The 138,477-nt window shown below is 57.9% G+C and overlaps 5 protein-coding genes across 10 annotated transcripts in view; 1 reads left to right on the top strand and 4 right to left on the bottom strand.

Moving 5' to 3' along the window:
- LDLRAP1 (low density lipoprotein receptor adaptor protein 1) overlaps window positions 1-3,735 on the bottom strand; it is a 10,995-nt gene extending 7,260 nt beyond the window's left edge. Inside the window, exon 1 of the mRNA XM_029081568.2 lies at window positions 3,510-3,735. Coding sequence (XP_028937401.1) covers window positions 3,510-3,582 — 73 coding nt within the window. The 5' untranslated portion in view covers window positions 3,583-3,735. The remainder of the gene's footprint in view (window positions 1-3,509) is intronic.
- A 15,501-nt stretch (window positions 3,736-19,236) lies between these two features.
- MACO1 (macoilin 1) lies at window positions 19,237-58,652 on the bottom strand. The gene is made up of 11 exons (XM_029080842.2): window positions 58,539-58,652; window positions 39,109-39,250; window positions 38,408-38,534; window positions 36,819-36,942; window positions 35,689-35,867; window positions 33,076-33,574; window positions 24,201-24,359; window positions 23,257-23,439; window positions 21,501-21,621; window positions 20,777-20,951; window positions 19,237-19,751 (listed from the first exon to the last, which is right to left on the bottom strand). Exons 1-11 carry the CDS (start codon window positions 58,616-58,618, stop codon window positions 19,549-19,551), a joined length of 1,992 nt encoding a protein of 663 aa, XP_028936675.1. The 5' UTR covers window positions 58,619-58,652; the 3' UTR covers window positions 19,237-19,548.
- A 9,646-nt stretch (window positions 58,653-68,298) lies between these two features.
- On the top strand, window positions 68,299-82,446 carry RHCE (Rh blood group CcEe antigens). Of its 2 annotated transcripts, XM_029080345.1 has the most exons (12): window positions 68,396-68,476; window positions 69,261-69,381; window positions 71,241-71,275; window positions 71,915-72,101; window positions 73,497-73,647; window positions 75,152-75,299; window positions 76,770-76,933; window positions 78,000-78,137; window positions 78,274-78,407; window positions 80,077-80,156; window positions 80,859-80,932; window positions 82,194-82,446. In XM_029080345.1, the coding sequence occupies exons 4-12, from the start codon at window positions 71,935-71,937 to the stop codon at window positions 82,218-82,220; spliced, it is 1,083 nt and encodes a 360-aa protein (XP_028936178.1). In that variant the 5' UTR covers window positions 68,396-68,476; window positions 69,261-69,381; window positions 71,241-71,275; window positions 71,915-71,934; the 3' UTR covers window positions 82,221-82,446. The 2 variants fall into 2 exon arrangements, with proteins under 2 accessions (XP_028936176.1, XP_028936178.1); XM_029080343.2 differs by lacking the exons at window positions 69,261-69,381; window positions 71,241-71,275 and having other exon boundaries at window positions 68,299-68,476.
- Window positions 82,447-83,248: 802 nt separating this feature from the next.
- On the bottom strand, window positions 83,249-99,968 carry TMEM50A (transmembrane protein 50A). Of its 5 annotated transcripts, XM_029081245.1 has the most exons (8): window positions 99,881-99,968; window positions 96,630-96,670; window positions 95,831-95,934; window positions 91,837-91,949; window positions 91,066-91,133; window positions 88,284-88,376; window positions 86,381-86,441; window positions 83,249-83,735 (listed from the first exon to the last, which is right to left on the bottom strand). In XM_029081245.1, exons 3-8 carry the CDS (start codon window positions 95,921-95,923, stop codon window positions 83,690-83,692), a joined length of 474 nt encoding a protein of 157 aa, XP_028937078.1. In that variant the 5' UTR covers window positions 95,924-95,934; window positions 96,630-96,670; window positions 99,881-99,968; the 3' UTR covers window positions 83,249-83,689. The 5 variants fall into 5 exon arrangements, with proteins under 5 accessions (XP_028937078.1, XP_028937077.1, XP_016083948.1 ...); XM_029081244.1 differs by lacking the exon at window positions 96,630-96,670 and having other exon boundaries at window positions 99,881-99,966; XM_016228462.2 differs by lacking the exons at window positions 96,630-96,670; window positions 99,881-99,968 and adding an exon at window positions 96,120-96,142.
- A 4,942-nt stretch (window positions 99,969-104,910) lies between these two features.
- On the bottom strand, window positions 104,911-114,345 carry SYF2 (SYF2 pre-mRNA splicing factor). Its single transcript, XM_029081490.1, has 7 exons — window positions 114,281-114,345; window positions 111,116-111,226; window positions 109,625-109,750; window positions 108,762-108,879; window positions 107,490-107,580; window positions 106,471-106,569; window positions 104,911-105,340 (listed from the first exon to the last, which is right to left on the bottom strand). The coding sequence occupies exons 1-7, from the start codon at window positions 114,305-114,307 to the stop codon at window positions 105,175-105,177; spliced, it is 738 nt and encodes a 245-aa protein (XP_028937323.1). The 5' UTR covers window positions 114,308-114,345; the 3' UTR covers window positions 104,911-105,174.
- Window positions 114,346-138,477: the final 24,132 nt, after the last annotated feature.

Genomic DNA, 138,477 nt, shown 5'->3' with positions numbered 1-138,477 from the left:
GTTACAGTCCCCGCCCCACGGTGAGGGCACGGGAGGGGCGCTGCGGCGCTCTGACGTCCCGGGGGCACCGGGGCACAGCGGGCAGGGAGGAAAAGGCTAATTCTAGGTTGCGGTTCTCGCCCCCTCGGCCCAAATCCCAAACTCTACCACAAGGGCGCCTGGATTGCGGCTCCCCCAGCCGAGGGCATCTAGTTCACGCTCCCTCTGGATGGCGGGGGGGGGGGGCCCTGGAACCCGGGAGATGCTCTGAAGCCCTGACCCCTTTCAGCCTGACTGGGTTTGGGGGTGGGGGGCAGAGAACGGGTCACCGGGCAGCAGCTTCCCCCCCGGAAATTGCACAAAGAATCGCGGATATTCATCAGAGGCTCAACCCGACTCCGGACCTCAACCCGGACCCCCAGGGCGGCCACCCTGCCCCTGCTGTGACCTTTCCCCTCCAGCAGTATGAGCCCCCCCCACCCCCGCCTCCGCCACGTCCCCTTTAGGTTCGGGCCCCGCACGGGCAGCTGCCAAAGCCAGGGGACACCCATGGGGTGGGTGGGGGTCCGGAGGGTGGAGGGCGGGGAGAAGGAGGGAGTGGGCAGGGGCCTGGGAGGGGGTCCAGGGTCTGGAGGTCGGGCAAGGGTCCGGGCAGAGCCTTGGGGATTTCTCTGTCGTGGCGAACCCCTCCCCCCAGCCCAGCCCCTGTCCCGAGCGTGCCCGGCGCTGACCCGGCCTCCCTCCCCCGGCCGGCGTGGCCGCCGGCGACCGGGCCGGCGTGGCCACCGGCCGACCACGATCCCCAGCCCCCCCCAGGGCGGAGGCCGCCACGCTGGCCATCCCATCCCATCCCGGCCGGGACCGGGCCATACGGGAGAGCCACGTCTCCCGGCTCCCACGCCCGGGATGCCCCGGCGAGCCACAGCGTCACCCCCGCCTCACCTCCTCCCGGCCAGGGAACGGGCCCGACAACTCTCTTGGAGGGGTCTCTCCCAAGCGCTTAGTACGGTGGCCCGAACGCGGCAAGCGCTCAATAAATACCACTGATGACCTGCGGATACCACTGATTGACCGATTAACTCCTCATCCTCCCCACCCTCGGGAACCGAGGCCTAGGGAAGACGAAGACTTTCCAAGTTATTTCTTTTAACGGTATCCGCCGAACGCTTACGAGCCGGGCACCGGACTACGCGCCGAGGCGGATACGAGCCGATCGGGTTGGACCCGGTCCCCCGGCCCACACGGGGCTCACAGTCTAAATTTCACCGACGAGGCAACCGAGGCACCGCGACGCGACTCGCCCGAGATCACACGGCAGGTGAACGGCGGAGCCGGGATTAGAACCCAGGTCCTCCGACTCCCAAATCCGCTGGCCCACGCTGCTTCGACCTGATCTGATCAACGCTCTGCACAGTGCTTTAACAGGTCCCACTGTCATCACTGTTAGCGTCTGCTCCGTTCGCTGCTGGACACAGAGGAAATGCTCAATACCACCAATGGATGAGGAAACTTGACAGCGAGTTTGTTGTGGGCAGGGAAAGCGTCTACCAATCCCGCTGAGCTCCCCTCTTCCAAGCGCTCGGTACAGCGCTCTGCACGCAGTAAATGCTCAATAGATACCACTGCCGAGGACTCGTCCGGACACGTAAAAATATCACGGAGCGGCCTCTGGAGCGTAAGCTCATTACGGGCGGGGAACGGGGTCCCTTTAGGGTTATACCGTCCTCTCCCAAGCGCTCAGTACAGCGCTCTGCACACAGGAAGCGCGCTCAATAAATCCACGGGTTGGCTCCCTGGGGTCCCCGCGCCCACCGGACGCCCCTTCACCTGGGGGAGCCCCCGGGCCCCTCCACCCTCCCTCCCTCCCTGTGCCCCAGACTGCCAACCCTCTCTCCATCCCCAAGAGAAACGGGGCCGGACCTCTCTGCCCGGCCTCGGCGCCCCCGAACTAGCGTGGCTCAGTGGAAAGAGCCCGGGCTTGGGAGTCCGAGGTCATGGGTTCGAATCCAGACTCGGCCAGCTGGGTGACCGCGGGCGAGTCACTTCACTTCTCTGTGCCTCCGTGACCTCACCCGGAAAACGGGGATGAAGACCGGGAGCCTCACGTGGGACAAACTGACGACCCCGTATCCCCCCCGGCGCTTAGAACGGTGCTCCGCACATAGGAAGCGCTTGACGAACACCAACATCATTATGATATCCGTTAAGCGTTCACTACGCACTAGGCGCTGGGGTGGAAACGAGACAGGCGGGTCGGACCCGGTCCCCGCCCCACGTGGGGCTCACGGTCTCAACCCCCATTTTCCAGAGGAGGAAACCGAGGCCCGGAGAAGCCCAAGGTCACACGGCAGGCAAGTCGGGGTGGCGGGATCGGAACCCAGGGCCCTCCGACTTCCAGGTCGTGGGGGGGGGGGGGTCTTTGCACGCCACCGGGCTCTTTCCATCCCCTCCCCCGGCCGGTTCGCCCCAACGCTTAGCACAGTAGGACAGGCGAGGCCGGGGCCTCCGCCTCTGGTCTGCGGGGTGACCTTAGGTAAGTCACTTCCCTCCTCGGGGGTCTCGGCTCCCTCAAAGGAGGGTCAAAGGCTGGGGAAGCCCCCCGGGGGCGACACCCGCTCACCTGCTCAGGCCGGCCCAGGCCCGCGCACAACCGACACCCTCATCAGCGTTACCACTGTCACTAGGACGAGGATTAATAATAATAACAACAAATAACAATCCTGTCGGGGTCTGTTAAGCCCCTGCTATGGGCACAGCATCGCTCTGAGCGCTGGAGGGGGGGGGATAGGAGTATCTGTTAAGCGCTTACTCTGTGCCGAGCACCGTTCAAAGCGCTGGGGTAGACACGGGGGAATCTGGTTGTCCCACGTGGGGCTCCCGGTCTTTAATCCCCATCTTACAGATGAGGGAACTGAGGCACCGAGAAGGGAAGCGACTCGCCCGAAGTCACACCGCTGCCAAGGGGCCGAGCCGGGATTCGAACCCATGACCTCGGACTCCAAAGCACACAATAAGCGCTCGTCGAAGGCGATTGACCGAATGACCCCCGGGGGGGGGGGCGGGAGAAGGGAAAGGGGGAGGGGGAATGGGAAAGGAAGGAGGGGGAAAGGGGGGAAAAGGAGGAGAGGAAGAGGGAAAGGAAAAGGGGAGAAGGAGCAGGGGGAGAGGGGAAGGGAAAAGGGGGAGAGGGGAGGGACGGGGCATCGATGGGGCCCCCGGTCGGTCGGTCGGTCGGTCGGTCGGTCAGGTGGGCCAAGGCCACAAGGCGGCCGGGCCTCCCTCCGGGTCTCCCTCCGGGTCTCCCTCCGGGCCCGGGGCCGCCCCAGGCCGGACAAGGCCCCGAGTCCGGGGAGCGGGCCCGGGACACACCCCCCCCCCCGGGGCTCCGGGGCTCCGGGGCTCCGGGGTCCCGCCTCCTCCGGACGCAAAGTTCGCAACAAGTCCGGGGCGCGGAGAGAGGGAGGGAAAGGGAGAGGGAGGGAAAGGGAGAGGAGGGGAGAGGTCCCGGGGCTCCGGGGCCGGAAACTCACTGTGGTGGCGGGCTCCGCCGGCCAGGCTGGGGCTGCGGATCAGCGCCCGGCCCGCCGACTTCAGCGCGTCCATGGCCCCCAACGAGCCCGCCCGGGACACCGGGACTCCGGGACTCCGGGACACCGGGACACCGGGACACCGGGACACCGGGACACCGGGACACCGGGACACCGGGACACCGACCCGCGCTCGCTCTCTCTCTCTCTCTCCGTCCTCCCGCCGATCCTCCCTCCCCCCGCCGCCGCCGCCACAAACTCCGCAGGAAAAACTTTGGGTCGGGCCGGGCCCCGCCCCGCCCCGCCCCGCCCCGCGCGCTACCGGGAGACCGGCCCGAAGGGGGCGGGGACATGCAAATAGGGCCCCGTCCCTCTACCCGCCCCTCCAATAGGACGGCCGGAATCGGACCGGGAGGCGGGGACATGCAAATCGAGCCCCGAAACCCCTACCCGCCCCTCCAATAGGACGGCCGGAATCGGACCGAGGGGGGCGGGGACATGCAAATGAAACTCCCGCGGGCCCCGCCCCTCCCGCCGCCGGCTCCACGGTGGCGTCCGCGAGCCCGCGCGGAGGGGGCGGGGACGATGCAAATGAAGGGCCCGGGCCAGCCAGAGGTGGGCGGGGAGATGCAAATTCGCTCGCGCCCCTCGCGCCCCACGTTTCACGGTGGCGCCCGACGGCCCGGCCGGGGGGCGGGGATATGCAAATTGAACCCCGCCCCTTCCGGCGTCGACCCCGCCCTCTCCCTCTTGCTCCCCCCCCCGGCCGGAGCCGCCGCCTTCCACCAGCAGGGGGCGACACACGGCCCCTCGGCGTCCCGACGAGCCCCGCGCGGGGCTGAGGACCCGCGGGTCGCGGGTTCGAATCCCGCCCCCGACCCGTGTCCGCCGGGCGTCGCTTCTCTGGGCCTCAGTGACCCCGTCTGGAAAATGGGGATGAGGAGGGTGAGCCCCACGGGGGAACCCCCTCATCGCCTTGTATTCCCCCAGCGCTTAGAACAGTGCTTGGCACACAGTGAGGGCTTGTTCTTATTATTACTCGTTAAGCCCTTACTACGCGCCAGACGCTGTAGTGAGGCCTGGGGTGGGCGCAGGGTCACTCGTCCCGTCGCTGGACTAAGCGTTTGGCTCCAGCAGGGCCGGGGGCTCACGCTCTTAATCCCCAATCCGTTGGGATGATGCATTTGGAGCTCAGAAAGGTGAAATATCCGGCCTAAGGTCACACAATAATGTTGAAAATGTTGGTATTTGTTCAGCGCTTACTCTGTGCGGAGCACTGTTCTAAGCGCTGGGGGAGACACAGGGGAATCAGGTTGACCCACGTGGGGCTCCCGGTCTTCATCCCCATTTTCCAGATGAGGGAACTGAGGCCCAGAGAAGTGAAGCGACTCGCCCACAGTCACCCAGCTGACAAGGGGCAGAGCCGGGAGTCGAACTCATGACCTCTGACTCCCAAGCCCGGGCTCTTTTCCACTGAGCCACGCTGCTTCCCAGGGTCATCAGGTTGTCCCCCCCCCCCCCCCCCCCCCCGCCGTGAGGCTCACAGTTCATCCCCATTTTCCAGATGAGGTCACTGAGGCCCAGAGAAGTGACTCGCCCACAGTCACCCCGCTGACAAGGGGCAGAGCCAGGAGTCGAACCCATGACCTCGGACTCCCAAGCCCGGGCTCTTTCCACTGAGCCACGCTACCCAAGAGACAGTTACCTAGTGAGCGCTGACCAAATACCACCCCTTATTATTATTATTATTATTATTGCACCGCCCAGGCCACAGCGAGGTCTTAACAAATACCACTAACAACAAACTAATAATAATAATAATAATGTGGGTGTTTGTGAAGCGCTTACTAGGCGCAGAGCACCGTTCTAAGCGCTGGGGGAGATGCAGGGTCATCAGGTGGGCCCACGGGAGGCTCCCGGGCTTCATCCCCATTTTCCAGATGAGGGCGCCGAGGCCCAGGGAAGTGAAGCGACTCGCCCACAGTCACCCCGCTGACAAGGGGCAGAGCCGGGAGTCGAACCCATGACCTCGGACTCCGAAGCCCGGGCTCTTTTCCACTGAGCCACGCTGCTTCCCAGGGTCATCAGGTTGTCCCCCCCCCCCCGCCGTGAGGCTCACAGTTCATCCCCATTTTCCAGATGAGGTCACTGAGGCCCAGAGACGTGACTCGCCCACAGTCACCCCGCTGACAAGGGGCGGAGCCGGGAGTCGAACCCATGACCTCGGACTCCCAAGCCCGGGCTCTTGCCGCTGAGCCACGCTACACAAGAGAGAGTTACCTCGTGACCTTATTATTATTATTATCATCATTGCACCGCCGGGCCCACAGCGAGGACTTAACCAATACCGTTAACAACAAAAGCAAACGGAGAGAGGTGCGAGCAGCTGGGAGGAAGGAGACGGGGCTCCCTGAGGGTTGTGGGGGCCCTCAGGGTCCCGCTCCTCCCATCCGGTTCCCCGGGCGGAGTGTGGGGCGCAGGACACCCCCCGACACTTTCCCCGGGCCCGGCACCCAGCCCGCAGGAGGTGGGAAGGAGGAGAAAGAAGAGCCCGTTGGGCTGTGGGTCGGTATTTGCTCAGCGCTTACTACGTGCAGAGCGCTGTTCTAAGCGCTGGGGGGGGAGATACAGGGAAGCAGCGTGGCTCGGCGGCAAGAGCCCGGGCTTGGGAGTCACCCGTCATGGGTTCGAATCCCGGCTCCGCCGCTTGCCAGCTGCGGTGACTTTGGGCGAGTCGCTTCACTTCCCCTGGGCCTCAGTCACCTCATCTGGAAAAGGGGGATGAAAACCGTGAGCCCCACGGGGGGACCAACTGCTCACCTCGTATCCCCCAGCGCTTAGAACAGGGCTTTGCACACAGTAAGCGCTTAACCAACGCCACCGTTATTATTCTTATTATTACAGGGTCATCAGGTTTGTCCCACGTGAGGCTCCCAGTCTTCATCCCCATTTTCCAGATGAGGTAATGATAATAATGTCGGTATTTGTTCAGCGCTTCCTGGGTGCAGAGCACACTTGGGGAGATACGGGATCATCAGGTCGTCCCACGTGGGGCTCCCGGTCTTCATCCCCATTTTCCAGATGAGGTCACTGAGGCCAGAGAAGTGAAGCGACTGGGCCACAGTCAGCCAGCTGACAAGGGGCGGAGGCGGGGTTCGAACCCATGACCTCGGACTCCCAAGCCCGGGCTCTTGCCGCTGAGCCACGGTACTTTCTGAGCGCTTAGCCCAGTGGTCCGCACCCAGTAAGCGCTCAATAAATAGGAAGGAACGAGGGGGCCGAGAAGGACCGGAAGGCCCGGGGGTGGGGCCGCTCCGGGGGAGGTTACCGCGGTGGGGACATCTGCCCGGTGGCCACCATGGTTGTGGTAAACGAGGAACGGGAAGCGTCAAGAGAGGGGAGGGTGCGAGCGAGGGGACCGACCCCTCCGAAGGGAGGAGCCTCGCCCCCCGGCTTAGCCCCCCGGGCCCGGGCCCCCCGTCCGCCCCGTCCGTGCCAACGCGGCGGGTTTTCCGTCGAGGTCAGAAAGGGAAAGCTTTCTGTGGGCAGAGAATGTGTCTGTATCGCCTCTCTTGGCCTCGCCCAAGTGCTTCGAGTAATAATGTCGGTATTTGTTAAGCGCTTACTATGCGCAGAGCACTGTTCTAAGCGCCGGGGGAGACAGCGTGGCTCAATGGAAAGAGCCTGGGCTTCGGAGTCAGCGGTCATGGGTTCCACTCCCGGCTTTGCCACTTGGCAGCTGGGTGACTGTGGGCGAGTCACTTCACTGTGCCTCAGTGACCTCCTCTGTAAAATGGGGATTAACCGTGAGCCTCCCGTGGGACGACCCGATGACCCTGTATCTCCCCCAGCGCTTAGAACAGTGCTCTGCACCTAGGAAGCGCTTAACAGATCCCAACATTATTATACAGGGTCATCAGGTTGTCCCACGGGAGGCTCACAGTCAATCCCCATTTTCCAGAGGAGGGAACTGAGGCACCGAGAAGTGAAGTGACTTGCCCACGGTCACCCAGCTGACAGGTGGCAGAGCCGGCATTCGAACCCATGACCTCTGACTCCCGAGCCCGGGCTCTTTCCACTGAGAGTGGCGTTCTGCATACAGTGAGCGCTCAATATTCTTTCATTCGATCATATTTATTGAGCGCTGACTGTGTGCAGAGCTCTGTACTAAGCGCTTGGGAGAGGACAATACGACAACAGACACATTCCCTGCCCACGGTGAGTTCACGGTGCCAAGTCGAGCGTTCAATAAATACCACCCATTGATTTAATTGAATCACACTGCCTTTCCGGGCTTTAGAGTTCTCCACCGTGATCATCACCCCTGCTTGCTTCCCAGGACACTGAGAGCGGGATTAATAATAATAATAATAATAATGTTGGTATTTGTTAAGCGCTTACTATGTGCCAAGCACTGTTCTAAGCGCTGGGGGGGGGATACAAGGTGATCAGGTTGTCCCACGTGGGGCTCACAGTTTTAATCCTCCTCATCTTACGGATGAGGTCCCTGAGGCCCCGAGAAGTAAAGCGACTGGCCCAAAGTCACACAGCTGACAAGCGGCGGAGCCGGGATTAGAACCCAAGACCTCTGCCTCCCAAGCCGCGCTGCTTCTCTAGAACCCAGCACCTTCTGACTTCCAGACCCTTGTTCTATCCACTAGACCAGACGCCCAGGACGAGACCCTAGTCACTCCCCGCAAGTTTGCCCTCTCCCCCTGAAGGCCCAAGAATTGATGGCCGGTCAGCGAGTGGTATTTATTGAGCGCTTAGTCGGGACAGAGCACTGTACTAAGCACTTGGGAGAGGACGATACAACAAACAAGCACACTCCCTGCCCGCAACGAGCTCAGACTCTAGAAGTGGTGACGGATATCGATCAATAAATCAATCAAGGGTACTTATTGGGCGCTTACTGTGTGCAGAGCACTGCACTAAGCGCTTGGGAGAGTACGGTTTAACAGAACTGGTAGACCTGACCCTTCCCATGACGAGTTTACACTCTAGAAGGGGAATGCCTCTCCCTCCTCTGCCTCCAAACGCTCTCACAGAAAGTCAACCTTGGCCAAATCGAACATTCGATCATATTTACTGTGTGCTTAGCACTGTACTAAGCGCTTGGGAGGGTATAACAGAGTTGTAAGGCACATTCCCTGCCCGCAACAAGCTTAGTCTAGTGGGGGAGACACACGTCGATATAAACAGACAACGGATATGGACATAGGTGCTGTGGGGCTGAGGGAGGGGTGAAAATTCACTTCATTCATTCATTCAATCAAATTTATTGAGCGCTGACTGTGTGCAGAACACTGTACTGAGCGCTTGGGAGTGGACAATCTAGGAATAAACTGACACCTTCCCTGCCCACAACGAGCTTAAAGTCTAGAAAAACCCTAGTTCAAGGGCGACACGGACGGGAGCGGGAGTAAAGGAAGTGAGAGCTAAATCAGATTGACCCACAGGGACCCCCCCCAAGACTCAGCCTGACCCCCGAGGGTCAGAGGTCAACCGGGGGCTGAGATTGGGTCGTCCCCTCCGCTCTCTCGGCCGGGGCAACGTTCACCCAAAAGGCCCGGGGCCCCGGGCAGGCCCGCGGACCTCCCTTCCTCCCTCCTTCCTCCCTTCCTTCCTCCCGGGGAGGGCAGGCCCGGGCTCGCGTTGGGCCCGCGCTGAGCGCGGTTTTTAGAACAATTGATTAAAAACCAAATTGGACGGAAAACAAGATCAAGCCGTGCGGATCAGATTACCCAGGGATTTCCGGGAAAGATCCGGGAGCTGATTTTTCCTGAAAATCAGCGGGGGGGGGGACCTCCACGGGCCCCGTGGCCACGATCCTGGGCCTCAACGGCTCCGCGGGGGTTGGCACCGAGGAAAGGCCGCGGGGGCGGCCAGGGAGACCAGACCGCGCCGCCCCGGGCTTGGCCTAAGGGGCCCGATGGGCTCAAGAGGATGGAAATGGCCACCGGAGTTGCCAGGGTGGCCGGCGGGGGAAGGGGCGGAGGTGCCCCGGCCCTGCTCAGCCTCCCCTCCTCCCGCCCCTGGCAAGCGACTCCTCTCTCCCAGCCGCCTCCCTCCCGAGCCCGTCACGTCCGCCGGGCACCCACCCGACCATCTCGTCCCCCTCCCGCCCCCTGCCCGTTCATCATTCGTTCAATCGTATTTATTAAGCCTTGACTGTGTGCAGAGCCCCGGACAATCCCGGCCCACGTGGGGTTCCCAGCCTTGGCGATCAGCCCGGCAGACGGGCTGGCGTCCCCGCGCCCACTCGGGGCCGGCAATTCCCCATCACACGGACCGTCCCCCTCCCCGGCCCCGGCGGGGCTGCGGCCTCTGGGCTGGGAAGCCTGCCCCCGGGGTGGACGGGGCCCCGTGCCCCGAACCCAGACCTCCCCCCGAACCCCCTCCCGCTCCTCCGCTCCGCCCTCCAGGCCGGGCCGGGCGGTCGGTGGGTCACGTTCATTGAGCACTAACTGTGCGCAGAGCACTGCGGGAGGACAATAGAACGATAATGATAATGTTGGTATTTGTTGAGCGCTTACTAGGTGCAGAGCACTGTTCTGAGCGCTGGGGGAGATACGGGGTCATCAGCTGGTCCCACGTGAGACTCACAGTTAATCCCCATTTGACAGATGAGGGAACTGAGGCGCAGAGAAGCGAAGGGGCTCGCCCACGGTCACACAGCTGACAGGTGGCGGAGCCGGGAGTCGAACCCACGACCTCTGACTCCGAAGCCCGGGCTCTTTCCACTGAGCCACGCTGCCTCCCCCGAAGCAGCAATAATAATAACAATACCACTATAACAACTATAACTTGAACAGTACGCCTCTAACAGCGCAACCACAGGCTTGGCCCATCACATGCGCTTTATTCGCTTCGTTTCTCCGTGCCTCAGTTCCCTCATCTGTAAAATGGGGACGAAGTCCGTGAGCCCTACGCGGGACGGGAACCGTGTCCCACCTGATCTGCTCGTATGCACCCCAGCACTTTTTATAGCGTCCGGTACATAGTAGGTGCTTCACGAGTGCCACGATTATTATGATTGTCGTTAATAATAATACTACTAACCAGAGAGTCCAGGCCCCAGCCAGGCCAGACCGACTCGGGCTAACGAAGACCACCGTCCTCACTGCCCGTCGGGGGGAGGCGGGGGAGGGCGGGGGGAGGGGAGGCCGCCTTCCGTTAGCCAGACCGGAGGGTCAGAAGTTCCAGGTGGACTCCGGGCTTGGAATCCCTGAAAGCATTTGTGGAATCCGGTCCCGGCGGGAGTGCCCGAGTTACCACGGTCATCTCCCTTCGACTCGGTTTCCCGAGGAGGGGCCGTCGTCATTCATTAGAGGTTTAGGATCACCCCGGCTGTGGCGTTGCTCCTCAGAAGCCCCCTGCCCTGGAGGGGGGTCTTCCCCCCCCCCCCCAGCAGACCCCTTCACCCCGGGGTGGGGGGCGTTCGGAGGGCGCGGCGCGTCTGGGCCTGGCAGCTGGATGGGATGCCCGGCCCTCGTTAAGGGAAGAGGATTATTATTATTATTATGGTATCTGTTGAGCGCTTACTATGGGCCAAGACCGCTCTAGGTCGATCGGTCGTCCAGCTGGTCTCGTCTGGCTTAGCGGAAAGAGCTCGGGCCCGGGACTCGGAAGGACCTGGGTTCCAATCCCGGCTCGGCCGCTCGTCTCCTAAGTTTTTACCGCCCGGGAGATGGCAGCGGTAAACCACCTCTGTGCTTTTTACCGAGAAAACTCCCCGTCTCGCCGTAGAGCGCTATGAATAGGAAACGACTCCATGGTATTTGATGAAATGAATGTGCCAAACGCTATGCTAAACTCTGGGGTAGATAGAAGGCGATCAGGTTGGACCCAGTTACTGTCCCGCATGGGGCTCGCAACCTTAATCCCCATTTTCCAGATGAGGTGACTGAGAGGTGAAGTAACGTGCCCGAGGTCCCCCGGCAGATGAGTGGCAATGTGGGGATTAGAACCCAGGTCCTTCTGACTCCCAGGGCTGGGCTCTAACCGCTAGGCAATGCTACCCAAATCTAGCCAGCGTGGCTCACTGGAAAGAGCACGGGCTTTGGAGTCAGAGGTCATGGGTTCGAACCCCGGCTCTACCACTTGTCAGCTGCGTGACTTTGGGCAAGTCACTTCGCTTCTCGGTGCCTCAGTGACCTCATCTGTAAAATGGGGATCAAGACTGTGAGCCCCACGTGGGACAACCCGATTCCCCCGTGTCCACCCCAGCGCTTAGAACAGTGCTCGGCACATAGTGAGCGCTTAACAAACACCAACATTAGCCCAGAAACCACTTAGCTGAAGGGGCTGAATGTGTTTCCCGGACCCCGTTCCCACCCTCACCTTCCAGATCCCCCCTGCCCTTTCCCGGGTTCCCTTTCGTATCCCCCCAGCGCTTAGAACAGTGCTTTGCACACGGTAAGCACTTAACAAACAAATGCCATCATTATTTCCCTGTCTCGGGGCCTCTCCCTGCCCACCACCCCCCGGCCCGGCCCCCAACCTCCAGACGACGGGAGCGATGCCCACCGGTGCCCGCCGGAACCAAACATTCTCAGCCTCTCCACTCCTCCGAGAAAACCCACCCACCGCGCACCGATGCGGGGCGCGTAGTCTCCTCTCCCTTAGCCTGATTTCCCTTAGAAGCTGCGTGGCCTAGCGGCTAGAGCCCGGGCCTGGGAGTCAGAAGGACCCGGGTTCTAATCCAGACTCCGCCACTTGTCAGCCGTGTGACCTTGGGCCAGTCACTTCGCTTCTCTGGGCCTCGGTTCCCTCATCTGGAAAATGGGGGTGAAGACTGGGAGCCCCAGGTGGGACGGGGACTGTATCCAACCAGATTTGCTTGGATCCAACCTAGCGTTTGGTACAGTGCCTGGCACACAGTAAACCCTTAACAAATACCATAATAATAATGATCAACGGAAAGAGCCCGGGCTTGGGAGGCAGAGGTCGTGGGTTCTAATCCCGGCTACGCCACTTGTCAGCCGTGTGACCTTGGGCCAGTCACTTTGCTTCTCTGGGCCTCGGTTCCCTCATCTGGAAAATGGGGATGAAGACTGGGAGCCCCAAGGGGACAGCCTGAGCACCTTGTATCCCCCCCCAGCGCTTAGAACAGTGCTTTGCACACATAGTAAGCGCTTAACAAATGCCACCATTCTTCTTCTTCTTCTTCTTCTTCTTCTTCTTCTTCTTCTTCTTCTTCTTCTTCTCCTGCAGGAAGAAAGGCGGCCTGCATTCCCGGGCCGGTGGCGCCCCCTGGTGGTCCCCGCTGGGGTCTGAAGCCGGAGTGGCGGGGCTCAGCCAGGCGGAGGTCCTGGGTTCTAATCCCGCCTCCGCCGCTGCTCTGCTCTCTGACCTTGGGCCGGCCGCTTTTAACTCCTTTGGGCCTCAGTGACCTCATCTGGAAAATGGGGATCAAGATTGAGCCGCTCGGGGGACGGCCTGATGACCTCGTCTCTACGCCAGCGCTTAGAACAGTGCTTGGCACGTAATAATCGCTTAACAAATGCCATTATTATTATTATTATTATTATTATTATTGTTGTTGTCTGTAAAATGGGGATCCAGACTGAGCCTCACGGGGAACGGCCTGATGACCTCGTCTCTACCCCAGCGCTTAGAACAATGCTTGGCACATAATAATCGCTTAACAAATGCCATTATTATTATTATTATTATTGTCTGTAAAATGGGGATCAAGACTGAGCCGCACGGGGGACGGCCTGATGACCTCGTCTCTACCCCAGCGCTTAGAACAATGCTTGGCACATAATAATCGCTTAACAAATGCCATTATTATTATTATCTGTAAAATGGGGATTAAGACTGAGCCGCTCGGGGAACGACCTACCTCGTCTCTACCCCAGCGCTTAGAACAGTGCTTGGCACATAATAATCGCTTAACAAATGCTATTATGATTGCTTTCTGTAAAATGGGGATTAAGTCTAAGCCGACTGGGGGACGACCTGACTACCTTGTCTCTACCCCGGCACTTAGAACAGTGCTTGGCCCCTAATAAGCGCTTAACAGATACCATTCCTATTATCATTATTATTAGTAAAATGGGGATTGAGACTGAGCCGCACGTGGGACGACCTGATTACCTTGTCTCCACCCCAGCACCTGGAACAGTGCTTGGCCCATTGCAAACGCTTAACAAAGACCATAATTCTTATTCATCGAATCGTATTTATCGAGCGCTTACTATGTGCAGAACACTGTACTAAGCGCTTGGAATGGACAATTCGGCAACAGATAGAGACGATCCCTGCCCAGTGAGGGGCTTATTACCTCCACCCCGAGGTGGGCAGCGGGGCCCGGGCCTTGCCCGGTTCCTGCCCCTCGATCGCGGCTCCCCCCGGGCCGGAGCCCGCACGGAGGCTCGGTTAGGAAAGGCGAGCAGCATTCATTCGAAAATATGTATTGAGTGCTTACTGTGTGCAAAGCACTGCGAAGCACAACGCCGTGGCTGAGTGGAAAGAGTCTGCGCTCGAGCGTCTAAAGGGCTTGGGTTCTAATTCCAGCTCCTCCGCTTGCCTGCTGTGGGACCTTGGGCCAGTCACTTCACTTCTCTGAGCCTCAGTTTCCTCACCAGTAAAAGGGGGTTAAGACTGTGAGCTCCATGGGGGACGTCCAAACTGGTTAGCTTGTACCTTCCTCGGCGCTTAGTACGGTGCCTGCCACAAAGTAAATACCATAAAAAACCAAAAAAACACCACCCCGGGGAGAGAAGGAAGGGATGGAGTCAAGATCTGAGCCTCTCATCCCACCTGAGGAGGTGGGTGTGGGCGGCTTCTAGGGCCCAGAAAAGCAGAATGATAATAATTAGTATTTAAGCGCTTACTATGTGCCAGGCAACTCTACGAAGCGCTGGAGTAGATACGAGTTAATCAGGTTGGACACAGTCCCTGTCCCACATGGGGCTCCCAGTCTGAATCCCCATTTTACAGATGAGAGAACTGAGGCCCAGAGAAGTGAAGCGACTTGACCAGGGTCACACAGCAGACAGATGGCAGAGCCGGGATCAGAACCCCGGTCCTTCTGACCCCCAGACCCGTTCTCTCTCCACTGGGCCGTGCCGCTTCCGCAGCAGACTTGACACGGGGAGGACACCGTGAGAAACACGGCGGGGCCCTGCCCGCTCCCCGCTCCCCGCTCCCGGGACCCAACATCTCGTCCTAGCCTTTCGTCTTACTTCCGTCCCTCCACAGGAGCCGCCGTAACCATCTCCAAGAGAGACAGTCGCAGAGGCACGCGGAGACAGAGGAGGATGCAGAGAGATAGAGTCGGCGACTTGGAGGATATTAAACGTTTCCTGCTGAGCACCCCCGCCTCATTCGAGAGAGGAACAAGTGATTCTCCCGGGCCCCGTGGCAGGCTTGAGGCTAGACGGAGCAGAATGGGGCCATCTCCCCGGACGAAACGAGCCGTCGGCGATCGGCGGGACCCAAACCGGCCCGGGGCCGCGGCGGCCCGCTCGCCCCGGTCGGCCCAGAGCCGGTCACCGGCCCGGCGGCCGGAGCCCAGGGGTTCTCCACTCGAACCCTTCCATCCGGGAAGGGCTCCGGGGCAGTCGAGGTCGTCCGAGCTCTGCGATTTCATTCCCGCTCTCGATGGCTTATTCATTAGTTGGAATTCCCGCTTCCTTCCCCCCTTAGTTTTCCGGACGGACCGTTTCAGGTCTTCCCGGCCGAGTCATCCCGACGAGAGGGAGCCATGGGCTTCTCCGGCACAAACACGTCCTCAAGGTCAACTGGTGTCGTGGGGCTGCCTAGAGAGGATGGATGAGAAGTGGCCTGGCCTAGTGGACAGAGCACGGGTGTCGTGGGCGGGGAATGCATCTGGTTATCGTTCTACTGTAGTCTCCCGGGCGCTCAGCACAGTGCTCCGCACGCAGTAAAAGCTCGATAAATATGACTGTGGACGAATGGGAAGCAGCGTGGATGACAGAACACGGGCCCGGGAGCCAGAAGGCCACGGGTTCTAATCCCGGTTCCACCGCTTGTCTGCCGTGTGGCCTTGGACCAGTCACTTCACTTCTCTGGGCTTCAGTTACCTCATCTGGAAAATGGGGATTGAGACCGTGAGCCCCACGTGGGACAGGGACTGTGTCCAACCTGATTTTCTTGTATCCATTCCGTCGCTTAGTACAGTGCCTGGCTCACGATAAGCGCTTAACTAATGCCACAATTATTATCATCATAATTATGAATGGAGTCAGAGGGACCTGCATTCTAACCCCCCGCTCCGCTGCTTGCTGCCGTGTGACCTTGGGTAAGTAACTTGGCGGTGCCTCGGTTCCCTCATCTCTAAAACGGGGGCCACGGGTGGGACATGGACTGTGTCCAACCCGATTAGCCGGGATCCGCCCCAGCGCTTAGAACGGTGCCTGGCACATAATGAGCGTTTAACAGATACCGCTAAGTGAACGGTCCCCTTGCTGCTTCCTGTGATCCCCTCAGTGGGTGTTCTGCGGGTTGCCCGGGTAGAGGACCCCCCCCCCCCTCCGGCCCCCGAAAACCACCCCGTAGCCCCCATCAGCCGGCCGGCAGACGCTCTGGGTGGCCCGTCACCCGCTAGAAAGGCGTCTCTGGAAGGGTTTTACCGTGAAGTATTTGTTAAGCGCTTACTATGTGCAGAGCACTGTTCTAAGCGCTGAGGTAGATACGGGGTAATATCAGGTTGTCCCACGCGAGGCTCACAGTCCTAATCCCCATTTTACAGATGAGGGAACTGAGGCCCAGAGAAGTGAAGTGACTCGCCCACGGTCACGCAGCTGACAAGTGGCGGAGCTGGGATTCGAACCCATGGCCTCGGGCTCTTTCCACATTATCGACTGCATTTATCCAGCGCCTACTACGTGCAGGGCACTGTACTAAACGCTTGGGAGAGTCCAACGCGACAATATCACAGACACATTCCCGGGCCCACAGCGACCTTACGGTCTAGAGGGGGAGGCAGAGGTTAACGGAAATAAACGACGGATAGGGACTTTAGTGGTGCGGCGCTGGGAGGCGGGGATGAGGAAAGGGAGCGAGTCAGGGCCACGCAGAAGAGGAGGTAGGAAGAGAAGAAGCGAGGACCGAGTCGGGGAAGGCCTCTTGGAGGAGGCGGGCCTCCAGGAAGGCTTCGAAGGGGGGGAGAGTCATCGTCTGTCGCCTACGAAGAGGGAGGACTTCATGGAAAGAGCCGTCCACGGCAGCAGATCATCCACACGGTCCAAACGAACCCGGCTCTCTCCCCTGGTGACTATCTTAACCACCTGGACTGGGAAATACCTTCTGACACGGTGCCGAGAAAGGTGATCTCACAGGTGCATCGCTTACTTTACGACTGAGCCAGGGTAAACGAAAGAAGCTTCCAGGATCCCGCGGAGGAGATCCAGCGGGGTTGGCTCGCGGGGACGGTGGGACCGCCGGCCGCGACTCCGGGAGCGGAGTTTTTCCAAGACCGGAAGCCAGACCGGTTCCAGCGAGGAGCCCTAGGGAGGAAATGCCGCCCCGAGAGAGGCATGGGGCTCAACTCTGTTGTGTCGTCTCTTCTGAGTGCTTAGCGCAGCGCTCTGCACACCGTGAGCGCTCACCAGATCATCTTGATTGATTTCTCTGATTTGATTGGTTGATTTCTAGCTGAAAACGAACGGAGATCATTCAAGTCAGGCCAAGGGAGGGGAGGCCCTTCCTCCACGACCTTGAGCGGCCACACTCCCTCACCCCTTGGTCCTGGACTCCCCAGGGGGCTACGCTGGGAGAGAAGGGCGGATCGATCGGTATTTACTGAGCGCTTACGGTGTGCAGCGCTCTGTACTGAGCTCTTGGGAGAGCGCAATACCACAGAGTTGGTAGACGTGTTCCCCGCCCACAGCGAGCTTCCAGTCTGGAGGGGGAGACAGACATTATGCATAGAGATAAATGACAAAAATGTACCTAAGAGTTATCTGGCTGGGGGAGGGGCAGGGCGACGCGGAAGGGAGTGGAAGAAGGGGAAATGAGGGCCAAGTCTTGGATTCCGGCTTCACCGGGACGCCCGGGAACAGAGGATACACTTTGCGAAGCAGGAAAGGCCCTGGGAAGCCTGGAACCGAAGAAGGATTCCTCCCCCAACTCTTCCAGAGAAGTTCGGCTCCCAGGAAAACCCGCCCTTGGAGAGGTGGGGAGAGGGAGAGAAAGTTCACGGCCCAGTGGAGCGTCCACGAGGGCCAGACTCCTGCCTGTACCCACCTCAGATGCGAAGTTAAAAAGGCAGAAAACTATTTTTTTTTTTATCTGCAAGAAAATGTTTATTCTTTTAAACCCCACAGGAAAAAAAAAACGCGGCCGAGACCAAGTAGTCAACGAAAGTTGTGTCCCCAAAAGGCGGCAAAATGGTGACGGGGGGAGGGGCTGTGACACAAAGCCCGTGACAATACTTTCATGTTCTGCACAAAGATGAAAAAAAAGACCTAGGTCAGTTCTGAATAATACTTTTATGATGACAGTTACACAAGGTGATTCAAAAATGCAAAATGACAGCAACATGCACAGCTGGTTAAAGCCAGAAGTTTGCTTCCTTTTCCCCCTCCGAAAAGATCTGCGACTAAAAACGACAGATCTTTTAATACTTGGATGCTACCGACTCGTGTGTCCTATTTCAACTGCGGGACGTGGTTCGCTCCGGTCGACACCCAACTCTGAAAATCCTAGACGACCCCGGAAACCCGCCGACAGGAGTCGAGCCAACAGCTCTGGTTTCCGGATTTCTTCCTAGCTTCCAAAGGCGATCCCGCCCCGCCCTCCCCTCTCTCTTTCCGCCTTCCCCAACCCGCCCCGATTCTTAAATCCCTCCAAGGTTAGCGGTACCGACGCCTTCTATGCCGGGGGACTATCCATTTGAACCCCAAAGCTGGGACACTTGGAAGTTTCTCAACTGTCCCCCAAACAGAGCCTCCTCGGCCAACGAGCTGGGGAATGGTCAAGCCCCGTCGTGAGCCTGCCCGACGCAAGCTGAAAGCGGGGAGGAGAGCAGAAACGAACCCGGAACCGGGACCCGCCCGTTGCCGCGGTCTCTCGCCCCGAACGGCGGACGACGGGTCCCCCCCCCGGGCAGAGGCACCCTGTAAGCGGGAGCACTGGTCCCCGAGGCGGGTCGAGAGAGCAAACGGGGCCCCGTAGATCTCCGGTGCACAGAGACGGAGCAGAACCTCCCGCCTGACGTCTAGCTGGCGGGGGGTCTGAGGGAGGAGCTGCGGAAGGGGTGGGGAAAGTGGTTTTAAAACCATCAGGTTTCCTCTTGAAGCGTCTCTTCCCCAGGCACCGTGAGCGTCTCTCAGGGACCGGAAGCACCGGGGGTGGGGGGATCGAAATCCGACAACTCCCGCGCCATTATCGGTTATTCCCGCTTCCTGCTTTCCCCTCGGATCCAGGCCGCGTCCCTCTCGTCTGCCCCGTCCGACTTCGGAAGGGGGTGGAGGGAGGGTCGGGGGCAATCAGATCTCTCCTTTTAAAAGACCAAAACGTCAGCACCCCCATCTCTAACGGCGACGAAATCAAAGCCTCGTTAGGTCACCGGACCCTCTCGGTTTCCAAGGGACAAGATTTTCCGTCGCTGTCCTTTACGGACCCAATCGGCGGGTTCCACTCCATCGTTTTAAAACAACGGCAACGAGAACCTGATCCCGGCGTGATGTGCGTGTGGGCGTGTCTCCCTTTAAAGAGGAAACCGTGCAAGAGTACATAAAAGGCAAAACTGCTATTTGAAATCCAAGAGTTGTTTTAATGCATTGGCCAAGAAAAATAAATTGCAAAGTTCTGTGAGGTTTTTCTAAAAATTTACAAGAGAAACCGATGGGCAGTTCTAAGTCGAACTTGGGAGTAAATTGGTTTCTTCCCCCCCCCCCCCCCCCCCCCCGCTTCAAATGACAAGATGGTACAAGTCCCACACAAGAGGAAAAAAAAAAATAATAATAATAATAATTTTTCTTTAAATCTTGACCGCGAGAGGACACTCCCTGGTGATGCCTTCGGGGGGTGGACGGGATTCCTGGGCAGAAAGAAGAGTTGGCGTTCATTTCTTCAGGGGCTGGTACACGGAGGCGTTGGGGTCGAGACCGGAAGGGCTGGTCTCCACGAATTTGGAAGAGTAGTGGGGGGACACGGGACTCAGGGTGCTGGTGGCCGCAGTGTACGTTATGCTGGGCATCACTGCCATGACTTCCGCTATCTTCTGTTTTAGGTCCTTGATCTCCTGATCTTTCTGAATGATCTGTCCTGGAACGACAGAGACCCGTTCGTTCGTTCGTTCGGCTCTACCGAGCGCTCGCTGTGTGCAGAGACCACGGTGCTAGGCGCTCGGGAGAGTACGGCGGAACAATCAACGGACTCGTTCCCCGCCCGCAACGAGCTTACAGTCTAGAGGGCGAGACGGACATTAAGCGAGATAAACGGCCGAGGTGGACAAGCGCTGAGGGGCTTCGGGGAGGGGGCGATGAATAAAAGGAGCGAGTCGGGGCGACGCAGAAGGGAGTGGGAGAAGAGGAAAGGAGGGCTCGGGCGGGGGAGGCCTCTTGGAGGAGAGGGGCCTTCAAGAAGGCTCTGAAAGAAGGGAGAGTTAGTCTGTCGGTTACGAGGAGGGAGGGCGTGCCAGGACGTGGGGGAGAGGTCGGCGTTAGATGAGACGGACGAGATGGGGGGTCCAGTGAGAAGTACGGTATTCGAGGAGCGCCCCGAGAGACCCCGGCCGGGGCCCACCCCGGCCCCCACCCAACGGCGAGAGCGGCTGAGCGGTCCTGGGACTCCGGCGGGGACGCAGTCCCGCCGAGCTGGGCGGCGAGCCGGTCCTGAGAGGACCGACTCGCCCAGGGCTGATCCCGAGCCCGTCGTAGCGGCGACGTCCCGCTCCTCGCCTTTCGGGACTCTTTTTGACATCGAGGGTTGTGGCCCTAAGCACCCCCCGCCCCACCGCGGGGCGAGCCCAGCGGTCCGATCAGTCCGGCATCCTCACGGAAAGGGGGTGGGCAGTGTGTGCGTGTGTGTGCGTGTGTGTGAGAGAGATGCAGACAGAGACACCGCTCTTCTTTCCACCTGCCTGATCCGGGGGTCCTAACTCACTTCATTGGGATATAACGAGTCCTCACCTCCCACCCACCGGCTCCCCGATTCCCCGATACGCCGACGAGCTGGGAGTCGCTCCACAATCAGCCCGGCAACCCACCTCGAGTCACGGCCCCCCTTTCCGGGAAAGGGGTCCGGGCCCGTCCTCTGCCCGGCCGGCCCGCCCGCCCCCGGCCCCGTACCTTGGGCGATCTCCAGCTGTCGCTTGGCGTCCCCTAGTGCGGAGAAGAGATCCAACTTGATTCTGGTCTCTGCGCTCAAGCTGTTCTCTAAGTGCTGTGTTTTGTCCTGCATGGCTGACAGGGCCGACATTAACACCTCGGTGTCCTTCTCGTTCTCCTTGTATTTCCGCAGCTCCTGCGGGCGGCACCGAGACGGGAGCGGTCACCCGCCAGGGAGCCGGGGGGGCCCGGCCGGCCTGGCTCCCCCGGGGCCGAGGGGGCCCGATGCCGCTCCCCGAGGGGAGAGTCCTAGGTTGGACTCGCTTAGGTTGGAGGGGGGCGAGCAGCAGAGAGACATGTTAATAATGATCGTGATGGTATTTTTTAAGCGCTTACTATGTGCCGAGCACCGTTACGAGTGCCGGGGAAGATACAAGTCAACCAGGTAGTGGGGAATCTCGAGGTAGGGAGCCAACGACCCCTTACTCCTTCCTGTCTTCCCTGGCTGGAGGACCCGGCCCTCTTCTCGCCCACCGGACCGGAGGCCCGGGTCCTAAAAACCCGCCACCTCGGGCTAACGTATCTGGCATCGAAGTCCTTCGCCGCCTCTAACGTTTCTGAGAAACTCCGACTCTCCCCGGACCATCCCGACCCCGACCACCAACCCGGGGGCAGCGGCCCGACCCCGACAGACTGGGGTTCGCAACCCGGATCCCTCCGGTGACCCTGGGTGGCTCCGTCTCACCTGCACTTTGATCTCTAATTCTCGGATCTGGTCCTCTTTGAGCTTCATGTCGAGGGTTAGCTTCTTGCACTCGGCCTCGAGCTCCCTGATGCGGCTCCGCAGCGTCTCCGTGCACTCTCCCCTGTTGCGAGACCACGGCGGCCGAGGCCGCGTCGGTGACCGCCCGCCTCGACCCCGCGCCGGCCCACCGGGCCCCCCGACCAGCCCCGCCGGGCACTTGCTCTTCTCCCACTCTCTCTGCGCGTCATCTACTCTCTCCCTCTGTTCTAACCCCCCTCCCGGCCCCACGGCACTTCCGTCCCCATCTGTCATTTGTTCATTTCTATTCACGGCCGTCTCCCCCTTTAGACTGTAAGCTTGTTGTGGGCGGGGAGCGTGCCCGCTTACTGTCGTACCGTCCTCTCCCGAGCGCTCAGTGAGCGCTCTGCGCACCGTAAGCGCTCAATCGATATGACTGAATCAAAGCGGCCCCAGGATGCGACCGACAGAGGAGGGTCGACCCCGTGGCCGCCAGCGGCGGGATGGTGGGGACCACGGCCTCGGGGGTTATCTGCCCCGACATCGCCGCTGAACCTTCCTGGGACTAAAGCCGGCCCCGGCCCGCCCCGAGCGACACGGGGCTCAGCGCACAGTACCTGCTTAACGGATAGTTTTGTTACTGTTGTAACAAGGTAGGAATAGTTTCTTACAGGCAGCGCTGCGGGAGGGTATCCGAGCAGCCCGCCTCGCCTCCTCCACCCTCCCACCCCACTCTAGCAGACTCCCGCTCCGTACCCTAATAATTGTGGCATTTGTTAAGCGCTCACTACGTACCGGACACCGTACTAAGCACCGGGGTGGCTACGAGCAAATCGGGTTGGACACAGTCCCCGTCCGACATGGGGCTCACGGTCTCAATCCCCGTTTTACGGATGAGGGAACCGAGGCCCAGAGACGTGCCGTGCCCCAAGGTCATACAGCAGACGAGTGGCGAGCCGGTTTAGACCCCCCGACCTTCTGTCTCCTAGGCCCGTGCTCCCTCCACGACGTCACGCTGCTTCTCATAAGGGCATGAGAGGGCAGTGACCGTCTAGCTCGAACCAACTGGAATCACCGTCCGGCAACTCCGGGACGTACCGGGAGACACGGCAACTTCTGGCCTGGAATTACCCTCCCTCTTCACATTCGACAGACCGTCGCTGTCCCCGGGCTTCGAAGCCTTATTAAAGGCCCATCTCCTCCAAGAGGCCTTCCCTGACTACACCCTCCTCTCCTCTCACTCCCCGCTGCGTCATCACCCTTGATCTTGGACTTGTTCCCTTTATTTACCCCTCTCTGCCCCCCCAGCGGCATTTATGTCCCGCTCCTCTGGACTGTAAACTCACTGTAGTCTACCGCTGTTATATGGAACTCTCCCAAGTGCTTAGTACAGCGCTCTGCACTTAATGAGCGCTCAATACATTGGCTCGATTGATTGAAGCCCAGAGAGGTGAAGAGATCTGTTAATGGAGACGTGTTACAAGGGCTCTTTTTGTTTTTACGGGATCTGTCGAGCGCTTACTTTGTGCCGGGCGCCGTACTACGCGGTGGGGGAGATATGAGCGAATCCAGTTGGACGCAGCCGACGCGTTAGCCGCCCGCTCGGCCCGGCACCGGCCCGGCTGGGCCGTCCGGACCCCCGGGGTCCCGGAGGGTCCATTTCTGGCCCCGCCCGCCCCCCGCCGCCACTCCCCCTTCCCTCCGCCCCCCGGTCCGATCGCGCCCGGGTCCTCGGTACCTGGTGGCCGCCGCGAAGGCCACGGCCCTGGCTGCGGTGGCTTCTTCTAACTTCTTCCGTTTCTTCTCCTCCACCAGTTGCTTTTCTACGAAGGCCCGGGCCTCCTGCTCGGCCTTCAGCTTCTTCTCCAGCTGGCTGACGGTTTGCTTGTCTTTCTGCTTCATCTGGACGGCGTTGTGCAGCCTGGGACACAAGCCGCCGCCGTTGGCCGAAGCGTGCTCGACGGACACCCTGCAGACCTCCGCCTCTCCCCCTCCCCCCCACCCGCAGCGGCTCGGCCGCTTCGGGTGGATCTGCTCCTCGGGACGCTCCAGGTCGGCGGGGGCGGGGAGGGAGATCCAACCCCCACAGGCCTCAGAGGGGAAGCGTGAGGAGGATGGGATTATTTCTCACTCAGGACGCAACGAGAAGTAAGCTCCTGCGAGGCGGGTACAATTACAGAGAGCCTCCCGCCCGAGCCCGAACTCCACAGATCGGGAGAAGAGGTCAGGCAGTCGGGGGGGGGGAGAAGGCGGGGGTGCCCCCGGAAAAAACCCAGCTTTTAACGCGGGCCGGGGCCCGGGGCCGCCCGACCGGATGGCGGCCGGCCCATCTGCCGAGAGGCCCGAGTGGGCTGCGGCCTAGAGGGAGTCCCCTCGGCCCTCCGACTGGGAGAAACGAACCCAAGGGTCCTAGCTGGAGCTGGCTTGGACTTAGGCGGCGCCCGCCCCCCCGCCCCCTCACAACATCCCTGGCCAGAAAGGCCCGGGCGGGGGTCGCTTGGCGCCGGCCCCCGGGAAAGAGCCCGAACCAGCCCGCTCGGCTTGGTGGCCGCCCTGTGCTCGCCGTGGGGCGAGGGCGCGGGTCTGCCCGGCCCCAAAGTGAGACTGGAGGAGACCCGCCCCCGCCTCCCGGGGGTTCCCCCATCCCTCCCGCGGGCGTGCCCCCCCCGGCCGCCGCCGTACTTGTTCTGCAGCAGCTCGTTCTCCTGGCGGAGCTGGCCGATCTCGGTCCGGATGGCCCGCTCGGTGCCCGTCAGGGAGCTGATCTGGCTGCGCAGTTCCTGTTCCACCTGCCGGCTGGCCTGCAGGTCCGCCTTCAGCTTCTTAATGTCCTGTTCCAACCTGCGGGGCGAGAAGCCGCTCAGACGCCGGGCCCGGGTCGGGTTGGGGGTCGTCACAAAGGGGGACCCCCGCAGAGGGGCACCGGCAAGGTCCTGACCTCCTGGGGGGCGGCCGAGGGAAAGAAAGAACCGCGCCTGCTCCGGGTGCCGAACGCCTCGGGCACCCCCCCCGTCCCCCACGGCAAACCGGCCGCCTCCGCTGCCAGGGTACAGCCTGGCTTAGCTGATTGAACCCGGGCCTGGGAGTCAGAAGGACCTGGGTTCTAACCCCGGCTCCGCCACACGTCTGCTATGTGACCTTGGGCAAGTCACTTACTTTCTCTGTGCCTCAGTTACCTCATCTGTAAGATGGAGGTTAAGAGCGTGAGCTCCATGTGGGACAGGGACTGCGCCCAACCTGATTAACTCTTATCCGCCCTAATGCTTGGAACGGTGCTTGGCACACAGTAAGCGCTTAACCAGTACGATGATGATAATAATAATAATAATAATAATAAGGGTGGAACGGGGGCCAAGCAGAGCAAGCTTGTCCAGCCTTGCCTCAGCAGAGAAGCAGCGCGGCTCAGCGGACAGAGCACGGGCCTGGGAGTCGGGAGCGACTGTGTTCTAATCCCGGCTCTGCCACTTGTCCGCTGGGTGACCTCGGCCGAGCGGCTTCACGGCTCTGTGCCTCAGTTTCCTCAACTGTACAATGGGGATGAAAACCGTGAGCCCCATATGGGACACGGTCTGCGTCCTACCTGACAGCCTTGTATCGACCCCAGCGCTTACCACGGCGCCAAGCCCGCACTCCGCTTACTCATCGTACTGTTATAGTGTGCTCTCCCCGCTGCTCAGTACAGTGCTCTGCAGTCAGCGAGCACTCAATAGATACGACTGACTGGCTGACACCTAAATACCACGCAAAGATCCTTCCGACTCTCAGGCCCTCCGCGCAGCCACGAGGTCACGCTGCTTCAATCGCAACTGGCCTCTGTATTCCATCACCACACCGATCTCTTAATCGCCTCTGACGAGCTGGGGGAAGCCTCCCGAGCGGCTGAGCGACGGGGTCTGGGCACTGGGAAGCAGAAAACGTCCTAGGAAATTCGGCTCCTCGCGAGTCAACTCCAAAGCCCGCCCTTCATCCCCTCCGTCAGTCGGTCACATCGACCGAGAGCCTACCGAGTGCAGGGCGCCGTACTAGGTGCTCGGCAGAGGACAATACGACAGTATGACAGACCCGCGACGAGGTGAACTGCCAGCTTGTGAGGGCCAGGGCCGTGGCTCGGAGTCCCGCTTGGACCGATCTGCTCCCTGGACCGGCGGACTGAGGTGCTCTTGGTGCCCTTATGCAGGGAGGCCAAGAGAAGGGACGGGACCTGCCCAGAGACACCTGCGATGGGCAACCGGCAGAGCCCGGGTTAGGGCCCGCTAGGCCACGCTATTCTCAAATTCATCATTCCTTAAAAGCCACTGCAATTTTTTACACTCGTTTATTAGGAAGAGTAGAGAGCACCGCGTGAACCCATGAAAAACCCAACTATCTGAAGCAGAATAAGAGATTTTACCCGGACGAAGCGGCCGACGTTCTCGGGCCCGCTTACTCTCCCCTCCTTCAAAGCCTTACTAAAGGCACATCTCCTCTGAGAGCCCTTCCCTGACTCAACCTTCCTTTTCCTTTCTTCCATTCCCTTCTGAGTCACCCTGACTAGCTCCCTTTACTCACTCCCCCCCCCCCCCCCCCCAGCCCCACAGCACTTATGTCCGTATCTCTCGTTCATTTATTTATTTCTCTCAACGTCTGTCTCCCCCTCTGAACTGTAAGCTCACCGCGGGCGGGGAACGTGTCGATCACACTGGACTCTCCCCGTCGCTCAGTACAGTGCTCTGTACACCGTAGGCGCTCAGAGAAGGTCGACCGACTGAGGCATCAAAGGGCTCAAGGGGGGCAGAGTCTAGAAAGGGAGGCCACCTGTCTTCATAACGGCCGGCTTCACCCTTCCACCGAACGGTCAATTCTTCCACGCGGCGAATGCCGAATTTCTTGGCGTGGGCTCGCCGACCCTTGGGGGCAAGTGGTGACCGGGAGGGTGAGCCGAACGCGGAGGGCGGCTGATAAGCCGGGGAAGGGTCCGAGGAAGGGGGCCGGGGTGTGGAAGGAGAAGCCCGCTGTCGGGAGGAGACTTCAGATCCAATTCCGCGGCTGGACTGGGCTAAGCTCCTTTTCCCCCCGTGAGGCTGGCTCCACTTGGCTGGGCCCGGGGATAAAGTCGGTTTATCTGCCTAGAGCGGCACTCAGGCCCCAAAGCACAGGAATTAAAAGCGCTTGGGTTTTTTTTCCGAAAAGAGGAGCAGAACGAGATCTTCTACTTGCTCCCAATCACCTCTGTGTTGCGGAACGGATTCTGCGGTGGTCCAGACCTTCCCTTTCCTGCCCCTCTGTCCCACTGCGGCGAGCAGCCGATTCCGCTGGTCGGAGGCTCGAAGGTCAGCGGGGCAGCGGGTGAGGGCAGCTGGCTGGGGCGGGCCGGTTGTCTGCGTGGCCTAGTGGCTACAGCCCGGGCCTGGGAGTCAGAGGGACCCGGGTTCTAAACCCGGCTCCACCGCCTGGCGTCTTGGGCAAGGCACTTCATTTCTCTGGGCCTCAGTTCCCTCACGACGGCGATCACGGTATCCGTTACGTCCTTACCATGTGCCGGGCACCGTACTACGCGCTGGGGTGGATACGAGCAAACCGGGTTGGACACAGTCTCAGCCTCCATTTTACAGAGGCGGTCACCGAGGCACAGGGAAGTGAAGCGACTCGCCCGAGGCCGCACGGCAGACAGGTGAAGGAGCCGGGAAAATGTACATCTGTAAAATGGGGAGCTCCAAGTGAGACATGCATTTAACAAATCCCATTTTTTTTTTTTTTTAAAAAAAAAGGGCCTTGTCTGTGGAAGGAAGCTTTCTGGGAAATCTGTCCCCACAAGAAACCGTCATTTCCCCTAGTAATCGGAATAACCGTGGTCTACGTTGCGCGTTCGCTGTGTGCCGAGCCCTGTACCGACCGCCGGGGTCGATCCGGTATGTACGGATCAAATCCGCGGTGAGACACTCTAGTGCCCCGGACACCAGCCGGGCCAGTCCCGAAGGGCATCCGGTCAGTCAAGGTATTTATTGAGCGTTTACTACGCGCAGAGTACTGCACTAAGCGCCCGAGGGGGTACAATCCAGTCGGGCTGGGGAAATGCCCGGGGAAGTTGGTACGCACCCGAAGCCGCCGTTATGAAAATACCGGAAGCCGAGTGCTCCCGGCCTTCCTGGCACAAATGCCCAAGCATAATCATAATAACCATGGTATCTGTTAAGCGCTTACTATGCGCCAGGCACTGTACTAAGCGCTGGGGTGGATACAAGCAAATCGAGTTGGACACAGCCCCCGTCCCACGTGGGGCTCACGGGCCCAATCCCCATTTTACCGATGAGGTGACCGAGGCCCACAGAAGTGAGGCGCCTTGCCCAGGGTCACTCAGCAGACGGGGGGGCGGGGCGGAGCCGGGATTAGAACCCGTGACCTTCCGACTCCCAGGCCTGCGCCTCATCCACTGTGCCGAACTGTCTCTCCACACCTAAGCTCTTGCCGTCCCCGTTCCCGGACAAACCACGGTGGGGCCTAGAGGACGCACCCGCCTGCGGGGTCACCTTCGTTTCTCTGGGCCTCGGTTTCCTCATCTGTACGACGGGGATTCAATATCCCTTCTGCCTCTCCTCCAGACCGGGAGCCCCTTGGGGAACAGAGACTGCGTCCGACCTGTTGATCCTGTATCTGCCCCGGCACTCGGTCCAGTGTTCGCAACAAAGGAAGAGCTTAACCGATACCCATTATTCCTATTATCGATCACCGTCGGGCTGGGGGAGGCCAGCGAGGTGGCATTAAAGGGGGAGGGGAGACGTGGATTCACTCAGAGGGGGCAGCGGCAGGGCGGTCCCGGGAGTCAGAAGGCCACGGGTTCTAATCCCGGCTCCTCCGGCTGTCCCCGGCGTAACCTCGGGCGACTCGCTTCGCTTCTCTGTGCCTCCGTTACCTCAACTCTCAGATGGGAATCGAGACCGTCAGCCCCACAGGGGACGGGGACCGTATCCACCCCAGCGCTCAGAACAGTAAGCGCTTAACAAATACCGCAATCATTATTACGATCGTTATCCTGGTTTTACCCGGCCAGGCTCCGGATGGATGGACTCGGGCTCGGGGAGGGGGCTCGGAGGGCCGTGGGGTGGCCGGGTACCGTCTCTGGACCTCAAGCTCCGCCGTGCCCCTTCCCTTGCCAAAGCACAGCTCTGTCTGCATTTCTGACGAATTGCGCCCCACCTCAGGAAAAATCCCCCCCCGTCGGGCGACACCGGTCACCGAGGAAAGAGGAACCGAACTCCCGGAGAAGCAACGCGGCCTAGCGGCTGGAGCTCGGGCCCGGGAGTCAGAGGACCCGGCCTCTGATCCCGGCTCCGCCACCTGTCTGCTCTTTGGGCAAGTCACGTCTCTTCTCTGCGCCTCAGTTACCTCATCTGCAAAATGGGGATTTAGACCGTGAGCCCCGGTGGGGGGAACGGGGACCGTGTCCACACCGATCTGCTTCTATCCACTCCGGCGCTCGGTACGGGGTCCGGCACACAGTAGGCACTTACCAAACACCCCAGTTATTATTATTGGAGGAGTGGAGTCCCGCCTTGGTTCTAAACTTCACACCAACTTCCCAGCTTCGGTTCGATTTGGGGTCTAAGAGAGGAGCTAAGAACGGACACGATCCACTTGGGTCCCACTCGAGACCGGGAGCTCGTCGTGGGTGGGGAACGCGTCGCGCTGTGCTCGGCACATAGTAAGCGCTCAACAGATATGACGACGAATGAACGAACCAGAGCGAAAAAGCAGGTCTCCCGTTCACGCGCCGGGGCTCCTTTGGCAGAGACTGCCGGAGCCAGTCACGAGCGGAAGAGTGGGTTGACCTGGAATAACGGTAATGATAATAATCGCGCTATTTCTTAAGCGCTCGCTCTGTGCCAGGCACTCCACTACGTGCCGAGGTAGCTAAATCGGGTCGGACACGGTCCCCGTTCCGCACGGGACTCGCGGTCTCGGTCCCCACGCGACAGCCGAGATAACCGAGGCACAGGGAGGAGAAGTGGCTCGCCCCGGGTCGCGCGGCTGACGAGAGGCAGAGATGAGGATTAGAACTCGGGTCCTCTGACTCCCAGGCCCGTGCTCCATCCACGAGGCCCCGCCGCTTCTCCTGGAGGCCGGGGGGGCGGGAGGGGAAAGTATCGGCCGGGTCCACAGGCCCAAAGCTTGAATCCCTTCCTCCCTTTCCTCTCCCTCCTAAGCGCCACCACATCGATGCAGTCACTTATTTCCTCTCCCTCTTCGATTACCGAATCGGCCGCTGACCCCCCCCCCCCCAGCTTCCCGTCCCTCCCCACTCCCGTCGATACTTCCCTTCCGCCGCCCGGATCAGTTCTCTACGAAAACCTTGGGTCCGTATTTCCCCACTCCTGGAGAATCTCCGGCGGTTGCCCGTCCACCCCGGCGTCGGACAGGAAGTCCTCACCGTCGGCTTTAAAACGGTCGATCCCCTCGTCCCCTCCTACGTCACCGCGCTACTCTCCTGCAACCCGGCCCGCACCCTTCGCTCCCCCCGACGCCCGCCTTCTCCCCGGGCCTCCACCTCGTCGCCGGGCTCTCGCCCGCGCCCTGCCTTGGGCCCCCGACGCCGTCCGGGGCCGCCCGTCGCCAAGCCTTCCGCGCCCCCGGGGTCCCCCGGGGGCATCGCTCCGAGGGAGGCCCGGCCCGGTCTAGGAAGTCCGGAATGAAGGAGGGGTGGCCGGACCGGTCTACACGCACGTACCCACGCCCGCTCGCCCGCCACGTGGCTTAGTGGAAATAGCCCGGGCTAGCCGCCGGGCCCCGGGTAACCGCCTCCATTTCCCCCCCACCGCCAGGGCAGCCACGACCTCGGGGCCCCAACGGGACGGGGGCGACTAACCGCGCGGGGGGGGGGGGTCTGCGTGCCCCCAATCCCGAGGGCAGAGATCGCCTGCCCGCTCTGTCACCCCGCCCCCGAGTGCTCGGCGCAGTGCTCCGCAGGCGAACGCCGTCGGTCGCCCCGTGTGCCGGTCTGCGCGGCCCCGGGGTGGGACTCTCCCTTTTAGGAGGAAGAGGAGCCGACCGGCTCTCCCGCCGCCCCGCCGCGCTACGGGGCCGAGGGTCGCAGACGACTCGCCTCCCTCTCTAGACCTCACGGGCGGGGGACGTCTCTTCCACCTTACGTTGTACTCTCCCAAGTGCTCGGCACAGCGGTCCGCACCCGGCAAGCGCTCGGTAAACACGACCGAACGGACGAACCTCGGCTTCGCCGACACTGTCCTTGGCCGGTTCTCCTCCCTCATTGGGGGAGTCCCTCGAGGTTCAGTTCTCGGGCTCCTCCTATTCTCCATCGACGGCCATTCGAGAGAGAGAGAGAGAGAATTCGGTGGCTTCCGCTAACGCCACTCCGCGGAGGATCCCCAAATCTCCCCCTCCAGCCCCGCGCTCTCTCCCTCTCTGCCGGCTCGCATCTCCTCCCGCCTTCGGGACGTCTCCGCTCGGGGACCGAAGCCTCCAACGGAACGGGTCCGAAGCAGAACTCTTCCAGTTGGACAGCGGACGAGCGCTCTCCGCGGCTTCGGCGAAGACACACCTCCGAGGGGCCTTCCCCGACTGAGCCCTCTTTCCCTCTTCTCCCGCTCCCTTCCGTGCGGCCCCCGCGGACGGATCGTTTTCTGCAATGCGATTTTTTAAGGGCTCCCTAGGTGTCGGGCGCCGTCCTGCCCGGGGACGCGGGTTCTGATCCCGGCTCCGCCGCCTGTCTGCTCCGAGACTTCGGGCCAGTGACTTCACTTCTCTGCGCCTCAGTTACCCCACCGGTAAAATGGGGATTAAGACCGTGAGCCCCGCGTCGTTCATCTCCCTACCTTCGTCCGCGCGTTCCCCTCCCCGGACGCCGAGCGAGAGACGACGGGTAGGAGAGGCGGCGGGGACCCGGAGCGCCGCGGCCAACGGAAATCTCCGTCCCGGAGATGGAACCGCCGCGGGTCGAGCCGTAGAAACGGAGGTGTCAGAGGGCGAGGCACGAGATCCGGAAGGCGGCCCAGAATCCCAAGGCCTCCGAGCGACCCCGTCGCCGCTCCGCAACAGCCGACGAATCCGTCTCTCCCGACCTGAGCCACTCGACCGCCCGGGTAAACCGAGGCCGAGGGCAGCAGGCTCCCGTCGCCGGGCACGCCCGCCTCTTATCTCCAAGAAGGCCTAGGGGTGAGCCTCGGATCCCGGACTTCCGAACGGTTTTGAGAATCGGTACGGCCCAGCGGACGGAGCCCGGGGCCGGGGAGTCAGAAGGACCCGGGTTCTGATCCCGGCTCTGCCACTCGTCCGCTGTGTGACCCTGGGCCAGTCACTTCACTTCTCTGGGCCTCAGTTCCCTCAGCTGGAAAACGGGGATTCAGACGGCGAGCCCCATGTGGGACGGGGACCGTGTCCCGTCCCATTACCTAGAATCGACCCCAGCACTCAGTACAGCGCCCGGCTCATAGTGAGCGCTTAAACGTCGTAAAGAAAACAGAGCAGGACGAGGTCGATCTCTTCCAGCCCCACTGCTGGTCTGGAAAACAGACTTTCGCTCCGAGAAGCCGGTCGTCGTTCTTCCTCGGACCCCGGGCCCCGCCCCTTCATCCTTTTATGGTACCTGTTAAGCGCCTACTACGTGCCAAGCACCGTTCTGAGCGCCCAAGTAGATACAGGCAGATCAGGATGGATGCAGTCCCTGTCCCGCATGGGGCTCGCCGTCTTCATCCCCGTTTTCCAGATGCTGCAACCGAGGCCCGGAGAAGTAAAGTGACCCGGCCGGGGTCACGCACCAGACCGGCGGCGACGCCGGGACCGGAACCCAGGTCCTTCTGATTCCCAGGCCCGGGAGCTATCCACTAGGCCGCCCAGGCTCCCCGCCGACTCGGGCGGGCGCAGGCGACAACCCCGCCCGGATGACAAACCAAACCGTTTCACCGGAATCGACGGGAGCCCTCTCCCTTGCTTGCGACCACACCGACAGGTCTTCCCGGGCCCGGGGTGGCGGGGACCAAGCCGGCCGATCGGGCGGATGCGACCGGAGGCCCGTCTTCCACTCCCGCATCTTTATCGGGCGCTTGCCGCGCGCAGAGCACCGTACCGGGCGCTCGTCTTCCCGCGCGGCCCCGGGAGAGGCGGCGGCAGTGACGGACGGATGCCGCGCCTTAGCCCCCGAGGCCGGGGCGGGGGGGGGGGTCCCCCGGCCCCCGGCCCCCGCCCCCGCCGCCAGAAACGAGGAAGAGGAGAGCGTCGCCGGAGGAGCAACACGGGCACAGCGGCTAGAGCCGGGGCCCGGGGGTCAGGAGGTCCCGGGCTCTAATCCCGGCCCCGCCACCTCTCCGCTGCGGGACCCCGGGCGAGTCGCTTCACTTCTCTGCGCCTCCGCGACCGCATCTGTAAGACGGGGCTGGAGACGGCGAGCCCGACGGGGGACGGGGACCGCGTCCGACCCCATCCGCTCGGATCCACCCCAGTGCCCAGGAGAGCGCCCGGCACGTGGCGAGCGCTTGATAATGACGCCGTCATCGTCGCCGTTACCCCCCGCTGCCGACCCGGCGCGCCCGTCTCCCCGGGCCGGAGGGCGTCCCCGGGCCCGACTCACCTCACCAGGGCGTCCGGTTTGCCCAGCTGGTTGTTCGGGATACAGTTCTCCATTAAGTCCTTGTGCGCGGCGGGGGTCTTGCCGGCGCACTTCTGTTTCTTCTCGTTCTTACCGGCCGAGGACGGGATGCTGCCGTTGGCGGCGTTGTGCCCCCGGGGGGACGAATTCACCGCCCCGCTGGCGTTTTTGTAGTTTTTGGACGAGGCGCTGCACGAGTCCTCCTTCAAGAGGTTCTCGGTGCTCCCGACCAGATCGTTGTTTAACCTTTTACTGTTGATGTGGTTTTCCATGTATTCGATTTCTTGGATTTTAGAGTCTACTGGCTGCAAAATATTGTTATTTATCCCAAGGTTGTGCTTTTTGGCCTCCTTGTCCCTCTCTCTCCCCTTGTCTCTGTATTCCAGCTCCGGCAGTGTCGGGGACAATTTTTTACCGGAAGGAATGCCTCCGTTGTGGTGGAGAATCAGCGAGGGATCCACGTCGGATAACCCTTTGGCAGCTGCGGGTCCAAAGACAGAGAGCGAGAGAGAGACGGAGACGGAGAACGAGAGAGAGGATGAGAGAGAGAGAGAGAGAGAGAGAGGGGAAAAGGGGGCGGGGGGAGACAGAGAGAGAGAGCGGAAGAAAAATAAAACGAGAGAGGCAGGTACCGAGGATTATTTTAAGTGGCAAAATCCCCAGGCCGGGGTGATTCGGCAACCTCCGTCATCTATCGTTTACTCAGGGAACTCACTGAACGCCTACGGCAGCGGACGGGACGAGCGCTCTGAGCTGGCGTCGGAAACCGGACCCCTGTCGATCCGAGAGGGTGTCTCCTCGGGGAGCCGCTCCCGTTTAAGGGGCGGGGCAAATTCCGGACCTCCAGATGGAAACGCGCGGACGCGAGGATAGAAGCGGGCGTGTGGGGAGACGGGAAACATCCCCGGGCGGCCCAGGGGAGAGGGAGAGCCCATCGGGCCGACGGGGCCGTGACGCGCGGCTCCACGGAGCGGCGGCGGGGAGTCCGGCCGTTTGAGTTCCGGAGATTAACGGGACGACGCAACGGCCGCGGAAGCGAGGCCGTGCCGGAAAAGATCGTCCCCTTCGCACCGGACCGTCGGCCGGGGAAACTCAAGGGATTAACTGCGGCCCGCCTTCTGGAGGCTTGGCGTTCTTCTGCCCCGGCCCCACCCAACTCGACACCCCGGCCCGTCACCGTCCGCTCCCCCACGAGAGCCGAGGCCGCGCCCCTGGGCGCCGGCCAGAGGGGGGACGCGCCGCCACCGGTTGTTTTTAAAAAGAGGGTATTTGTTCAGCGCTTTCTACGCGCCAAACACCGTACACGAAGCACTGGGGTAGACACGGGGTAGTCAAGGCCCACGCGAGGCTCGCGTTCTAAGTAGGAGGGGGCACGGGGACTGAATCCCCAGTTCACAGTTGAGGGAACCGAGGCGCAGGGAAGTGAAGTGACTCGCCTAAGGTCACACCGCAAGCGTCAGGGCTGGGATTAGGACCCAGGTCCTCTGACTCCCGGGCCCGAGCTCCTTCTCCTAGGCCGGGGTGCGTCTCCGCTAGGGAGGCCCGCTGGGAGTCACCCGGGGTGTCCCCCCGGGGGATCCCCTCTCCTGGAAGGGGCCGGGGGGACGACAGTTTTCCGGGGGAAGGGGACGGACACCTCGGCCACCTCGGCCACCCGCCCCCCATCGGCCAACCCGTCCATCAGAGAAGCGGCGGGACCTCCCGGGAAGACCCCGGGCCCGGGAGTCGGAGGGCCCGGGCACTCACCCCGGCTCGGCCGCTCACCGGCCACGTGACCTGGGCTACGTCACTTCTCTGGGCCTCGGTTCTCTCATCCGCAGGATGGGGATCCGACCCCCGTGCCCCCCCCCCCCCCCACTTCGAAGGTGAGCCTCGTGGGGGCCTTGACGATCCCCTATCCGCCCCGGTACTTAGAGTACAGTGCTTGGCACGCGGTAAGCGCTTAGATATCATTATTATTATTATTACTACCCACGTCCCTTCTCTGGCCTGGGACGCCCCCCCCCGCCCTCAAATCCTACAGACGATGGCTCTCCCCACCTTCAAATCCTCACCGAGGGCCCATCTCCTCCCGGGGGGCTTCCCGGATTAAGCCCCTCCTCTTCTCCCACTCCCTTCGGCGTCGCCCTGACGTCCCCATCTGTCCCCGATTTATTTTTAATAATGTCGGTATCTGTTGAGCGCTTACCATGTGCCCAGCGCCGTCCTAAGCGCTGAGGTAGACGCGGGGGACTCGGGTTGTCCCACGCGGGGCTCACCGGCTTAACCCCCATTTTCCGGATGAGGGAACCGAGAAGTTAAGTGACTCGCCCAGAGCCGCGCGGCTGACGGGTGGCCGAGCCGGGATTCGAACCCGCGACCTCCGACTCCAAAGCCCGTGGTGCTCTTTCCGCTGAGCCACGCTGCTCCCCTGATCGTTTTTACCGACGCCCGTCTCCCCCGCTCTACACTCTGAGCCCGTGGTGGGCAGGGAACGCGTCTGCGGCTGTGCGGAACTCTCCCGGGCGCTTACTCCCGGGCTCCGCGCACGGCAGGCGCTCGAGAAACACGACCGGATGAGCGGGTCACTGTTCCCTTCGGGGCTGGAGGACCTACCTTCTTCCGCCTCCCTCTCTTGCCTCTGTAGCATCTGTTGCTCCGGAGGGAGCGCCTGCTGGAGGAGCTGCATGTAGAATTCGTTCTCCTTCTGCACCTCTTTTTGTTTTCTCAACCGCATCTTGTAGCTGACGTAACTCTTGAAGCCGAAGCCCAAGGTCACCACCGGGTACCCGATGCTAGGGGGAAGGCAGACCCGTCAGCGGGGACCAGGTTGGGATCGTTTTTGTCTTCTCCCCCCTTGAGAGACACACGCACACCCGCAGACCGCTGGCTTTGGGGAGGAGGAGGAAGGTGCCGGGCAGGCCTCGGGTCACGGGTTCTGAACCCGGCTCCGCTACCTGTCTGCTGGGCGACCCGGGGCGAGTCACGGCATTTCTCTGGGCCTCAGTCGCCTCATCTGGAAAACGGAGATTTCATCCGTTCGATCGTATTTATCGAGCGCTTACTGCGCGCAGCGCACTGTCCTAAGGGCTCGGAGGGTACAATTCAGCGATAGAGACGATCCCTGCCCACGACGGGCTCACAGTCTAGAAGGGGGGAGAGAGACATCGAAACAATAATAATGGCGCTTACTCCGCGCAGAGCACTGTTCTAAGCGCCGGGGGAGATACGGGGGCCGTCGGGTCGTCCCACGTGAGGCTCCCGGTCTTCCTCCCCGTTTCGCGGATGAGGGAACCGAGGCCCAGAGAAGCCAAGTGACTTGCCCGCAGGTCACCCAGCTGCCAAACCCAGGGCAGGACCTCTGACCTCCCAAGCCCGGACTCTTTCCGCTGAGCCACGCCGCGTCCCCTAGCGACAAGCAAACGGACGGCGACCGCGCACGACCCGATCTGCTGGCATCCACGCCGGCGCTTAGTACGGCACCTGGGACACAGTAAGCGCTTAACCGGTACCGTAACTCTTATTATTATAAACAAAGTCTGGCTTCCGGGTGCCCAGAGGACGGTGTCTACTGACGCCACCCGGCCCCGTCGCAACAGGACCTTTCGAAGGCGGCGGCGAGGAAGCTCGCCAAATCGGGCTGGATTCCTCCCGGCCCCCAGCCCAGCCCCGCCTCCCGCGGGGCCCCGGTCTAAAAACAGCCCAAGCCGGACCGGGCGGCTTCAAGGACACCGAGCGAGCCTTACCAGTGAGCGGCGAAGGGTCGACAGAGGTCTACGTGAAAGTTTTTGAGGTCTTTAAATCTGATCGCCGCCTCGATGTACACAAAGAGTATCCACAGCGATACCGTGGGAAGGCACACTCCCCTCTCTGTGGAAAAAGAAAGCCGGGAACGGGCATCGCTGACGCCGGAAGGGCCTGTCGGGCGTGACTCCCCCCGCTCCCCTCCCCACAGCACTGATTTTCCTTATCCCTAATTTACTTATCTCCGTTCACCCCCATCTCCCCCTCTAGACGGGAAGCTCGCGAGCAGGGGAATGCGTCTGTCACACTGGACCTTCCCAAGCGCTCGGGACAGTGCTCCGCACACGGTGAGCGCTTGATAGATACTACGGACGGATCGGGTTCCGCCTCGATCGGGGCGATCTCCGTCACGGAGGCCGAAGGCCCCTCCGGCGCCGAGCGGTCGGGCCTCGCGGCCTTCCGAGGGTTGAACCGGGGGCGGGGGAGGAGGCCGAGCCCGTTGTGATGTGATGGCCCGGCTGCCGCTTGACGTGGGGGGGCGGGGAGAGGGCGGGGGCGCCTCAGGAGGGCGAAGGGGAAGACGCCGGAGGTTTGCGGGCGGGGAAGCCGACGCTGCCTGAGCGGCCCTTCCCCGAGAGGGCCCGGCCGGGGAGTCCGAGGGGAAGTCAGAACAGAGGGGAGGAAATCCTCGCTCTGGGAGGGCCGGGGAAGGAAAGGGAGGATGCCGGCAGGGAGCCCACCTACGGGAAGTCGGGGCTGACTCTGGCCGCCCCAGGAGGGCCCCGGGGGCACCCGGGAACGCTGCGGTGACGGGCGGCAGACGCGAGCCGAGATGGGCGGCGCTCCCGAGGGGAGCCGTGGCTAAGATTGAGCGGAGAAGTCCCGTCTTGGGGAGATGGCGCTTTTCTGGCTGCCGGGCTGCCAAGCCATTAAACGTTTCCCGAGAGATACTTTAACCACGGTCGCTTTTACCACGGTTATACCCGGAGGCCCTCAAGTCCCTTCTCCCGGCACACGCCGGCCCTAGTCCTGGGAGAACTCCCCAGAGGAGCCGCCCCCGGCCGGGCCGACTGGCAACCCGCTTCCCGGTTCTGGCCTATCACGGCGGGGGCGGGAAGCTCGCTCCAGACTGGAAGCTCGCTGTGGGCAGGGAATACTTCTACCGACTTCTCAAAGCGCTCAATAAACAGCGCTCAGTAAGCGCTCAATAAACAGCACCGGTCGGCTTCCCCCGGCCTCCGGGACGGCCCGGCTCGGACCGCTCGGGGAGCGACGGGGCGGGGGTCGGCAATCCCTTCCCCACAGGCCGCCGCCGCGGACGTCGGCTGCCGTTTTCGAATCGCCCTCCCGACCCCTAAACGCTCCCGGCGATCGGACCCCAGGGGGTGAGGGGACTCTGAGGAACGGGAAGTCGCAGCCGAAAACCAGGACGAAAGTCTCGGAGACGAGTCAGAGGCTCGGGAGGGACCCGACCGCAGCCGCGGTCGGCCGGGGGAGGGCCGCCCGGGCCCCGGACTCCGCCGGCTCCCCGCCGCCGCCGCTCGGGCGACGACCGCGATGCTATCTCACCCGCGGCTCCGGGAAGACCCACCTGTGTGCCAGACGTACTGAACCCACACGTACGTGCTGGCCGCGAAGAAAAGCCATTGTATCGGGATGAAGAGCAGACATATTATGTTCGACGTGAAGGCGACGCACACGAAGAATACCGAGAAGGCCTGGGAGGGAGAGACGAGACGGAAAAGGAGATCGCAGACCGTCGAGTGACGCCCGCGGGACTCGAGGGGGCCTTTTCCGGGGTTGCGGGAAGGGGGTTGCTGATCCCGCCCTGAGGTCGATGGGAATACCGACAGGAACCTGGGTGGACGGGCGCTGGAAGGGGAAAGGGCGGGGAAGGTTCCGCCAACGCCCGCCCCGGCACTGACCTTCGATCCTGCCCCGACGGGGATGCCCCGGTGGTGCCCGGGGAGGGCAAGCGGGCTAGCAGATCACCCGCTCGCCCACGGCCCCGTTCAGGCCTCGTCTTGCTAGCTCGCTCTAAGTGCTCAGTACAGTGCGTCGCACAGAGTAAGGCGCTAACACAACCGGTCCCCGGAAACCTTCCCGACCGGCCCCCGGAGATCTTCCTAGAACGACCGCCCGTTCCCCAACCATCCCCCGGGGCACCGGGAATTCCCGCTCGGCCCACGTTTCCACCAACCCCGTTATACCGTCCTCTCCCGAGCATCCGGCAGAGCCCTCTGCACACAGCGAGCGCTCGATGAATACCCCCGACGGACCCGTCGCACGTACCAGGCCCTGGTATCTGAAGGAATCATAGACGCTTCTGATGAAAAGCCAGAACGGCCACAGGTATTCAAATCTGAATTCCAGGACAAAATCTGCCAGCAATACGAGGGCCCACACTACCAGGAATTTCAGGTACAGGAACGTACTGTAAAAGAAGAACAAAACGCGCGGGGTTAACGCAACGCCGCTGCCCGGCCGGAAGCCAACGTCGGTCTGCCCCTCCCGTCCGTCAGCTCCTCGAGGGCAAGGATGACGCTGGCCGGGCTCTCCCCAGCGCTCAATATACAGTGCTCGGTCCGGAGTAAAACGCCCAGTCACCACCGCTGATCGACGGGAACCGACAGAGAGGTGCAGGACACACGCGATGAAAACAGTACTGCTGGTGACTACGGAATCCGCTGAGCGCTTACGACGTGCCGGGCACCGGACTAAGCCCTGGGGTGGATGCAGGCAAATCGGGTCGGACGGAGTCCCCGTCCCACGTGGGGCTCACAGTCTAAACCGCCGTTTGCCAGACGAGGCAACTGAGGCCCGGAGAAGCGATGGGACTTGCCCAGGGTCAAACAGCGGACGAGTGGGGAAGTCGGCATCAGAACCCATGACCTTCTGACCCCCGGGCCCGCGCTCTGCCCGCTGTGCCGTGCCGCTTCTCCTAGAAAAAGGGTGAAGGTCGGTGGGAGGCGGGGGGAGAGCTAGAAAGATGAGAACGGTACCGTATTTCCCAACCGAATGCGGCTTTTGATTCTTTTTTTCATTCAAGCTCCGGTGAGACAAGGAGGTCTGCTGCTCTGCCGTGCTAATTATGGCATTTATAATAGAGCAACAGGAATAAATACGAATGCTATTACTTCTTCAGCCTCTATTACGGGCTAAGAGTGGGTTTAGACAGGAGATCAATCGAACACGATCCCCGGCCCACGCAGAGCCCGCGATCCGAGGGGGGAGGGAGAACAGATCGTTTCTTTGGAACCTCGTTTTGCCCACGTCGCCCCACTCCTCGAAGCGGCTGCCCGGGAGAGGGGCGGCCCGGCGGAGAGAACCCAGGCCTGGGAGTCCGAAGGGCCCGGGTTCCGATCCCGCCTCCGCCACCTCCCCGCCGGGTGACCTTGGGTGAGTCACTTGGCTTTTCTGTGCCTCGCTTCCCTCGTCTGTAGAACGGGGATGAGGACCGAGAGCCCCGCGTGGGACGTAGACGCCGCCCAACCCGACGAGCCTGTATCGATTCCAGCGCTCGGCAGAGCGCCTGCTGCACGGTAAGCACTTAAATACCGTCAGAAAAGCGAAACAAAAACACCCTCCGCCGGCCGCCCATCCAAGAGAACCCCCCGGCCCACCGGCTCTCATTTAAGCCGGTCGGCTCGCCCATCCTCGCTCGTCTCCCGCTCCACCCCGCGGACGCACTCCTCTCTTCTCGAATTAATTGAGAATCAAATCAACTGGAGAGGTCGCCGTATCTCGCTCTCACCATCCACCCCCTTCGGGTAGACCGCCGCTCTCCCCCATCTTCCCGGCCCTCCTGAAATCCCATCTCCTCCAGGAGGCCTTCCTCGATGAATCTCTCCGCTCCCCCGCCCCCTCCAAGCTGCCATTTTGCCCCTTCCCCGTCCCCCGGGCGGACGGGTGCCCTCTCTTTCCGGTGGTCTCCCTTGAAATACCCTCCCAGTCCACCGCTTCCTCCGACCGGCGTCCCTCCGCGAGACGGGAAGCTCCTCGAGGGGAGGGATCACGCCTAAAGCCGCTGGACACCCCCCGCCCGGTTCTTGGACTCACCCTTTATTCAGCCCTCCCCCGGCCCCACGGCGCTCACATCCACACGCGTGATCCATTCACCGACACCGACGTCCGTCTCCCCCCGAGGCCGTACGCTCGGGGCGACCGACTGGGTTATAACGTCCCCCCCCCCCCCCCAGGCGCTTAATGCGGTCCCCCGCTCACGGTCAAGCGCTCGGTAGATCCCGCCGATCGATCCGGAGGGTTCAGGCCGGCGTGCCGCGCGAAATACGCACCCGGTAAAGCAATCGGTCGCGTTGACCGAGCGCCCGGGAGAGCACCCCGCAACAGAATCGGCTGCTTAAATACCCGAGCGGCAGGGCCACTGACGGAAGCCCAGCCGGGCGAGCGGATTCTTCGCCCGGCGGCTAAATGGAGCCAGGCTAAAGCTCCCACGGGCCGTGGGAGAAACGTATTGCCCCGCTCAGCCACGTACAATTAAAGGGATGGGGAAAGAAAAAAGGGGAGACGTCCGTCTGCGCCGCCTCGGCCCCGCTGACCGCGCGCCCGTTACGGCAAGCCGCTTCCCCGTGAAAGCGCTTTAATTCTGCCCCGGGCTGAGCCCTCCTGGCTTCCGTGTTCCTCGGAGTCCTTGCCGAGCCACCGCCCGGCCCCCTGCCCGGCGACGGGCTCCCGGAGGGCGGGAGGGAGGGCCGGGCCGGAGGTGCCCGCGGAATCCGGACCCTCCCTTCCGCGGCGTCTCCGTAGCCCCCGAGCGCTCCGAGGTGGTGGAAGAGCCGCGGCGCCCGTGCCGTTCGCGGCACGGGCAGGGTGGCCTGGCCGAGGGTGCGCGGGCCTGGGAGTCGGAGGACCCGGGTTCTAGTCCCGGCTCCGCCGCTTGGCTGCCGTGGGGCCTTGGGCACGTTGGGTCGTTTCGCATCCCGTTTGCTTGCATCCACCCCGACGCTCAGTACGGCACCGGCCCGGCACGCGGTAAGCGCTTAAGAGGCAGCGTGGCGGGGCGGATAGGGCCTGGGCGACAGAGGGTCATGGGTTCTAATCCCAGCTCCGCCACCTGTCCGCCGTGTGACCTTGGGCAAGTCACTTGACTCCTCTGTGTCTCAGTCACTTCATCTGGAAAATGGGGATTGAGACCACGAGCCCCACGAGGGACAAGGACTGGGCCCAACCCGATTTGCTTGTATCCGCCCCAGTGCTTGGTACAGCGCGTAGCCCATACTAAGGGCTTAAATACCAGCGTTATCATTATTATAACGGTTGTCATATCGTCATCGAGTTACTTCCTTTCTCTGAGTCTCAGTTCCCTCGTTTGCCAATTGGGGATTCGATCCCGATCCTCCCTCCTACTCGGACCGTGGATCCCAACTGGGACCCGACGATCTTCCGTTAACCTCGTCTGTAAAATGGGGATCCAGTAATAACGTCGGCACTCGTTAAGCGCTTGCCACGCGCAGGGCACCGTTCTAAGCGCTGGGGCGGATACGGGGTCGTCGGGTTGTCCCCGCGTGAGGCTCCCGGTCTTCATCCCCGTGGTACAGATGAGGTCACCGAGGCCCAGAGAAGCGAAGTGACTCGCCCACAGTCAGCCGACAAGCGACAGAGTCGGCACTCGAACCCACGACCCCTGACTCCCAAGCCCGGGCTCTCTCCGCTGAGCCCGGCCGCTCCTGGGAAGCCCATGCGGGACACGGACCGGACCCGACCTACCCCAGCGATTCCAGTTCCTGCCACGCGGTAAGCACTTTTAAATATCATAAAAAAAAAACCAAACAAATCCGTCTGGGAATCCCAAAGGAGGAAGAAAGAATCTTTCCTTCCCCTAACGACGTGGCCCCCCAACGATACGTTTTCCCACGCGTACACGCCCCCCCCCCCCCCCCCCCCACCTCTCCGACTCACAGCCGACGGAAAACCGCACCGGGCCTCTAGAAATCCCAACCCGCCGTTGGGCGGCCGAGGCGGTTCATCCCGCCGGAGGGCCGACCGGAGCGGGGATTTTTCAAGTGCTTCTCTGGGCCCGTGATAGACACGTTCCGAAGTCTGGAACCCAGGGGCCGGCCGGTGAGGCCTTTTAATAGCAACGCTGCTATTTCGGGCGCCAGCGAAACGCGGGTGACGGCATTTGCCGTCCTCGGGCTCGCCGGCCGGGACGAGGAGGCGTGAGGGGCGGGGGGGGGGGGGGGAGAAGGCGCGCTCGCCCGCCTCTGGGTAACGGGTCCCTCTCCCTGCGGGCCGTCCCTCGGCCTCCCGGAATCTCCCCCGGCGCGTTAACGGGAAGAGAGGCGCCAACTCCCACCTCCAGGAGGGACCGCACCGGTGGCTCGGCGGAAAGAGCCCGGGCTTGGGAGTCGGGGGTCGGGGGTTCTAATCCCGGCTCTGCCGCTTGCCAGCTGACTGTGGGCGAGTCGCTTCACTTCTCTGGGCCTCCGTGACCTCGTCTGGAAAACGGGGATTCAAACTGCGAGCCCCAGGTGGGACAACCTGATCATCTTGTATCCCCCCGGCGCTCAGCACATAGTAGGCGCTTAACGGATACCACCATTATTAACTCTGCTCCCCCCCCGCAAAGCAGCGGAGCTTAGGAAGAAGCAGCGGGGCTTAGTACGAGGGTGGGGGGCTTAGCGGGTAGAGCCCGGGCCTGGGGGTGAGAAGACGTGGGTTCTCGTGTCTGCCGGGGGGGACCGCGGCCGAGTCGCTGCACTCACTCATTCAGTCGTATTCACTGAGCGCTTACTACGTGCAGGGCGCCGGACTAAGCGCTTGGAACGGACAGTTCGGCAACAGAGACCCCCCCCCCGCCCATCGACGGGCTTACGGTCTAATACGACGGACGGCCAAACACGAGACATCGTCACGATAAGCGGAACCGAGGGGCCGGACACCTCGTTTAGGGAAGCGGCGTGGCTCAGAGGAAAGAGTGCGGGCTTGGGAGCCAGAGGTCATGGGTTCGAATCCCGGCTCTGCCACTTGGCGGCCGGGTGACTGTGGGCAAGACACTTCGCTTCTCTGTGCCTCGGTTACCTCACCTGCAAGACGGGGACGAAGACCGCGAGCCTCGCGTGGGACAACCCGATGACCCCGTATCTCCCCCAGCGCTTAGAACGGTGCTCTGCACGTAGCGAGCGCCTAACAGATCCCGACATTATTATTAAATGAACAGGGCACTGCTCCGGGCCTCAGCTCCCTCGTCTGTAAAACGGCGATTACGACTGTGAGTCCCGCGCGGGATAAGGGACCGCGCCCAACCCGATTACCTCGTACCTACCTCAGTTAGACCGTAAGCCCGGCAGACGGCGGGGACCGTCTCCATCTGTCGCCGACTTGTTCGTTCCAAGCGGTTAGGGCAGTGCCCTGCGCACAGTAAGCGCTCAATAAATACTACCGAATGAGTACCTCTGCGCTTCGGAACAGTGCTCGGCGCGCAGGAAGCCCCTGCGAGCTCGTTCGGGGAAGGGAACGTGTTGCGTCGTCCTCTCCCGAGGGCTCGGTGGGTGGAGCGCTCTGCACACGGCAAGGGCTCGCTAGATCCGACCGAACGGACGAACGAGTGCCGGAATCATCGTCGTTACTATTAAGAAGCCAGACCTCAGGGTCCCCCTCTGCCTGCGCGGCTCGGTGCGACGGAGGACCCGCCCCCGGAGCCCATCGCCGCTCCCCGCCGCTTACCCTTTGCCCGCTGCGGGTGGGCAGCCCTCCGTGGGGAGAAAGGAATAGAGCGGCACCTCGCCTGGGCGCCTTTCCCGAGCTCGGCCCTCCCCCCGGCCCCGCGTCGCCCCCCCCCGGACTCTCGGGTCCCCGCCGGCTTCGGGCGGTGCCCGCGCCGGCACGCGCCCTATCGCTCCGCGCCCGTCCCTCGCTTGCTCTCCCCGGCCCGGGTCTGGACACGGTTCCCGCTCAGGCCGAGGTAACTTCATTCGCTCCTTCGATCGGCTTTACCGAGCGCTTCCCGGGGGCGGGGCGCTGGACTGAGCGCTTGGGAATAGACGGCAAAAGAGGGAAACATTCCCGGCCCGTAGAACGACCAGCGAGCCGTACGGGCTCTGAGAAGCCGCGTGGCTGAGCGGTTGGGGCCCGGGCCTGCGAGGCCGAAGGACCTGGGTTCTAATCCCGGCCTCGCCGCCCGTCTGCTGCGGGACCCCGGGCAGGTCACTGCACTTCTCTGGGCCCCGGCAACTTCGTCGGCACAACGGGGATGAAGACGGGGAGCCCCATGTGGGACGGGGACCGGGTCCGATCTGACTGGCTTGTGAAATAATCATCCTGGAACTCGTTCAGCGCTCATTATGAGCCGAACACCGTTCTAAGCACTGGGGTTGCGATAACAACTCCCTCTGGGAGTTCAGGCCGGGGGGAGGGCGTGGGCCGTAAGCCCGCCGTGGGCGGGGGCCGCGTCCGTTTATTTTCCTACTGAACTCCCCCGAGGGCTCAGGGCAGAGCTCTGCACACAGTAAGCGCTCGAGAAATACGACCGAATGAGTGGGAGACACGAGAGGGAGGAACGGCGAGGAGGTGGCGTTCGAAGAGCAAAGTCTGTCAACCCTTTTAGAGTAAGAAACGGATCCCCGTCCTTAAGGAATTTATCATCTCCGGAAGCGGGAGAGAGAGAGAGAGACACATCAAAGAACTCTCCCAGGCACTCAGTACAGCGCTCTGCACGGGGTAGGCGCTCAATATCTATATCACTGATCGACGGGTAGGAGGAAGAAGGAAAAGGGGGTTTTGACCATTTCGAAAAACCACAGTCCCCTCCCCGCTTCCGGAGAGGTCAGGTTTCCCCACCGCCCCTTCGATTCGGGCAGCCAAAGGTCAGGAGACTTACCGGGGACCGGAGAGACAGAAAAGAGGGACGGGAGGGAAATTCACCTTTGCTGTCTGAAGCCCGACAAGGAGGAAGTGGGCAGAAGGCTGCAACTGAGAAAGAGGAGAAGGGGCACCGAGGCTGGGACTCACCGAGGAGGAGGAGGAGGAGGAGGAGGGAGACAAAATCTGTGGAAACTCTGATCCCCTGAACCACAGAGAGCACAGTAAAGGAAATACTGAACACCTCCCAGAGGCGAAGGGGGATCCCGGCGAATGACGATCCAAAGGCCTGTGGGTTTCCCTCGCTCCGGAAGCATCCCCGATTCCTCTTTCGGACCCCATCCTTGAAAAGAAACTAAGCGAAATCCAAGTGAGAAGGCTGGGGCCGGAACGCCTCCGGGAATTTTCCCGGACGTGTCGGCGTGGGGTTCTTCCACCGTACTCTGAAGGGCTCACGAATGGCGTGTGGCTCTGAAGGGCGGCCCGATCTCACCCCCCCGGACTCTGCTGACGCGTTACTCTTGAGAGCGACAACCCCGGTGCCCGTCTAGCACCTCCTCTGTGCCGAGCACCGTCCTGAGCGCCGAGGCGGATACAAGACAGTGGCAGAGGCCGCGGACAAAACCGTGTCCCACACAAACTAAAAGACCGGGCATCTTCTCTCCCCATTGCACAGAGGGGAAACTGAGGCCCGGGGGGGGATTAAGCGACTCGACCGAGGTGACCCGGAAGGCCAGCGACAGACCCAGAAGCTGGCTCTCCTCCAGACTGTCCGCTCGCCGTCGGCAGGGGACGCGACGGTCGCACTGCATTATACTCTCCCGAGTGCCTGGGACAGTGCTCCGCACGCAGTAAGCGCTCAGTAAATAGGGCTGACTCCTTTAATTCATAATAAATTAATAATGATAACGGTACTCGTTAAGCCCTTACTACGTACAAGCCCCGGGGTGGATAGGAGACAATCAGGTCCCCGTCCACAAGAGCCTCACCGCCTAAGCAGGAGGGAGTCCGATTTAACGCCCGTCTTACAGACGACGAAACCGAGGCCCAGGGAGGTCGAGCGACTTGGCCAAGGACGCCCAGCAGGCGAGCTGCGGCAGGGGGATCGGGAGCCAGATCGTCCGCCTCCCGGGCTTCCAGCAGGCCATGCTGCTTCCCTCTTTGAAGAATTGCCCGAGCTGGAAGAATCTGAAGGATTAAAAGCCAGAGGGCGAACCCTGAGAGGCCAGAGCAAACCAGGCCCTCTAAAAGAAGATACCCGAATAAAAATAATAATTAAAAAAAAAAAGAGACCCTAGAGCGGTACGGGTTGAAACGATCCGAAAAACGGCAATATCGATAGTTTGGAAGCAGCGTGGCCCTCGGGGAAAATGCACCAGCTGGGAGGAAGAGGATCCTCTCTAGAAGCGAAGCTTGCTGTGGGCAGGGAAAATAGTAACAGCGGCATTTAAGCGCTCACAATGTGCCAAGCACCGTTCTAAGCGCTGGGGTAGACAGAAGACAATCAGGGTGTCCCGGGTGGGGCTCGCAGTCTTCAACCCCATTTTAGAGATGGGGGAACTGAGGCCCAGGGACGTGAAGCGACTCGCCCCAAGTCACGCAGCTGACGAGCGGCGGAGCCGGGATCAGAACTCACAAGCCGCGACTCCCGAGCCCGGGCTACCAACTCTGACTCAGCGGAAAGAGCCCGGGCTCGGGAGTCAGAGGGCTTGGGTTCCGATCCCGGCTCTGCCATCTACCGGCTGCGCGACCGTGGGCAAGCCGCTTCACTTCCCCGGGCCTCGGCTCCCTCCTCCGCAAAACGGGCATGAGGCCGGCGGGCCCCACGCGGGACAGACCGCCGACCTCGGATCTACCCCGGCGCTCAGAACGGTGCCCGGCACACAGCAGGCGCTCACCGAACGCCATCGTCGTCGTCACTCTCCCAAGGGCCCGGCACAGCGCTCCGCACGCGGTACCCGCTGAAGAAGCACCGCTGACGATGACGCCGGCCTGGGTCCCGATCCCCACTCCGCCGCTTGTCCGCGTGACCTCGGGCAGGTGGCCCAGCTTCTGAGGCGGGTCCCTCAGCCGGGAGAGGGGGATTCGCGACGGGGCCCGGGTCCACCCGGCGCTCCCTACGCCGGTCGGCAGGCGGGAAGCGCTTCGATACCACCGTGATTTTCAGGAAGCGGGAGGAACTGGAAAGTCTGCCGCGCTGACTGTTGAACCCTTCCTCCCGGACGCCGAATCCAGGGCTCCGCCCCCAGCCTCCTCCTCTGATCCGGAAACCCGTCGTGGGCAGGGGACGCGTCTCTTACGCTGTCCTCCCCCAAGGGCGCTCTGCACAGAGCAGACGCTCGTCGAGCCCCACGGCAAGCACTCGCCGAACGCCGCTGATCGATCAGGCGCCGGCGTGAACGCGAGGGAGTAAAATCATTGATAGAGCAGGAGGTTTTGCGGCGAGTGATCCGGAACGGATTGCTATTTCTGTCACGGTTCCCTCCGTCCGACAGCTGAACGGCGAACCCGTGCCAAACTGCGGGGACTATTTATTTCGACAGGAAGATTCATACGTGCGGGTGGGGGGGAAAGAAAAAGCCCCCGCCGAAAATCACGCCAGACACACTCTGGCAAAAAAAGAAACACACGAGCCTCCCAGCGGGACAGACTTCCACCCCTAACGTGTGGAAAACGCAAAATCCGGCGCCGAGGGAAGACGGGCGGCTGGAAGCTTCGGTGGAGGCACGGCGATCGTGGTTATTCGTCGTGGCTCAGTGGAAAGAGCCTGGGCTTGGGAGTCACGGTTAATGGGTTCAAATCCCGGCTCTGCCACTTGCCGGCCGCGGGACCCCGGGCGAGTCACTTCACTTCTCTGGGCCTCAGTTCCCTCATCCGTGAAACGGGGAATAACGGTGAGCCTCACGTGGGCCGACCCGATGACCCCGTATCTCCCCCAGCGCTTAGAACAGTGCTCTGCCCAGGGTGAGCGCTTAACAGATACCAACATTATTATTACCTGTCAGGCGCTTACGACGTGGCGGGCTCTCTACTGAGCGCTGGGGGGGTACGGGCAAATCGGGTCGACGCGGGCCCGGGAACCGAGAGCCAGGGAAGCGAGGTGACGCGCCCGGGGTCCCACGGCAGACGGGCGGCACGGCGGGGATTAGAAACCCCGGTCCTTCTGACTCCCATAATGTTGGTCTTTATGAACCGTCTCCTAGGGGCAGGGCACTGTTCTGAGCGCTGGGGGAGATACAGGGTCATCAGGGCGTCCCTCGTGAGGCTCCCGGTCTTCGTCCCCACTTTCCAGATGAGGTCACTGAAGCCCAGAGAAGAAGTGACTTGCCCACAGAGCCGGCATTCGAACCCATGACCTCGGACTCCCAAGCCCGGGCTCTTTCCACTGAGCCGCCATTTTAGTTCCGCAACGAGCCCGGATACGGGTCTCTGACGCAGCGGAGACGCCGCCCCCTCTTCCCCAAACTGGAACGAAAGGCCCGTTTCCCCGTCCGTAAAATGGGGATCCGCTACCTACCCTCTCTCCCGCTCAGACTGCGTCCCCCGGCCGGGTCCAGGCTCATCACGTCTGTCTATCTGCCCCGGCGCTCAGCACAGCGTTGGGCACAGGGTGTCGCACCCTGCCGCCGCACTCCACACCGCAAACTCGCCGCGGGCAGGGGACGGGTCCGCCAGCTCCGTTGTACTGTACTCGCCCGAGCGCTTGGCGCGGCGTCCGGTAGACTAGGCCGTAAGCTCACCGGGGGCAGGGAAGGCATCTCCCAAATCCGTTGTACCGTCCTCTCCCAAGTGCGTAGCGGAGCGCTCTGCGCCCAGTAGGCGCTCAATAAATAACACTGATGATGATGATGCTGTCATTATTATTACTCTGGGGATGCACCGACCCTCTCTTACCCAAAGCTTACGCCGCAGCCTAACGGCAATACTGATAATCACGGTATCCGTTAAGCGCTTCTACGTGCCAGGCACCGTACGAAGCGCTGGGGTGGCTACGGACGGCTCATGGGTTCGAATCCCGGCTCCGCCCCTCGTCGGCTGGGTGACTGTGGGCAAGTCACTTCTCTGGGCCTCAGTGACCTCATCGGGAGAATGGGGGTGAAGCCTGGGAGCCCCACGTGGCACAGCCCGATTCCCTCGTGTCTACCCCGGCGCTTAGAACAGTGCTCGGCACATAGTAAGCGCTCAACCGATACCAACATTATTAGAAGCGGCTTGCCCGGCCCGGGGTCACGGAGCGGGACACGCGGCAGAGCGGGGATCTCTGACCCCGCCGGGGCTCGTCCCGTTAGGCTGCCGCTTCCCTGAGAAGTGAGGCGAGTTGCCCAAGGTCACACCGGGATGTGTGAGAACCCAGGTCCTTCCGACTCCCGGGCCCTCGCCGCTCGGCCACGCTGCCTCTCCCTTACGCCCCGGTCTGTATTCCTGTCGAGGTCCGTCTTCCCGTCTGGAGTTTGAGCTCCCTGTGGGCGGACGGCAGGCCTACTTATTCTGTTCCTTGCTCCCTCCCGAGCGGGGCTCCGTACGCAGCGACCGCTCCGTAAACCCCTGGCCTCGAACCCGCTTTCCTTCGCCCCTCGCCCTTAAAATCAACCCGAGGCCGCGGACAGAAAAGGACGAGGAGACGGGACCGCAGGGGAGACAGCCCCCCCCCCCCCGGCTTCGCATCTTCCATCCCGGGATCGCAACGGCGCCCGAGACGGCCCCGGGAGTTGCCTTCCACCTTCCCGCCGAACCCGACGCCGAAACCCCCGACGGCGGAGGCCTTCGACGGAGGCGATGAGAAGCAGCCCGTCCGCCGACATCCCCGACCGGCGAGGCGACCGGATCTTCCCGAAAAGCCGCCGCGCGCGGGCCGCGAATCCCTCGGTTACGGCTCGCTCGGTTCTCCTCCCGGCCACCGCGGGGAGCGGGAGTCTGATCAGAAGCGGCGCGGCTCGGTGGAGAGAGCCCGGGCTTTGGAGTCCGAGGTCACGGGTTCGAATCCCCGCTCGGCCACACGACTCTGGGCAAGTCGCTTCGCTTCTCGGTGCCTCAGTGACCTCATCTGTAAGACGGGGATTAAGACGGTGAGCCCCACGTGGGACGACCTGATTGTTTTTACGAGATGTCCTTCCCCTCGACTCTATTTACCGCCATCGTTCTCGTCCGCCCGTCTCCCCCGATTAGACCGTGGGCCCGTCAGAGGGCGGGGGCCGACTCTATCTGTTCCCGATTTGTCCATTCCAAGCGCTTAGTACAGTGCTCTGCACATAGTAAGCGCCGAATAAATAATATCGAACGAATGAATGAATTTCCGTGTCTACCCCAGCGCTTAGAACGGTGCTCGGCACACAGTGAGCGCTTAACGGATACCAACGTCGTTATTATTATTATTATTATTATTGATGCTATCTCCTCCGGCGCTCAGAACAGCGCCCGGCACGCGGTAAGTGCCGTCGTTAATATTACGAGGCGACAGTCGCTCCGCTCAGGCCCAGAGCCCCGGGCGCGACGGGGGCCGCGGCCGAGCCGATGACGATCCCTGACCCTTTCCGGCTACGGCGCGTGGCGGCGAGGGGCCCGCCGCCGGGAGCGGGGCCGTAGGTCGCTTCACGCGACCGAAGCAGCGGCGCACCCGCGGAAGCGTTCGTCCCGGCGGGCGGGATCGGGTCTCCCTCCGGGGTTCGCCCAGGCCCTCGGCGCGGTTCTCTGCTTCCGACAGCTGCTCGATAAATAGCGCGGACGGACCCGACTTGCCGGGATCCGCCCCTGCGCTTAGGACGGTGTCTGGCACACGGTCGGCGCCGAAATACCGCAATTGCTGTCGTTATGATTAACCTCTACCTGCCCCGGAGCTTCGACCGGCACGCGGCACACAGTAAGCGCTTCAAAAAATACCATTGCTATTATTCTTCGAGTCCCGTCAGCTTTGGAAGAACTCTCGAGGCCCACCCCCCCCTCCGTCATTCCGGCTTCCGACCTCGCAGAAGGGAAAGCACCGGGAAGCAAGGGGAAGCGACCTCGGAGAAGGCTCTGGCTCTCCTCTCTGCCAACTGCCGGATCCCCACCGAACACCCGGATCCCACCTGAGCTTCCTGAAGTCAACACTTGGGAACCCACATCCCGTCTGTCGGATTCAGCTCCGGCTGGGAAAATATTTAGCGGTACTTACTGAGCGCTTACCGCCCGCAGAGCCCTGGACTAAGCGCCCGGGGGAGCGCGACCCAACGATGAACAGACACGCTCCCCGCCCACGACGAGCTTCCGGTCTAGAGGGCTGAGGGGAAGAGCCCGGGCCTGGAGATCAGAGGAGCCGGGTTCTAATCCCGACTCGGCCACTTGCCTCCCGAGCGACCCGGGGCAAGTCGCCGAACTTCTCCGGGCCTCGGGTTCCTCACCTGGAAAATGGGCACTCGATACCCGTTCCCCTTCCCCTCTGAGCCCCGGGAGGGACGGGGACCGCGTCCGACCCGACTAACCCGAATCTACCCCGGTGTTCAGGGCAGCGCCTGACACGAGACGAAGCGCTTAAATGTCATTTAAAAGAAAAAAAATATACATCTCGGGGGTGGAGCGTCCGCCCATTCTGCCGCACCGTACTCTCCCCCAAGGGTTTAGCGCAGTGCCCTGCACATACTAGGAACTCAAACACCGGGGACTGATCGATTCGCTTCAATCTGCCATTTATTATTAAGAGATAATAATAATGATCACGTTGGTATTCGCTAAGCGCTTACTCCGTGCAGAGCACCGTTCTAAGCGCTGGGGGAGATACAGGGTCATCGGGTCGGAGGCTCCCAGTCTTCACCCCCGTTCGACGGACGAGGTCACCGAGGCACAGAGAAGTGAAGTGACTTGCCCACGGTCACACAGCTGACAAGAGGTGCCACGCAGGAGGAAGGGGAGGAAGAGGAGGGGCCAAAATAGGATCAGAACCCGAGGAGAACTCCCAGCAGGCACTTTCTAAATATTAGGATTATTACCGCTAAAGCACGTGGGAAAGCGCCAAGGAGGCACGAGACGCATTTCCTGCCCACGAGGAGCTTGCCTTTTTGGAAAAGTTTCCTCCGAACGCCAATCAGTCTGTGACTCCCTCTTGGCATCTGTAAAACGGGGATTAAGAGCGTGAGCCCAACGTGGGTCGGGGACCGGGTCCAACCTCGTTAACTTGTGTCTGCTCCGGCGCGTAGAACAGCGCTGTGCAGGGATTAAGGACCTAAGTACCGCAATTATTATTTTTCACCCCAGTCTCAGAAATCTGCCCCTTTAGGGTTCTCTTCTGTTAACTCCGTCGTACCGCCCGAAGCGTTCCGGAGAGCGCTCCGCGCGTCTTTAACTCTCCTCCTTCGCCCGCGGTCCCGAGCGAACAGCCGGGAAGCTGCGTGGCCGAGGGCCTGGCGGTCAGAGGGACCCGGGTTCTGATTCCGCCCCCGCCATCTGTCCGCCGTGGGACCCTGGGCGAGTCGCTCCACCTCTCCGGGCCTCGGTTCCCTCACCTGTAAAGTGGGGGAATCAAGCCACGGAGCCCCACGTGAGACACGGACCGCGTCCAACCCGATCGGTCTGGATCTATGCCGGCGTTTACTGCGGCGCTCGGCAGATAGCGAGCACTTGTCACCGTGAAAAAACACGTTTGGAAAGTTGACGGAACCGTGGCCACGAAGGTTTACCGATTTTCAGGGGATTATAACAATAATGTACCCGTTAAGCGCTTACTTCGTGCGGAGCACTGTTCTAAGCGCTGGGGTAGATCCCGGGGAATGAGGTTGTCCCACGTGAGGCTCCCGGTCTTCATCCCCATTTTCCAGATGAGGGAACCGAGGCCCAGAGAAGTGAAGTGACTCGCCCACAGTCACACGGCTGACAAGGGGCGGAGTCGGGATTTATTAAGTGCTCAGGGCGCGCACTGAGCACTAGGGTAGACACAAGATAACCCGGCCGGACACACGGAGCTTGTCCCACACGGAGTTCCCGGTCAAAGGGGGAAGCGTCACGGGACGCGCTCACAGAGACGTAAAGTGACCCGCTCAGGGTCACGCAGCAGACAGGCGGCGGAACCGGCATTAGAACCCAGGTCTTCCGCCCGCCCCCCCCCCCCCCTTCCCCGAGGCTCGTCCTCTCCCCTCGAGGTCACGCTGCCTCTTACGACGAATCGAGGGCCTTTAACCTCGCCAGGATCACCCGTCGGAAGCCTCCGAGGGCCGGGGAAAGCGAGCTCAAACAGGTCACCGCGGAGAGATGGACGACTAAAGCGGACAGGAGTTGCCACTGAAAGGGGAATTCGCCCGATGCAACAGGTGGAAAGAAAAACAAAATACAGGACGCTCGCTCTTTAGCCCTAGAACCGAAGCTAAATGATCATCCCGCCTCACTGTAGCAAGACCACCGAATTCCCCCAGCGTCTCCAGCTCCCCCGGCCCTCCTCGGCGTGCTCGTCTCGTGCTCTCGGAGAGTTATCTCCGCGTCCCTTTCGACGGCTGGACGGGGTTCAAGAACCGTGGGGTTAATCCCCGGTCCCATACGCGCGCCGCCTCTCCCCCGGGAATCTGTCCAAAAGGGAAAAAAACCGCCTTCGTTCCCGACGGGCCGAGGCCCGAGCGCACCCGGTCGGCTGCTCGGAATCCCGGCTCGACGCGCGAGGGGGCACCCGAGGAGTCCTCTTGAACTGCGCCCTTCCACGGGCTTTCGGAGGAGAAAAATCCCCTCCGAGTGTTTACGCCAAACAGCTGCTTGGACCTCGGCCATCTCCTGCGTGCGCGTAAACGATAACGTACGCGACGTTGCGCGGCTGGGTTAGAAACACATCGGGTGTCGCCGTCAGCCGCCTCATATCCCCAGCGAGGCCCGGAGCCGGAAATGCGAAACTTTCAAAACGCAACCGGAGCCCTCGGCTAAGACGAGAGGACGGGACCCCTCCGTGGCCGACGGATGATCTCTTTCCCGCTCTCAGGAGATTCCGCACCGAGGGAAGGCGGGTTGGGACAGGCGGGACGCTCCGCTCCGCTCCGCGCGACCCCCCGCAAAAGCCCCGTCGGGGCCGGGCTTCTTTCAAAACGAACCTGGCGAAACTCCTCGGCCCCCGGGGAACCCGTTGACTTTCTCCAGTCTCCCAGGTATCGGGTTACCGGTTCAAAATGCGTGTTTCTATTTAAAGCCCTTTTCCCCCCAGCAAAAAAAAAAAAAAAAAAAAAAAAAACACGCCCCAAACCCAACGAAACAAACCCAGGGTTTCCAGTAAATTCTTCACACGCACTCTGGAGCGGCACAGTCCCTGTAAATGTCCAAAAAACTGATTTTCCCAACCGGGTGTCCGCCCCGGCGCTCGGTACAGCGGCCTGGCACCTAGTCGGCGCCTGCCCCCTACGACAACGATCCTTATCGTCAATAAGGAACATCGGCTTCCCCGGCTTTGGGATCCCGGGCTACGACCGCGGGACTCGGTTCCTCCTTTAAGGAGCCTGGACGTCCCACGGGGGAGTTAAGAAAGAGGAAAGGGAACCCAACCCCCCCCCCCGCCCCCTCCCCAAACTGGGTGTGTGGGGGGGTGGGGACGGGGGGTCCCGAGCCTGGGGACACTCTCTTTCATTAGGTGATAGTCGTTATTCATAATATGGGTATTATCTGGGACACTGTCACTCATCCGGTGGCATCTGTTATTAATAAAATAGGCAGAGAAGCGGCGTGGCTCAGTGGAATGAGCCCTCGTGGGTTCGAATCCCGGCTCTGCCACTTGTCAGCCGGGTGACGGCGGGCAAGTCTCCGGGCCTCAGTTCCCTCATCTGTAAAATGGGGACGAAGACCGTGAGCCTCCCGTGGGCCAACCTGATGACCCTGGATCTCCCCCGGCGCTCGGAACGGTGCTCGGCACAGAGTAAGCGCTTAACGGATGAATACCAACATCATTACTATTTGGGACACTTGCAGTCATTCGGTGGTACTTATTATTAATGGTATAGGTATCATCTGGGACACATTCATTCGGTGGTCTTTGTTACTGATAACCTAGGTCTTATTTGGGACGTTTTCATTCCTTCGGTGGTATTTATCATAAATAACACAGGTATCATCCGGGACCCTTTCGTCCATTCGGCGCTATTTATTACGAATAATACAGGTATCGTTCGGGACGCTTTCATTCGTTGGGCGGTAGGTGTTACCGATAATATAGATATTATCCGGGATGCTTTCAGTCATCCGGCGGTGTAATAACGACGACGGAATTTAAGCGCTTACTAGGCGCAGAACACTGTTCTGAGCGCTGTGGGGGGAGGGGGGGGGACGACAAAGCGATCGGCCTGCCCCATGTGGGGCTCGCAGTCTTCATCCCCATTTTACAGACGAGGGAACTGAGGCCCAGAGCAGTGAAGCGACTTGGCCAAAGTCGCCCAGCTGACAAGCGGCGGGGCGGGGATCAGAACCCATGACCTCTGACTCCCGAGCCACTGAGCCACGCCGCTTCACGGCGGTATTTATTGTTAATATCACAGGTATTTACGTAGCAGTACGTTATACGTATGGGTATAGGTATCGGCGAGCGCTTAACAAATACCAACGTTATTACTCTTTAGGACACTCTCATTCATCCGGCGGTATCTGTCACGGATAATACAGGTACCGTTTGGGACATTCATCCGGTGGAATTTATTATGAATAATACAGGATATCACCTGGGACGCTTTCATTCATCCGGTGGTATTTATTATCGATAACACAGGTATTATTTGGGGCGCTTTCATTCATTCGGCGGTATTCACTAAGAATAACACGGGTGTTATCTGGGACACTTTCCTTCACCCGGGGGTATTCGTTATTGACGATACAGACGTTATTTGGGACACTCTCGTTCATCTGGTGATATCTGTTATAATCTAGGTATAATCTAGTCTGGAATACTTACATTCACCCGGTGGTATCTCTCACGGATAACGTAAGTATCATCTGGGACACTTTCACTCACCCGGCGGCATTTATCATTGACGACGATAATCACGACGGCATTAGTTAATAAGCGCCTACTACGTGTAAAGCACCGTTCTAAGCGCTGGGGGGGGGGGGGGGCGCGGGGAGGGCGATACAAGGCCATCAGGTTGCCCCACGTGGGGCTCACGGGTCTAATCCCCATTTTCCAGATGAGGTCACTGGGGCCCAGAGAAGTGAAGTGACTCGGCCAGAGTCACCCGGCTGACGGGCGGCCTAGCCAGGATTGGAACCCACGACCTCCGGCTCCCAAGCCCGGGCCCTTTCCACCGAGCCACGCTGCTCGGGCCACTTCCGTCCGGTGGCATCTCTCGCACTGTCGGCACCGTCTGGGACACTCCCATCCGGCCGGTGGTATTCACTATGGATAACACAGGTCTGATCCGGGGCCCCTCCCTTCACCCGGCGGTATCGGGCATCGACGATAAAGGCATCGTTTGGGACACTTTCATTCGGTGGTAATCATTATACTGCAGGTCCGATCCGGGCCACCTTCATCCGTCCCGCGGTACTCGTGACGGGTAATACGGGTATCATTTGGGCCACTCTCATCCATTCGGCGGTATTATTGATAATCTAGGTCTGACGGGGGAGCCTCTCCGTTCACCCGGCGGTGTCCGTCATTGCTAACGAAGGTATCACCTGGGACACTTTCACTCGGTGGCGTTTATTATAGCGTGGGCCTCGTCTGGGCCACCCTCACCCGTCCGGCGGTATAGTAGCGGCCACACCCCGGGTCCGACGGGGGACCCTTCCGGTCCCCCGGCGGCGCCCGTCACGGACGACGAGGGTATCGTCGGGGCTCCTTTCATCCGGCGGCATCTGCTACACCGCAGGCACCGCCTGGGACGCCTCCATCCGTCCGGCGGTATCATCGATAATCTAGGCCCGACGGGGGACCCTCTCGGTGCTCATCCAGGTACTGGCGGGGCTCCTCTCATTCAGGCGGCATCTATTACGGTCCAGGCGTCGTATGGGACATCTTCACCCATCCGGCGGTATAACGGTAGAGGGGCTCCAGGCCCGACGGGGGACCCTTTCCCTCACCCGGGGGTGTCCCTTACTGACGAAGGGATTATGGGGGCCCCCTTCGTTCGGCGGCACCTATTACAGCGCGGGCACCGTCTGGGCGCCTCTCCCCCATCCGGGGGTATAATAATAGAGATGCTCCAGGCCCGACGGGGGACCCTTTCCCTCACCCGGGGGTGTCCCTTATTGACGAAGGGATTATGGGGGCCCCTTTCGTTCGGCGGCATCTATTACAGCGCGGGCACCGTCTGGGCGCCTCTCCCCCATCCGGCGGTATAATAATCTAGATGCTCTAGGCCCGACGGGGGGACCCTTCCAGTCACCCCGTGGTGTCTCTTATTAATAAAGGTATCCCTGGGGCCCCTTTCACTCGGTGGCATCTATCACAGCGCGGGCACCGTCTGGGCCCCTCTCCTCCATCCGGGGGTATAATAATCTAGATACTCTAGGCCCGACGGGGGGACCCTTTCGTTCACCCAGTGGTATCTATTACCGATGCCAAAGGTGTCATCGGGGCCCCTTTCGTTCGGTGGCATCTATAACAGCGCGGGCACCGTTTGGGCGCCTCTCCCCCATCCGAGAGTGGAATAATCTAAATTCCCAGGCCGGGTGAGGGTGTCCCTTATTAATAAAGGGGTCATCGGGGGCCCCTTTCGTTGGGTGGCGTCTATTCCGGCGCGGGCACCGTTTGGACGCCTCTCCCCCATCCGAGAGCGGAATAATCTAAATTCTCTAGGCCGGGTGAGGGGGCGTGTTATTAAGGCGGGGGTCGTCGGGGCCCCCTTGGCTCGGCGGCGCCTATTCCGGCGCGGGCAGCGTGTGGACGCCTCCCCGCGTGGCGGGGGGGAGGGACGCGCGTCGGGGCTGCGGGCGTGGCGGGGGAGGGGAGGGGGGAGGGGGCGGCGGGGGGTCCCGACCTTCCGTAGATGCCGTCCGCGATCCTGTTCCGCTTGAGGGGCCGGCGGAGCTTGGTGCAGTCCGCGTTCCGCCGCTTCATCCTCCCGCCGCCGCCGCCGCCGCCGTCGCCGGGGGCCCCGCCGCCCCCGCCTCAGCGCCGGCCCGGCATATGCGGCGGCCCCCAACGCACCGCGCAGGGTGGGAGCCCGGAGCCCAGGGGAGGGAGGGGCGGGCGGGCGGGCGCGCGGCCAGAGGAGAAGACCGACCGGGCCCGACCAGGCCGCCGCCGCCGCCGCCGCCGCCGCCGCAAACAAAGAAATGACAATTCCGGGCCCCGCCCCGCCCCCCCGCCCCGACGGACGGGCCCCGCGCCCAATGGCCGCCCGACCCCGCGGGCTCCCCGCCAATGGCGGCCCGCGACGCCCGCCCCGCCCCCCCCGCCCGACGGACGGCCGGCCCGGCCAATGGCGCGGCGCCCCCCGCCGACGCCCCCGCCAATCGGGGGCCGCTCCCCCGAGCGGGGGGCGGGGCCGGCGCGCTTAGAAATAGGGCCTATAAATAGCGCCGCCGAGGCGCTGCGACGTTTCACCGCGCGCGCGCGGGGCGGGGGGGGAGGCTTATTCGGCTTTGGGCTGTTTAAGGGGTCCCGTCCCCGGCCGGCGGAGCGACGGGGGGAGGCGGCGAAGGGGCCGTCGTCTCGTTCCGTCCCGTCCCGTCCTCCCCGGCCGGCGGATGACAAAGCAATCCCCCCGCGGCGCGCTCCGGCCCCGCCCCCCGCCCGACGGGGTGACGGCCCGACGCCCGATGGGGCGGGGTTCCGCGGGGCGGCGCGCGGCGGAGCGCGTGGCGGGAGGGGGAGGAGGAGGAGGAGGAGGACGGGGAGAGGCGGGCCCCGTCGGCCTTCCACGTCTGCAGAGGCGGCGGGGCGGGGGGGAGGGGGCGGTGGCTCCCCGGCACGGGATGCGCATGCGCGGGAGGGGGGCGCATGCGCGGGAGGGGGGCGCGGGCGCGCGCCCGGGTCCGGCCAGCGGCGCCGCTCCGGGGGAGGGGTGGGGGCGTGTGCGCATGCGTGAGAGGAGAGAGCGGGAGGTGCGCGCATGCACTGGGAGAGGGAGGGGGGAAAGGAAAAGAAAAAAACAAGTCCCTGTCTGTCGGGGGGGGGGGGTGTAGGCATGCGCGTAAGGGGGGGGGGACATGCGCATGCGCTTGGGGAGGGGACAGGAAAAAAGGAAAACGTGGAGAGGGGGTCTGCGCGTGCGCGTGGGGAGGGGACGGAAAAAAGGAAAACGTGGAGGGGGGGGCGTGCGCGTGCGCGTGGGGAGGGGACGGAAAAAAGGAAAACGTGGAGGGGGGGCGTGCGCGTGCGCGTGGGGAGAGAAAAGAAAAAGCCGGGGGGGGAGTGTACGCATGCGCGTGGGGAGAGAAAAGAAAAACCTGTGGGGGTGTGCGCATGCGCGTGGGGAGAGACAAGGAAAAACCGGGGGGAGTGTGCGCATGCGCGTGAGGGAGGGAAGCGAGAGGAGGAGAAGAAAAGAGAAGGGGGAGGAGAGGAGAAGGAGAAGGAGCGGTAGAACGGAGGAGAAGAAGAAAATAATGATGAGGGCATTTGTTAAGCGCTCACTATGTGCCAAGCGCTGTTCTAAGCGCTGGGGGAGGGAGGTGATACAAGATCATCAGGTTGTCCCCACGTGGGGCTCCCGGTCTTCATCCCCATTTTGCAGAAGAGGTGACTGAGGCCCAGAGAACTGAGGTGACTTGCCCAAGGTCACACAGCCGACAAGTGGCGGAGCAGGGATTCGAACCCGCGACCTCTGACTCCCAAGCCCGGGCTCTTGCCACTGAGCCACGCTGCTTCTCTGGAGAAGAAGAAAAGAGAAGGAGAAGGGAAAAAAAAGAGAGGGAGAAGGAGCAGTAGAAAAGAGAAGGAGAAGAGGAAAGGAGAATAATAACGTTGGTATCTGTTAAGCACTTACTATTTTGCGGAGCACTGTTCTAAGCGCTGGGGGAATTACAGAGTAATCTGGCTGTCCCACACGAGGCTCACAGTCTTCATCCCATTTTACAGATGAGCGGATTGAGGCCCAGAGAAGTGAAGTGACTTGCCCACAGTCACACAGCTGACAGGCGGCGGAGCCGGGATTCGAACCCATGAAGAAAAGAGAAGGAGAAGACGGAGAAGAAAGGAGGAGAAGAAAGGAGGAGGAGAAAAAGAAGGGAAAAGGAAAAGCTGAGCTCCTGATCTGTCAACCGGGCAGCTCCTTGGACGGGGGAGGGGGGGGATTTATGTGCGTGTGTATGTGAGAGAGAGAGAGAGGAAAAAGAAAAAATAAAGAAGAGCCCAGGACCTGATGGAGGGGTGGGGTATGCGAGAGTGAGCCCAAGCGAACGATTTTATTGATTTGAATTGATGCCCGTCTCTCCCCTCCCCGCCGCTCCCCAGACTGTAAGCTCCCTGTGGGCGGGGAATGTCACGGCTTATTGTTGTATTGCGGTCTCTCGAGCGCTGTCCACGCGCAGTAAGCGCTCAATAAACTGGATTGAATGAAACAGCCGGACGGCTCCTCGCCCTGGGAGGGAGCACCCGGGGACCCGGGACGGGAAGGAAGGATGCGTGTGACGGAGACGCACAGAGACGGCGTGGGTCCGTGTGGGTCCCCGCGGAGGCGGCCCGGGTCCGGGCGGCGGGTGGCCCTCGGGTCCCGGGGTCCGCCGCCGCCTGGACGGGTTCGTGACGATGATGTCGGTATCTGTTAAGCGTTCACTACGTGCAGAGCGCTGTTCTAAGCGCCGGGGGAGATGCAGGGTCATCAGGTGGGCCCGCGTGGGGCTCACGGTCGTCCTCCCCATTTGACAGATGTCACTGAGGCGCAGAGAAGTGACCTCCCCCCCGCCCCCGTCACCCAGCTGCCAAGTGGCGGAGCTGGGATTCGAACCCATGACCTCTGACTCCCAAACCCGGGCTCTTCCCCCGGAGCCCCGCTGCTTCATGTTTGTGTCCTTGAGGACGGGAGCCTTGGGAATCAGAAAACCTCTAAAACTCTTGACTGATCCGTGGTAGGGGCAGGTCACCACGTAACTGCTTGGATGATACAAATCGTACAAAGTCAGTAAAAGAGAAGATGAGCAGCGTCAGAGTAAATAGGCGAAATTGTGCAAAACTGTGACAAAATGATCAGGTTTCCATTATACGTGTTCCCGTCTGCCCGTCTCCCCCGATCGGACCGTAAGCCGGTCAAACGGCAGGCACCGTCTCTATCCGTTGCCGACCTGTTCATTCCAAGCGCTTAGTCCAGTGCTCTGCACAAAGTAAGCGCTCGATAAATACTATTGAATGAATGGATGAATGTATACGGCAAAAAATGCAATACATTTTTGCGGCTGCTTTTTCAACACAACACGTTTGAAATTGCTCTGGACCTGGCACCTGGCCGTAGGCCTCGCGCGTAGTTCTCGGCCTCGCCCCTCGGCCGGGCACCCTTCCGGCCGTCGGCGTGAGGCCGGCCCGCTTTAGCCGCCCCCGGGTGCCCGGAGGGTTTTGAACCCGGGCCCGCTCCGTGGCCGTCGGGCACCTGACCGTGGTGACGTTCGTTGGGTCTTGGATGGTGTGATGGCGGGGCGGAGGCGCGTGCGAGTCTGGAGCGGCGACTGCTGTTGTGCACGCGGGTCTCTGGGTCTGGGATTGCTGCGCGTGTGGGTTATATACCGGCGTTATCATTATTTCTGGGGCACTTACCGTGTGCGGAGCACTGCGCTAAGTGCTGGGGAGAGTGCAATAAGATAACGGAACGGACGCATCCCCCACTTATAGCGCGCTTACGCTCTAGAGGGTATTTACTGAATAGTTACCGAGTGTGGCGTGGCTCAGCGGCAAGAGCCCGGGCTTGGGAGTCAGGGGTCATGGGTTCGAATCCCGGCTCCGCCCCTTGTCAGCCGGGTGACCGTGGGCGAGTCACTTCGCTTCTCTGGGCCTCGGTTCCCTCATCTGGAAAATGGGGATGAAGACCGGGAGCCTCACGGGGGCCGACCCGATGACCCCGTCTCTCCCCCAGCGCCTAGAACGGTGCTCTGCCCGGAGAAAGAGCTGAACAAATACCAACAGTGTTATTATTATTCTTATTATTCTTCTTCTTCTTCTTCTTATTAAGCACTTGGGAAAGGACAATACAGAAGCATTGGTGAAATAAAGGAAAGAAATCACACCTTCTCCATCAAGCCTTCCCGGATTAATTAGCAGCATCCCATCATTTATAGAGTTTCCAGACCGGGAACTCAGTGTGAGCAGGGAGCGGGTCCACTAACTCCGTAGTATCGGTCTCTCCCAAGCGCTCAGTACAGTGCTCCGCACGTAAGGGCTCGGGCTGGGGAGTCAGAGGTCCTGGGTTCAAATCCCGGCTCCGCCGCTTGTCAGCTGTGTGACTTTGGGCAAGTCACTTCTCTGGGCCTCAGTTACCCATCTGTAAAATGGGGATGAAGACTGTGAGCCCCACGCGGGACAACCTGATCACCTCGTGTCCTCCCCAGCGCTTAGAACAGTGCTTGGCACGTAGTAAGTGCTTAACAAATGCCATCATTATTACGATGATGATGATGATGATGATGATGATGATGATTAAACACCCAGCCAACCTCGTCGGCTTTCCCTCTGCTCCTCCCCCTCTCCCTTCCCCTCCCCTCAGCACTGTGCTCATTCGCTCGTTTGTATCTATTTTTATTAGCCTATTTATTTTGTCAATGAGGTGTACATCCCTTTGATTCTATTTATTGCTATCGTTTTCCTCCGTCTCCCCCGATTAGACCGTGAGCCCGTCAACGGGCAGGGAACCCGTCTCTTGTCTGTTGCCGAACTGTCCATCCCAAGCGCTCAGTACAGTGCTCTGCACATAGTAAGCGCTCAATAAATAAATGAAGTCAACAACCACCGAATGAATCCACCGCGGCGCTCAAATACCATCGACTGATTGATCGATTACTAGCATTTACCCAACACCCACCCGGACACCTGGGAAGCGCAGAAGTAACGAAAAGGCACGTTCTCTGCCCACGAGGAGCTTACGCTGTAACGGGGGAGACAGCGGAGAGATACAACCTTGCGTAGAGAAGCAGCGTGGCTCAAGTGGCAAGAGCCCGGGCTGGGGAGTCAGGGGTCGTGGGTTCGAATCCCTGCTCCGCCGCTCGTCGGCTGTGTGTCTGTGGGCAAGTCACTTCGCTTCCCTGGGCCTCGTGACCTCGTCTGCACAACGGGGAGCCTCACGGGGGACGACCTGATGACCCCCCGTATCTACCCCGGTGCTCAGAACAGCGCTCTGCACATAGTAAGCGCTTAATAAACACCAACGTTATTAGTATCAGTTCTGCGTCGGGGACGTGTCCGCTAATTTTATCGGACTGTCCTCCCCCCGAGCTCTCGGGACGGTGCCCCGACCGTCGTGAGAGCCCGACAAATACCTCGGATTAATTTATTGGCGAATCCCACGGACTGCCCGGCAAACAAACCGGTGGATCTGGGAGCCAATTAAACCCAAGCGGTCTCCGGAAGGCCAGGTGACCCGACTCAGATTGGCAGATGTCGGACACGTCATCGGGAGGACGGACTCTCTGGAGAAGACACTGACGCTAGGACGGGGCCGGGGAGACCGTGGAAGAGGCAGATGGATAGGGGCCATAACGACGATCACGGAAGGACTGTTTGAACGGTTCGTTCGTTCATTCCATCGTATTTACTGAGCGCTCACTAGGTGCAGAGCGCCGTACTGAGCGCTTGGAATGGACAGTTCGGCCACAGAGAATCCCCGCCCCGTGCGGGGCTCACGGTCTCCTCGGTTGAGAATCACGGCCGGAGGCGGGACGTTCCGGAGAGAGTATTTCCACTGAATCTCTACCAACGGGTACTGACAGTAGCTTAACTGAAGGCGAAAAGCGGAGCGAACGACCTTCCTTGCCCCAGGGGTGCTTTCGGCGAGTCGGTCGATCGTTCCGATCGAGTGCTTACTGTGCGCAGGCCGCCGTGCCCAGTGCTCGGGAGAGGACGACACGGCAGAGAGACGCCCGTTCCCTGCCCACAAGCAGCTGACCGGCCCAGAGGGGGGGGACGCTGCTCGCGACGCACCGTCACCGAATCCCAATCGTTCACAAGTCCGGAGATGTGGAGAACGGTCCGGGCCACGTTTCCGTCGCGAAATGAACCCAGTCGGGCAAAGGGACGGGGATGGGCTTTTCCCACCCGTTGCCGAAAGGATCGGCCTCCTAAAGGCTGCTGAATTCGGTAACCTCATCCGTTCATTCATTCAGTAGCATTTATTGAGCGCTTACTATGTGCGGAGCACTGGACTGAGCGCTTGCAATGGACAAGTCCGTCAGAAACATTCCGTTTCGGATCGACTGAGCCTCAGCGCCTGTTCATTCAGTTGCATTTATGGAGCGCTTACCGTGTGCAGGGCACGGTACTAAGCGCTCGGAATGGACAGTCAGGCCACAGATAGGGACCGTCCCCGCCCGGTGACGGGCTCACGGTCTAATCTAAGCAAGCGGTCTAATCAAGCGCTTAGTCCAGTGCTCTGCACATAGTAAGCGCTCAATAAACACTATTGAATGAATAATCTGAGCAGTCTAGAACAGTGCCCTGCACATAGTAAGCGCTTGACGAATACCACCGTTATCGTTATTACCGATCCTCTCCTTCCTCCGGGTTCCCTGTGGACCCCCCCGCCGGTCGGCCGACGGACTCGGAGCGGAGGGGCGGAGTCGGAACCAGCCGCCGAAGAAGGCAGGTTGAATCCGGCGCTCGGTACAGCGGCCGGCACGTGGGAAGGGCTTAACGAATAGCTCTGGGAAAAAAAACAAATGGATCGTGTGAGAACAGGTTAGGCCGATCCGGAGAGGGTGAGGTCCCGGCCGGCGGCCAAGCGGGACGGTCTTCTGGGGTGGGGCGGTTAGACCGGCCGGTGGCATCTGGGTGGGGCAGATTAGAGAGTCTGCCCGGGGCCGCCCACGGGGGCCGGGGGAGTTAAACCGGTCGGGAGGTCCCGGGGGGGATCCGGGGAAAACGGGGCCGGGGTCAGGAGGTCACGGCCGGCGGCCCATCGGAACCGATCCGGAGCGAGCGAGGCGCTTGGCCGGTCACGGGGCTCGGTAGGGACAGATCGGAGGAAGGACCGGACGGACGGCCACCAGCCGGGGCCGTCCGCGGGAGGGAGACCTGCCCGCTTAGCTTAGCGATCGTAATAATGATGTTTGTTAATAATAATGATAATGTTGGTATTTGGTAAGTGCTCACTATGTGTGCTGAGCGCTCTTTTAAGCCCTGGGGGGGGATACAGGGTCATCGGGTCGTCCCACGTGCGGCTCGAAGTCTTCATCCCCATTTGACGGATGGGGTAATGAGAATAGTGTCGGTATCTGTTAAGCGCTTCCTAGGTGCAGAGCACCGTTCTGAGCGCTGGGGGGGATACAGGGTCGTCAGGTTGCCCCACGGGAGGCTCCCGGTCTTCGTCCCCATTTTCCAGATGAGGGAATTGAGGCCCAGAGAAGCGAAGCGACTCGCCCACGGTCACCCGGCTGACAAGGGGCAGGGCCGGGATTCGAACCCACGATCCCTGACTCCCGAGCCCGGGCTCTCTCCACCGAGCCCCGCTGCCTCTCTAAAGCGCTTACTATGTGCCGGGCACCCCACGAAGCGTTGGGACGGTTACGAGGAAATGGCGTCGGACACAGTCCCCGCCCACGTGCAGCTCGCGGTCTCAATCCCCGTTTTCCAGATGAGGTGACTGAGGCCCAGAGGAGCGGAGTGACTTACCCAAGATCGCGCAGCAGTCGCGCGATGGAGCCGGCATTAGAACCCGTGACCCTCCGACTCAGCGTGGCCTAGGATCGTCTCTGTTGCCGAATTGTCCATTCCAAGCACTTAGTACAGCGCTCTGCGCATAGTAAGCGCTCCATAAATACTATTGAATGAATGAATGAATTTACCCGCTGGGCGACGTCGGGCAAGTCACTTCTCCGGGCCTCAGTTTCCTCCTCTGTAAGATGGGGATTCGATAGCCGTTCACGGTTACGCAGCGCGGCTCAGCGGGAAGAGCCCGGGCTCGGGCGTCAGAGGTCATGGGTTCGAACCCCGGCTCCGCCACCTGTCAGCTGGGTGACCGTGGCCCAGTCACTTCACTGGGCCTCGGTTCCCTCATCTGTAAAATGGGGATGAAGCCCGGGAGCCTCACGTGGGACCACCTGATGACCCCGCATCTCCCCCAGCGCTTGGAGCAGTGCTCCGCCCATAGTGAGCGCTTAACAGATACCCACATTATAGTTATTGTTGATATTATCGTGCCTAGATGGGGCTGAGATGTTGAATGACTTGCCCCACAGTGGAAGACCTGGCACTAGAACCAGGTCTCTTGACTTGGGCCCAGTGCGCTCACCGTCAGACCCGACCGCCTCCTTTTTGTTGTCGGTATCTACCTGATCCACTGTACTAAGCGCCCGGTGATCCATTCCAGGCCGGGTACAGTCTATGTCCCTCCGCCCCACAGCCCCTACACGCATATCCACCGGAATGAATTAAGCGTCCCTCTCCCCCTCGGGTCCGTAAGCCGGGGAGGCAACGTGGCTTAGCGGATGGAGGACGGGCCCTGCGAGTCAGAGTGGAGCTGGGGTCGAATCCCGGCTCCGCGAGACCTTGGGCAGTCACTTCCCTCCTGGGCCTCAGCCGCCTCATCTGTAGAATGGGGGCCGAAGAGCGTGAGCCCTCCGTGGGACGGGGACCCCGTCCCACCTAACTCGTATCTATCCCAGTGCTGAGAACGGCGCGAGGCACGTCGTAAGCGCTTAACAAGTACCATTATTATTATACAGCCCCTTGCGGGTTGGGATCGTTTAACCCTATTCCGTCGTACTGTGCTCTCCCGAGCACTCAGTACAGAGTTCTGCACCCAGTAGGTGCTCGGTAATTTTCTTCACGCATTCGATAGGATTAATCGAGCGCCTGCTACGTGCAGAGCACTGTACTGAGCGCTTGGAACGGTCAGTTGGGGCAACGGACAGAGACAGTCCCCGCCCAGTGACGGGCTCACAGTCCGAACGACGGGCTCTTTAATCCTTTATTGTTATTAAACGGTATTCGTTCATCGCTTACTATACGACAGGCACCGTACTACGAGAAGCGGCGCGGCTCGGTGGCAAGAGCCCGGGCTTGGGAGTCGAGAGGTCACGGGTTCGAATCCCAGCTGCACCGCTTGTCAGCTGTGTGGCTGTGGGCAAATCACTCAACTTCTCCGGGCCTCATTCACCTCATCCGTAAACCGGGGACGAAGACCGTGAGCCTCACGTGGGACGACCTGCTGACCCTGTATCCCCCCCCCCGAGCGCTTACAACAGCGCTCCGCACACAGTAAGCGCTTAACAAACACCGACGTCATCATTACTGAACACCCGAGTCGAGACAAGCTGATCACGTCGGTCGCCGTCCCCACGCGGGGCTCCCGGGCTCGATCCCCGTTCTCCAGGGGAGGTCACCGAGGCCGAGAGAAGCGGAGTGGCCGGCCCCGGAGCCGGGATTAGAACTCGGGTCCTCCCGCCTCCGGGGCCCCCCGAGGACCCCCGACGGGCTTATAACCGCCTCGCCGCGGACGACGGCGTGGCTGTTGGGGCGCCACCTCAGATAAAGGCCTCTCCCTCAGACTTATCGGCCCCCGGCGGGGCCTCCCCCCTCCTCGGCTGGCGCGAAATCGGCCCGAGGGGGGCAGGCGGAGGCAACGGGGCCGGGGGGGGGCGGGGGGGATGGTTTTTCTCCTCTCGCCGAGGGTGCCGTACCGATCCGGAATGGCTTCCAAATACGCCCCCTCGCTCCGTCTCTTTCTGCCCCCGTGGACCCTCCTCCTGGAAGCGGCTTTCATCCTCATCTTCGCGTTTTTCATCGCCTACGAGGCTCCCGCCAACAGGTCGAAGGATTCCCTGGAGCCGTACTCAGGTGAGGGCCCGGGGCCGAGGGCGGGAAGCAGACGCCACGGCCCGGGAGGTCATCTCGGCCATCCCCCTGCGTCCGGGCACTCACCCAGCCCGCTTGAAAAGGGAGTCGGGGAAGGCGAAAGGGAGGGAGGGAAAGGAGGGGGAGGATTTTCCCTTTTTTTTTTTTTTTTTAATAAATGGTCTCCGTTAAGCCCTTACTGCGCGTCGAGGGCCGTGCCGAGCGCGGGGTCAGTCGAGGCGGCGACGGTCCCCGGCCCACGTGGGGCTCCCGGTCCGAGGACGGGGGGAGAACAGGGACTGAATCCCCATTTTACGGTCGAGGAAGCCGAGGCGCAGGGAAGTAAAGTGACTGGATCGAGGTCGCACAACGGGCAAGCGGCGGAGCCGGGATTAGAACCCAGGTCCTCCGATCTCCAGGCCACGAGGGAAGCCAGGGAGGGTCCGGTCTTAGGCTTAAATAACAACAATAATAATGTTGGTATTTGTTAAGCGCTTACTGTGTGCCGAGCACTGTTCTAAGCGCTGGGGTAGACATAGGGGAATCAGGTTGTCCCACGTGGGGCTCCCAGTCTTAATCCCCATTTTACAGATGAGGGAACTGAGGCACAGAGAAGTGAAGTGACTTGCCCACAGCCACACGGCCGACGAGTGGCAGAGCTGAGATAATAATGATGTTGGTATTTAAGCACCTACTCTGTGCAGAGCACTGTTCTGAGCGCTGGGAGAGACACAGGGTCATCAGGTGGTCCCACGGGAGGCTCACGGTCTTCGTCCCCATTTTCCAGATGAGGTCGCTGAGGCCCAGATAAGTTAAGCCACTCAAAGATCTTTTGGAAATGGTGACGCTGATGACAGCGGTATCCGTTTAGCTCTTACTGTGTGCCAAGCACCGCTCTAAGCACTGAGGTAGGTACCAGGTAACCGGGTTGGACGCGGTGCACGTCCCACACGGGCTCACGGGGAGTCCTTGGCGTTTTCGGAAACTCCTTCCAACATTTAACCCCTCCGGCTGGGATCGTCCCCTTTCCGCCCCACGTGAATCGCCTCGGAGGCAACGGCGCCGAATAACCACGAGTGGGTATTTGATGAGCGCTCACTAGGTGCCAAGCGCTATCCTAAAACCCTGGGGAGACACGAGCTAATCAGGTTCTCCCGTGGGGCTCACGGTCCGAGTAGGAGGGAGACCCCGTAGCGAGTCTCCATTCTGCAGATGCGGGAACTGAGGCCCAGAGAGGCGACTTGCCCGGAGTCACTCGGCACCTGAGTGGCCGGCGCCAGGATCAGAACGCAGGTCCTCCGACTCCCGGGCCCTTTCCCCCGGCCGCGCTCCTCTGTTGCCCATCTGTCCCTTCCAAGCGCTTGGTTCCGGGTGCTCTGCGCATAGTAAGCGCTCAGTAAATACTATTGAATGAATGACATGACCGACCCCGGTCACCCACACTTAAGGGTTCTCATCCTGACCCTGCCAAGCCGTGTGCTGTTGTGACCTTGGGTAAGTCACTTCGCTTCTCTGGGCCTCCCATTTCCCTCAGCTGTAAAATGGGAGGAAATCCCCGTTCTCCCTGCTACGTCGACTGTGAACTCCACGTGGTACGGGGACCGGGTCCGTCCTAACGAAACGGTACCTCCCCTGGGGCTTAGGGCAGTGGCGGACGCGCAGTAAGTGCCCAACGAATACCGGAAGAAAGGAAAATTACAAATGGATAAGTGCCAAAGCGCTTCGGGGGGGTGGAGGTGAAAATCAAAGGGTTTAAGGGAACTGGGGAGTAGAAATGGAAGACTAAGGCCAAGATAAGAGTTGTGAAAGCTTCGTAGGGACCCAGCTGAGAGAGAAAACGGCCCCTTATCCTCGGGGGCAGGTGGCTCTGGGTCAGACTGATTGGATAGCCTCCTCCTCCTTCCTCCTGCTTTTCCTCCTCCTCCCTCCTTCCTCCTGGTTTTTCCTCCTCCTCTCTCCTCCCTCCTTCTTCCTCCTCCTGGTTTTTCCTCCTCCTCTCTCCACCTTCCTCCTTCCTCCTGGTTTTTTCTCCTCCTCTCTCCTCCTTCTTCTTCCTCCTTCCTCCTGGTTTTTCCTCCTCCTCTCTCCACCTTCCTCCTGGTTTTTTCTCCTCCTCTCTCCTCCTTCTTCTTCCTCCTTCCTCCTGGTTTTTCCTCCTCCTCTCTCCTCCCTCCTCCTGGTTTTTCCTCCTCCTCTCTCCTCCTCCTTCCTCCTTCATCCTGGTTTTTCCTCCTCCTCTCTCCACCTTCCTCCTTCCTCCTGGTTCCTCCTCCTCTCTCCTCCCTCCTCCCTCCTCCTGGTTTTTCCTCCTCCTCTCTCCACCTTCCTCCTGGTTTTTTCTCCTCCTCTCTCCTCCTTCTTCTTCCTCCTTCATCCTGGTTTTTCCTCCTCCTCTCTCCTCCCTCCTTCCTCCTCCTGGTTTTTCCTCCTCCTCTCTCCTCCCTCCTCCTCCTCCCTCCTTCATCCTGGTTTTTCCTCCTCCTCTCTCCTCCCTCCTCCTCCCTTCTTCCTCCTCCTGGTTTTTCCTCCTCCTCTCTCCTCCTTCTTCTTCCTCCTTCCTCCTGGTTTTTCCTCCTCCTCTCTCCTCCTCCTTCTTCCTCCTTCCTCCTCCTGGTTTTTCCTCCTCCTCTCTCCTCCTTCTTCTTCCTCCTTCCTCCTGTTTCTTCCTCCTCCTCCCCTCCCTCCCCTTTGCCCTCACCGGCCTGGCGTCCAGCTTCGTTGACCCAGGCCTTGAAAGAAACGCTCCATCTGATTCCGTTTTCCTCAGCGGCGGCTTAAGAACTTGGACTTTTACTCCGGACCGTAAGTGCCTCGTGGGCGGGGAACGTCTACCCTTCCGTTATTCCGTACTCCACCGACGGCTTCGCACGGTGCCTGAAACACAGTAAGCGCTTAACGGACACCCCGGTTAATAACGGGGATAACGATACCGATCGCCTCTCCCGGTCGGGCCGATTATCTCGTATCCACTCCAGTGGCCTAGTAGGGTACTTGGACACGGCGGCGTGGCTCAGTGGAAAGAGCCCGGGCTCGGGGTCAGAGGTCACGGGTTCAAATCCCCGCTGGGGCCGCCTGTCAGTTTGGTGACTTCGGGCAAGTCACTTCTCGTTGCCTCAGTGACCTCATCTGGAAAATGGGCGATGAAGCCTGTGAGCCCCGCGGGGACAAACCGATCACCTCGTATCCTCCCCGGCGCTGAAACAGTGCTTTGCACACAGCGAGCGCTTAACGGATGCCGCCGCTCGCTCGTAGTGAGCCCCTGAAATATAACACAGTTGCTATTACTTTAGGAGACGAGGAAACTGAAGTCCAGTGAAGCGACTCGCCCCAGGTCACCCGGCGGGCCAGTGGTGGAGCCAGGACGAGAAGCCAGGTCCCCTGACTCCCAAGCTCCAGCCGCTGCCTCCTGACCTCTCCGCTTCCCCCTCTTCCTCCCCGCAGCCTTCCAGGACGTGAACGTCATGGCCGTGCTCGGCTTCGGCTTCCTGACGGCCTCGTTGTGCCGCTTCTCCTGGAGCGGGCTGGCCTTCAACCTCTTCCTCGTGGCCGTGGGCGTGCAGTGGACCGTCCTGCTGGACGGCTTCCTCTTTCGCTTCTCCGCCGGGAAGCTGGACATCAGCCTGCGCGGGTGAGCGCCGCCCCCCCAGCCCTCTCCTCCGCGTGCGCCGGCCAAGAGGCAGATGGGGCCCCGAACGATCTTCGGCGGGTATTTCATCGAGCGCTTGCTCCGCGCCAGACACCGTCTCCGCGGCGGGGCGGACGCCGGCTGGTCAGGCCGGACGCGGCGGGCGGACGGCTTCAGTCCCCCGTTCTCCGGATGACGTAACTGAGGCCCGGGGGAGCGAAGCGCCTCGCCCAGTAGGCGAGCGCCTGGAAGCCAGGTCCTTCCGACTCTCGACCCGCCAGGCCTCGCTCCTTCTCTTCCCGCTAGACCGTCGGTTCCTTGAGGGCGGGGAACGTCTCTGGCTCGGTGGAAAGAGCCCGGGCTTCGGAGTTAGAGGCCGTGAGTTCGACTCCCGGCTCTGCCGCTTGTCAGCTGCGCGGCTGCGGGCGTGTCACTTCACTTCTCTGTGCCTCAGTTCCCTCATCTGTAAAACGGGGATTAAAAGCGTGTGAGCCCCACGCGGGACGACCCGATTACCCCGTTTCTCCCCCGGCGCTTAGAACGGCGCTCGGCACCAAGTAAGCGCTTAACAATACCAACGTTATATCCCCGCCAACTCTGTTCTGTCGTCCTCTCCCGAGCACCCGGCACAGTGATCCGCGCTCGATGAGTGCTCAGTGAATACCACTGATGGACTGATTTCCTCCCCGCGCCTCCCGCCCCGGCCTCCCGGATGGTCCGCGATTCCCCGGGGGGGGGGGGGGGGGGTTTGAGGGGAAAAAGCGGCCGGAGCCGAGCCCCCGACCCGTTTCGCGGTGACCCCTCGCAGGCCACCCCCGGCTCCCGACGGACGGGCGCGGGGCGCCGGCGGAAATGTCCCCGGGCTGCTCTTTAAAGCCCCCTTGCCTCACCTCTGTTACTCTCCCGCGACGACCCGGCCCACACGCTTCGCTCCTCCGACGCTAACCTCCTCGCCGTACCTCCGTCCCGTCTCTCCGGCCGCCACCCCCTCGACCGCCCTCCTCGTATCCGACGGACGATGACTCTCCCTGCCTCCGAGGCCTTATCGAAGGCCCATCTCCTCCGAGGGGCCTTCCCGGACTAAGCCCCCCCTTCCTCTTCTCCCGCTCCCTTCATTCATCTCCCCTCCCCACGGCGCCGACGTCCGCGTCTATTTATTTATTTCTACTGAGGTCCGTCTCCCCTTCTAGACCTCTAGACTCACCGCGGGCCGGGAACGTGTCTTGTTTTTTGCGGTACCGTCCTCTCCCGGGTGCTCTTCCCACGGTCAGCGCTCAATAAATATAAACGAGGGAATGAATGTCGGGCGGGGTGGGTGGAGCGTCCTCGGGGCCCCGGAGGGGCCTGGGCTTCTCCTCGGGGTCAACGCGGCCTCCCTCTCTCCTCCCTCTCTCGCAGCCTCTTGGTGGCCACCATGAGTGTGGTATCCATGCTGATCTCAGCCGGGGCCATCCTGGGCCAGGCCAACCTGGTCCAGCTCCTGGTGATGACGCTGGTGGAGGTCACGGCCTTCTCCGCCACCAGATGGCTCAGCCTGGAAATCCTGCAGGTGACTCGGTCGGCGGGGCCGTCGCGGGGACCCCCGGGGCGTCGGGGGGGGGGGGGGGGGGGGCCCGGGGAAGGTCTCGGCGGCGCCGAGTGTGACCCGGGGGTCGGAGGCGGGTTCCAACCCCGGTTCCACCGCTTGTCCGCTGGGTGACCTCGGGCAAGTCGCTTCGCTCCTCTGGGCCCCGGTGACCTCATCCAGCAGATTGAGACCGGGAGACGGGGACCGCGTCCAACCCGATCTGCTTGTATCCGCCCCGGCGCTTAGATCGGCGCCCGGCACGTAGTGAGCACGTAACCAATTCCACGGTTATTGTCGTCATAATCCCAGCTCTGCCCCTCGTCTGCTGTATGACCTCGGGTGGGTCACTTCACCGGCCCTCAGTTCCCTCATCTGCAGAACGGCGATTCGATTCCCGTTCTCCCTCCTACTTAAACCGGGAGTCCCACTAGGGAGCCGGTGATCTTGTAGATACCCCGGCGCCTAGTAGAGCGCCGGACACAGAGTGAGTGCTTTCTAAAAACCTTTCTGAAGGGTATCTCTTAAGCGTCCACTACGTGGCGAACGCTGTTAATCAATCGCTGTCGATTATATATCATATTATTATTATTAGCACAGGGGCCTCTCCCCGTCAAGAGGGAAGTCAACGAGGCATCCCGGGGGCTCCGGACCTCTTGCTAGATCCACTCCCACGAGGCCTCTCCGTGGGCTCGCCTCTGGATCGGCCCGTGCCTCGGTTTCCCCCTCGGCCGAAGCGGGGGGATGACGTCCCCACCTTCACGAGGGAGAACGGGGCCGGCTCCATCGGGGGCTCTGAAGGGTCCGCTTCTCCGGGCTCCTCCGTGGAGTCGGCCGCTTCCGGCGGGCAGCCGGGCGACAACCCGTAGAGATCCGGGAGGCGACCGGTTCCGGAGGGGAGGCATTCCAGTGGGAATCCTACGGCACTCAAACTCTGGGTCCGAGCCCCGAGACTCGAAAAGAGGGGTGCGGGCCCGGAGGTAAAACGGCCCGGGGAACAGTCACTGGCCCCGGGAGAAAAGCAGTGACTTCCGGGCTGGTCAGCTCGAACAGCGGCGCCCTCCGTCCTGCCCTCGGTCGGAGGCTCGAATGAGGGGGATCGACATTTAATGACGACAATACTACTTATTATTATTATTATTATTATTATCGCGGCATTTAAGCGCTTAATATCGGCTAGGCACCGTACCGAGCGCTGGCTTGGACACCGTCCCGGTCCCGTAGGGGCGTCCCCATTTTCCAGAGGAGGGAACCGGGGCCCAGAGAAGCGACGCCACTTCCCCGAGGTCACACAGCAGACAAGTGGCGGGGCACGGGGTAGGACCCAGGTCCTTCCGCCTCCCGGGCCCGCGCTCTTTCCACAGGGCCGCGCCACTTCCGAGACTCGGGCCGGAGGTCGTCGGTGAGGATGCGGCAACGGAATAAGGCGTCCGGGCCTCGCCCTCCAGATGCTTCCGTTCTAAAGCTTCCCGCTGGGCCTCTTTCGCAGGTGGAGACCCACGAATTCATGATGCACGTCCACATCTTCGGGGCCTATTTTGGACTGACGGTGGCCTGGTTCCTCTGGAAGCCGCTGCCCAAGGAAGCCTCAGGGAAGGCCAAGGCAGCGAATACCACCGGCTTATTTTCCATGCTGGGTAAGACCCTCGCCCGAGGGAGGCGGGGAGGTTGCGCGGCGGGCGGGAGTGGGGAAAATCCGGTGTCGGGGAGGCCCGTTTCCCTCTGCCGGGGAAGGGGGTCCCCGTCTGGGAAATCAGTCGTATTCGTTGAGCATCTACTGGGCGCCTCCTCATCTCCCACTCCCTTCTGCGTCGCCCCGACTCGCTCCCCTCGTCCCCCGGCCCTCCGGCGCTCACGTCCGTATCTGAAATTCGATTTTACGTACATTAACGTCTGTCTCCCTCTCCGGACTGTAAGCTCGCCGTGGGCAGGGGATGTGCCCGTCGTATTGTTCTGTTGTCCTCTCCCAAGACCTTGGTACAGCGCTCCGTAATAATAATAATGATAATGGTGGTATTTGTTAAGCACTATGTGCGAAGCACCGTCCTGAGCGCTGGGGGGGGGGGGGGTACGGGGTCATCAGACTGCCCCACGTGGGGCTCACAGTTTTAATCCCCGTTTCCCAGATGAGGGATCTGAGGCCCAGAGAAGTGAAGAGACTCGCCCACGGTCACACGGCCGACGAGCGGCGGAGCCGGGAGTCGAACCCACGACCTCGGACTCCGGAGCCCGGGCCCTTTCCACCGAGCCACGCCGCTTCCCCGTACTAGGCTCTCAATAGATACGACTGACCGCGTGCCAAGCACCTCACTGAGCGTTCGGGGGAGCGAGTGGGACGGGGACGGAGAGAGCCGTGGGCCCGGGAGGGAGTCCGGCGGGGATCGGACGCGGGGGAGGGACGGGAATTGCGGAGGTGGGGATCGGGAGGGAGGGCATTCCTTCTCGTCCGCGTGCTCGCTGGGCCCCTTGTCCACCAAACCCCTCCGAACGACAGGTCCGGTTGAGGGACGGCTCCTACTTGCAAACGGGGACGTGGAACTCACCAGCCCGCCCCCTCCCTTCACAGGCTTATCGCTGAATCGATCGTATTTGTTACTACTAATGATCGATCGTCATCGGAAGTGTGGTGTTCGTTAAGCACTCGCCGCGTGCCTAAGCGCTGGGGTGGGTACAGTCTGGGACGGGGGACTCCCAGACTCGATCGCTTTACAGGTGAGGTGACTGAGGCCCGGAGAAGCCAGGTGACCTGGCCGAGATCGCACAGCAGACAAGCGGCGGAGCCGTGACCTTCCCACTCCTAGGCCCGTGCTCTTCCCGCTGTGCCCCGCCGAGCGCCTACCACGCGCAGAGCGCTGTACCGGGCGCTCGGGAGAGTCCGATCCAACGGAGGAGCTTAGCGTCCAGAGGGACGGCCTTACGGTCGTCAGCGCGGCCCCCCCCCCCCCGCCGGCCGAGGTCGGACGTCCCGGGGAGGGCGGGGGGGAGACGTCCCTCGCTTCCCCAGGAAACCGGGGGCTCCTCCTCCTCGGGAGACTCGGGGGAAAACGCGGCGGGCAGGCCCGAGGACCCCCGAGGCCGTGACTGGCGGGCGGGCATCTTCTTGGCAGGCGCGCTCTTCCTCTGGATGTTCTGGCCCACCTTCAATTCGGTCCTGCTGGACGTTCGAGAGGCGAAGAAGGCCGTCTTCAACACCTACTACGCCATCGCCGCCAGCGCGGTGACCGCCGTAGCGCTCTCGGCTGCAGCGCACAGCCGAGGGAAGATCAACATGGTGAGGGGGAGGGAGGGCGGGGGGGAGGCAAGGGGAGCGGCGGGGGGGGAGGGGGACATCAACTGGGAGCCCCGCGTGGGACGGGGACCGCGTCCGACCTCGTCATCTATCTGTTCCACTGCTTGACGGCGCCCGGCCCGCAGCGCGCGCTCGACGGGCGTCATCCCCACAAGGCGGCAGGCTACGAAGCCCTGGCAGGCCGCGGCGGGGACCGGCCGCCGAGATGTAGTTCTCCCCCGGGCGCGTGCAGCGCTCCGCACCCGGCAGGCGCTCGGTAGATGCCGTTCGTCGACTGACGGACGGTGGCGCGGGCCTCCCCCGGGCGCCCGCCCACCGTTCTCCTGCTCTCCCGGCTTGACCGGCGGGCCGGGGCCGGGCGGCCCCGCCTCGGAATGATAATACCCGTAACGGCGACGGTATCTGTTAAGCTGTCACCCTGTGCCAGGCACCGCGGCGAGCGCCGGGGTAGATACGAGCAAATGGGGCTGGACGGGGTCCCCGTCCCGCACGGGGCCCACGGTCTTCATCCCCATTTGAGCCCTGAGGGAACTGAGGCCCGGCCAGGTGACGCGACTCGCCCCGGGTCACACGACAGGCGGGCGGCGGAGGTGGGATTAGAACCCGGATCCTTCCGACTCCCAGGCCCGGGCTCTAACCGGAGCAGGGGGGCCGCTAGCCCCTCCCAAGCCCGGCCAGGGAGCACGTGGCCCAGCGCCTGGAGCCCGGGCGGCGGAAGGACCCGGCTTCCGACCCCGGCTCCGCCGCGCGTCTCCCGCGTGACTTCGGGCCGGTCGCTTCGCTTCTCCGTGCCTCGCTTCCCTCACCCGTAAATGGAGAGGGCGAGCCCCACGCGGGCCGGGGACCGCGACCGACCGGATCCGCTTCTATCCACCGCGGTGCTCGGTACAGTTCGGCGAATGCCGCGAATGGGAACGATCGAATAGTAACGGTGATACCGAGGGCCGGACAGAGGGTCCCGGGCCGGGACCGGTCTCCCCGCCGGACCGCGCTCTTCGGCCCCCACCGGCTCTTTCCGTCTCACCTCGGTTTTCGCTTCTCCCCGCAGTTCCACGTGCACAATGCGACCCTGGCGGGGGGAGTGGCCGTGGGCCCCACGGCTCACCTCATCGAGTCCCCGGCCCTGGCCATGGTCCTCGGACTCCTCGCCGGCTCCATCTCCATCCTGGGGGCCGGATGCCTACCGGTAAGATGCCCCCCCCCCCCCCGAACTCTCCGTCCTCGCCGCGCTCCGTCAGAGGGAGCGGACTGTGGGGGGAGAGTAGGGAGGCGGGGTAGGAGGGGGCGAGGTAGGCCCACCCGTGGCCCATTTCGTCCCCTAGGCCTGTTTCAACCGAGTGCTCAAGATTCACGACACCTGCGGCGTTCACTCCACCTTCGGCCTGCCCGGGCTGCTTGGAGGCGTCGCCTATATCGGGTTTAATCTGGTGGAGGCCAGTTGGACCGATTTCACCAAGTAGGTGTCGCCCCCCCCCCCCCCCCGGGGGACCCCCTTCCGATCCCCGCTCCGCCGCTCGTCTGCCGCGTGACCCCGGGCGAGTCGCCTCACCGCCCCGGGCCTCGATCCCCGCGTCTGAAAAATGGGGACGAGGCCCCCGGTGGGACAGGGACCGCGTCCGACCTGATTGGTTTCTATCGACCCCAGGACCCGGCGCAGCGCCCGGCACGTAGCGAGCGCTTAACGGATACCATTCTGTTGAAAGTAGGAGAGCGGGGGCCTGGGAGGGGGAGGCCCTGGTTTCTAATCCCCGCCCGGCCGCCTGTCAGCTGGGTGACTTTGGCCGAGTCACCTCTCTGGGCCTCAGCGACCCCATCTGTGAAACGGGGATTAAGACGGTGAGCCCCGCGTGGGACGACCCGATCACCCCGTATCCCCTCCTGCGCTCAGAACAGTTAATTTGCACACAGTGAGCGCTTAACAGATGCCATCGTCGATTTTAATCTCCACCCCACCGCTTATCCGCTGGGTGACCCCGGGTGAGTCGCTTCGACGTCTCCGGGCCTCCGTTTCCTCACCCGCAAAATGGAGATTCGGACCTACTCCCTCCTCCTTCGACTGCGAGCCCCGTGAGGAGAGGACCACGTCCCCCCTACCTGGTGGCGACCCACGGATTTAGTACAGCGGCGTGGCTCGGTGGAAAGAGCCCGGGCTTGGGAGTCGGAGGTCACGGGTTCGAATCCCGGCCCTGCCACCTGCGTGACTGCGGGCGAGTCACTTCGCTTCTCTGGGCCTCTGTCGCCTCATCTGTAAAGTGGGGGATTAAGACCGTGAGCCTCGCGTGGGACCACCTGACGACGACGATAATATTGGTATCTGTTCAGCGCTTACGACGGGCAGGGCACCGTTCTAAGCGCTGGGGGAGATCCGGGGGGGGGGGGGGCGGTCAGGTGGTCCCACAGATTCCCCTGGATCTCCCCCAGCGCTTAGGACGGTGCTCTGCCCGTCGTAAGCGCTTAACAGATACCAACATCATCATTACTGTTATTACAGCGGGAACACCGCGAGCACTTCCCCGACGCCGCCGTTATCACGTACTCGGAGCGAGTCGTGGCCCCCGGCTTCGACTGGCCCCTCCGTACCGGGAGCCCGGGACACGTTAGATCTGGTTAACCTTTGCGGTCCGGGATAAAACTCCCTGACCTTGGGAATTCGCCCCGCCCCGGGGCGTGAAGGGAGCAGAAGCGGCCGGTCTCGGGTGAAAGCGGAGGCGTCGTGGCTCGTGCTGGATGAGACCCGGTGCTGCCCAACACCCTGCCCTCCCCACCGTGGCCCAGCCTGACCACTCTGGTCTTCGGTTATTCAACATTCCCGGTCCAAGGGGGGGGGGGGGGGGGGATGGTTACTGCCGCCGTGGGGGTGAAAGTCTCTAACAGTGACTAGGGTGAACTGCGCCGCGCTTACTACGGGCCGGGCGCCGTGCTGAGCAAACTGAGTCCCTGTCCCTTATGGGGCTCCCGGTCTCAATCCCCATCTGACGGATGAGGGGACCGAGGCCCAGAGAAGTTCGGTGACTTTCCCAAGGCCACGCAGCAGACAAGTGGGATCTGAACCCATGACCTTCTGACCCTCGGGCCCGGGCTCCAGCCACTAGGCCACGCTGCTTCTCTATCTTTCTCGTTTTCAGGATGGGCTATCGGGCCCTGCTCGACGCGGGCAGTCTCAGTTTAGCCGTGGCTATGAGTTTGGCGACGGGCGTCCTGACGGGTGAGTGGGGAAAAGGCCCCGCGATAAACCCAAGGAAACAATCTCCCCCGGGGCACCTGATGGATCCGATCGGCCGGCGGCCCCCTCTCCCACCCAACCGCCTCCTCTACCCGGGGCCCGGGAATCGGGAGACCCGGGTTCTAATCTCGGTTCCGCCACCTGTGGGACCTCGGCCGAGCGGGCTTCCCCTCTCTGCTCTACTGTACTCTCGCTCTGCACGTAGCGATCGCTCAGCGGACGCGACCCGATTACCGCGTATCTACCCCAGCGCTTAGAACGGTGCTCGCTCGGCGCACGGTAAGCGCTTAACAAATACCGTCGTCGTCGTCGATTCTCTGGGCCTCATCGCCTTTTCACTGCGTGGTTCATTCGGTCCTATTTACGGAGCACTTACCGTGTGCAGAGAACTGTACCGAGCGCCTGGGAGAGGACGGTGGAACGACAGGCACGTTCCCTGCCCGCAACGAGCTGACGGAATCACCCCCTTTTGCTTTTTGTCCCCGCTACTATGCGCAGGCAGCCCCTTTTCCTGTCAGCTAATCATTTATTCGGCGCTTACTGGGTGCAGAGCACTGTACTAAGCGCTTGGGAGGGTAAGGGGAGACAGACGTTAATAAAAAATAAATAAATTTCCGCTACGGAGATAAGTCGCGCGCCTTCTACTCCATCCGAATCGTCCGGAAACGTTCTGTTCCTAAACAGGTTTACTTTTAATGTTGAAAATATGGAAAACACCCCATGTCGTTAAACAGTTTGATGACCAGGCCTTTTGGGAGGTGAGTTTTTCCAGTTGATTATTCTGAGTGCACATATATTTGGAGCGCCTTCCCTCCCTGGAGAGGAGCGCAGTGTGGCCTGATGGATAGAGCCGGGCCTGGGAGTCCCAAAGACCTTGCCCGCTGGGTGATCTTGGGCAAGTCACTTCACTTCTTTAGGCCTCAGTTCCCTCATCTGTAAAATGGGGACCAAGACTCGGGAACGCCGCGGGAGACCGGGACTTTGTCCGTTCCGATTAGCCTGCGTCGACCCCAGCGTTTAGTGCAGTGCCTGGCACCCAGTAGGTGCTTAACGGATACCGTAACGGTCAGGTTGGACCCGGTCCCCGTCCCACGGGGGGGAGGGGGGGTGGGGGTTCACCCTCTTCATCCCCATTTTCCAGAGGAGGTAACCGAGGCCCAGAAAAGTGAAGCGACTCGGCCGAGGTCACGGCAGACCTTTGGCAGAGCCGGGATCGGAACCCAGGGCCTTCTGACACCCAGGCCCGCGCCCTATCCGTCAGCGAAGTCGCCGAGCGCGAGCCCGTGAGCAACTCGCGTGGGCCGAGAGGCCGCCCCAAAGATGGTCTCCGCCCAGACGTAAACTGAACCTCGGTCCCTGCGACGACAACCGGGGCCGATTCGGCGTTCCGGTGGAGGGGGAACCGGAACGTTTGGGAATTCCAAAGGACCCGTTTCTGGTCTGGTCCTGCCTGACGGCGGCCGCTAGCGAGCAGCCGTGAATCACCCCCTTTTGCTTTTTGTGCCCGCTACTATGCGCGGGCAGCCCCTCTCCCTGTCAGCTAATCATCTATTCGGCGCTTCCTGGGTGCAGGGCACTGTACTAAGCGCTTGGGAGAGGAAGGAACCCTGAAATCTGCCCTTCGCTCTTTAAGATACACATTAAAGACCTCTGTTTCCAAGAGGGTACTAGGCTGGGAAGCACAGTGACAGTCAGAAAGACCTGGGTTCTAATTCTGGCTCCTCCAGCTGTTTGCCGTGTGACCTTGGGAGAGTCACTTCTTACCTCGTCGGTAAAATGGGGATGAAGACGGTGAGCCCCACGTGTCCAACTTGATCAGCCCGTATCCCACCCAGCCCTGTCCCGCGCCCGGCCTGTAGTAAGCGCTTAACGGATACCGGTTAAAAAAAAAGGTACCGTTAGAAACCGAGCGACCTTACCATATTCTAACAGTCCTTTCCATCGCTTACAGCGGGTTAGTTCGGGGGTTTTAACACAGTATCTTGGTGACTGATAACGATTCTTTTTTTCCATTCCCAGTTCCCCCATCTGGCTGTCGGATTCTAAGCAAAAGCCGCCCGGGACCAGAAGGGCCTGTCTGAAACCACGGAAGCACACACGGGGTCTTTCTGCTCTCACTGAGAAAGACACAACCGACATTCTCCCTCGAGCTGGGCAACGGAACGTTGGGAGCAAAGCGGTCTTCATGAATTTCTGACGCGTGAAAAGGTCCTGACCGTTTTGATTAAACCACGTTCAGTCGTTCGTAATAAATCTCGGGTTTCAATCTTCAGCTTCGTCATCGAGACTTTCATTCACGGTACATTCCCCGACTCCCACTGCTGGCAGCGATCTACTCTTCCCAGGGGCTTCCAGGCACGGGCTCGGGAGACGGGAGGACCTGGGTTCTAATCCGTTTGTCTGCCGCGTGACCTTGGGCAGGTCACTGGGCTTCTCTGGGCCTCAGTTCCCTCACCTGTAAAATGGGGATTAGGGCTGCGAGCCCCACGTGAGACGGGGACCGTGTCCAACCCGATTCCGCGTAGTAGGCGCTTAACACGCAAAGGACTTGAGAAAGGCCCTTGAGGATCCCAAGCTCCTCCTCCACCCACTTCCTCCCCGGATCCATTCTGATCCTCCGGGATCCCGCGGGGGGGGGGGGGGGGGGGGGATGAGCCGCACGGTTAGCCTGGCAGCTCCTCGAGGGCAGGGATCATGTCTATTAACTCTACTGGACTCCCCCAGCCGCTCAGCACCTTGCCCTCTACACTCCAGGAACGTCCCCCGGTTGGTCGGCGGCCAAAAAGGCGCTAAGTCGAAAAGACGGCCGAGGAGACGCTAAGCTGCCCGGGAGCAGGGGGCTCGGCAGAGCCTGTGGTTCCCACGCGGGGTGGATGCAGCCCCATTTGCTTAGTATCTGGCCCGTAGTAAGCACTTAACGAATACCACCGTTATGAACCCCGGCGGTTCCCCGGGGCCACTTTTCCAGTTTCCTTACCGCTTTCCAGTGGGAAAACCCCGGACCGACCTTTCGGATCTCCTCAGATAGACCTCCAGGGGCGGAGAGGTTGCGAAACGGAACTCCGGACAACGGCTGGTTTGTTGAGGCCGGTAAATGCCACGTGTTTAATACAAGCAAAGGAGACACCGCGTTTAAATAAATACAGTAAACCTTTTAAAGCGCTTTCGGCCCCGGTACTGGCCTTGCGTGTGATGCGGGAGGTGGGCCGAACGGATCCCGCTCTAAACTGTTAGAAATCCATATTGGGTCGTGATGCGATCAAAATGACTTAGACCATCTACGCTCCAATCGCGACTGAATACGTACGTTTCGACCGACGGAACCAAACGTTTCTTTAAACGAGACGAGCGACGGGATGCCCTCCCGGCCCGGAGACCCACAGTTCTACAGCTCTCGCTCCTCTTCCGAGATCCTACGGGACAGCGGCGCTTCGTAAAATGGTATCGCAAAATACTGGGGGTGAGCGGGTACGAAGAACCCAAAAGGTTAAGCCGGTGAAGTTCCGCAGGAGGTTTCACTGCCACAAGTCTTCGGTGCGGCCGAATTTAAAGACCAACCCTCTGGTGATAAAACGGAGAGCGCCAGGTTAGTCTCCGAGCTCACGACGACGGCGGGACAGACGCCGTTCTTCGGTTTCTGAAGACAGGCCAAGAACCGGGAGAAGAGAAGCGGCGTGGCTCCGCGACAGACCACAGGCCTGGGAGTCGGAAGGACCTGGGTTCTAATCCCTGCTGGATGACCTCGGGCCAGTCACGTCTCTAGGCCTCACTTACCTCACCTGTAAAATCGGGATTAAGAGCGCGAGCCCCACGTGGGACAGGGATTGTGTCCAACCTGATGCACTTGGATCTACCCCGGCGCTTACTACAGTGCTTGGCACCCGGCAAGTGCTTAACAAGTGGCATAATTACAAGAACGGCGCCCCGGAATGCCCAGAACTGTGGCTAACCGTGCCCAAACCGTGCCAACCCCCTCAGCCTTCGCAGTGCCATTCTCCAAGCTGCAATCCTCTGGTCTTCCATGCCTTCCCACTACCCCGAAGCCAACATCTCTGCCCCCCGCCCAGACACCACTTCTCTCCGCACTGGCGCCAAAGAGGCAGGCGTCATCTGAACCTCGATAAGCGAACATCCGATCTACTCCTGGGTGACGGTGGGGGCGGAAAAATAAATCAAATCTAGCGGAGACGGCGCAGAGAGCGGCGAAGATACAGCAGCTAAGTCAAAGGCAGCCCCGGGGTGAGGTGGCGAGTGTTACCGCGCTTTTTTTTTTGGGTTTGCTTAATTAACGAAAAAGAGCTTTCTGCTTCAGGAACTCCAGGGCCGTCTCCTTGAGGGCTGCCGTCTGGACTTTTACGATCTTTTCCCTCTCAGGCTCTGCCTGAGAACTGGCTTGACGGGGCACCTCCTCTAGGCAGGCCTCCGATACGTACTTTCCACGGTCGCCGGACCGGGGAGTCGATCGTGTTTACGGAGCGCTTACTGTGTGCGGGGCACCTCACTAAGCGCTTGGGAGAGGACAACGCAGTCATAAACAGACACGCCGCCTGCCTGCAACGAGCTCACGGAGGGGGAGTCGGGCATTAAAATAAATAAATGACGGATAGGGACGCAAGTGCTGTGGGGATGAATAAAAGGAGCAAGTCAGGGCGACGGAGAAGGGCGCGGGAGAAGAGGAAAGGAGGGCTCAGGCAGGAAAGGTCTAGTACAATATAACATAAAACAGACACGGTGAGGAAATTACTCCCTTGGATGAGTGGTCTACTTGTTCTTTTGGGCCACCCGAGAGCATTTACCCGTCTCACATCCCCTGTGGGTGAATGATAATTATAATAGTGATATCTGATAAGCGCTTTACGATGTGCCAGACACAAGGCCGGGGTGGATACGGACAGACAAGTCGGGGTGGACACAGTCCCTGTCCCACGTGGGACTCTCAGTCTTAACCCCCACTTTCCAGGTGAGGTCACCGAGGCCCAGGGAAGTGAAGTGACTGGTCCGAGTTGACACAGCAGACGGGTGGCGGGGCTGGGATTAGAACCCGTGAGCTTCTGACTCCCAGGCCCGAGCTCTAGCCGCTACGCCCGGCTGCTCGCCCCGTCTCCCCGGAGTGAGTCGCAAAACCCGCTCTGTTCTCCGGTGAGGCGTGCGAGCGGAAAAGCCTGAATTTACCTCGACGGTCAGTACCGAATGAACGAACGAATACCGAGAACGGGCCTTCGGTTGGCTCGGCGGAGAAGCAGTGTGGCTCGGTGGAAAGAGCCCGGGCTTGGGTCACGGGTTCCAATCCCGGCTCCGCCACCTGTCAGCTGTGTGACTTTGGGCGAGTCCCTTCACTCCTCGGTGCCTCAGTTCCCTCGCCTGTAAAATGGGGATGAAGACCGTGAGCCCCACGTGGGACAACCTGATCACCCTGTATCTACCCCAGCGCTCAGAACAGTGTTCGGCACACAGTGAGCGCTTAACAGATACCAACATTATTATTATGACATTATTAGACGTCGGCAGCGATTTCTGAGAGCTTCGGGCCGGACGGTGATACGCGCGGGCCCCTCCCGCGCACCTGGCAGCGGGTCCCTTTGGATGCTTTCGGCTGCCTCTGAATTTCCGGGCGCTCCGAAGTCACTTCTGAACCTTGCTCTCCCACTTTTCCGAGTGGTCTACCGGGGCAACGGCTGTTTACTCGCTACAGATATTCCGCTTTGGAATTTTTTCTTTTGAAATGGCATCTGTTAAGCGTTTATTATGTGCCAAGCACCGTGCTAAGTGCTGGGGTAGGCACGAGCTAATCGGATTGGACAAATTCCCCGCTCCGCTCGGAGCTCACAAGTCTCCCTTCCCTCTTTACAGATGAGGGAACTGAGGCACAGAGAAGCGAAAAGCCTCGCACAGGGTCACAGAGCAGACACGTGGCAGGGCTGGGATTAGAACCCAGGTCTTCCTGACTCCCAGGCCCCAGGCTCTATCCACTAGGACACGCTGCTTCTCCTGGAGCAGGATCGGCTAGGGCTATGTCCAAGATGACATCGAGGCCAAAGAGAATGGCGCAAAGTAGCATCTGACAGGTACACATCTTTTACCCTCCAGAGTTCCGGACGATGACAAACCCGTTCGCCATTTCAAATCCCGGCAGTGAGAATTACAAAAACTAATGACGCGCTAAAAGCGAGCCAAATAAAAGGACGATTAATGGAAAATGGGCTTACCCAAAAAAGATAAACGCATTCTGGAAGAACACTGCAATCCCAGGATACACGGCTGCCTTTTCTGCCGGAAAAGAATTCCTTTAGACGTCTGGAAATGCACCTTAACAAATGCTGAGGTTTTAACATTCAAAGACCCCAGGTTATCTGCTCTACCGCGAGATTAAAAAATACCTTGGATTTACTAAATTATCTGCATTTTATTTATATTAATGTCTGTCTCCCCGTCTCGCTCGGAAGCTCTCTGTGGGCAGGGGATGCGTCTGTTCTTTCGCGATAGTGTACTCTCCCAAGCGCTCAGAACAGTGCTCTGCACACAGTTAAGTGCTCAGTAAATACGACCGACTGATCAGTCGCCCTCGTTATCTGTACAACATCCAGGGAAGTTAGGGAGAGGCAGGTTTTGCGCTATACACGGTTTACGGCGATATTCACCCCACCCTCAGCCCCACGGCACTTCTACGTACATTTCCCAACAAATCACTTCGCCGGTCTGTGCCTCAGTTCCCCCACTGGCAAAATGGGGGTTCAATTCCTCTTCTCCCTCTGTGAGCCCCACGTGGGACCCGATTATCTTGTGGCTCCCCCACAGCTTAGTTCGATGCTTGACACGGAGCGAGCGCTAAACTCCACAATTACAATAGTCCAGAATTTACTTAGGCTAGTGTCAGTCTCCCTCTCTAGACTGTAAACTCCATGTGGGCAGGGAACGTGACTACCGGGCACTTAATAATGCCATTAAACTATAATTCTTCAGCACATACTGTGTGCCAGGCACTGTGCTCTGCCCGCAGTAAATCGATTTACAGACGGGGAAACAGAGATACAGAGGAGGTCGGTGATTCGTCCGAGGTCCTCCGCTACTTGTCCGCTGCGTGACCCTGGGCAAGTCACTTCACTTCTCTATGTCTTGGTTAACATGGTAGAGTGGGAATTACGACCGTGAGCCCCACATGGGACACGACTGCGTCCAACCTGATTAGCTTGTATCTATCCCAGTGCTTAGTACAGGATCTGGCACATTGTAAGCCCTTGATGAATACCATGAAATATATATATTTAATGACCAATTATATGGACCAATCCCCACCCATTTGAATCTTCCAGTCACCATCTATTAACCTTCTCCCAAAAGGACAAGAAAACAGCGTGGTCTCGTGGAAAGAACACGGGCCTGGGAGTAATGGAACCTGGATTCTACTCCTGGCTCGGCCACTCGCCTGCTGCGTGACCTCGGACAAGTCACTCCGCTTCTCTCTGCCTCGGTTTCCTCATCTGTAAAATGGGAGTGAGAAACCTGCTCACCCTCTGCCTTCGATCACGAACCCCACGTGGGTCAGAGACTAGAAGCGACCTGACTGTCTTGCATCTACCTCAGCGCTTCTTACCCGGCTTGCTGCTCGGTAACCAACACCACGATTATAATTAATTATAAAAGCACGACTCGATAAGCCCGACGTCACATTCCAGCCTCCGAACAGAGGGCTTTTCTGTCTGAAATGACTGAAACAGCTGACTTCAAGGTGAACTCCGCTTCCAAGTTGAGGCACGACGACCACTGAGAGGGATCTTAAAGTTGCCAGGTTGAAAAGACCTCTAAATGATGGACGTGCTTGTCAGTCGAGGCGATCCCCCTGGGAAGAACTTTCTCAGTACTGGTACTTGTTGAGCGCTTACTATGCGCCGGCCACCGTCCTCAGTCGGCACATACAAGTTCATCAGGACCCGTGACGGAGACCGGGTACCGAATTTCGCAGATTGAGGGAACTGAGGCACAGAGAAGTGAAGAGACGTACCCAAGGTCACACCGCAATCAAGTGGTGGAGCCGGGATTAGAACCCAGGGCCGGGCTCTATCCGTCGGGCCACACCGCCTCCAACCACCTCCAGAAGCGCGCTGTTCTTACCTTTAACGACGTAGCCTCCGAAGAGGATCCACATGGATGCTATGAGGGAGCCAAAGGCGAGCATAAAACCAATGAAGAGCCAGATGCGAGCACCTTAAAAAAAAAAAAGATAAAAAGGAAGCTCACTTCTTGCTTCTGATCACAAATCCTACCCGAACCATTTTAACCCAAGATGCGTCGGAGACAGAAATGGGGATCTGCTAGGCGTATATCAAAGTATCTAAATCCACGCAGTTGGAATTTTCTGTGTCAGTCAACCCTCTTCTCCTGTGAATTCCAAGACACACTTCAAATCCCTCAAACTCATCTTTCCCTCATTTAGAAACGGCCGATTTGGACTTCATGCGAGTGGGATAAGCCGCAAAACCTACAATTCTCCCCCGTGAGGGTTCGACTAGGACAGATCCAATGATCCTCTGAGCCCAATTTTCTGTTTCTGCCAGAGGCCGCGGCCAAGCGGAAGGCTAGCACGTGCCCTTCCATCCTTAGACGTGGGGGTGGAAACAGTGTGCCCTAGTGGGTAGAACCCGGGCCCGGGAGTTAGGAGGACCTGGGTTCTAATCCCGGCTCTGCCACTTGTCAGCTGTGTGACCCTGGGAAGTCACTTCACGCCTGTGGCCCTCAGTTAGCTCATCTGTAAAATGGGGATTGAAACTAGGAGCCCCATGTGGGGCGAGGAACCTGCTAACACTGCAAGCTTGTTGTGGGCAGGGAAGGGGTCTGTTCACTGCTCTACTGTCCTCTCCCAAGCGCTCGGTACAATGCTCTGCACTCAGGAAGTGCTCAGTAATGAAAGCACTTGTGTATTATTGGACATATTTATTATTCTATTTATTTTATTAATGATCTGTATATATCTATGATTCTATTTCCCTAATTTTTATTGGTATTGACGCCTGTCTACTTGTTTTCTTTTGCTGTCTGCCCGCTTGTAGACTGTGAGCCCATTGTGGGGTAGGGATTGTCTCTATCTGTTGCCGAATTGGACTTCCCAAGCCCTTAGTGCAGCGCTCTGCACACAGTAAGTGCTCAATAAATACGATCGAATGAACGAGCCCCAGCACTTACACCCATATCCACAATTTCTTTATATCATCTATCTCCCTCTCTAGACTCCCAGCTAGTTGCACTTTCCCAAGCGCCCAGCACAGCGCTCTGCCCACAGTGAGCTCTCGATAAATACCACCGGTTCGATAATAAACAAATCCACACGCGGTGATAAATGAATCTCAAAACCGGTCCTCTTCTACGGTTAGGAAAGGCAGATTCCTGGAGGGCTCTAAAAACATTCCATTCCAATTAGGCTAACGGATGAAGAAAGCAACTTTCAAATCACATCTATAGCATATTTAGGAACGATCGCTCCGCTTCATTATGTAGCAGAATAGAGTCGTCCGACCGGCGAAAATGAATTCGGAGGCGAATAGGTTTCCCGGCTTAATTAGCACAATACATTTTAATAAAAAACATGGCCTAATGAGGCCCGGGAGGATTTGTTGGTATTAACGTAGGCTTCGTTTCCGGCTCTGGGTCCTAATGAATGTATTAGGTTCGAATACAGCCACTCTTCAGGAAATTTAGTATCCAGGGGAGGCATAAACCGTTTCGACGCATTTACCGCAAAGCTCCGCTTAGTCAACCTGCCTCTTAGGGTTATTAGAGCCGTTCAAAAAACCCCTCACATGACATTCGGATGAAGCCACCTGTTTTCAATCGGGATACGCTCGCTGGCCAGCGCTCTGCACACGGTAAGGGCTCGATAAATACGACCCATCGATCGATGCTGGCTAAATGTTCACCTCCAAGAGGCCTTTCCCTGACTAAGCCCTCCTTTCCTCTTCTCCCACTCCCTTCCGCTTCGCCCCGACTGGCTCCCTTGATTCATCCCCCTTTCCTGCCCCCACAGCACTTATGTCCATATCGCTCATGTCTTTCTTTCTATTGATGTCTGTCCCCACCTCTAGAATGTAAGCTCGCTGTGGGGAGGGAATGTGTCTCCTACATTGTTATACTGTAATAATGTTGGTATTTGTTAAGCGCTTACTATGTGCAGAGCACTGTTCTAAGCGCTGGGGTAGATACAGGGTCATCAGGCTGTCCCACGTGAGGCTCACCGTCTTCATCCCCATTTACAGATGAGGTAACTGAGGCACAGTGAAGTGACTGCCCACAGTCACCCAGCTGACACGTGGCAGGGCCGGAATTCAAACCCGTGACCTCTGACTCCCAAGGCCGGGCTCTTTCCACTGAGCCACACTGCCTCTCATGTACTCTCCCAGTGCTGTGCACACGGTAAGTGCTCGATAAGTACGACTGAATGAACGAATAAATGTTCACAGTTCACTCCGGGGCTTTTAGGGACAAATGCACAGTAGAAGCAGCTGAAAAGAAATAAAACGGGGCAAAAGTCTTTCCCCAGATTTCCAGGGCACTTGAGGGGCGGAGTCTTGTACGTTCTCCCCGATCGTTTCTGTCACCTCCACCTACAAGCGACCCCAACTCCCCCCGCGTTTCCTGCTTTCCACCATTTGGAGGTTCCTCATTTTCCGGGGCGCATCCCCCGAGCTTTGGGAAACGGGTGGCCCGGGATGCCAGTGGCAGTGAAGTGGACCAAATGGGGAAAAAGGCCCGGTCCACGTCGTGGACGGTCTCCTCGGGACCACCGACTTATCCTCCGTGTGAGCGTTCCGCACACGGGAAGCGCTCGATAAGTTCGACCGAACGAATGAATCCTCATTTACGGACGGGGGAACCCGCGTGAAGATTCGGGGGCTGCGATTACCGGTTTGGCCCAGGCATCCTTCGCTGTAGCTATCCCCCCGGACCTGGCCATTGGACACCGCGTTAATCCTGTGGGAACCAAGCAGACATCACAAGCGACGGGTTATGGATTTCTCTGACTGCATGCCATCACTCAGTTCATAATAACAACAACACCTGTGCTGTCTGTTAAGCGCTTAATAACGACTGTGGGATTTGCGAGACCGTGAGCCCCACGTGGGACGGGGACTGTGTCCAACCCGATTGGCTTCTACTGCCTCAGCGCTTGGTAATAGTAACGATGGCATCTGTTAAGCGCTTACTAAGTACAAAGCACTGCTCTAAGCGCTGGGGGGGATACGAGGTGATCAGGTTGTGCCACGTGGGGCTCAGTCTTCATCCCCATTTTACAGATGGGGTCACTGAGGCCCAGAGAAGTGACCAAAGTCACACAGCTGACGGGCGGCGCGGCCGCGATTCGAACCCGTCCCCTCTGACTCCCAAGCCCGGGCTCTTCCCACTGGGCCACGCTGCCTCTCCGGGCCTGGCACCTAGTAAGTGCTTAACAGATATTCATTCGACCGTACTCATTCGTTCGATCGTATTTCCTGAGCGCAGAGCACTGTACTAAGCGCTCGGAAAGTACAATTCGGCAACAGATAGAGACAATCCCTGCCCACAACGGGCTCACAGTCTGGGGGGGGGTGGGGAGACGGGCATCAAAACATCGATTCCAGGCATCGGTACCATCGTCGTTCTTATTTTTAGGGAGCTGTTAATGGAAAAGGCTTACATGAGGAAAGCTATGGTGGCTATGACTCCACAGGCATGGTACGAGTGGTTGAATTCCTCCATGGTGGGATAAATAATGGCAGCATCGATGATGATCCACCAGCCTGTGAAAAACTGCAGACAGAGCAGCAACACGTCAGTGTCACGTGGAGATGGCAGACGTCCTAGGTGACCTTCCGTCCCGGAGGGCGACATTTGGAGGTGAATCCAGTGGGCCCGGTTCCCACCCCCCCATCCGTGGCCGGGGCGGGGTCGGGGGACAAGGGGTCACCCCAAGCCCACAATCCCCGCGATTCTGCTCGCGGAGCAGCCGTTGGCGGCTCGTCCCCCTCGCGGCCCGAAACACCCCGTGGCGCGAGAGGGGAGGCGGCTGCCAGGAAGCAGACCGGCCCGGTGGCTACAGCCCGGGGCCCGGGGGTCTGAAGGATCTGGATTCTAATCCCAGCCCCGCCACTCGTCCGCTGCGGGACCTCGGGCGAGTGGCTTCACTCCTCTGGGCCTCATCTGCAAAATGGGGATTAAGAACGTGAGCCCCTCGTGGGAATGCGTCCAACCCGATTAGCTTGTATTTGCCTCGGCGCTTAGCACTGTGCCTGGCACGTACTGCACGCTAAACAAATGCCATTAAAAAAAGAGAGAGAAAGGGAGAGGCCCGAGGGAGCCTGTACTCCCTCCCCCGCCTCCTGAGGGGGCAACGGAGGGGCCTCGAGGGCTCGGTCGGTCAAAGACGGACACAACGTGGGCCGGAAAGGGCAAAACCGGATCAACTCCTGCTTAATCGCCCTCTGCGATCCATCCGGCAGCCTCCCGGTGAACGAAATCTGACAGCGTTCGGGGATGTGAAAATGAGGCACCTCGGGCCCGTTCTCTCTCCCGTCTCCCTGAAGAAGCATTCTGCCCTCACCGGGTCGTAATCTTCACCCGAAAGAGACCATCGGGTGGTGAGAGGAGGGGCCCGAAGTGACTCCGCATTCCAGGGGCCTGGCCCGGAGCTGATAGGGGAGCCCCTGCCTTTGAGGAGAGAGAGTCTGGGCCATCCGACTGCGTTCTACCATACCACGTTGGCTTCGGTCTCAGAGGAAACTCCTGCCGGACCCTCTTCAGAGGCAACAGATGTGAGAAAAGCAGCCAGAAAGACATCAGAGTAACATGGAACCCGTTAAGAGGGGATGGAAAGGCAGAACTCGCCAACGAACCCTCAGGGAAGACTATTTTAAAGACGTCGAGCCAGAAGAAGGAAATCCCCAATCCTGCCAAAACTTCCTTAGAACGTGCCACGGGCAAACATCTTTTGGTATTTATTTTGGGACCGGCGTCTGTTCCACAACAGGCCTGTTGCCCAAGAGTCCGAGCCGTGGCAGTGGGTGAAACTGAGTCGGGATAAGCCCAGCCGGCCTGTCATCCCTCCTTCCTCCCCGGCTCCCCCTGCTTGGCCTTGCTGCCCCGCTCTCCGTGCCCCTTTTGCCTATTTTTGCTAGAACTTAATCAGCTGTGAATAAAATCTAATTAGAAAACACTCTAAATGCCTTATTATTGATGATGATGACAACAACAAGAACAACAATCATCATAATAGTATCTGTTACGCACCTACTCTGCGCCAGGCTGGGGTGGGGTATGTGCTGGGGTGGATACAAGATAATCAGGTTGGACACAGTCCCTGTCCTACCTTGGGCTCACAGTCTTAATCCCCATTTTCCAGATGAGGAAACTGAGGCCCAGAAAAATGAAGTGACTTGCCCAAGCTCAAACAGCAGGCAAGTGGCAGAGCTGGGATCGGAACCCTGGCCCTCTGACGCCCAGGCCTGTGCTCTTTCCACTAGGCCGCGTTGTTTCTACTTCGGCTCACTTTTCCTTGGTCCTCATAGAATAAATCTTACGGAAGCCCTGATTTGTAAGTCTACTTTTATGAAAATTCCAAATTCGTTTTCTTTTACGAAATCCTTGGTGATTCCTGAGTGTAAAAACACACCGAAAACTTACCGGTCCAGTCGTCTGGCTGCAAGAGCAATTGAGCTGAACAGGGTAAACCTTTTCCACTTTACAACCCAGGCAAATCGCACAATTAACCTCTCATAATAATAATTATTACTATGGTACTCGTTAAGCACTATGTACCCAGTACTTTTCTAAGCGCCGGGGCGGATACGAGCAGATCGGGTTGGACGCAGTCCCTGTCCCACCCGGGGCTTATGAATAAGCTCTCCTTATTCAAACAGGAAATCACAAAAGTCACCACTCCTCTTTACCACCGCCCCAGCCGAATTGGAGCAGGTTATCATTATTTCTCAAATTCATTCACTTCTACAAAGCTGCTTTTTTTTTTTTTTGGCTTGTGGAGGAAGAAAGGACAAAAGGGAAAGTAAAAAGCCCACTGAGGGTACTCAATAAATACCAGCAATAAAGCAAATTCCCAGCCTTAGAAAGACAAGTAAGAAGGAGCCTGCAATACTCCCTGGCCCTTATCGTTACTAACAACTAGTTAGTGCTTCCCCGGAATCTTATCTCTCCTTTTCCAGTCCAAGTTATCAGTTTAGGGTCTTTCTCTGGCCGGGGTCAGGGGAAGGGAGACCAGAGAGTAGAAGATGAAACAAAATAAAATATTCTATAATCCTTCACTTATGTCCTCTGACCATATACCACTCAGGTGGTTTTTAAAATAAACCTTTTTCTGCTCGGCCCGCACAGACTGAAACCTAAGATTGGCTGCATTTTGGAGGAACAAGGACAAAAGGGAAAGTGAAAAGCCCACTGGGGGAACTCAATAAATACCGCAGCAGTAAAGCAAATTCACCACAGGGAGATGAGAAAGGAAAATAACACCTGACTCCAAAAAATAAGAAAACACCGTAGACACACACTGAATAAATTATGAAAATGTTATAAAGCTTTTTTTTTTTTTCAGATTGCTTCTACTATGCTTTCTTTTATTTTGGTCGGATTTTAAATACAGTTACAGCACACGCTATTAGTGACAAACCTTTTTCAGTGGCTCAAAATAGCTTCCCTTTTGTTGGATTCTAGTTTCAGTGACGAATTTCAAGCTCACTGATACATTAGGAGCGCAAAACATTTATGGTGCGGGAGTTTTTAATGACTCTTTGGGAAACGGACTACGTTTATCAGAAGAACCTGAAGCGGCAGCAACATTCAAATGAAGATTTTCAATTTTCATTATGTACCCAACATGGTCAGAGTCACCGGCATTTACAAGTCACGGAGCCAAAAGACGAGGTCTTGAGGTCGTTGCGGATCTGTGTAGGGTTCCACCCTGTAAATTACTTCCGAGAAATGAGATGGTTCAATGAAACCGGGGGACCGGCTCTGGGTTATGCAAAAAGGCGACCGTGTCTGTTGACAGGTTTTGACGGACCCCTCTTGGAAGAGTCTCTGAAAACTTCCTCGAAAGGCTACACCCGGCAACGCGCAGCATGGAAACCCGCCACGCCGGAACAAGGCGCCTCTTTTTTATGAATTAGAGATCGCGTGCTGAAATCTCCTTCGAAGCCTCACCGATAAAAAGCTCTTAACCCTCAAAAGGGCGATGACAAACAAAAGACCGCTTGCCCAAGTTGTCGTCGTTCTCGTCACCCATAGCATTTGCCGAGCGCTGCTGAGGGCGGGGCACTGTACAGGACGCTTGGGAACAGAAGCAAAAGAGGCAATCTCTGCCCTCGAGGCGCTTACGGTACGAGGGCCTGGGTTCTGATTCTGCGGGAGCCAGGGTAAGTCATTTCCCTTCTCTGAGCCGCAGTTCCTCATCTGCAAAACGGGGATTCGATAACGGTTCTCCCTCCTACTCTGCCCGTGAGCCCCACGAGGGACCTGATTGATCTGGTACCAGTGCTTAGAACATCGCTTGACACTTAAAAAGCACTTAAATACCACAATTATGGCACCACGGTTTCAGAGCAGAAGTCGAAGTCCGTAAACCCACGGCTAACCGCTTCATTTTGATAGAGACGCGTGCCCCGAAACCTGAAAGGGACACCTACCAGAATTCCGGCAGCCACAGAGGCGATGGTGTTGCGTTTTTCTCCCCAGTCGATGCATTCGGAGCAACGCAGGCTCTCGAGGAAGCCGGACATTTTTCAGGTTTCTGGAAAAAAAAACAAACACCTTAGATGCAAAGGGTTTTTACAATGCGTTTTCTTTTACGGGATTCACGTTCTGAACCGACGGTTAAAGAGAGAATCGCTAAAAAGGGGACGGGGTTGAGGGTTCTGGGTTCTAGTTTCAGTTCTGCCCCTGGTTTACCGGAATACCTTGGGCAAGTTACTTCACCTCTCCGGGTCTCCATTTCCTCATCGGTAAAATTGACTTTAAAGTAAAACTTCCATTTTAATGTCCGTGTCTTCCTCTAGAATGTAAAGCTCCTTGTGGGCAGGGAACTTGTCTGCCGTCTCTTCCGTGTGCACCGTACTCTCCCAAGCGCTTAGTGGAGTGCTCCGCACATAGTAAACTCTCATTAAATATCATTGGCTGATAGAGAAGCGGGGTGGCTCAGTGGAAAGAGCCCGGACTTGGGAGTCAGAGGTCAGGGGTTCGAATCCCGGCTCTGCCACTTGTCAGCTGGGTGACCGTAGGCGAGTCACTTCACTTCTCTGGGCCTCAGTTCCCTCATCTGTCAAATGGGGATGAAGACTGTGAGCCTCACGTGGGACAACCTGACGACCCTGCATCCACCCCAGTGCTTAGAACAGTGCTCCGCACATAGTAAGCGCTGAACAAATACCAACATTATTATTATTATTATAAAATGGGGGCAACAATGACTTCTTCTCCCAAGCTTACCTTGCGGAGACAAAATGAGGTCAGTGATGTGCAGCGACACTCTACAAATAAGAAAAAAACTGTGGCCATTTCTGGTTCCATTTTCTCCCAAAGGCAAAGAGCGCATGATTTAGGCCTTTGATCTCTTTTAGCAGTTTCAGCTTTGAGGGAAACAAAGCACCGACTCATTTCTATTTGTCCACTTTTCATGTAAAAGAACCTTTTTGACTGAGGGGCAAATTAACCAACCCTACGGAAGCAATAATCCGTGGGGAAAATGAAAACGCATCACCACCCAAAACTGAACAGGCGGCCAGTGTTTAATGTAGTTGCATTTTAAGTCCTTCCCGATATGGTCTGATGAAAATACCTCAAAGCCAGATGAGCTCTGAAGCTAACACCCAGAGCCTGAATATAAAATCGTTGCCCAATTTCTACTTCACGAACATCAGGCAGTAGGATCCAGAGGGGTGACGATCCGTGTGGGAACACTGCCCCAATTTCAACCCCGCATTTCTGCTCTGAAAAATATTTAGGGAAGGGGATCGTTTCACTGATACAGTAAGTGTGGTTTTTCTCACACCTGGGTTCCTTCCAGGAGTCTTGATAATACACTGCACCATATCTAATAATAATAATGGTATTTAAGCGCTTACTCTGTGCAGAGCACTGTTGTAAGCGCTGGGGGAGATACAGGGTCCTCAGGTTGCCCCACGTGAGGCTCACAGTCTTCACCCCCCTTTTGCAGACGAGGTAACCGAGGCCCAGAGAAGTGAAGTGACTTGCCCACAGTCACCCAGCTGACAAGTGGCAGAGCTGGGATTCGAACCCATGACCTCGGACTCTCGAGCCCGGACTCTTTCCTATTCTCATCTCCACCCACACAGATCTGAGTTTCCTTCCCCTTGCGCCACCTAAGCAGCCTGTCTCTCAGAGCCCTTTCTTTCCTAACCCTTCTACTGTCCTTTTCTAAACTTGTTGTAAATCCAGTTATTGTTCCCCCCTGGTTCCTCCCATCAAGCGCTACACTGTCAAAGAAATCCAGAATCCAAAATTACTATTTTTGAGATGTGGAGAATTCAAGTAAAAAAAATCTTGTTTATGCGGGATCTTTCGAATTGAGTGGTTGGGCCAGTTACGCAAGTAACCGTACTGGGGGGTGGGCGGAGCTGAGATAAAAGTTAGAACCAGGATTTTCTTCTCTCCCCATGCAATCAGTGGTATTTATTGAGCGCTTACTGTGCGCAGAGCACTGTACTGAGCGCTTGGGAGAGTGCAATACAGCAGAGTTGGTCGACACGTTCCCTGCCCACAACGAGCTTACAATCTAGAGAGGAAATGTCGAGATCCCCCTCAATCGACGGTATTTACTGCGCGCTTGCGGCGTGCAGAGGACTGTACTAAGCGCTTGGGAGAGCGCAATACATCAGAGTTGGCAGACCCACAACGAGCTCCCCGTCTACAGGGGAAATGCCAGGATCCCCCTCAATCAGTCAATCCGTATTTAATGAGCGCCTGCTGTACGCACAGCACTGTACTAAGCGCTGGGCAACGTGCAGTTCAGCCAAGTTGGTGGACACGTCCCTACTTCCAAGCTTCCCGTCTATGGTCTCTTCATCCCTCGCCCTCCCCACCATTCATTCAGGTCTCAGTTTCCTCATCTGGAAAATGGGGATCGAGACTGCGCGCTAGAGAAGCAGCGTGGCTCAGTGGAAAGAGCCCGAGCTGGGGAGTCAGAGGTCGTGGGTTCTAATCCCGGCTCTGCCCCTTGTCAGCTGGGTGACTGTGGGCAAGTCACTTCACTTCTCCGGGCCCCAGTTACCTCATCTGGAAAATGGGGCTGAAGACTGTGAGCCTCATGGGGGACAAACTGATGACCCTGTATCTACCCCGGCGCTTAGAACAGTGCTCGGCACATAGTAAGCGCTTAACAAATACCATCATTATTATTTAACTGGGCAAGTCACTTCACTTCTCTGGGCCTCAGTTCCTTCATCTGCAAAATGGGGATTAAGACCGGGAGCCTCCCGTGGGACAACCTGATGCCCCTGTATCTCCCCCAGCGCTTAGAACAGTGCTCTGCACATAGGAAGCGCTTGACAAATACCAACATTATTATTTACCTGGGCAAGTCACTTCACTTCTCTGGGCCTCAGTTCCTTCAACTGCAAAATGGGGATGCAGACTTGGGAGCCTTATGTGGGACGATCTGATGCCCCTGTATCTCCCCCAGCGCTTAGAACAGTGCTCTGCACATAGGAAGCGCTTGACAAATACCAACATAATTACTATTTATCTGGGCAAGTCACTTCACTTCTCTGGGCCTCAGTTCCTTCATCTGCAAAATGGGGATGAAGACTGGGAGCCTCACGTGGGACCACCTGATGATCCTGTCTCTCCCCCAGCGCTTAGAACAGTGCTCTGCACATAGGAAGCACCTAACAAATATCAACATTATCATCATCATTCTTAAAAATCCCGGCTCTGCCCCTTGTCAGCTGTGTGACTGTGGGCAAGTCACTTCTCTGGGCCTCAGTTCCCTCATCTGGAAAATGGGGATGAAGACTGGGGGCCTCACATGGGACAACCTGATGCCCCTGGATCTCCCCCAGCGCTTAGAACAGTGCTCGGCACAGAATAAGCGCTTAACAAATACCATCGTCATTATTATTATCTAGGCAGGTCACTTCACTTCTCCGTGCCTCAGTTCCCTCATCTGCAAAATGGGGATGAAGACTGGCAGCCCCAAGGGGGACCACCTGATGACCCGGTCTCTCCCCCAGCGCTTAGAACAGTGCTCAGCACAGACTAAGCGCTTAACAAATGCCAACATTATTATAATGATTAAAAATCGCGGCTCTGCCCCTTGTCAGCTGGGTGACTGTGGGCAAGTCAGTCACTTCTCTGGGCCTCAGTTCCCTCATCTGCAAAATGGGGCCGAGGACGGTGCGCCTCACGTGGGGCCACCTGATGACCCTGTCTCTCCCCCAGCGCTCGGAACAGTGCTCCGCACCTAGTAAGCGCTTAACAGATACGAACACGATGCTGCTGCTGAATCCCCATTTTGTAAAGGAGTGTCCGGCCCGGGGTGAGCCGGCTGCCCGGGGGCGGGATTAGAAGCCAGGCCCTCCTGCCTGCCCAGGCCGGGGTCTGGCCACCGAGGGGCGAGAGGGGATGGAGGGGAGGCCCGGATGGGGATGGATGGGCGGGATGCCCGGATGGGGATGGATGGATGGATGGATGGATGGATGGGCGGGATGGCGGTTACTGACCTTCCGGCCTGGCCGCCCTGAGGGGAGCAGGAGGCCTCGAGGCGCGAAGCGCGGGGCGCGAGGCGGCCGGAAGTCAGGCCTCGGCCCGGGAGGTGGGGGGGGTCTCCTCGCGCCGCTGGGTACCCGGATGGAGCGACGCCCGGCGGAGGGGGGGGGGGGGCGGGGCTCACCGCGCAGGCGCAGCGTCCGGCGCGGGGCCGCCGCCAGGCTCTCCCTGCGCATGCGCGGGGAGGAGCGGAGCGCGCCCCGCCCTCAGGAAAGGGCAGGGCGGAGCCTCCCTGTGGTCCGGGCCGGGAGGCCGCTCATTCGTTCATTCGTTCATTCATTCATTCATTCATTCATTCATTCGTTCGTTCGTTCGTTCGTTCGTTCGTTCGTTCGTTCACCCACCCACCCACCCACCCATCCATCTATCCATCTATCCATCCTTCCACTCATCCATTCACTCACTCATTCATTCACTCATCCATCCATTCATAGAGAAGCAGCGTGGCTCACTGGAAAGAGCCCGGGCTTTGGAGTCAGAGGTCATGGGTTCAAACTCCGGCTCTGCCACTTGCCAGCTGTGTGACTTTGGGCAAGTCACTTCACTTCTCGGTGCCTCAGTTCCCTCATCTGTAAAATGGGGATGAAGACTGTGAGCCCCACGTGGGACAACCTGATTGCCCTGTGTCTACCCCAGCGCTTAGAACAGTGCTCGGCACATAGTAAGCGCTTAACAAATACCAACATTATTATTCATCCATCCATCCATTCATTCACCCATCCATCCATTCACCCCTCCCTCCCTCCCTCCCCCCTCCTTCCCTTCCTCCCCCCTTCCTTCCCTCCCTCCCTCCCTCTCTTCCTTCTAATAATGTTGGTATTTGTTAAGCACTTACTAGGTGCAGAGCACTGTTCTAAGCGCTGCAGGAGATGCAGGGTCATCAGGTGGTCCCATGTGAGGCTCCCAGTCTCCATCCCCATTTGACAGATGAGGGAACTGAGGCCCAGAGAAGTGAAGTGACTCACCCACAGTCACACAGCTGACAAGTGGCGGAGCCGGGATTAGAAGCCATCACCTGTGACTCCCGAGCCTGTGGTCTTTCCACTGAGCCACACTGCTTCCTTTCATCCATTCATCCATCCATCCATCCATCCATCCATCCATCCATCCATCCATCCATCCATCCACTCACTCATTCGGCACGGCTCAGTGGAAAGAGCCTGGGCTCGGGAGTCAGAGGTCATGGGATCGAAACCTGGCTCTGCCACTTGTCAGCTGTGTGACTGTGGGCAAGTAACTTCACTTCTCTGTGCCTCAGTGACCTCATCTGGAAAACGGGGATTAACTGTGAGCCTCACGTGGGTCAGCCTGATTACCCTGTATCCCTCCGGCGCTTAGGACAGTGCTCTGCACATAGTAAGCGCTTGACAAATACCAACATTATTATTATTCATACTTATTGCGCACTTACTGTGTGCCGAGCACTGTACTAAGCGCTTGGAATGGACAATTGGGCAACAAATAGAGACCATCCCTGCCCAACCATAAGCTCACAGTCTAAAAGTCCCCGCTCCCTTCCACTCAGCACTGTGCTCATTTGTATATATTATTTATCACCCTATTAATTTTGTTGATGAGGCGGACATCCCCTTGATTCTATTTATTGTGATGATGCTGTTTTTGTTTTGTTCTGTTGGGCTCTGCTGTCTGTCTCCCCTGTTTAGAGCGTGAGCCCGTCGTTGGGCAGGCCTGGTCTCTCTCTGTTGCCCAATTGTCCATTCCAAGCGCTTAGTACAGTGCTCTGCACATAGTAAGCGCTCGATAAATACGACTTAATGAACGAATGAATAAAAGGGGGAGGCAGACAAGAAAACAAGTAGTCAGGCATCAATACCATCAACATAAATACTACTCCAAATAATGATGGCATTTGTTAAACACTCACTAGGTGCCAAGCACTGTTCTTAGCGCTGGGGGGGGCGGGGTACAAGGTATGCGGGCCTCAGTTACCTCATCTGTAAAATGGGGATTAATAATAATAACTATGGTATTTGTTAAGCACTTACTGTGTGCCACGCACTGTTCTAAGCACCGGGGTGGATACAGGCAAATGGAGTTGGACGAATTGAGTCTCTGTCCCATTTGGGACACAGAGTCTCAATCCCCATTTTACAGATAATGTAACTGAGGCAGGGCGAAGTAAAGTCTCCGTCTCATTTCGGGGACACAGTCTCAATCCCCATTTTACAGATAATGTAACTGAGGCAGGGCGAAGTAAAGTCTCCGTCCCATTTCGGGGACACAGTCTCAATCCCCATTTTACAGATAATGTAACTGAGGCAGGGAGAAGTGACCTGCCCAAGGTGGCACAGCAGACGAGGGGCTGAACCAGGTTTAGAACCGAGGTTCTTCTGACTCATTCGTTCTTTCCATCGTAATTATTGAGCGCTTACTGGGTGAAAGCACTGTGCTAAACGCTTGGAAGAGTAGAGTCATGCATTCAATAGCATTTATTGGGCGCTTACTATATGCAGAGCACTGTACTAAGCGCTTGGAATGGACAATTCGGCAACAGATAGAGACCATCCCTGCCTCCCAGGCTCACCCTCTATCCCCTAAGCTGTGCTGCTTCTCATCTTGTCTCTACTCCAGTGTTTGGTCTGTGAGCCCTAGGTGGAACAGGGACTGTGTCCAACCTACCGCTAACTACCCCAGTGCTTAGAACAGTGCTCGGCACATATTAAGTGCTTAACGACCACCATAATTATTATTAATATGACCAGGTCCCACCTGGGGCTCCCAGTGTAAATAGGAGGGAGAACAGGTATTAAATCCCTCTTTTGCGGATGAGGGAATTGGGGCACGGCGAGTGAAGTGACTCGCCTAGGGTGATTCAACAGGCAAGTGGCGGAGCTGGGATTAGAACCCAGATCCTCTGACTCTCAGGCCTGGGCTCTTCGTACCAGAGCAGGCGGTGACAACCGGTTGTGTCAGAAATGGATCGCATTCCATCGAAGGGGGACCTTTCTTTAAAGCAGACCAGCGTATATACTATTTTTAAATCTCCCGCAGGATCAAATGTCAATTTTCGACAGGAAAGCTTAAGCTCGCTAGACGTGGGTAATCCCAGTGACGTTCGCGTGCCCGCGGTGTTAACTGCCTGTGTCTTCTGTCAGAGGTTTATTGAGTTGGAGGTTGAATTTACTGCTGCTGTAATCACGCTCGTTCACAAATTATGACAGATCAGCGAAGAGAGAAGCATTGTGCAACCGTCTTCCTTTATTCGTTCTCCAAGACTCTGGTTTCCGCAGCCGTAAGAATGTCATTCATCTAATTATACTTAGCCTTATTTAACGTTTAAAGAGGCTCGCCCAAGGTCAGGAGCGGGCAACCGGCTCTGCCGCTTGTCTGCTGCGGGATCTTGGGCGAGTCACTTTATTTCTCTGGGCCTCAGTTACCTCATCTGTAAAACAGAGATTAAAGCTGGGAGCCCCATACGGGACATGGACCGCGGCCAACCTTGTTATCGTCTATCTACCACGGGGCTTGGTACAGGGCCTGGCGAGTATTTAGTCCTTAACAAATAACTAATAAAAACACACGTAAAAAGCCCGAAACAAGCAGACACAAAAAGTCATCTTCTCTCAGGCCCGTGCCCTTTCCACTAGGTGACGCTTCTTTCTTAAAATGAAACAAGTCGACGACTGAAAGATGGAAAAGGAGAATCTCTGTTGGGGGAAAAGATGAACTAAATATTTAGTGAACTTTTTTTAAAAAAAAATGCGCTAAGCGTTAAAAATTTAATTCTTTGGCTTTGCATTCATGGTGAAAAATAGTGAAACAATAGCGTTTATGATGTGCCACGAATTAGGCTCTCGAATTCTGTCCTCTGGACCATAGTAGGGTTTATCCGCTTTATTTTTGCTGTACAGAAAACATCAATGGGGTCTTCAGGCACTGAGGAAGAAAAATCTATTGGTAAGTGGCACATGGGCTACGCCTATGAGTCAGTAGAGAAAAATGAAAATACAGCTTGAATCACCCGCCACACACTGGAACTTGTTACGACGGCAGACCTCTACATGCTGCAATTCGGGCAAACGACCCATTTCCCACTAGGCCGTCGTGGTAAAACAGGCACGGAAAGCAAGGTGAAAGTAAAAAAACTGTGACATGGAAGGCATTTAAATTCCAATTCCTGCACTACTTTCACAGCTCATTAGCAATTCTTTGTGAAGAATTAAGGAAGGAGGTGAAAATTTCGGAAAATGGGATTGTCTGAATTGTGTCACAGTGCTTAGATAACTAACGAAAGCAGACAAGGTGTGCGTAAACAATAACCATCAGAATCTTTCCACAATGTGTTCAACAGTGTATTCCTTGGGCACTAAAACCCCGAGCTTCACAGCCCTGATTCTCCCAACTGGTGGATCTAACACCTGCTTAGTTTTTTGTAGTGCTGAATTCCTACAGTTGAGCCTGACTGAAAATATTACACGCCAATTCTTTTCCTCGTTAACTAGCGTTCGGTAAGATTAACAGAAGAGGAGACGAAAAGCCGGGGAAAAATTCTTCCCAGCATCTCCGGGCTCTGAAATATTATATATGGACTCGAGGGTAATGGAAGCAAAGGTTATTCTGTAACTGGCACTTAGCAGACACGCGATCGTATCTATTGAGCTCTTACCGTGTCGGGGCACTGTAGTAAACACCCGGAAGAGGACAGTATAACAGAGTCGATAGGCATAGTCCCTGCCCACAAGGGCGCTTCTGAGTTGTTATGCATTTACTATATGGCTGTCATATAATAATAATAATAACGTTATTTAAGCGCTTACTATGTGCAGAGCACTGTTCTAAGCGCCGGGGTAGATACAGGGTCATCAGGTTGTCCCACGTGAGGCTCACACATCATCCCTCCCAAGCACCCACATCGGGTATTATCGACTCAAACGACGAGAAGGAGGAGCCTCTCGGTGGCACTTTACTACGGTCTTGCCGTAAATTCAAAATCTGCCGTGTTTTAAAAGAGCAGGCGCAGAGATTCAAACCCGTTTTTTTATTGGGATAATTATTTTAAGCGCACACTAAAATCTAGGACTATGTACATATTCCCCTGTCACTGCTAAGTTCTATTAACATGAAGTTTTATTTCTTCCAAAACAGATGCACCTGTGCCTGGGGACATATAAAGTATTCTGACCAGCGGTACGTAATTTGGCTCTTCTGACCAGGGAAAGGTGATTCCGTCTTCTCCGTTCTGCTCCCGCCAAACTCCCTCCGTGCCGTTGCCGCTTCCCGGCGGGCTCTACACAGCTGTTCCTCTTTCCAGATTCTGTTTGATTTCAGCTGTATACTTCCCGTAGAACCTTTCCGCCTTCTTATTGAATTTGGCATTTCTTTCGTTAATGTAATCGATATCGGAATCGTCATTGTACGGACGCCTCCGGCTGTACTTCTCCCGCTTTTCGATTCTGCGAAGAGAAACGATTCACGTTTAAAAGAACAAACGAACCTGGGGATTTCCAGTGACCGGGAATCGATGGAATAAAATCAAATCTCCACTGGCCCTGTGGTGGACAGTTGCCCATCACCGAAGGACAGGTACACGAGCTTCGACACGGATTCGAGGAGCACAGATAAGTGAGGACACGTAAACGAGCTTCTTGCTACTTCGCGTGCTGGCTCTGAACTGGAACCGTTACGGACTTGAAGGTAAGACATTCTGAAACAATTCAGGATCGCTACACAACAGCTTTTCCCCAGCACCTACATCCACAAACCCGATAACGACGCCTTCGGAACAGATTCATAACTTAATGGCTGGAGCCCGGGCTTGGGAGTCATGAGGTCATGGGCTCGAATCCCAGTTCCGCCACTTGCCAGCTGTGTGACTGTGGGCGAGTCACTTCACTACTCCGGGCCTCAGTTACCCCCTCTGTAAAATGGGGATGAAGACTGTGAGCCTCCCGTGGGACAATCTGATGACCCTGTATCTCCCCCAGCGCTTAGAACAGTGCTCTGCACACAGTAAGCGCTTAACAAATGCCAACATTATTCTTCTTTGCTTGTACCCACCCCAGTGCTTAGGGTAGTGCCTGGCACATAGTAAGCACTTAACAAATATCATCGTGATCATTATTATTACCTACCGCGCAGTTTTGGTGAGATTTTACGCTCCCCCCCAAAATAACCCGTTTATCCGAATGACTTCAAGAAGTAAGACTATCTTTCCCAGCTGAATAAAACGGAGCATTTGCCTGTCTTTCCCCCCCTCCAGACTGTGAGCCGGTTGCCGAGTAGGGACTGTCTCCATCTGCGGCTGAACTGCTCTTTCCGAGCGCTCAGTTCCAGCGTTCTGCACACGGTAAGGGCTCAGTGGATACGACTGACTGAATGAATGTCTCCAATAACTGAAAATTTGCACGGCCGCTCAAAACTGGAAAGTCGCTTTAGGTTCCATTCGGTTCGTTCAAAAGAAACGTTCTCCTCATCTGCCCCCCTCAAAGAGCCTCAGTAAGTTTAAGGTGAAATTTTACTTCTGCGGGGGCGGGGGGGGGGGGGGGGACTGTTAGGATTCCTGCCTCCGGGGTCGGCTACTTACTGTTTTTCCAGGTCTGAAACCATCCTATCAATTCCCTCCTGGGACGGCACGTGGGTTCCGTGAAGGAGACTGTCGGACGTCGGATAGAAATCTGCGCCGCTGAACGAGAGAACAAGGGAGTTGGCAAAAACCAGCCGCGTCCCCCAGTACTCAGTGGGGGTGGGCATTAATCAAGGGTATCTACTGAGCGCTTATCGCCCGCAGAGCACTGTACCCGGCGCTAAGGGGAGGTCAGTACAGCAGAGTTGGCAGGCGCGATCCCTGCCCACAAAGAGCTTACGGTCTAGAGGAATGGTCGGGATCTGCAGTGACGGGGTTCTTGCTCCGAGAGGCGGCAAGAGCCCGGGCGTGGGACTCAGGAGGTCGTGGGTTCCAATCCCGGCGCCACTGCTTCTCCGCTGCGTGGCCCTGGGTAAGTCACTTCACTTCTCTGGGCCTCAGTTACCTCATCCGGAAAATGGGGATTAAGACTGTGTGCCCCACGCAGGACAGGGACTATGTCCAACCCGATTTCCTCGTATCCACCCCAGTGCTTAGTACAGTGCCTGGCACCTAATAAGCGCTTAACAAATACTAGAATTGTTAGGATTCTTAGGCCAGACACTACTCCCCGGGCTCTCCTCGCTCCACCTTTAGACACCCAAACTCAACTCATCCTGGAGGAGGGTTGGCGGGCGGGCAGGGAGGGGGCGTCACTCATCCCAGCTCTGCCACTTGCCACCCGTGTGACCGTGGGCGAGTCACTTCACTTCTCTGGGCCTCAGTTCCCTCATCTGGAAAATGGGGATTAAGACCGTGAGCCCCACGTGGGACAACCCGATGACCCCGTATCTCCCCCAGCGCTTAGAACGCTGCTCTGCACCCAGTAGGCGCTTAACAAATACCGACATCATCATCATCATCCTTCTAGTTCAGGAGTCGCCCGAGGGACGGGGCCAAGTCTAATTCCCGACCGTGTCTTTTTTCCCGGCGCCCAGCTGCTTCCCGTAATTCCCGGGACATTCGCTCCCACACTTAACTGTTCTTCCCTCAGTTTCTCGTAGGCTTCCATGTCCGGTTTGATCTGCTTGGTCAGCCTGTGGTACTGGCGTAACTGGGCAGACGCGTAATCTTGAAGACAAAACGGGGGTCACGAGAACGATCGGGTTCGTTGTACCGGTGTCTCATTTACACCACTCGGTGCCTTACGGTGCGGTCTCCAGTTGGCGTTCGACAAATACCCCCTCCGTTCCCCCCGCCCCGATAAGACGGGTGCTCTCCGGTGCGTTTCCCTAGTAGAGAAACGGTGCGGTCTAAAGGTTAGAGCACGCGCCTGAGAGTCAGGAGGACCCGGGGTCTACCCCCGGCTCCGCATACTTTGCTGCTGCGTGACCTTGGGCAAGTCGTTTCACTTCTCAACTACCTCATCTGTAAAACAGCGTGGCTTGGCGGAAGGAGCCCGGGCTTGGGAGTCGGAGGTCGTGGGTTCCGATCCCGGCTCCGCCACTTGTCTGCTGTGTGACCTTGGACAAGTCACTTCTCTGTGCCTCTGTTCCCTCATCCGTAAAAATGGGGATTAAAAAAACGTGAGCCCCACCTGGGACAATCTGATTTCCCTGTATCTCCCCCGGCGCTTAAAACAGTGCTCTGCACATAGTAAGCGCTTGACAAATACCACAGTTATTATTATTAGAATGGGGATCCGAGACTCCGAGCCCCGTACGGGACAAGGGACCGTGTCCAACCCGATCTCTTCGTATTCAGCTCAGTGCAGACTACGTGTTTTGCTGTCTGTCTCCCCCGTTTCGACCGGGAGCCCGCTGTTGGGCGGGGATCGTCTCTATCTGTCGCCCAACTGTCCATTCCGAGCGCTCAGTCCAGTGCTCTGCACACAGTAAGCGCTCAATAAATACGGCCGAATGAGCGAATACAGTGCCCTGCGCCTAGTAAGTGCTCAACAAATACTGTTATTATAATTATTTTACGTCCGCCTCCCCGGCCGCACCACATTCATTCAATAGTATTTACTGAGCGCTTACTAGGTGCAGAGCACTGTACCGAGCGCTTGGCATGGACGAGTCGGCAACAGATCGAGACAGTCCCCGCTCATCGACGGGCGCACCAGTCTTGAGGACGGGGAGCTTATCCACCTTCTGCTGTCCTCTCCCAAGGGCACCGCACCGTGCTCTGCACGCAGTACTCCATGTACTGACGAAACGTTCGGTACATAGCAAAGCCTGGAAAAGCTCGGTGCGGTGCTCTGCGAGCCGGCGCTCGAATGCCGGACGGTGAACCGACGAATTGGGGCTCACCTGAAAAGCCTAGGTCCGGGTTCTTTCGTTTCTTTTTCCTCTCCCATCTTTCTGCATCTTCCGCGCTGATTTCCAACAGCTTCACCCGCTCGTAATCCTCTCCTTTAGCTGCACATTCCTAAGGAAAGGTACATGCAGAAACGGGCACCGGTTTATTTATTCTAGTAAGATTCTTGGCTTTCATTCATTCAATAGTATTTCTTGAGCGCCTACTAGGTGCAGAGCACTGTACTAAGCGCTTGGAATGGACAAGTCGGCAACAGATAGAGACGGTCCCTGCCCACTGACGGTCTCGCAAGGGCGAAAGAAGCTCTTAAGAGAAGCGGCGTGGCCTAGTGGAAAGAGCCCGGGCCTGGGAGTCAGGGGACCTGGGTTCAAATCCCGGCTCTGCCACTGGTCGGCTGTGTGGCCTTGGGCGGGTCACTCAGTTTCTCTGTGCCTCAGTTACCTCACCTGTACAACGGGGGCTAAGACTGGGAGCCCCTTACGGGACACGGGTGTGTCCGACCTCGTATCTACCTCAGCGCTCAGGGCAGTGTCCAGCACATAGTAAGCGCTTAACAGATACCATTAAAAAAGGCCCCCCAAACTATTTGCAAGGATTGATCTGAAAGGAAACCGCTGCACGTGCAATGTTCATGGCGTTCCCTCATCTGTAAAATGGGGATAAAGACTGTGAGCCTCACGGGGGACAACCCGCTGACCCTGTATCTCCCCCAGCGCTTGGAACAGTGCTCAGCACATAGTAAGCGCTTAACAAATACCAACGTTATTATTTTTCTCTTAAAAGCGTGTCCGATCTTCCATTCGGTGCCTGGCAAAAAGGGACAAATGCCGCAATTATTATTATTATTCGCACCTACCTTCTTCTTTTCTTCTACTTGCAATTCCCATTCCAGTCGGGCTTTCTTAGCCTCCCAGTTTGCCGGTAACTTGAGTCTTTTATCTTCCTCCACGACTTCCTGGTGATTTAGTCTGCGGGCTTCATTCTGCAAAAATGACCGAAGGAGTGGGTTGTTTTCCCCCCCCGGGACTTGCCCTCGTCCAGGGTAGGCCCGTTTCCCCGCGCCTGAGCCGGCTTTGGACTCATGAGGCACCTTTTCTCGGAATCCGAATGGGTAGAAGGAACGCCGCCTTTGTGAAGTTGGGAAAGGAGACGGTAAAAAACATGAACTGAGTGACGGTGCCCGGGTTTTAAAGCGCGAGGATCGGTACCTCTTGCCTGCTGCGTGGCCTTAGGCAGGTCACTTCACTCCTCTGTGCCTCGGTTTCCTCATCTGTCAAAAAGGGGATCAGGTGTCTGTTTTCCCTCTCCCTTAGACTGTGAGCCACATGTGGGTCAGGGACTGTGTCTTATCTGCTTATAGAGTTCTACCCCAGCACGAACCAATATCGCTTTTATGATTAAGTAGCCGCGAGAGGTAGCGTGACGTAGTGCAGACAGAAAAATGGGCCTGGGAGTCAGAGGACCCGGGTTCTACTTGTCGGCTGTGTGCCCTTGGGCAAGTCGCTTCGCTTCTCCGTGCCTCAGTTCCCTCATCTGGAAAACGTGAATTAAGACCGTGAGCCCCATGTGGGACGGGGACTGTGCCCGACCTGATTACCTTGTATCTACCCCAGTGCTCAGAACAGTGCTTGGCACATACTAAGCGCTTTACAAATACCATAATTATTATTATTAGTTTCTGAGCTTCAGTTCTTCCATCTGAAATACAGGGATTGATGTCTGTTCTCCCTCCTACTTAAGCCTGGGAGCCCCACGTGGGGTCTGATCGCCTTGACTCTACTCCAGCACCTAATAATGCTCCGCACATAGTAAGCACTTAAACCCCAAAATTATTCTCTGTGCCTCGGTTCCTTCGTCTGTAAAATGGGGATTAAGACCGTGACCCCTATGTGGGGCGGGGACTGGGTCTAACCTGATTATCTCGTATCTACCCCAGCGCCCAAGACGTAGTAACGCCTTAATCCCGTTTAATAATAATAATAATAATAATGTTGGTATTTGTTAAGCGCTTACTGTGTGCGGAGCAGTTCTAAGCGCTGGGGTAGACACGGGGGAATCAGGTCGTCCCACGTGGGGCTCACCGTCTCAATCCTCATTTTACAGATGAGGTCACTGAGGCACAGAGAGGTGAAGCGACTCGCCCACAGTCACACGGCTGACGAGCGGCAGAGCTGGGATTCGAACTCACGAGCTCCGACTCCAAAGCCCGTCCTCTTTCCACCGAGCCACGCACCGATACGTTTTCCCGTGGATCGATACGCTTCGTACCGTTAAAAAAAAACCTACCCTCTGGGGGAACGGTTTCAGAACGCTCGATGGAGAGGAGAGGGAAAGGGGGCTGACTTACCCTCTTCATATGCAGCTCTCTGAACTTCCTCAGCCTGGTTTCTCGCTTCTGGGCGGCCAGTTCCTCGGCCTCGGTGAGCGGCCGCTCTTCCTCGGAGCTGTCCGAGGAGACCTGCGGCGGGGCCGGGAGAGGAGATGCTCAGCTCTGTCGTCCAGACGCCACCGCCCTCCCCTCGTCCCTCTAGACCGCGAGCTCGTCGTGGGCAGGGAGCGTGTCTCCCGACTCGGCCGAACTGCCCCGTGCGAACCGCCCGGGAGAGGGTAGGGCGGCGGAGTTGGCAGACGCGTTTCCCGGCCCACGGTGAGTCGACGAGCTGGAGGAGGAGACGTCAATATACGTAATTGAGAACGGATAATTTATAATGATTCTGGTATTTGTTAAGCGCTTACTACCCGCGGCCGGGCCGGGATCAAGCAAATCGCATCGGACCCGGCCCCCGGCCCCCGCGGGGCTCACAGTCTCAACGCCCGTTGTACGGATGGGGGAACTGAGGCCCAGGGAAGTGACTGGCCCAAGGTCACACAGCGGACAGGTGGCAGAGCCGGGATTAGAACCCAAGACCTTCTGACTCCCAAGCCTGTTCTCTATCCACTACACCAAGTTGCTTTCTAGGTTGCTCCGTAACTGCTGTGGGGTGGAGGGCGGGGCGAATATCAAATGCCCAGAGGACACAGATCGGAGATAAATAATGTTGGTATCTGTTAAGCGCTTCCTATGTGCAGAGCACTGTTCGAAGCGCTGGGGTAGACACAGGGGAATCAGGTTGTCCCACGTGGGGCTCACGGTCTTCATGCCCATTTTACAGGTGAGGTCACTGAGGCACAGAGAAGTGAAGCGACTTGCCCACAGTCACCCGGCTGACAAGTGGCAGAGCTGGGATTTGAACTCACGACCTCTGACTCCAAAGCCCGTGCTCTTTCCACCGAGCCACGCTGCTTCTCTGTCGCAGAGAAGCCGGAGATGTCGCAGAAGGGAGAAGGAGCAGGGGAAAAGAGGGCTTAATTATTTAATGTACGCCCCTCCTTCTAGACCCTAAGCTCCTCGTGGGCTGGGAACGTATCCACTCTATTATAGTGTACTCTCTCAAGCGTTTAGTACGGTGGTCTGCACTCAGTAAGGGCTCAATAAATACCATCGATTGGCGGAGGGTGTGTGTGCGGGGGTGTACCCCGTAGGTGCTCAATAAACGGCACAGATCGACGTCTCCTACTGTGCAGGTCAGGTCTGCGTCACCGTTTCCCTTTCCCCTCCTCCGCTTCCCTTTTCACCCGCCCTCATCGCCGAGCCAAGCCATCTTTCAGGCCGATCAATCGTATTTACTGAGCGCTTACTATATGCAGAGCACTGTGCTAGGCGCTTGCGAGCACGCAACAATAGACAGACACCATACCTGCACAACGAGCCGGAGCCTCATCTCCCCATCCTTCCCCACCAGCCTGCCCCGTCTCGCCCTGGGCCCCGGGTCAGGCTTCCCCGAAAGGCGCCTCCCGCCCTGCTCTCGCCTTTCTTGATCGATACGGATTTAATGATACTAACATTCATCTCCTTGGGCATGGAAAGGGTCGACCGACTCATAATGTTGGTATTTGTGAAGCGCTTACTAGGTGCAGAGCACTGTTCTAAGCGCTGGGGGAGATACAGGGTCATCGGGTTGTCCCACGGGAGGCTCCCGGATAAGCCCCGTTTTTACAGATGAGGTCACCGAGGCCCAGGGAAGTGAAGTGACTTGCCCACAGTCACACGGCTGCCAAGCGGCAGAGCTGGGATTCGAACCCATGACCTCTGGCTCCCAAGCCCGGGCTCTTTCCACTGAGCGACTCATTCATTCATCCAGTCGTATTTATTAAGGGCTTACTTTGTGCACTAAGCCCTTGGGAGAGAAAAAGCAACAGACACGATCCCTGCCCAGGACAAGCTCTGTTACACTGTGCTCTCCCAAACGCTTAGCACAGTGCCCCGCACGCAGTGAGGGCTCAATCGCTGACCGACCGCAGCCTTCTGCCCTCCGAGACTTCCAGCGCCCTGAGCCTCTCTCCCCCGGCTCCCCGGGACCGGCCGGGGTCACTGAGGTAGTAATGATCACAAAAGTGTTGGTATTTGTTAAGCGCTTACTATGTGCCAAGCACTGTTCTAAGCGCTGGGGAGGGGATACGAGGTCATCAGGTCATGGGTTCTAATCCAGCCACTTGTCTGCTGTGTGGCCTCGGGCAAGTCGCTTCACTTCTCCGGGCCTCAGTTCCCTCATCTGTCAAATGGGGAGAGAGACTGTGTCCACCCGATTTGCTTGGCTCCACCCCGGCGCTTAGTACAGTGCCTGGCACATAGTCAGCGCTTAACAGATACCATTATCTGCAGCGCGGCTCAGTGGAAAGAGCCCGGGCTTGGGAGTCAGAGGTGGTGGGTTCGACTCCCACCTCCGCCACTTGTCAGCTGGGTGACCTTGGGCAAGTCACTTCACTGGCGCAGTGGAAAGAGCACGGGCTTTGGAGTCAGGGCTCATGAGTTCGAATCCCAGCTCTGCCACTTGTCAGCTGGGTGACTGTGGGGGAGTCGCTTCACTTCTCTGGGCCTCAGTTCCCTCATCTGTAAAATGGGGATTAAGACTGTGAGCCCCACGTGGGACAACCTGATTCCCCTATGTCTACCCCAGCGCTTAGAACAGTGCTCGGCACATAATAAGCGCTTAACAAATACCAACATTATTACTTCTCTGCGTCTCAGTGACCTCATCTGCTAAATGGGGATGAAGACTGGGAGCCCCACGGGGGACAACCCGATGACCCTGTCTCTCCCCCAGCGCTTGGAACAGTGCTCTGCGCATAGTAAGCGCTTAACAAATACCAACATTATTATCGATATTATTGCCTCAGTGGCCTCATCTGTGAAATGGGATTTAATGCTGAGAGCCCCACGGGGGACCACCCGAGGACCCTGTCTCTCCCCCAGCGCTTAGAACAGCGCTTGGCGCATAGCAAGCGCTTGCCAAACGCCATCGTTATTATTATTACTCTTGCTACCTCAGTGACGTCATCTATGAAAAAGGGTTTAAGGCCGCGAACCCCACGGGGGAGCAACCCGACCACCCTGCCTCTCCCCCCAGCGCTCAGAACAGTGCTCTGCACAGCGTAAGCGCTTAACAAAGCCCAACACGAGGCTCATTCTTACCTCCTGCCGCGTCGCCCCCGTCGCCATGGCGGGTCCGGGCCCTCACTTCCGGCTTCCGCCGCGGGACTTCCGGTCACGTGCCCGGGCCCGCGAGGCGCTTCCGGGTCGAAGTTCAGGCCGCGGCCTCGCGCAGGCGCAGAACGGCTGGGAGGGGCCGCCGAGGGAGAGGGCGCCGAGGGAGAGGGCGAGGCGGTTAACCACCATCGGGTCATTCATTCGATAGTATTTATTTATTAAATGTATTTGTCAAGCGCTTACTAGGTGCCAAAAGCTGTTCTGAGCGCTGGGGGGGGGGCGGGGATACGGGGTCATCAGGTTGTCCCACGTGAGGCTCCCAGGGTTCATCCCCATTTCACAGATGAGGTCACTGAGGCCCAGAGAAGGGAAGTGACTCGCCCCCAGTCACCCAGCTGACAAGGGGCAGAGCCGGGATTCGAACCCATGACCTCTGACTCCCAAGCCTGGGCTCTTGCCACTGAGCCGCGCTGCTTCTCCGTGGTGGATTCTGAGGGAAAAAGTCACGGAAGGGAACAAATCCCAAACAGAAGCACGCACACAGACACACACACACAAATAATAATAATGATGATGATGGCATTTGTTAAGCGCTTACTATGTTCCGAGCACTGTTCTGAGCGCTGGGATAGATACAGGGTGATCAGGTTGTCCCACGGGAGGCTCCCAGACTTCATCCCCATTTTACAGATGAGGTCACTGAGGCCCAGAGAGGTGAAGTGACTTGCCCAAGGTCATCCAGCTGACAAGTGGCGGAGCTGGGAATTAGAACCCATGACCTCTGACTCCCAAGCCCGGCCTCTTTCCACTGAGCCACGAGGTTTCTCCAAGCTGGATTCTGAGGGAGAGAAGTCAGAGAAGGGAACAAATCCCAAACGGAAGCACACACACACACACACAAATAATAATAATAATAATAAGGATGGCATTTGTTAAGCTTTTACTATGTTCCAAGCACTGTTCTGAACGCTGGGATTGACACAAGGTCATCAGGTTGTCCCACTTGGGCCTCCCAGTCTTCATCCCCATTAGACAGAGAAGGTCACTGAGGCCCAGAGAAGAGAAATGACTTGCCCAAAGTCACACAGCTGACGAGTGGGGAAGTCGGGATTAGAACCCACGACCTCTGACTCCCCGGCCCGGGCCCTTGCCACTGAGTCACCCTGCTTCTCCGAGGCAGGTCGCTTGGAGGATCCCAGGGTGGATCCTGAGGGAAAGAAATCATGGAAGGGAACAAATCCCAAATGGAAGCGCACACACGCACTAATCCGTAGTAGACTCCAAAAGCTTTCTGGTCAGTTATCTCTCCTTAATGAAAGCACTCAGCAAAAGTTTTATTCATTCAATTGTATTTATTGAACGCTCTCCGTGTGTGTGACACTGTACTAAGCACTTGGAAAATAAAATTCAGCATCAAAGAGAGCCAATCCCTGCCCGGAAGGGGGGAGACAGACATCAAAACAAATAAACAGGCGGCCCAGGAAGAACTGCCAGGAAGAGTGAAAGGTGGAAAAGAAAATGGGAAGGGAAATCAATCAATCATATTTATCGAGCGCTTACTAAACGCAGAGTGCCGTACTAAGCGCTTAGGAGAGTACGTTACAACAAAGAAAGGAAGGGAATAATATTTATAATAATGGTATTTGTTAAGCGCTTGCTACATGCCAAGCACTACGCTAAGCAATGGGATAGATAGAAGGTCATCAGGTTGTCCCACGTGGGGCTCCCAGTCTTCGTCCCCATTTTACAGATGAGGTCCCTGAGGCCCCGAGAAGTGAAGTGACTTGCCCAAAGTCACACGGCTGACAAGTGGCGGAGCTGGGATTAGAACCCATGACCTCTGACTCCCAAGCCCGGGCTCTTTCTACTGAACCACGCTGCTTCTCTTATCCATCCAGCCATCGGTGACATTGATTGAACGGAGACTGACTGATTACTGGAGGGAGTGATTAATTATTTATGCTGTAAACCCCACGTGGGACAGGGACTGGGTCCAACCTGATTAACTTGCATCTACCCCAGAGCTTAGCACAGTACTTGACACGGATTAAACGCTTAATATAATTATAAAATTACTATTAAGGATGCTAAAAGGAACATCTCCGATCAGGTTGGTGGATATCAAGGGAATCCACCATCACACTGTTAGTAATAATAATAATAATACTGTTGGCATTTGTTAAGCGCTTACTCTGTGCAGAGCACTGTTCTAAGCGCTGGGGGAGATACGGGGTCATCAGGTCGTCCCACATGAGGCTCACGGTTAATCCCCACTTTACAGATGAGGGAACTGAGGCACAGAGAAGTGAAGTGACTCGCCCACGGTCACACAGCTGACAAGCGGCGGAGCCGGGAGTCGAACCCATGACCTCTGACTCCCAAGCCCGGGCTCTTTCCACTGAGCCACGCTGCTGCCGCTGTTCCTCCTAGAGATCTTCTACTTTCCCGTCACAGACATTCGTTTAATCAGTCGGTGGTATTTATTGAGCGCTTACTACGTGCAGAGCACTGTACTAGGCGCTAGGGAGAGTGCAGTACAACAGAATTAGTAGACGCCTTCCCCGCCCAGGCCAGTAAGAAGCAGCATGGCCTAGTGGATCGAGCACAGGCCTGGCTTCATTTCTCTTGCCTCAGTTACCTCCTCTGTAAAATGGGGGTGAAGACCGTCAGCCTCACGTGGGACAACCTGATGACCCTGTATCTCCCCCAGCGCTTAGAACAGTGCTCTGCACATAGGAAGCGCTTAACAAATACCAACATTATGATTATTAAAATGGGGGTTAAGATTGTGAGCCGCACGTGGGACACGGACCGTGACCATCCTGATTAGCGTGTATCTACCCTAGCGTTTAGTACAGTGCCTGGCACATAGTGAGCGCTTAACAAATACCGTGCAAAAAGAGAGCTAGCGGATACTCGGCTCGTCCGGACCTTTGATCTAACAAGCACCGAATGACTCCTTACGCTGTTTTCCGGTGAAGCTTCTCGACCTTCCTCTCGGTCTTCTTAGGCGTAAAACCCGCCGGATGAAAAATCGAGGAAAGCGTCGTTCTCGGGCCCGGCGTGACGTAAACAGGATGATGAAAAAGGACTTATGAGAAAAGATCTGAAAGCACTTTGCGCCATGAAAATGTTTGCTGTTTTTGAGCGGTGCTAGGAAGGCATCCGTCTTGATAACTGTCATCCCGATATTCTGAAGAGATTTGAAGTTGTGTAGCTTTTAAGCCCGTTAGAGAATCCATCAGTCAAGTTTCCCCTTGACGGTACTCTACCAGGTATTAGCAGCCGAATGATGTACTGCAATACGATAGGCGCGTCCCAGGGGGAATAGTTAGTACTCATCGCTTATGTGGGATTAATTCCGCCCCCTCTGTGGGATTCTGCTACATTCGAAGGGTTGGTCAGAATTCACTTTCTGAGAAATGACCCTCACCTAGGCAAAGGAAACGATGGATTAGGGTCCATAAGGACAAACCTAAATGAGACCGGGTAATCCATCAGAACAAATATTTACCAACTGATGATTTTGAAGATCATAATAATAACAGGTGCCAAGCACTGTTCTAAGCGCTGGGGGAGATACAGGGTCATCAGGTTGTCCCCCGTGAGGCTCTTAATCCCCGTTGTACAGATGAGGTAACTGAGGCGCAGAGAAGTGAAGCGACCTGCCCACGGTCACCCAGCTGACAAGCGGCAGAGCTGGGATTCGAAACCATTTTAAAAACGAGCCCGCTTTATACTAGGATTCCAGCTAAATTTTGTTTTCGCGGGGGCAGGATCACCCCACGTGTCCCATAAGACCTTTGGTCTTGCCCTCCACTGGAGCTCAAGGATTTCACTTCAGCAATGGGCGAGGGAGAGCCGGGTGACAGAGCCGGTTTGACGCTTCGTTTATTTCACCCGGGGTAGGCATATTAAAGAAAACTTCACGCTGGAAAAATCTGGTTTGGGTCTTTTAGAGCGAGCCTAATACCCCGCGGCAGCACGGTGTGGCGGATAGACCTCAGGGCCTGGGAGTCAGAAGGACCCGGCTTCTAATCCCGGCTCCGCCACTTGTCCGCTGTGCGACCCTGGGCACATCGCTTCACTTCTCTGGGCCTCAGTTACCTCATCTGTAAAATGAGGATGGCGACTGTGAGCCCCAGGTGAGACAGGGACTCTGACCAACTGGATTTGCTTACATCCATCCCAGCGCTGAGTTCAGTGCCTGGTACAGAGTAAGTGCTAAACAAATACCGCAATTATTATTATTATTGGGAGGAATTGACTTAGCCCCTTCCCCCTTCAAACCGGATTAGCAGTTATACTTTCTTCCCTTATCCCAGCGAGCGTCGCCTGGGATTTAAAGGCAAACGTTGTCTCCTCTTCGCTCATGGAGATCAGTCCTTAGCAGAGCCGAACAAGTTCCCTTTAACGTCAACTTGTCACTGGGAATGGTATCGCTATCGCAGGAAGGCTCGGCGGCTAAATGGGAAACTCAGCCTCACCTTTAGAAGAAAGGAATTGGATGAATCCAAGATATCGTTGGAAGACTTGGGCTGCTCCGGCGTAGCTTCTATTGCATATGCTCTCTGTGGGGAAAACCTATGAGATTTTATGTGTTTCTTTATATTTTTTTTACGGTATTCAATAATAATAATGTTGGTATTTGTTAAGCGCTTACTATGTGCAGAGCACCGTTCTAAGCGCTGGGGTAGACACGGGGTCATCAGGTCGTCCCACGTGAGGCTCACAGTCTTAATCCCCATTTGACAGATGAGGGAACTGAGGCACAGAGAAGTGAAGCGACTTGCCCACGGTCGCACAGCTGACAAGTGGCGGAGCCGGGATTCAAACCCATGACCTCTGACTCCCAAGCCCGGGCTCTTTCCACTGAGCCACGCCGCTTCTCTAATTTGTCTAATTTGTCAAGTGCTTACTGTGTGCCAGGCACTGTACTAAGCGGTGGGGGTAGATATGTGCTAATCGGGTTGGATACGGTCCATGTCTCTCATGGGGCTCACACTCTAAATCCCCATTATACGGATGAGGGAGCAGAGGCCCGGAGAAGTGAGGCGACTTGCCCAAGGTCGCACAGCAGACAAGCGGTGGGGCTGAAATTAGAGCCCAGGCCCTTCTGACTCCCAGCCCCAAGCTCTAACCACAATCCACGCCGCTTCTCATCCAAACCTCTCATGGGTTCTACAGCCGACAGAAAGAGAGCGCGTTCGAGAGGAAGTGCACGCTAGCAAACGTCTATAAAAGGAAAAGCGAGTTGCGTCTTTATGATGTGTTTATGGCGTGGGGCTCTGCGTGTAGATGAAAGTTCACATTTTTTCTATAAATGCCTCAGCCTTTATGATCCCATTACTTATAAACAGGTCGCCGGGATAATGGATCCAAATTGCTTTCTCAAATCCACGGAACTGACATGGCGAGGCTGCTGGATAACGCCCCCCGCTTTTACTGGGACCGAACCGGTCGTCTAGTTGAGGTGTATCCCTCAGTCAAGAACCGGTGCTAGAGGAAAGAGTAAAGGCATTCATTCTCCCCACCTTCAAAGCCTCCTCCAAGAGGCCTTCCCTGACTGAGCCCTCATTTCCTCTTCTCCCGCTCCCTTCGGCGTCCCCCTTGCTCGTGGATTTGCTCCCTTTATAGTAACGTTGGTATTGGTTCAGCGCTTACTCTGTGCAGAGCACTGTTCTAAGCGCTGGGGGAGATACAGGGTCATCAGGTTGTCCCACGCGGGCTCCCAGTCTTCACCCCCATTTTACAGATGAGGTCACCGAGGCCCGGAGAAGTGAAGCGCCTTGCCCACGGTCACACAGCTGACAAGTGGCAGGGTTGGGATTCGAACCCGTGACCTCCGACTCCTAAGCCCATGCTCTTTCCACTGAGCCACGCTGCTTCTCGATTTTATTCACCCCTCCCTCAGTCCCACGGCGCTCGTGTCCATGACCGTGATTTTATTTCTTTCTAGTCACGTCCCCCCCTCTAGAGTGTAAGCTCGCTGTGGGCAGGGAACGTGTCTACCAGCTCTATTATCCTCTCCCGAGCGGTGGGTCGAGCGCACACGGTAAGCGCTCGCTAAATACCGCTGATTCGTTCAGTCGTATTTAGTGAGCGCTCACCGGGTGCAAAGCGCGGTATTCATAAGGATTTGATTGGCATTTTTTCTTCTATTCCCTGTGCTGCGGGACTCCGGTGTTCCGCACTTCTCGGTCCAGAAGAGACAGCGATCACCCCGGCCCGCACCCGGAATCGGTTCGGGGAGAAAAAGAAAAAAGGGATCAGAGGCAAATTAATTAACGTTCAGCTGCATCCCATCTGGAGATCAAATATAACCGCTGGGCCAGAAAATCACTCCGCTCTCTTGATTACCCTGCCTGTCATTTCTGTTCTTCCCGGCACCACATCACCCGCCGTCTCTCAGTTCTAATGCGTCTTCCCCAAAGGAGCAAAAAGACAATTTCCCCGAACACCAAATCTCAGCCTTCGGCGATCGGTAACGGCTGCTGTCTTGGCCCAACGCGAGAAGCAGCGTGGCGACCAGGAGCGGCGTGGCTCAGCGGCTAGAGCCCAGGCCTGGGGGGGGGGGTGGGGGGGTCAGAAGGACCTGGGTTCTAATCCCGGCTCCATCACTTGTCTGCTGGGTGACCTTGGGGGGGGTCTCTTCACTTCTCTGTTCCTCAGTTACCTCACCTGTAAAAAATGGGGATAAGAATGTGAGCTCCATGGGGGATAGGAACTGTGTCCAACCGGATTCACTTGTATCTACACCAGTGCTTGGCACGTAGTAAGTGCTTAACAATTATCAGTTAATTCCCTGCCAGATCCTTGGTCATGAAGGAATCGGAATGTACCCACTGACAGGAATTTCCTCTTCATTTGAAGGTGGGAAGTTTTGGAAGTTTTGAGGGGCGTAGGGATAGTAAGAATGACGATGGTGTTTGTTAAGCGCTTACTACGTGCCAGGGACCGTACTAAGCGCCGGGGTGGATACAAGCAAATCAGGTTGGACACCGTCCCTGTCCACGCGGGGCTCACAGTCTCAATCCCCGTTTTACGGATGAGGGAACTGAGCCCCAGAGGAAGTGAAATGACTTTCCCGAGGTCACACAGCAGACTAGTGGCAGAGGCGGGATTAGAACCCAGGTCCTTCTGACTGCCTGGGGTCCACCCACTAGGCCGTGTTCCGTCTTCCAGCGAATTGATCCGCTCCAATTTAAGAATCAGGTAATACCAGAACGCCGGTGCTCTGGGAAGACCCTCAGCTAGTGAAAACACAACCAGCAGCAATTTAATTATCTTTAGGCATCCAACATATTTCCCCATAGAAAAAATCTGTTTTCATTTTAAGCGGGTTTTAAAATAATCCCCCTTTTCAGGAAGCGTAAGTAAGGGAACCAAATAGCTTGAAGAGTACTCGGAGATGGGATTTCAGGATCCGAGCACTCAAGCTGCTCATCGGCGTGGCTCAGTGGAAAGAGCCAGCGCTTGGGAGTCAGAGGTCACGGGTTCGAATCCCCGTTCTGCCACTTGGCAGCTGTGTGACTGTGGGCAAGTCACTTCACTTCTCTGGGCCTCAGTTCCCTCATCTGGAAAATGGGGATGACCTGGGAGCCTCACGGGGGACCACCTGATGACCCCGTATCTCCCCCAGCTCTTAGAACAGTGCTCTGCACGTAGTAAGCGCTCAACAAATACCAACATTATTATCCATTTTTACGGGCTTGAGGAACTCAATTCGTGGCTCAGTGGAAAGAGCCCGGGCTTGGGAGTCAGAGGTCATGGGTTCGACTCCCGGCTCTACCGCTTGTCAGCCGTGTGACCGTGGGCAAGTCACTTCACTTCTCTGTGCCTCGGTGACCTCATCTGTAAAATGGGGATTAACCGTGAGCCTCACGGGGGACGACCTGATTACCCTGTATCCACCCCAGCGCTTAGAACAGCGCTCTGCACGTAGTAAGTGCTTAACAAATACCAACGTTATTATTAATTCTTTTGACTTGCTCCTTTCGTTCATTCTCCCCTCCCAATTCCACAGCCCACATCTCCAGATCTGTAATTTCTTTCTTTTCATTAATGTCCGTCTCTCCCTCTAGACCCTCAGCTCGTTGTGGGCAGCGACTGTGTCTCTTCTACCGTTAGAATGTCCTCTCCCAAGCACTTAGCACAGTGCTCTGCACACAGTAAGCACTCAACAGAGAAGCGGCGTGGCCTAGTGGAAAGAGACAAGGCCTAGGAGTCAGAGGACCTGGGTTCTAATCCCGGCCCCGCCGCTTGTCTCCGCGTGACTTTGGATGAGTTACTTCCCTTCTCTGTACTTCAGCTTCCTCAACTGTAAATTAATTCATTAATAACGGCACTTGTTAGGCGCCTAACTATGTGCCAGGCACTGTACTAAGCGTTGGGGTGGACAGTCCCAGTCCCACGTGGGGCTCACGGTCTCAATCCCTATTTTACGGATGAGGGAACTGAGGCCGAGAGAGTGAAGTGATCTGCTCGAGGTCACCCGGCAGACGAGTGGCGGAGCCGGGATTAGAACCCATGACCTTCTGACTCCCGGGCCTGTGCTCTATCAGCCACGCCATGCTCCTTCTCTGTAAAATGGGGATTAAGACTATGAGCCCTATATGGGGCAGGGGTTGTGCCCAACCCCATTATCCGTTAACTCCCCCGGCGCTTAGTACAGTAAGCACTTAACAGATGCCGTGATTATTATTATTGCTATCAATAAATACGACTGACTCCTCCCCTCTAGACTAAATTTGCACTGGATAGGGAATACGTCTGTTTATCGTTCTTCGCACTCTCTCAAGGGCTTAGTACAGTGCTCTGCACACAATAGGCGCTCAATAAATATGACTGACTGAACGACAGATTGACTAAGTCTTCTCCACTCCGCCCCTCCTCCCGTCCCCATTCCCTCCCTGGTCCACCCCCTTCCCCTCGCCACAGCCCTTGTTTATATTTGCATATATCATTTATTACTCTATTTATTTGATTAATGCCGTGTCCGTATCTGTGATCCCATTTATCGAATTTGATGGTATGGACGCCTGACTACTTGTTCTGCTGCCTGTCTCCCCCCTTCTAAATAATAAGTAACGTTGGTATTTGTTAAGCGCTTATTAGGTGCAGAGCACTGTTCTAAGCGCTGGGGGAGATACAGGGTCATCGGGTCGTCCCACGGGAGGCTCACGGTTAATCCCCATTTTACAGAGGAGCTGACTGAGGCCCAGAGAAGTGAAGTGATTTGCCCACAGTCACACAGCTGACAAGTGGCAGAGCCGGGATTTTTAATAATAATAATAATAATGTTGGTATTTGTTAAGCGCTTCCTATGTGCAGAACACTGTCCTAAGCGCTGGGAGAGATACAGGCTCTTCAGGGTTGTCCCCCGTGAGGCTCCCAGTCTTCATCCCCATTTTCCAGATGAGGTCACCGAGGCCCAGAGAAGTTGCCCACAGTCACCCAGCTGCCAAGTGGCGGAGCCGGGATTCGAACCCATGACTGTGCGCCCGTCAAAGAGCAGGGACTGTCTCTGTTACCGATTTGTCCATTCCAAGCGCTTAGCCCAGTGCTCTGCCCAGGGTGAGCGCTCAATAAAGCAGCGTGGCTCAGTGGAAAGAGCACGGGCTTGGGAGTCAGGGGTCGTGAGTTCGAAGCCCCGCTCCGCCCCTTGGCAGCTGGGTGACTGTGGGCGAGTCACCTCACTTCTCGGGGCCTCAGTGACCTCATCTGCAAAATGGGGACGAAGACTGGGAGCCCCACGGGGGACAACCTGATTCCCCTGGGTCTCCCCCAGCGCTTAGAACAGCGCTCGGCACCTAGGAAGCGCTTAACGAATACCAACACTATTATTATTATTATTATTATTAAATACCATGGAATGAATGAAATCAGCTTGGGGAACTGAGGCAAGGAGGCGTGGTAGTTTTTGGTTTCGCCCAGCAGGTGGCAGTAGACGCTCAGGGTTTTTATGGCCCGGGATGGCTGGGGTCGGGGGGGGGCTTTGCCTAGGATAATAATAATCATGTTGGTATTTGTTAAGCGCTTACTATGTGCCGAGCACTGTTCTAAGCGCTGGGGGAGACGCAGGGGAATCAGGTGGTCCCACGTGGGGCTCACAGTCTTCATCCCCATTTTACAGATGAGGGAACTGAGGCCCAGAGAAGTGAAGTGACCTGCCCACAGTCACACAGCTGACAAGTGGCCGAGCCGGGATGATAATAATAATTATAATAATGATGCCCTTTCCCAGGCTCTCACTATGTGCGAAGCACCGTCCTGAGGAAGTGCAAGCGAGTCGCGACACCACCAAGAGATTCTATCCCCCCCCCACCCCGGCCCGGGACCCCCAGTTTTCTCTCTAAGAAAGGATAAATAATAACCATGTTGGTATTTGTTAAGCGCTTACTCTGTGCAGAGCACTGTTCTAAGCGCCGGGGGGAGATATGGAGAAGCAGCGTGGCTCAGTGGAAAGAGCCCGGGCTTCGGAGTCAGAGGTCATGGGTTCGAATCCCGGCTCTGCCACTTGTCAGCTGTGGGACTGGGGGCGAGTCACTTCACTTGTCTGGGCCTCAGTTACCTCAGCTGGAAAATGGGGATGAAGACTGTGAGCCCCCACGTGGGGCAACCTGATTCCCCCGTGTCTACCCCAGCGCTAGAACAGGGGCTCTTGCACAGAGTTAAGCGCTTAACAAGTACCAACATTTTTATTCGGAATCAGAGGTCCCGGCTCTGCCACTTGTCAGCTGGGTGACTGTGGGCGAGTCACTTCACTTCTCTGGGCCTCAGTTCCCTCATCTGTCAAATGGGGATTAAGACTGGGAGCCTCACGTGGGACAACCTGACTACCCTGTAATAATGTTGGTATTTGTTAAGCGCTTACTATGTGCCGAGCACTGTTCTAAGCGCTGGGGTAGACGCGGGGGAATCGGGTTGTCCCACGTGGGGCTTTCAGTCTCCTTCCCCATTTTAACAGATGAGGTCACTGAGGCACCGAGAAGTGAAGTGACTGACCCAAAGTCACACAGCTGACAAGTGGCCGAGCCGGGATTCGAACCCATGACCTCTGACTCCCAAGCCCGTGCTCTTTCCACTGAGCCACGCTGCTTCTCCTCATTATTATTATTATTATTATTACGGTATTTGTTAAGTGCTTAATTATGTGCCAGGCACTGTACTAAGCGTTGGGGTGGATACAAGCAGATCTGCGTGTGCAGAGCACTGTACTGAACGCGTGGGAGAGTATGGCCTAGTGGATCGAGCACGGGCCCGGGAGGCAGAAAGTCATGGGTTCTAATCCCGACTCCGCCGCCTGTGTGCCGCGTGAGCTCGGGCAACGCACTTCTCTGGGCCTCAGTTCCCTCATCTGTAAAGTAGGAGCGAGGCGGTCAACCCCAAGTGGGACAGGGGTTGTATCCACCCAACTGAATCGTATTTACTGAGCGCTTACTGTGTGCAGAGCACTGTAGTGAACACTGTGGAGAGGCAATCTAACATCCCAGGGCTCAGAACAACGCCTGGCACGTAGCGGGCGCTTAACAAATATCACGATTATTGTTTTTATTAAAACATAACCATAAACAGACGCAATCCCGGCCCACACCGAGCTTCCAGTCTAGCCAGCCGGGGACTGCCGGAAGGGCCATCTCTCCGGCGGATCCCCTCTCTCCCTCCCTTCCCGGCTCCTCCGGGTGCTCGTCGGCCTTGGAATCGCGGAGGGGGGAACGGACGTGGAGGAAGCTGGTGCCTCGGGATCCAACGGGAAGAGGGTCGGGGATCCCGGCCCCGGAGGCTGACCGCCCCCCCCCCCCCGTTCGAATCCTGCCGCCTCCGCATCCTCGGCCAAGACGTCGAGCGGAAGGTGGTGGGGAACAGCCGGAGGAATCCGGAAGACAACCGGGGTTGCCGTCGGGGTGGATCAGAAGCATTTAGCCCACGGACGCGAGCAGATTGGGTCTGAAAGAAACAGGCCGCAGATAATCCGTAACGATCAGGGCCGGGTCGGCCTAGAAGTTCTCCGCCTTCGGTGGAGAGTCTCGAGTGATTTGTCGAAAGCCTCGAGTTTGGCCGAACCCGAAATCCCTTGCGCCAAATGCTTTTTTTCCCCTGATTTTTTTAAGCCGTATGTATTTTGAGGACAGTCTAACCAGCCTGTTTGCGATTCGCTTATTACTCTTGACACATCACAGGGCTAGCTGGTGAGGACTGTTCGTAAGGCCCGACTTGATTCGTCGTACGCCGGGGCAGGAAAGACGGGGCTCGATGTCCCAGTTAAAAGGAAAAAAAAACTGACTCGTTGAGGAAAAAGCCTGTAGAGAATCAGCAATTTGAATTGATTGATTGATTTTGTTCTTAGGGTGTTTGTTAAGCGCTTACCATGTGCCAGGTAATCACAGTAAGCGCTGGGGGAGGTAGAAGCTGATGGGGCTGGATACAGTCCATGTTCCACGTGGGGCTCCCAGTCTTCTAAATCCCCATTTACAGACGAGGGAACTGAGGCGCAGAGAAGCGAGGTGACCCGCCCAAGGTCGCACAGCAGATGAGCGGCGGTGCCGGGATCAGAACTCAGGTCCCTCTGACTCCCGGGCCCGGGCTCTCTCCACTAGGCCGCCACCCCTCAATTTGGGGTTTTGGGATCGCGGCGCTGTCCCCGGGCGCTCCTGGATCAATCTCGCATCAACTGCCGGGGGCTCTCGCCATCTCCGAGCCCCATCTCCCCAAGCCCTCTGCCCTTTTTTCTTCCTTGCCAATTTTGAAAACTAGTCACCCTTCCCCGACGTCGAAAGGGTGTCTTCATGGCCTCACCCTGGGAGACGAGGCTTCCGGACTCCAGGAATTCCGGGCCCCCCCGTCCCAAAGTGGCGGCCGGTGGATCGTCTCCGTCCCCTTCCTCTTAGGCTTTTGGGGCGCCTAGAATGGCTCCAGGCGGGAGGGGGACCCACACAGTTTGCCAGGAGGAAGCATTTGCCCAAACTTGCCTTTCCTGTTCCCGAAGTCCACGGGAGGGAGACCCGTGATCAAGTTCTCCCATTTCCGTTCAGCCATCTCTATTGAGCCCTGACCGTGCGCGGAGCACCGTACTAAGCGCCTGGGAGAGTCCAATAGAACAGTAAATAGACACATTCCTTGCCCACACTGAGCTTAAATAAATAAATCGACGATTACAGATATGTACGTAAGTGCTGCGGGGCCGGGTCGGGGGAAGAAAGAGAGGGAGCAAGTCAGGGCGGTGCAGAAGGAGTGGGAAAAGAGGAGAGGGGGCTTAGGCAGGGAAGGCCTCTTGGAGGAGACGGGCCTTCAATAAGGCTCGGAAGGCGGAGAGTCATCATCGTCTCTGTCGGATATGAGGAGGGAGGGCGTTCCGGGCCAGAGGCCGGACGTGGACGAGGGGGTTGTGACGAGATAGACGAGATGGAAACGGTGAGAAGGTTAGCTACTCCAGCTGCCGCATCCTCCTCCTTCTGGGGGTGGAGGGATGCCTCCAGATTCCCATGGAAAAAGCAGCCAGCGGATCCCAGCCCGTCTTCTCTTGCTTCGGCGACCGAGGAGTCAGGAGACGGAATCAATATCGCTCTGATCGCATCATAATAGCAACGTGAGGCTTGAGACCCCCCAAGTGGAGACAAAGGAAACATTTTGAACGCAGACCCTTTGGTCTCATGTTATAAAAATGCGTAACAATGCCTTCCGAGTCAATTCCACTGGGTTCTGGTGACAAAACCACGCTGGCCGGCTTCTAGCGGTCCACAGTGTCACCGGAGGCCTCTGATAGAATTATTGCTTTTTACGGCCCGGCTGCCTGGCTCTAGGCTCGCTCCGGATTGGGAAGATCTGGAGGGAGGCTGGAAACTTTCCCGTGAGGCCCAGGTGACCGGGCCGGGGTTTTGGGCGAGGGAGCGGTTATCCTCCGTGATTCCTTTTGCTGGGTAATGATGTTGAAAAATAACAATAACGATTTGATGTCCGATGACGATGTTAAGCGTCTACCATTCATTCCTTCGTTCGGTCGTATTTATTGAGAGCTTGCCGCGTGCAGAGCGCCGTACTCAGCTCCTGGGAGAGTACGATACAACGGAACTTTGTGTCAAGCACTGTTCTAAGCCCCGGGGGTAGATACGGGCTCATCGGGATGGACACCGGTTCTTGTTCCGACATGGGGATCGCACTGCTAAGTAGGAGGGCCAACAGGTGTTGAATCCTCATTTTACAGGTGAGGAAAACTGAGGCCCAGAGAAGTCGAAGGACCCGCCCAAGGTTCCCCAGTGGGCGGGTGGAGGAGCCGGGCATTTAGAACCCAGGTCCTCTGCCTTCCGAGGGCCCCGGGGTCTCTCCACCAGGACCACACGGCTTCAGATCTGGGTGAACTCCAGGACGCCGAGTCCAAGCCAGGTTTATTAAATTCAGGGCTTCTGGCCGCCCAAATCACCAGAATACCTGCTCTCTCTTTGGCTCGTGGCACCGGGGGTTAATTTCTCAGCCCGCATCACCTCAGACCCCGGCGGGAAAGAAAAGGAAATAAGATCAGGGGAGGAAATGAAAAAAATCTGAGGGCTCGGGGGAGCCAATCCACAGGTAAATTCAGCACCCCAGAAGAGAGGGACCTGTAGACGAGGGCTTTGCGATTTTTACTGAGTGGGGAAAAATCTGTGGGTGTTGGGGGAAAACTGAGGTCCAATTCACGGTGCTGCGCGCTAGGCCACACAATAAGTTAACAGCAAGAACTAGAAGTCTTAAGTTCCCGGTCCCTGCCCTGCCCCCGGACAGCTTCAGTGCCTGCCGTCGCTTACCTCCCGTCTCCATTATTTTTCTTTTCTTTTCTTCCTTTTTTTTTTCTCCCATCCAAGATGAGCATATGTGCTCTGGAACACAGCAGGCTATTGTTCGAAGACAATGAAGGAGGTTGGGAAATGTAGCGGCCGTCACTCCTCCGAACCCCCAAGTTAGAATTCAGCGCTGTGTGTGGTTTGGGGCTGAGGTTTGATCTTTTCTGCCAGTAAAAAGAAAAACAAAAATGGGGGAAGAGGAGGCCAAAAAGGAAAAAAAACCAAACCCCAAACCAACCAAAAAGTAAACAGAGATGAAAAAGATGCGACTCCCCGTTTTAATCTCCCGGACCGGTTTAAAGCTTCTCGACTTCGCCGTGAAGCCTCCGTCAGGGGGCCCTCGAACAGCGACTCCTTTATCGCCGCCGCCGTGAACGCGAGCGCACGCTGGCACCGCCGAGGCTGCGCGAAGCATGGCCGGGTGGTGACCGGCGGGCTTTTGGACCGTAGCCATCGGGGGTCCTTTGGGCCGTGGATCCTCGCCTTCCGAATCCATCCACCGATCCTACGTCCGCCCGTTTGTCCTACTGACCCTCTAGGTGTTGGGTGAAGGGTTTAGAGACCCAGTTATAGGGAGGTCACGAGCAGGTGGGGGGCTGATTCTGAAATACAGGGGATTGGCGGCGGAACCTTCAAAGCGTTGGCGGTGCCCGGGCGGGTCAAAAAAAGGGCCAGATCAGGGATTGAAATACGACGGACGGTTCCTTCTTTTTACGATATCCGCTTACTGTGTGCCAGGCACCGTACCGAGAGGAGGGGCAGATCCGAGGTAGTCGGACCGGACACAGAGCCTGCCTCCACGGGGAGCTTACGGTCTTAATCCCCATTTTGCAGTGAGACGAAGACTTGCCCAGGGTCACGCAGCAGCAGTCAAGTGGCAGAGCCAGGATTAGGACGCAGGTCCTCTGGCTCCCAGGTCCGCGGCCTCTCTCCAACTAGGCCACGTTGCGTCCCTCAACTTAGTTTTGCCCGTCGTCTATGTTGTCTCAAGTCCAGATGTTCGGAAATTCGGTCCTTTCTTTTTCTTTCCCCCTTCCCGTCATGCTCCCAGGCCTCTATTCTTCCCCAACGACTTCCCAAACCCTGCTCTGTTGGATCCACCCCATCTGAAAGACAGAACGCTACTAGTCGGATTCTATCGACAAAGGGGGGAACACGATTACTTTCCCCGCTGGGTGGGATTAGAGATGAGGCCCGTGTCTTCAGCCGGCAAAAAAGCTGCTCAAGAGAGGTCCGGGTTAGGGTCCGAGAAGAACTCCCCGCCGTTACGGATGACAGACCTTGAGATCATCAACGGTGGTATTTACTGAGCGCTTACTCACTGTCCTAAGCGCTGGGGGGGGAGGAAAGCCCAACAGAGTTGGCCGACGGCCCGCAACGAGCTCACCATCTGGAGGGGGATAGGTTCTGATTCTCGTAAGCTGGGGCAGGCGCCTTGGTTTGGGGTGAGTCGCGGGTATGAAGAGTTATAATTGTGAAGGACACGGAGGTTCTCAGGGTTTCTGGGTCACGAATCCTTGCTGTGCCGATCGGTGTCTCGCCGCAGGGAGAAGGAAACATTTCGGGAGAGGTGTGTTCCCCGGCCTCCTCCTCCCTAGGCTCACAATCTCCCCTCCCTTTGCTTTCTTTCTCCCCTGGCTGGGCCTCTGACCGCTCCGTCCCCCAGATTTCAAGAAATCCCTTCCGCAGCCCAGAGGAGGGTAGCGGCTGGGCCTCACCCCGGCGCTTAGGCGGGAAACCTGCCTCTCCTTTTCCCGGTTGTTGTCACGCGCATTGTCCAAGCAGACAAAGGATAATGGGTGGTAATTTCCAAGGGGTGATCCGCTCCTAGGGGGGGATCAGGTTGATCTTTCTTTCTTTCTCCCTCTTTCTTCTCTCTTCTCATTTCCGGCCAGCGCGCCGGTGGTGGTGGGGAGCCGGCAATTGTGTAGGAGCTACTTGTCAAGATAAAAATCACCGTCTTTCACACAATGGCTCTGTCCTAATCTGTAATGGCTTCCAAGAGCTCCTGCCAGGAGGGACCAGCTCTGGCTAGAAGCCGTAACATCCCGGGAGGGTGGCAGGCTGGGAGGGAGGTGTTTGGGTCCTCCTCCTCCCAGTAACAATAATGATAATATCTGTGAAGCGCTTACTCTCTGCCGAGCACCGTCCTAAGCGCTGGGATAGACGCAAGATAATCAGGTCGGAAGCAGTCCCTGTCCCACTTGGGGCACACAGACTAAGTAGGAGAAGGATTTAATCCCCATTTTACAGATGAGGAAACAGAGGCCCGGAGAGGGGAGGTGACTCGCCCGAGGTCACTCAGCAGGGAAGCGGCCGAGCCGGGATTTGAACCCAGGTCTCCTGACTCCCGGGCCTCTTTCCGAAAGGCCCCGTCGCTTCCTCCAGCGGCCCGAGTGCTCAGTACGGTGCTCGGCACCCAGTCGGCGCTCAATAAATACCACCGATTGCCCGGTCTGGGGCGTTCCCCAAAAGCGCCGAATCCCAGTGATCCTCACGCTTGAACTCTTCGGGTAGATCACTTCGGTTCGGTGCTCCTTCTTGTAAAGTGGGTGCGGTGAGGCCTTCCTCGCGGTCAGTCGGTCGACGAACCATATCTTTTGAGCGCTTACCGCGTGCAGAACACTCTCCTAAGCACTTGGGAGAGGACAGTAGCCCGGAGCTGGTAGACACGTTCGCTGCCCACCAGGAGCTTACAGTCTAGAGGGGGAGGAAGACGTCAGGGGACGTAAATGAATCACGGATAACGATATGTGGGGTGTCGGGACTTAGTCGGGAAGGCTTCTTGGAGGAGACGCGCTTTTAATACAGCTTTGAAGGTGGGGAGAGTGAGATCTCTCGGATATGAAGAGGGAGAGCGTCCCAGGCCAGGAAAGGGACGTGGCTGAGAGGTCGGCGGCAAGATAGACGAGACGGGGGCACGTCGGGTAGGTTGGCACCGGAGGAGGGAAGCGTGAGGAGAGCAGCAAGGTGAGGAAAGAGGGGACTAGGACTAAAGCGGAGGGCGAGGACTCCCGTCCGCGGAAATCCCTTCATCCGGCGACCCGAGGATGCACGGCCGCGGCCGTCGACGGCGTCCGGGCCGGGCCGTTCCGGTTCCCCCGAGACGGAGGCCTCGATCTTCCTTCCACTCGACAGCACAGCTGCGTAAGAACAATCCAGTCACCTACTGGGTTTTATTACCGACCTCGCCAGCTCTTCCTCAACTCTCCAGATAATGAATTGCCAGTGAAGGGAAATGCAGCACAACTGATGAGAGTTTGTGGAAATGCCGAGATGGCGGAGGGCCCGGCCCTGGCAAACGGAACCTATCTCTGTTCTCTTTTAACTTCTCTTTCTTCGCCTGCCAGACCCTGACGCACGCCGAGTGATCAAAAATATCAAATAGTCCTCGGGTTTCAGTCTTATACAAACTGCGCTCGGGCCCGGGGAACGGCAAAGCCAACTCCCTAATACGGATCAGATTGGGGCAGGGAGCGGGTTTTGGGGCGGGGGGGGTGGGATGGACAAGGCAGAGTCAAACCGGGTCATCGTTAGGGCTGGGCTTCTGCTTCTTACTTATAGAGAAGCAGCGCGGCTCGGTGAAAAGAACCGGGGCTTGGGAGCCATAGGTCATGGGTTCTAATCCCGGCTGCGCCGCTTGTCAGCCGTGTGACCTTGGGTAGGTCGCTTGACTTCTCTGGGCCTCAGTTCCCTCATCCGTAAAATTGGGGATGAAGACTGGTAGCCCTACGTGGGACAACCTGATGACCTTGTATCCCCCCCAGCGCTTAGAACGGTGCTTGGCACAGAGTAAGCGCTTTACAAACACCAACATTATTATTATCACTTCCCCTCTGCTGTGCCAAAGCCTTCTGAGGTCTCAGGACTTTAAGGCCTTTGGAGAAGCAGCGTGGCTCAGTGGATAGAGCAGGGGTCGGGGAGTCAAAAGGACCTGGGTTCTAATTCCGGCTCCGCCACGTGTCTGCTCTGTGACCCCGAGCAAGTCACCTCACTTCTCCGGACCTCCGTTACCCCATGCGTGAAATGGGGATTAAGACTGGGAGCCCCGTGTGGGACAGGGACCGTGTCCAACCCGATTAGCTTGTACCTAGCCGGGGGCCCCCGTCCCACATGGAGCTCGCAGTCTCAATCCCCATTTTCCAGAAGAGGGAACCGAGGCTCAGAGAAATTGATCGATTGATTCATTCATTGGATAGTATTTATTGAGCGCTTACTATGTGCAGAGCACTGGACTAAGCGCTTGGAATGTACAATGCGGCAACAGATGGAGACAATCTCTGCCCAGTGACGGGGAGACAGCCGGTAAAGCAAAACGAACAAAACGGAAACAAGACAACATCATCAAGATAGATAGAATCAAGGGGATGTCCACCTCATTAACAAAATAAATACGGTAATAAATAACATATACAAATGAGCACAGTGCTGAGGGGAGGGGGAGCAGAGGGAAAGGGGTGTCTTGCCCAAGGTCACCCAGCAGACAAGTAGCGGAGGGGGATTAGAACCCGTGACCTTCCGAATCCCAGGCCCGGGATCACACGGGCTTCACTTGTGTCGTCTGTGAAAGAGCCACAGAGAGGGAGCCAATCAAGTGCTTACTGGGGGGTCGTCAGTGGCGGGGCGACTCTTCCAAAGTACTCGGAGCCCTTTCGTCCGATCGATGCTATCTCCCGAACGCTTCCCATGTGCACGGCACTGTACGATGTAACGGGATTGGTGGATACGGTCCGCAGCCCACCACAAGCTTACGGTCTAGAGGGGACTTGCCCCCTTATTATGTAGCTCCCCGGCTTCCCTCACGTTCCTTAATGTTGGCATTTTAATGTTGGTATCTGTTGAGCGCTTACTATGTGCAGAGCACTGTTCTAAGCGCTGGGTAGATACAGGGTAATCAGGTTGTCCCACGTGGGGCTCCCAGTCTTCATCCCCATTTTACAGATGAGGTCACTGAGGCCCAGAGAAGTTAAGTGACCTGCCCACAGTCACACGGCTGACAAGTGGCAGAGTCGGGATTCGCGCTCGTGACCTCCGACTCCCAAGCCCGGGCTCTTCCTTTCCACTGAGCCACGCTGCTTCCCGGCGAGGGAAGGGGCGGTGAGGATTCTTCTCTGCTCCCTGAACGCTTGGGGTTCGGAGACCGAGTCCGGGCCAGAACCTCTAGACTGGAAACTCGCTGTAGGCGGGGTCCGGGTCTCTCATATTGTCTTATTGCCCTCCCCCAAGCTCTGCACACCGTGAGTGCTCAACAGATACGACGGAAGGAATGTAATTTATATATCTGTTCATTTTTAATTGCGTCTGCCTCCCCCTCTACATTGTAAGCTCTTTGTGGGCAAGGCATGTGTCTGTCTATCGTCCCGCCGTACTCTCCCAAGCACTTAGCACACAGTAAGAGCTCAATCGATACGATTGAATGAATGTAGTTTATTTATTTCCACTGATGTCTGTCTCCCCCTCTAGACCGTAAGCTCACCGTGGGCGGGGATGCGTCTGTTTATTATTCTACCGGCCCGTCCCCATTGCTTAGCACTGTGCTCCGTGCGCAGTAAGTGCTCGATAAATACGACCGAATAAATGAACGAATGACCAGCGTGCTCTCCCCCGCGCTTAGCACGGCGCTCCGCACACAGGCAGAGCCCAGTAAACACAACCGACCGACCAGTTTGAGGACACAAGCCTCCGTCCAGCCAGTTCCCACCGCTCGTCCGGGCAGGAAGCGAGACCCCAAGGGCTCGGCAGCGTCCCACCGGACACTCACGACCCTGTGCCTAAAAGCGCTTCCCCGTTAATTCTCCAGAAGCCGGAGAGCCCCTCACGGCCGTCTCCGATTCCACAGGCGCCGCTGGGAACGGCACCGGGAAGCCTCGAGGGAAAAAACCCGACGGCATCCACCCCGGCCCTTTCGTCCCCCTCCTCCCGCTCTTGATGAAACCCTTCTTTAACGGGGTGGTCAGGCCGGCGGGTGAGTGGTTCGATTCCAGGGCCGGCCTCCCTAACTGGAAGTGACAGGTGAGCGGACCCAGCCCACACACGCGGCCGCCAGGCAGAGAGGGGCCGATTGAGAGGGAGAAGCTCTTTATTTGTCGGCGAGCTCTGCTGAAGCCACCGCAGCGGTTTTTCTCCAGGCCCCCTTCGCCACAGGTTGAGAAGGCGGCCGCGTCTCCTCAAATGGAAACGACGGAGGAAAGATCCAGGGGTGGGCAGCTGGGGGGTGAGAGGGGAACGGAGTCTGCGTGCGGAGACCGCGGGGCCCGGGAGTCCGAGGATCTGGATTTTCTTACGGTATTATTATTACGGACTAAGCGCCGGGGTGGATACACGCCGATCGGTTGGACACGGTCCCCGTCCCACCCGGGGCTCACATCTTAATCCCATTTTCCAGGTGAGGGAATTGAGGCACAGTGAAGTGAAGTGACTTGCCCGAGGTCAGACAGGAGGCAAGTGGCGGAGTCGGGATTAGAACCTAGGTCCTTCTGACTCCACTGGGCCAACTTGCTTCTAAATTAGCCCTATTCAACTCTGTCATATCGTACTCTCCCAAGTGCCTCAATACGATGCTCTGCACAGAGTTAGCACTCAATAAAGGCCACTGATCGATTGACTGGTGAAAACGGCTCCGCCGCTTGCCTGTTGCGTGATCTTGGAGAAAGTTCTTGACTTGTTTTTTCTTCTGTTACCTCATCTGTAAAATAGGGATCCAATCCCAGTTCTCCCTCCTACCTAGACTGTGAGCCCCATGTAAGGCAGGAACTGTCTGACCTAAATAAGGTGAATCTGCCCCAGCACAGACTTAGTGCAGTGCTTGACACAGAGTAAGTGCTCTTAACGAGTACCCAAAATAATCTTCTTCTCTCCTTCTTCTTCTTCTCTTTTCCTTCTCTTCCTTCTCCTCCTCCTCCTCCTCCTTCTTCTTCTCCATCTTCTTCTTCTTCTCTTTCTCCTCCTCCTCCTCTTCTTCCTCCTCCTTCTTCTTTTCCTCCTTCTCTTCTTTCTCCTTCTCCTCCTTCTCCTCCTTCTCCTCCTCCTCCCCCTCCTCCCCCTTCTCCATCTCTTTCTTCTTCTTCTTCTTCTTCTTCTTCTTCTTCTTCTTCTTCTTCTCTTTTCCTTCTCTTCCTTCTCCTCCTCATTCTCCTCTTCCTAATTCTTCTTCTTCTTCTCCATCTTCTTCTTCTCTTCCTCCTTCTTCTTCTCTTCCTCCTTCTCTTCCTTCTCCTTCTCTCCTCCTCCCCCCTCCACCTTCTTCTTAATCTTCTCTTCTTCTTTCCATCTTCTTCTTCTCTCCTCCTTCTTCTTCTCTTCCTCCTTCTCTTCCTTCTCCTTCTCTCCTCCTCCCCCTCCACCTTCTTCTTAATCTTCTCTTCTTCTTTTCCATCTTCTTCTTCTCTTCCTTCTCCTCCTTCTTCCTCCTCCTTCTTCCTCTATAACTGGTCGCACAACAGCCCCGAACTGTGGCATCTAGGTAGTCTACCTCCTACATTGGAGGAAGCAGATCATGGTTTCTGGAGGAAAAATGGAATGAAAAGGAGAAACTGAGCGGCTTTTCCGGGGAAGGGCCTGAGGAGGCCAAGAGGAGACCCACTTGGAGGTATCTGAGCTTGATCAGTGAAAGAGAGGGAATCAGTACATAGTCCCTTTTCTCAATTTCTGCTTCATGTCCACTCCGTGTCCTTCTCTAGACTGTAAGTTGGTTGTGAGCAGGGAACCTATCTACCGACTCTGTTGGCTTGTCTCCTTCCAAGCACTTAGTACAGTAGTTCACCCACAGTAGGTGCTCAATAAATACCACTGACTGACGTTCGGTTCACATCTTAAAGCCTGTGTCCCACCTTCAGGAAACGGGGTCACGATTTGAGCTCTAGCTGCTTTCCACCCTGGGAGGTGGAGCTCTTCAACCCGGGGAAGGAATCGCGGCAAGACGGTGGGAGAAATAGCGTTCATTTCATCTGTCCCGAAGAACTTTCCCACGGGCTCCTCTGGAGGTCTCGAAGCACGGCCTGCTCTTCAGATACTTACCCCACAGCAGCTCCTAAAATGATTCATTCTGATGTAGCTTCTAGCCCTCGAAGCACCCGTGGCCTAGCGGATGGAGGACGGGGCTTGGGGGGCCAGAAGGACCTCGGTTCTAACCCTGGCTCCCTCTACTTGTCTGTTGTGTGACCTTGGGTAAGTCACTTCACGTCTCTGGCCTCCGGTTCCCTCTCTGTAAAAAGGGGGATCGAGACGACGAGCCTCACGTGGGACGGGGACGGCGTCCAACCCGATCCGTTCGTATCCGGCACTCAGTACGGTGCCTGGGACGTGGTAAATGCTTAAGAAATACCACTATTATTATGACACATGATGAGATGTAAGGAACAAAGTTATCCCTCCGCGGAGCAGCGGGCAGGAGTCGCGACTCTCCTCTGCATCCTTCTTTAAATCATGCCTCTCGCTTGGTGTCTGGCCGGGTTGCAATTATTATCCTTCAGCTCCGACACATAATCATTGCAACGGTAAGGGGAGAGTACCTGGGTAATGCGTTTAACAGAAATTAACCCGGTTAACTTCTTACTCTTTGGAAAATGAGAAAGTGCGGATGTCCCGATCGATCTCTCCCCGGCCAAATTACTCCAGTGCCGGCTTTGGGTTTCAACTAAATGGGTCGATTCTACAACGGGGATACTAACTTAATTACATTAGCTCTGGGATCAGATAGTTCAGATTATCGCAAATTTTGTCTCCCTCATCTCTGGGTGCCGCCAGCCAGCAGAGAAGGGCGGTACCCAGGCGCACGTAAACCCAGGCACGCGCGCGCGCACGTACGCGGTTACGTGGATAAGGGCAGGCGGACTGGATTCCGGTTCATTTTATCTTTGGGAGTTGAAAATGCGGATTGGCTCAAATGTCCCTAGACTGTGAGCCCTATCCGGGACGGGGACTCTGTCTGACCTAAATATCTTTTATCTACTGCCTGGCACATAGTAAGCACTTCAAAAATACTACTACTTTATTATTACTATTATTGTAGTGATAATTAAGAAGAAATCCTCATTCCCCCCCCTCGTACCCTCCCAATCCCCCCCGGCCCCACCGCCTTGTCCTTCCGGCTGATCGACGATGCCATCTGAAGGGATTCTTGAAATTTCTGATGGAGAATGTTTCTTAAGTGCTTTTAGAGCAGGATTATAGTTTGTTACACTTGTCATCTTCTGGCTAGTAAACCCCTCACCTTTAAAAGCCGGAACCTCATGCTGTTTCCTGAAGAAGAGGGAAAAGGTCATTAACTGTGAATTTCAAATGAAGCCGATTTAGTGTGTGTGTGTATATATATATATATATATATGTATGTCTCACCCAAATATGTTTATGCCAAACAGGCCCGGA

The sequence above is a fragment of the Ornithorhynchus anatinus genome, chromosome 16 (assembly GCF_004115215.2).
Source record: "Ornithorhynchus anatinus isolate Pmale09 chromosome 16, mOrnAna1.pri.v4, whole genome shotgun sequence".
Lineage (NCBI taxonomy): Eukaryota > Metazoa > Chordata > Mammalia > Monotremata > Ornithorhynchidae > Ornithorhynchus > Ornithorhynchus anatinus.
This window is presented reverse-complemented; position numbering and strand designations above follow the sequence as displayed.

Excerpts from the sequence above, each read along its gene's own strand:
- MACO1 (XM_029080842.2), bottom strand. The coding sequence starts at position 58,618 with ATGAAGCGGCGGAACGCGGACTGCACCAAGCTCCGCCGGCCCCTCAAG. Across the intron at positions 36,943-38,407 it reads TCAGTACGTCTGGCACACAG|AGAGGGGAGTGTGCCTTCCC; the intron begins GTGGGTCTTCCC and ends CTTTTTCCACAG. Across the intron at positions 35,868-36,818 it reads CGACCCTTCGCCGCTCACTG|CATCGGGTACCCGGTGGTGA; the intron begins GTAAGGCTCGCT and ends CCTTCCCCCTAG.
- RHCE (XM_029080343.2), top strand. The coding sequence starts at position 68,329 with ATGGCTTCCAAATACGCCCCCTCGCTCCGTCTCTTTCTGCCCCCGTGG. Across the intron at positions 78,408-80,076 it reads AGTTGGACCGATTTCACCAA|GATGGGCTATCGGGCCCTGC; the intron begins GTAGGTGTCGCC and ends TCTCGTTTTCAG. Across the intron at positions 80,157-80,858 it reads GGCGACGGGCGTCCTGACGG|GTTTACTTTTAATGTTGAAA; the intron begins GTGAGTGGGGAA and ends GTTCCTAAACAG.
- TMEM50A (XM_029081245.1), bottom strand. The coding sequence starts at position 95,923 with ATGTCCGGCTTCCTCGAGAGCCTGCGTTGCTCCGAATGCATCGACTGG. Across the intron at positions 91,950-95,830 it reads CTGTGGCTGCCGGAATTCTG|TTTTTCACAGGCTGGTGGAT; the intron begins GTAGGTGTCCCT and ends CTCTGTCTGCAG. Across the intron at positions 91,134-91,836 it reads GCCACCATAGCTTTCCTCAT|GATTAACGCGGTGTCCAATG; the intron begins GTAAGCCTTTTC and ends TGGTTCCCACAG.
- SYF2 (XM_029081490.1), bottom strand. The coding sequence starts at position 114,307 with ATGGCGACGGGGGCGACGCGGCAGGAG. Across the intron at positions 109,751-111,115 it reads GAGAGCTGCATATGAAGAGG|AATGAAGCCCGCAGACTAAA; the intron begins GTAAGTCAGCCC and ends TCATTTTTGCAG. Across the intron at positions 105,341-106,470 it reads GTTTCAGACCTGGAAAAACA|AATCGAAAAGCGGGAGAAGT; the intron begins GTAAGTAGCCGA and ends TTCTCTTCGCAG.